At 40.6% G+C, this 142147-nt stretch overlaps 11 protein-coding genes and 1 long non-coding RNA gene across 15 annotated transcripts in view; 5 read left to right on the top strand and 7 right to left on the bottom strand.

Moving 5' to 3' along the window:
- LOC131979825 (cyclic AMP-responsive element-binding protein 3-like protein 3-B) overlaps positions 1–18308 on the top strand; it is a 20178-nt gene extending 1870 nt beyond the window's left edge. Inside the window, exons 2-10 of one of the 2 annotated variants that reach the window (XM_059343870.1) lie at positions 276–374; positions 915–1188; positions 1775–1905; positions 2547–2657; positions 2891–2997; positions 7022–7090; positions 8338–8422; positions 17716–17809; positions 17895–18308. In XM_059343870.1, the coding sequence (XP_059199853.1) occupies positions 276–374; positions 915–1188; positions 1775–1905; positions 2547–2657; positions 2891–2997; positions 7022–7090; positions 8338–8422; positions 17716–17809; positions 17895–18007 (1083 nt within the window). In that variant the 3' untranslated portion in view covers positions 18008–18308. The remainder of the gene's footprint in view (positions 1–275; positions 375–914; positions 1189–1774; positions 1906–2546; positions 2658–2890; positions 2998–7021; positions 7091–8337; positions 8423–17715; positions 17810–17894) is intronic. The other variant, XM_059343871.1, reaches the window with a different exon arrangement.
- A 6149-nt stretch (positions 18309–24457) lies between these two features.
- Positions 24458–28058, top strand: LOC131980537 (relaxin-3 receptor 1-like). The gene is made up of 3 exons (XM_059344791.1): positions 24458–24985; positions 25849–26292; positions 26892–28058. Exons 1-3 carry the CDS (start codon positions 24779–24781, stop codon positions 27501–27503), a joined length of 1263 nt encoding a protein of 420 aa, XP_059200774.1. The 5' UTR covers positions 24458–24778; the 3' UTR covers positions 27504–28058.
- A 12859-nt stretch (positions 28059–40917) lies between these two features.
- On the top strand, positions 40918–42677 carry LOC131980827 (zinc finger BED domain-containing protein 4-like). Its single transcript, XM_059345132.1, has 2 exons — positions 40918–41606; positions 41880–42677. Exons 1-2 carry the CDS (start codon positions 40945–40947, stop codon positions 42274–42276), a joined length of 1059 nt encoding a protein of 352 aa, XP_059201115.1. The 5' UTR covers positions 40918–40944; the 3' UTR covers positions 42277–42677.
- Positions 42678–43227: 550 nt separating this feature from the next.
- On the bottom strand, positions 43228–55053 carry sirt6 (sirtuin 6). Its single transcript, XM_059343788.1, has 8 exons — positions 54879–55053; positions 53577–53704; positions 50684–50866; positions 47684–47743; positions 46012–46107; positions 45841–45921; positions 44007–44130; positions 43228–43932 (listed from the first exon to the last, which is right to left on the bottom strand). Exons 1-8 carry the CDS (start codon positions 54942–54944, stop codon positions 43615–43617), a joined length of 1056 nt encoding a protein of 351 aa, XP_059199771.1. The 5' UTR covers positions 54945–55053; the 3' UTR covers positions 43228–43614.
- Positions 55054–57537: 2484 nt separating this feature from the next.
- On the bottom strand, positions 57538–62759 carry LOC131979848 (ubiquitin-conjugating enzyme E2 R1). Its single transcript, XM_059343901.1, has 5 exons — positions 61863–62759; positions 60693–60779; positions 60159–60256; positions 58178–58312; positions 57538–58052 (listed from the first exon to the last, which is right to left on the bottom strand). Exons 1-5 carry the CDS (start codon positions 62046–62048, stop codon positions 57842–57844), a joined length of 717 nt encoding a protein of 238 aa, XP_059199884.1. The 5' UTR covers positions 62049–62759; the 3' UTR covers positions 57538–57841.
- A 167-nt stretch (positions 62760–62926) lies between these two features.
- cactin lies at positions 62927–70418 on the top strand. Its single transcript, XM_059343889.1, has 10 exons — positions 62927–63998; positions 65163–65787; positions 65881–65976; positions 66058–66203; positions 66492–66654; positions 67851–67965; positions 68087–68279; positions 68380–68502; positions 68650–68990; positions 69576–70418. Exons 1-10 carry the CDS (start codon positions 63694–63696, stop codon positions 70064–70066), a joined length of 2598 nt encoding a protein of 865 aa, XP_059199872.1. The 5' UTR covers positions 62927–63693; the 3' UTR covers positions 70067–70418.
- Positions 70419–70513: 95 nt separating this feature from the next.
- sema4e (semaphorin 4e) lies at positions 70514–79126 on the bottom strand. Of its 2 annotated transcripts, none has more exons than XM_059343890.1 (15): positions 78690–79126; positions 77302–77602; positions 77018–77163; positions 75649–75711; positions 75465–75563; positions 75263–75362; positions 75060–75170; positions 73949–74100; positions 73582–73760; positions 73312–73468; positions 72918–73140; positions 72298–72413; positions 72038–72195; positions 71897–71949; positions 70514–71595 (listed from the first exon to the last, which is right to left on the bottom strand). In XM_059343890.1, exons 2-15 carry the CDS (start codon positions 77408–77410, stop codon positions 70937–70939), a joined length of 2325 nt encoding a protein of 774 aa, XP_059199873.1. In that variant the 5' UTR covers positions 77411–77602; positions 78690–79126; the 3' UTR covers positions 70514–70936. The 2 variants fall into 2 exon arrangements, with proteins under 2 accessions (XP_059199873.1, XP_059199874.1); XM_059343891.1 differs by having other exon boundaries at positions 78977–79038.
- Positions 79127–80219: 1093 nt separating this feature from the next.
- stap2a (signal transducing adaptor family member 2a) lies at positions 80220–85397 on the bottom strand. The gene is made up of 11 exons (XM_059343895.1): positions 85152–85397; positions 84275–84346; positions 84071–84190; positions 83929–83985; positions 83691–83842; positions 83473–83604; positions 83298–83367; positions 82917–83019; positions 82727–82822; positions 82516–82644; positions 80220–82423 (listed from the first exon to the last, which is right to left on the bottom strand). Exons 1-11 carry the CDS (start codon positions 85395–85397, stop codon positions 82368–82370), a joined length of 1233 nt encoding a protein of 410 aa, XP_059199878.1. The 3' UTR covers positions 80220–82367.
- Positions 85398–87763: 2366 nt separating this feature from the next.
- LOC131979846 (endophilin-A2-like) lies at positions 87764–95470 on the bottom strand. Of its 2 annotated transcripts, XM_059343898.1 has the most exons (9): positions 95330–95470; positions 91961–92029; positions 91568–91784; positions 91274–91407; positions 90966–91124; positions 89791–89894; positions 89270–89403; positions 89087–89143; positions 87764–88336 (listed from the first exon to the last, which is right to left on the bottom strand). In XM_059343898.1, the coding sequence occupies exons 1-9, from the start codon at positions 95372–95374 to the stop codon at positions 88155–88157; spliced, it is 1101 nt and encodes a 366-aa protein (XP_059199881.1). In that variant the 5' UTR covers positions 95375–95470; the 3' UTR covers positions 87764–88154. The 2 variants fall into 2 exon arrangements, with proteins under 2 accessions (XP_059199881.1, XP_059199882.1); XM_059343899.1 differs by lacking the exon at positions 89087–89143.
- LOC131979851 (uncharacterized) lies at positions 95434–108440 on the top strand. Its single transcript, XR_009395154.1, has 3 exons — positions 95434–95572; positions 102480–102661; positions 108263–108440. It is a non-coding gene; the product is annotated as an uncharacterized LOC131979851 (long non-coding RNA).
- LOC131979842 (nuclear receptor ROR-beta-like) lies at positions 100063–117146 on the bottom strand. The gene is made up of 10 exons (XM_059343893.1): positions 116732–117146; positions 109614–109699; positions 109353–109494; positions 108270–108791; positions 106678–106799; positions 106149–106281; positions 105032–105139; positions 104232–104342; positions 103362–103474; positions 100063–102637 (listed from the first exon to the last, which is right to left on the bottom strand). The coding sequence occupies exons 1-10, from the start codon at positions 116736–116738 to the stop codon at positions 102476–102478; spliced, it is 1506 nt and encodes a 501-aa protein (XP_059199876.1). The 5' UTR covers positions 116739–117146; the 3' UTR covers positions 100063–102475.
- A 16466-nt stretch (positions 117147–133612) lies between these two features.
- LOC131979838 (semaphorin-6B-like) overlaps positions 133613–142147 on the bottom strand; it is a 42136-nt gene continuing 33601 nt past the window's right edge. Inside the window, exons 16-17 of the mRNA XM_059343886.1 lie at positions 141048–141109; positions 133613–139671 (exon numbers count right to left, since the gene is read on the bottom strand). Of these exons, the coding sequence (XP_059199869.1) occupies positions 138686–139671; positions 141048–141109 (1048 nt within the window). The 3' untranslated portion in view covers positions 133613–138685. The remainder of the gene's footprint in view (positions 139672–141047; positions 141110–142147) is intronic.

Below are 142147 nucleotides of genomic sequence, written 5' to 3'. Positions count from 1 at the left end.
TTCAAGGGTGAAGTATTCCTTCAAAACATCTTTATCTAAGGCTCGTGTGTCATTGTGTAACCTGCGTTTGCAACACCCTAACTGAAGATGTGAGTCAGATTTTATGGTCATATTGTACAAAAACTAGCTTTTAAACAATATGACTCATACCTATGAGTCATGTTGTTCAGAAACAAGCTGTGAGAGCACACAGGGTGGTGATAAAGTTTTTACTCCAAGAAATCGAGGAACACTTCCACTTCAAACCCATCGCTCAGAGTAGTTATTCCTTTCAGGAGCACGGTGGGATGGACATCATCGACCTCTTGCTCAGGAACACGGATGAAACCACTGGTTGCCACAGCAACCAACCTTGGTCTATCACAATTCATGAAGTGAGTATGGCGTTCACTCTGCACAGTTCGCTCCTTCGGGGAGTCACTCAGGGGACAAACCTCAAATCTCAATATGAAAATCTGAGCGTGATCTGTAATCTCAACAAGCATCATGTGTTGCTGAGCTGAATATTTGGACGTACAGGAGGTTCAGTTCCATTGTGTTTTTCTGAATGGTGGCAACTGTGACTGACAGCACCGAGGCACCGAGTAAATGAGCTCAAGGAATTGAAAGGCTGGTGTGTTTATATTCTTGTCTGTGCTTGTGTTTGGGAATATCTGATTAGGCCAGGCTATCCAGCAGAAGTGGTGTCATGGGATGATACTTACCTCCTCCTCCTCCTCCTCCTCATCTTCCTCTTCGTCCTCGTCCTCCTCCTCTTCTTCTTCCTCCTCATCTTCCTCTTCTCCTCCTCCTCCTGCTCATCTTGCTCCTCCTCTTCTTCTTCCTCCTCCTACTCCTCATCTTCCTCTTCCTCCTCCTCCTCCTCCTCCTCCTCTTCCTCTCCTCTTCTTCCTCCTTCTCCTCCTCCTTCTCAGAGCCTGAGCCCTGAGGGAAGCACTGCTGATGACTTCCTGGACGCCCTGCTGGGTGGTAGCGACTCCTCCTCGGCTCCAGCGTCCCCCCTGTGGTCACCATGCACCACCGACAGCGGCATCAACGAGGACGCCCTGACAGATCCCAGAGAAAGTCTTCACCCTCCCTTCTTCACAGCTTTTCCAGCATCGGATACACAGTCTTTTCCTCAGCTTGCACCTCTGCAGAACCATCCAACAACAAATGCAAAAACGTCTGATGTTTCCATTGATCTAGGTAAGATAGGGTTTGCAGAAAAAAGGAAAATTATTATTAGACTAATTGGCAGTTTATACTGATGACATCAGAGGAAATTAAACCTTCAGAGTGAGTTGTGACACAGTAGATTGTTTCAAAGGTCAAGATGTAAAGAGGAACAAGGTGGACAAGGGTAATAATTCACAACCCCTTAGTGTGAGCTGTCTCTTTGTGCTTTCTGTAGCAGGATAATGACAGCTATTAACTGAGCCTCAAGGGTTAAATTAAGGGTCCTTTCAGAGAGCAAATAATTTGCTATAAAAGGATAAAAGCAGCAATTCATCACGTGAATCTTTTGAGGGCACCCTTTGAATAATAATCCCCTTTCACATTGCTGATTATTGCCTCTTCAGTACTAAACTACTTTGAAATGGACTGAGTAAACTCCATCATTACAGAGATATCAAACAACAGAGAAAAGAACAGCAGGGTGCAGCAGCCACAGAGGGCCCACACGATACAAAAGCAGCAGCCTAAATTTTACATTTTGTTTGAATGGCATACGAGGGTAATTTTTGTGAATCATCACTTGCTGTTTTATTAGTTTTTCTGGTTCATTCTGCAGGCTGGGAGTCAGATGACCTCAACGAGCAGTATGGCATTGAACACTACCTCACTAAGAACCAAACGTCCCCTTCATCCTCCAGTCAGACGCTCACAGTGAAGGACCTGCTGCTCTCTAGCTCGGGACAGAAAGTAAGGAGAAAAGACGGGAACATTTCTGTGGAAAAATAACATTTTCTAAAACTTTCTAAGTACAACGGACCTTTAGAGCTTCAGCTTTCCAATCGTACCCAATTTATGCAATTCCAATACACTTTAGAGACCAGACACTATGCAGAAATATTCAAATACACCATTTTAAAATAGGCGGAAATAACAACTGCATGTTTTTTTCTCCAAACTGCATTGGATTTGAATTAAGCAGCATATACTGCTTATGGGACTTATGGGCACCACGATATCTTGAGGTGAGAGGTCAAGGGACCCATTAGAAAATGGCACTGTCAGGCTTTCCCATTCCTAAGGCCTTTTAGTTTCTCATGATTCAAGTATATAATGTGGGCTGGGATCTCCAGGTCCCCTGAGAGTCCCAGAGGTTGAAATAAAAAGGTTTCAGCCTCAGTGCTCTAAATAAATAAAATCTGAGCTGTACGGTCCACTGCATCTATGTATAATTTGACATTTTTGTGGTGACCCGTCCCACTCAGGGAGCAAGAGACTACCCTGTGCACCATATAGACAGAATTTTATGAAATGGTTCACTCCAGTGCCTCCTCTTGGTTAACTTCCCAGAGAGTCACTTTAACTTGGTATTCTATCCATCTGGTTCACAGGCGCAGCGATGTCCCCAGAATTCCCTACAGGAGCTTGTACTTAATGAGGATGAGAAGAAGCTTCTGGCGAAGGAAGGGGTGAACCTATCCAGCAAACTGCCCCTGTCCAAGGTACATGAGCAAAACACACTGACATGTATGTAGGGCACACACACACTCACCATGCACATCCACTGCCTCGTCTCTCTGGAACACACATGCTTGCATCAAAATCTAAATCTGTATCCCCAGTTACACAACCTCTGCCAGTTGCCCCCCCTCCAACCCAGTTTCCCCTCACTTACCCCTTTCTTCTTCATTCTCTCTTGTCCCTATCCTCCCATGTGTTTCATCACCCTGACAAGTTTGAAGAGAGGGTTTTAAAGAAGATCCGCCGGAAAATCCGCAACAAACGCTCAGCTCAAGAAAGTCGGAAGAAGAAGAGGGAATATGTTGATAGTCTGGAGGGAAGGTAGGAGCCGGCTGCTTCCTTACTCAACAACATGATATTATCTCTGCAAACATTGGCCCAGAAAATTAAACTTTTATCTGTAGGCATTTGTTGTGCTCTGATAAAGCACTCTATAATGAGCCTGTTTTGTCCTACACTTAATTAACTTTAGAAATAACTGCTGCACGGATGGGATGGGAGTATTTTTAAAGAAAAAAGACACTTTGCTGTTTGGTATCATGGTTGATAAGGCAGACTTCACGAGAACTTTTCTTCTGCTGAAACATGGTGTTAATTCAGTCTTTTCTTGAAAAAGCTCCTCAGGACCAACAGAAAAATTCAAAGCAACAGAGGTGGTGTGTTTGGAATGAAAAGTCTAAGAGCTGAGTGGTATCTGTCATGGCTGAGTAGCCAAGACAGATCAGATTCTCACAGAAACTTTTTCAAGAGGAAAAGGCTTCACAGAGAGAGCTGTACACAAAGTTAATTGATATCTGGGGAATTCAGTGTAGTGATTTCATCACTGATGTTGCCAAAACTAACCCTGAAGATTATTATTTTTACTGATATTTCATATTTATTTTAACATTTTCAACACACACTTGACACTGATAAAAATGTGGATCACAGAATAACTAACTTTGAAGAGCTGCTTTTAAGGCAAAGTGCAGATTTTTCAAGCAAAAATAACCACGCATGTTAGATCAGGTTATGAAAGGAATACTTAACCCCCAAAATAAATGTTTGTTTATGAATTACTCACCGCGTTTACCTTGAATACTTGAAGAAAACAGTTTTTCTTGCATATCTCCACGGTAAAATGAAGTGAAGGAATTCATAGGCCAAATGCTCCGTAAAAGCTTGTGAAGTTTCTAAAATCAACGAACATTGAAGAAGTCAGAAAGGTTCTTTGTCGTTGTTGTGTTAACAATTCATTCATTCATTCATTATCCTTAACCACTTGTCCGCACTCATGTTGTAGGAGCTGGTGCCAATCGCAGCTGACATTAGGCGAGAGGCGGGGTACACCCTGGACAGGTCTCCAGACTATCACAGGGCAGACACATAGATGCAGACAATCACGCTCTCATTCACACCTATGGGCAATTTAGAGTCACCAATTAAACCTAAGTGCATGTTTTTGAACTGTGGGAGGAAGCTGGAGTACCTGGTGAGAACCCACGCTGACAAGGGGAGAACATGCAAACTCCACACAGAAGAGCCGCAGGCTGGAGTCGAACCGGCGAGCCTCTTGTTGTGAGGCAAGAGAGCTAACCACCGTGTAGCCCTGAGGTCAGATGTATGAAATATTAATCGATCCATCTTTGATCACAACATCAGAGCCTTTCTTACCTTCAGGTGTACATAAGCTACAGGTTGTGAATTTATTTTAAAAATATAAAAATTATTGATGAACAGTTGGATGGGGAAAAAATCCATGTTGTGCATAGTTGAAAGAGTTTTTTTTGTAGCCTTCATCTTATTGGTGGAAGTGAACTGCATTGATTGACCGTTTAGAGGAAACCATGCTGTTAACACCAAAAGAAACAGCTGCCACAGCCGGATAGCTTAGAAAACACGGAGTTACTTCAGAATAAAGTGTTAAAAGAAAACCAGAAAAAAATAACATTTGAGCTGGAATCTGATAATTTTGCCTTCTTTTCTCTTAAAAATGATGTAAACCGATTAATCGATGATCAAACTAGTCGGCTGTTAATTTGGTAGTTGATGACTAACCAATTAATCCATAAACCTTTGCAGCTTTACTTTAAAATAAAGATACGTGTCATGTTTAACTTTGTACCAAATGGTCACGTTCTGCTCACTCTGGTATTCAAGCATTTTGATTAGGGATGCCCACGTTTGCATGACGCTATATAATGACTGAATAGTCTCAGGAAGTAAAGATTTTCCAGCAAAATCAGAGCATTTTACAAAAACAGTGCTGCTGTGAGCTGTTGTTGTCTGATCTGTGGTCAGCTGGACAGAACACTGTATACTTTCATTGCCAGCAGCTCAAAGGAGCTCAAAGGATGCTGCTGATTCACTCCGTGCTGCAGCTGCAGTGGGATTAAGTGGAAGTTGAAGATGTTTTGTGGATGCAACATCTCACAACAGAGGGGTGGGAGGTTGTGCCAAGATGGAGCTCAGTTTTGTCCTCCTCTTCCTCCTCCTCCTCCTCTTCCTCCGGGCTGTGCAGAATGAGCCCTATCACACAGCCAGCCTTTGTCACTGAATTTGTTAATCCGTCCTGCATCCTCCGCGTTGGCTCTTCCTCCTCATCACACCTCCGCAAACAATGCAGAGTGGTAGAGCTTGTACTTTGATTCGCATGTTGAAAGACTCCTCAAACAAGGGCAATGCAGCAGTATCCCCACATGACTCTGTGTATCAGACCCTTCCAGGTTTATTCATCAGCCTCCCTGGAGGACTGCTTGATCCTGCTGATGCTGAGCCTGTGATGATTTGCACCACTGGACCCTAAGACATGAAATCAGTGATTCATCTCAAAATTGTTATCTGAGGCTGCTTGCAGTGGCCAGGACCATAGAATGAATTAAACACATGGATGTAGCCACTGTGATGTCACCCACTGGTTTAGGAACAACTGCTTTGAAGCCTTGAGGCATTTTGGACGTCACCATCTTGTTTCTGTTGGATGTAGAACAGTCCATATTTGGACAAGAGGGAGGAGCTAAGAAGGAGCAAAGGGTGATATAACAGTTATTAATTGGAATGGTTAGTTTGGCTCGTGAAAAGCATACAAAAAATCAAACAGCTGTCTCTTTATAGTGTCTTTTAGTTGAACCGAACACTGAACAAGAGGATTTTTAAGTGACTGAAATGTTGCAATTAACCTTAACTAACTGAAAACGCACTGTGACACCTAATTTTATTTTTATGTTTTTATTGATTGAGTGTTTTATTGATGATGGTTTATTGTTTATCTTAGTTCATATTTATTGCTGAATGTATTAACTACTGCTATATTTATATTAGTACAGCACTTTGGTCAACTGATGTTGTTTTAAAAGTGCTATAGAAATAAACTTTGACTTGACTTTGATAACACCCATAAGAAAGTTCACAGCTTTTAAATTGCTATTTAATGGCTTTTTTACTCTAAAAGGGACCATAATTTACAAAATGAACATCATGATGAATTGAAGAAGACTTGGAACTAGAGACCATAAAGCCATTAGAAAAATGTTTACTGAGGTAATAAATCCAGTGAGAATAAAGGGTAATTTTCTGAGAGACTTCTTTTTCAATCAGTGCAGTCGCCCCCTGCTGGTCATTAGAAAGAATGCAGGTTTCTGGCACTTACGTTCCAGACGTGATGACTATGTTTACATCTTTTATACAGTCTATAACTGGAACCCAAAGTTTAATCTGAGATCAGGGAGATAGAGAGCAGAATAAAGTCAGACTAATGAGTTCAGGGTCCAAAGATGGACAAGCTGTGACCAGTGTGTGGTGAACAATGACTTACGAAACCCTGATGTTTTTCACCTGAACATATAACATGAATTTTACCAATATTTAAGTCTGAGTAATAAATAAATAATGAATAAACTTTGTGCACACAGAAAACTTTTAAAATCCTTAATAATCATAAAGGAGTTTTAAATATCTAATAGCGTGCTATCAACATCTCATTAGGCTGAAGTTCTGTTGACAACAAAAGTTTCATGATGAGATTGTCACTCTCACACAGTGAGCAGAGTCAGCACAGTTTGTTGGTAATTAAGCCAGCTGCAAGCAGAGCGTATCAACGTGGTATCATTATCAGTCACGGATCAGCTCAGTCAGATGGCCATAATGGAGCATGACTCACAGTGACACGAGGAAACAAGAGCAGGAGAAAAAAGTGGGGTTGAGGGTGGGGTGGATGACAGAACGGGGTGTGAGATAACACTCAGCTGCGGATATTGGAAAAAAGAGAAATGAAGGAGAGACAATACATCATAACACAGTATTATTGTATGATACCATTTCTTTCCAGGTTTATCTATATTTCTTTTCTCTTTCTCTTCTCTCTCAGGATGTCTGCATGTAGTGCGCACAACCTCACGCTGCAGAGAAAGATCCAGCAGTTGGAGGACACCAACAAGTGAGACCTCAAATCAGCTAAAAAAACTTCAACTAATGATTATTTCCATTATTGACTGATCTTTTTGTTATTTTCAAATGCCTAAAAACTCAAGGTAACCTCTTCAAATAGCTTGTTTTATCTGAAAAACAGTGCAAAATCCAAAAAATGTGCAATTTACTTTGACTGAAAACAGAGAAAAGCAAGGCTGGAATCATTTTTGTTAGATAATGACCTAAATGATTATTCTGTTATCTGAGATGATAAACGACCACTGGCAGATTTAATCTGCTATAGTATCATGACAAGGGATGTAAGGGATATATATATATATATATATATATATATATATATATATATACATATGTATACATGCATATATATATATACATATAAAATACTGCCAGCCGGCTACGTTGGAACACTAAATATCAATACTTGGCCGCCTTATAATGATATAATATTGCCAGGCAAAATATAACAAAACTATGATGTATCGATTTTTTCCCCCACCTCAAATATTATTGTGGTATTGTCCACCCTTAATCACAGCCATCCCAAGGTACAGTGGCTCAGTTATGAATGGACAGTCACTTTAAGAGGAGAGGGGTATATTGAGCTGTAAAAACAGTTCCACAAGCGCAGCTCAGCATCCTTTTTCAATTGTTGGAATTCCTGTCTTGGACTGAATTGCCGGGCATAATGACAAACACAGAAAGTAAACCCAATGAAGTACCCTTTGAAGTTGTACCATGAATAATTTTTTCTCAGTTTATCTTTTTATTTGCCAGTTCTTCTGCCCTCGGATTTGTTTTCATGTGGTGAAATAGCTTTTCTGCCTTTGTTGTGTATTATGGTACACCAGTCTTTGCTTCATTGATCTTAATAGATTTGGTCCGCTGCCCCTCCCTCTCCACAAGATGACGACCTAGTTAAGAAAACTTTCAACTTCTTTAAAAATCAGGACCGAGGAAGCTTACTGTACAGAAAACAAAGCCCATCCAATTTTAAAAACCACAGATGTCGTTATCAGACTTTGCTTCCTCTTCATCCTGCAGTCTCATTATACTGCTTTCTTCCCTGTTGGAGTGCAACAGTGAAGTGAAACAAAACGCAGAAAAGGGCTGTGTACTTTCCACTGCTCTTCTTTTTGTTCTTTTTAGCTGTCTCTGATCACAGACACAGACATTATGGGGCCTCTATTTCAAGGAACTTGTGGCCCCTTGTGTGAAAATCTTACAGTCTCTTTGTCTGTGTTTGTATTGCAGTGATCTGCTGGAGCAGCTAAGCCGGCTGCAGGCTCTCGTTCCTAACAGCTCCAGCAAAACCACACAGAGAGGGACCTGCATCCTGGTGAGATATAAAACAAAACATTACATTGATTCAAACCATTGGGAACTTTTTCAGACAGCTTAATCTGCAACCACTAAATAAAAGATTAAAGTATAGATATAGACACGGCGGTGCCTGAGCACATCATTAAACCGCTGCCTGTGCTCCACTGTTGACTACTGCAGTAAAAAAAAATATTTAAAAAAAATGACATCACCATGAGACTTCCCCAGCTGATTACTTACATTAAGACAATTATGTTTTTGCATTGGGATTTTTTGTGATCTCTTTTTTATCACGCTATAAATCAGTAATTACTGTCACCAGCCACAGAATATCAAATTTCCTCGTGTTGTGAGGAATAAAATGTTCTCCAAATCAGGCTATGAATAAATGAACAAATCCCTCTTTCAGAATATACTGTAGATAGGAATGAAAATGTGTGACTGAAGTGAGGGGGAAAAAAACAACTCATTTTGATAAAATGGCCTTTAGGGATATATATTGTCAAATTCTATACATTTTCTGCAGCTGAATGGGGCAACTATTATAACTAGATATCACCATGAAACTTCCCCACTTCATTGCTTACAGTAAGACAGTTCATTTTTTGCAACTCTATGTTTGAATATGCAAATTGGATATTTCTATGCTAACTTTTGGTGAATTTAGAACGAATCTACGGATGCAGATAGCAAAACTGTGTAGACAAATAAACATCTCAATGCGAATTTTTTAATGTTTTCTTTCCATTAGAAATAAGACGTGTTATGGAAGCAAAATAGCCAGAAATTAAAAAATTGACCGGTGCATGAAAAACAGTTTTTGCCTTTAGTCTCTTTCCTTAAAGGGACAGTACACCCACAAGTATATTTTTTTAAAACTCAACAGCATTCTCTCTTTCTTTAAACCATGAATCAAGCTAATCCACAGATTATTGAGAGCAGTGTAATGAAAGAATTATACTAGAAAGAAAATAGTGCTGACATGAAACTGCTCACAAAAAGATTTGTGGATTAGCTTGAGTAACTGGGTCATGATTTACTGAAAAGAGACATTGCTGTTGAGTTTTTTGGAATGTATTCTTTTGCTTTTGGCATTTTATGCACCACGAGTCAAATGGAAGATAGTTACATTATATTGGAGAGAGGGCAGGCATCTCAACAGCTGATACCTCCAACACTCTGCAACTCACTCCAAATCAAACTAGACTTTTAAATACCGCTACAAGGGAAAACTATTTATTCATTCATTCATTATCCTTAACCGATTAGCTGCAATCGGGTCGCGGGGAGCTGGAGCCGATCCCAGCTAACACTGAGCGAGAGGTGCGGTACACCTTGGACAGGTCAACATACTTGAAAAATACGGTTAGCCTTAGGAAGCTCTCACCCGTCTGAACGGTCGGCTATGATAGCCCTCACCCGTTTAACTGCTGATTAGTATAGGATTCAGACACGCTGCGGGATGTCCAGTAAAAGACAGATACAGTTGAGGTTAACTTTAAGAACTTTATGTAGAGGCTTCGTCACCATTTACAGAATCCCACACACAATCATCAACAGGAGTTTCCAAAGTGCATCAATGTGGTTCTGAAATGAAATAATAAACATTGCTGAATTGTGAATAATTACTTCTGAATATGCACAATAGTTACAAATTCACTCATATGCATATTTAACTAGCAATGTAGAAATAATAACCCTTGATCTCCATAACATTAAACAAACTGTGCACGTAGATGCAGATAGAAACGTATAGCCTACAACTCATACACAATATTAAGAAAATATGTGACAAGCTCCAGAAACGTCATGATACGTGATAAATGGACTAACAAAGTTTCACTCAGTGAAACTCCTATTCACACTTATGAGAAGTAGCCACCGTTAGCATAACTGTACACTAAAGCTAACACAACAATTAAGCTAACGAAACATGACAGTTAGCACAACCATAAATCATGCATTTTACATAACAAAACTACCTTAACATTGCACACAAATGTCCTGAGCCGTTTACTCACAGTTTTCATGCACGCACAGCACTCTGAGAAACTTCTAGCACTCCTAATGTCTGTGAAGGGCCGTCTGTGATCCGTGATCAGAGTGAGAAAAACGGCTGCAGCAGTGGGCGGGGCCAGACGGCTAGAAGTGCAGCGTGACTGACAGCTACATCAACAAATAGAACTACTAACCAGAAAAAATAGAGATTAATTAAAGTAGACTGGCCTTTTTAACAGCCGCCCCCAGATTTCTTATGGGAAATCTGCACATCATCATAAAGGCCACATAACTAGAGAAGATCCTAATCAGGCAGTGCAGGGAGGTGAATAATCCGGGCTACTGGGCGTGTGTAGGTGCGGTTTCCAACTTGCACTCGCACAGTCCTGACTCGGTCATCAGATCCAGGGAGGACCTCTGAAACCCGTCCCACTGGCCAGAGTGCTCGGGGCAACTGTGGATCTACAATCATGACTGGGGTTCCAACCTGGAGGTCTGGTGCCTCTGTATGCCATTTCTGACGTGCTTGGAGACCAGGCAGGTAAAACTTCAGAAAGTGTCTCCAGAAATGGTCGGCCAACAACTGACTGTGCCTCCATCTCCGCCGACTCAACATTTCTGACTCCGGATACACGACTTGTGGGAGTGACGCGTCTGGCCGCCCCATCAGGAGAGAATTTGGAGTTACTGGGTTCGAGTCAGAGATATCTGAGGAGGTATAACCAAGTGGTTTCGAATTAAGGATCCCCTCAATCTCGATGAGGACCGTCCTCAGGACCTCTTCTGTCACTGCCTGAGCACCCAAGGTGACTCGTAGAGCTTGCTTGAGGGAGCGGATCTCCCTTTCCCAGCAACCACCAAAGTGTGGCGCGCTTGGGGGGTTGAAGGCGAACTGGATTTGTTGGCTGGCGAGTTGAGCTTGAACTTCGGGCTGGAGAGCTGCGAAAGCTTCCTTCAACTCTCGTTCACCTCCCCTGAAGTTCGTCCCCTGATCAGACAATAACTCCATTGGTTTACCTCGCCGAGCCACAAAACGTCGGAGTGCCATCAGGTACGAGTCGGCATCGATGCTGCTGAGGAGATCAATGTGGACTGCACGCGTCGTCATACATTTAAATAGAATGCCCCATCTCTTTTCACTCCTGCGTCCGATCTTAACCTCATAGGGCCCGAAACAATCAACTCCAGTGGAGTAAAACGCAGGCTTGTGGAGGCGCAATCTGGCCGGGGGCAGGTCAGCCATTCTAGGAATCTGGGGGGTTCCGCGCCATTTCTGACAGTCAGCACACTCTCGCTGATGACGTCGGATAGCTTCCCTGCCATGGATGACCCAATATTTCCGGCGAACCTCAGCGAATACTCGCTCTGGACCAGGGTGAAATAACTTCTCATCAAAGTCTTTGATGATCAACTTGGTGATCCAGTGTTGGGGGTCAAGCACGATTGGATGCATAGCGTCCTGATCAAGCAGAGTGCTGTGTCGCAGGCGACCTCCTACCCGGATCAGTTGAGTGGTCTCATCGAACTCGGGGGCAAGAGTAATCAGACGACTGCTACGGGGTATTGCCTTTCTTGCTCTCAGGTGTGCCACATCAGAAGCGAAGCAATCTTGCTGGGCTCGTTGGAGAAGAGATATTTCTGCCTCCTTGAAGTCGCTGGCGGAGGGGCTTCCCTCAGCCGCCCCATGGATAGAGTGAGCTGTAGCCTCCAGGAGTTGGCCGAAGTTTGTGAACTGATTAGCTTCGGGGGTATCTGAGACCGGCGCTGTAGTGGTGAGGCCACAGACCAGGGTTTTCCGAAGCTCATCTCCTTCTGCAGGTGAAGTGACTGGCTTCTCTGGCCACTGCTCAGGAGTCCCTAGTAGGAATGATGGGCCCTGGTACCACCGGCTCTGCTTGCCTAACTCGGCAAGAGTTTTCCCCCGAGTAATGTCATCGGCGGGATTGCTTGAGGTGTCCACGTAGCGCCATGCATCACGGTCTGTCAGATCTTGGATCTCCGCTACTCTTGTGCCGACGAACACCTTAAACCTACACGAATCCGATTGGAGCCAAATGAGGACCGTGGTGGAGTCGGACCAGAAAATAGTTTGGTGGATGGGCAGAGAGAGCTCCGTCCGGAGCACCTTAGCTAACTGTGCCCCAGTAAGCGCAGCACACAACTCAAGACGAGGTATAGATTGCTGCTTCCTAGGTGCTACTCTTGACCTAGCAGCCAGGAATGCCATCTCGACCTTGCCACTGGAGTCCACTGTTCTGAGATAGGCCACCGCACCATAAGCCCTTTCGGACGCATCACAAAACACATGGATATCTCTGGTGCTGGTGAGAGAATCCATCTCCCGACTGCTGTAACACCTAGGGAGGGCTATTTGCGGCAGATCTGGCAGCTCACTCTCCCACTTTCTCCAGGACTGAAGTAGATCTTCAGGTAACTGAGGGTCGTCCCAGTCTCTCTTCTTACCCCAGAGCTGCTGGACTATCACCTTGGCCCTGGTGGTATATGGGACAATATAGCCCAGCGGGTCATACTGGCTAGCCAAGACCTTGTAGATGATGCGCATGGTGATCTGAGGACAGCCAAGAGATCGGGACTTGTATGACAAAGTGTCAGACTGGCAGTGCCAGTGAAGGCCAAGTGCTGATTCCTGAGCGTCTGTTTTCCCTTGTGCGATCCATTGCTCAGCACTGTCTGACCTTGCCTCAGGGGGGAGATGGCGGATCACTGAGGGGACATTGCTCGCCCATTGGCGCAAATCAAACCCTCCTTCAGCTAGAAGGTTCCGAAGCTGGTCCACAAGCGCTTTGGCCTCCTCCTCAGAAGTCAGACTCAACATGCAGTTGTCCACATAGAAGGACTTCTCAATTACCTCTCTGGCAGCATCTCCAAAGTGGCTGCTGTTCCTGGCGTGTTGTTGAAGGGCAAATGTTGCGCAGCAGGGACTGGATGTGGTGCCAAATGGGAGGACACGCCACTCGTAAACACGGGGTGGTTCTTGACGTTCCATATCTCTCCAGAGAAATCTTAGCAGCGGCCTGTCTTCAGGGAGAAGCCTCACCTGGTGAAACATCCCGCGGATGTCACTGCTGATGCCTACTGAATGTTCCCTGAATCTGAGGAGAACTGCGAGCAGGGATGGACTCAGTGTGGGTCCGGGAAGCAGGAGCTCGTTGAGGTTATTTCCTCTGAACTGGAACGAGCAGTTGAACACTATGCGGTTCTTGCCGTTATGTTGCACCATATGGTGCGGGACGTACCAGCTAGTAGCCGTGTCCTCTTCAGCACCAGGCGCTAATTTGACCACATAGCCAGCTTGCTCCAGCTTCTGGATTTCGGCCTTATAGGCTTGGGCTTGATCGGGTGCCTTCGCAAGCCTCTTCTCATTGCTTCTTAATTGTGGGAGCACAGCTTCCTTTGGCGCTCGTAACTGAGGCATGTTCTTGGTGTGCAAGAGGGGGGTTGCATACCGTCGAACTCCGTCTACCTCGACCCTCACAGTTTTGGCCTCGAGAAGGTCTATGGCCTCCTGATCTTGGCGCGATCTGACGCTAGTCCTCTCATTACGCCATGGTAACACGTCCATCTGCCACAGCCTTTCCACCTGACTGTACAGGTCCGCAGATGAAGGAAGAGTGGACGTAAAAAGGCACTGTTGCTCAGTGAAACCATGCTTCAAACCCTGTGTGGGACCCTGCAGGGTCCATCCAAGGCGTGTCTTAATGGCGGCTGGTCCTCCAGGTGGCCCAAGACGAACTGGTTCCACCGGCGTGATTAGGTGGGGGTAATCCGATCCAATGAGTAACAATGGCTGGGCCTCGACGATATGCTGCAATGGCAATCCCTGAAGGTGGCGAAACTCACGTTGCAAAGCACTGACAGGGTGGGTGTGCTTGGCCAGGCTCAGCTGTTTTGCAGTGAATGCTCCCCTGATGTGGTACAGCCTCTTAGGTTCTGTAGCAGGAGAGATGGTAAATGAGACTGCCGCCCCATGAAGAACCTGAAGTTCTTGTCGCACTGTACGGAGAGTTATGTTTTCTGACTGTCCCTTGAGCCCAAGTTGCTGTGCAGCTGCATGGAGAAGGATAGTGCGTTCCGATCCATCGTCTAGGATCGCAAAGGCCTCCATGGTTTTGTCTCCATTCCGCAGCAAGACCTTGCTGAGCTTCAAGAGGACCTTGCGACCTGCAGCTGGCCTGTCAACACATAGTACTTCATTGGTGGTGTTAAGTAGGACAGAGTCTGCAGCTTCAGTGGGGCCCTGAGCTTTCTCTGGCCTTTCAGGAACTCTCTCAGAGACCTCATGGAGCACCATTAAGTGGCGACGGTTGCAGGTTTTGCATCGCATCTTCAGGTTGCATTCCCGCGCATGGTGATCTCGACCACAGCGCCAGCATCCATTTTTCTCCTTAACCCAGCTTTCCTTCTGCTCACGGGTTAACCGCTGAAAGTTGGAACAGCCATTGAGCGTGTGGTTCCCGTTCTCACAGTAGGGGCAGTACATTTTCACTTTGTCTTTAGTGGCAGGAGTTTTTCCCTGTGCATCTGGTGTTTTTGTCTCTGTGCCGAGAAGTACAGTAGTTGGCCGGATGGCCTGCTTAGACTCCTTTCGTTGATCTCGACTCTTCGGTAGGATCTCCTTCCTTGAGCTGTTAGTGAACCTTGTGTTCTCCTCTTGTACCTGAATCTCAAATTCCAACCAGTCTGCCAGGTCAAGCAGAGTGGGAATAGGTGTCCGATATGGGTGGATGAAACGGCGGAAGCTGGATCTTAAGTCATGTGGAAGTTTCCCCAACAGCCTTGAAACGTGTGAGCCACACTCAAGTTCCACTCTACCGTTCCTGCCCAGCTGCTCCAACAGACCCACTAGCGAGCGCACTCGCAGGGCGAACAGCCTGAAGGCCTTGATGTCACCACTGGCAATATTCGGGCCATCCATCAGCTCGGCGATCCGCTGAAGTGCTAGCTGGTGCGGCTGCCCATCCTGCTTGTTAAGTGCAGCCATCGTATCAGAGTAGGGGTACCTTGAGTTACAGTAGGAGTCGGCAACCAATAGAGCTTCTTCTACCTTGAGATGATCCATAAGGATCTGGAATTTGAATCTCTCATTAGCGTCGTCGGGGAGGAGGTTCTCCAGGGCAATTTTCATCCGTGAGAACTCTCTGGGGTTTGGATGAGTAAAGTCTGGTATGGTTGGAGTGGGTCCCCTATACAGCCTCAAATGGCTACTCTGAGATGGGGGACTCGGCGATCTCTGTTGAGGGCGCCCATGGTAGGAGGGGGACGATGAGCGCTCTGGCTGATAGGAACGATGAGAGTCTCGATGGTGAGCGGAGTCTTGCTGTCTGGATGTTTCATGCCTATGACCATCGGTACTGGACCGACGTGAATATGAGGTGTCCTGCTGGGAATGAGATGACCTATCTTTCAACTGCCCCTGTGATCCCATTTCTAATCCAGGGCTGTCTGAGTGTACAGGGGTAGCGTTTGGTCTCTTTGTTCGTGGGGCTGGAATAGGTCGGGTTAGCTCTGCCCTTACCTCATATCCGCCTTGCCGGTGAGCTGGGACTGGTCGTGTGGGGGAGGACCGAGAGTGATACGGCAGCTCCTCTCCTTCATATCTGGACCGGGGTCGATGATCATCACGATCCATGTCCATCCTCGCCATTTCTAACAGCAAAGCGTCTTGCCGACGACAGAGGTATCCGATCTCCTGCCTCATTTCTTCCTTAGCGATCTCCCAACTGTCCTTTTTCACCCACCGTGATGGTGAGTAGGAAGCCTGGCTAACAGGAGATGATGAACCGTGGCCTGCTGCATATCGCCTCTCATCTTCATCCGCGGTGTAGTGACTTCGTGGGTGTGGTGATGTGTGTGGTGGTGACGAACGCCTCGTCTGTGCCAGGTCGTGGTAGTCACGGGCTGTGGTGAAGGATGTCTGTGGCTTGGTGCACACAGTAAGTTCCTCTTCATCCGAAGAATTCAACATGTTAATCCGCTGTGAGTCTGAATCCGGCTCGAAGGACCATGAAAAATACGGTTAGCCTTAGGAAGCTCTCACCCGTCTGAACGGTCGGCTATGATAGCCCTCACCCGTTTAACTGCTGATTAGTATAGGATTCAGACACGCTGCGGGATGTCCAGTAAAAGACAGATACAGTTGAGGTTAACTTTAAGAACTTTATGTAGAGGCTTCGTCACCATTTACAGAATCCCACACACAATCATCAACAGGAGTTTCCAAAGTGCATCAATGTGGTTCTGAAATGAAATAATAAACATTGCTGAATTGTGAATAATTACTTCTGAATATGCACAATAGTTACAAATTCACTCATATGCATATTTAACTAGCAATGTAGAAATAATAACCCTTGATCTCCATAACATTAAACAAACTGTGCACGTAGATGCAGATAGAAACGTATAGCCTACAACTCATACACAATATTAAGAAAATATGTGACAAGCTCCAGAAACGTCATGATACGTGATAAATGGACTAACAAAGTTTCACTCAGTGAAACTCCTATTCACACTTATGAGAAGTAGCCACCGTTAGCATAACTGTACACTAAAGCTAACACAACAATTAAGCTAACGAAACATGACAGTTAGCACAACCATAAATCATGCATTTTACATAACAAAACTACCTTAACATTGCACACAAATGTCCTGAGCCGTTTACTCACAGTTTTCATGCACGCACAGCACTCTGAGAAACTTCTAGCACTCCTAATGTCTGTGAAGGGCCGTCTGTGATCCGTGATCAGAGTGAGAAAAACGGCTGCAGCAGTGGGCGGGGCCAGACGGCTAGAAGTGCAGCGTGACTGACAGCTACATCAACAAATAGAACTACTAACCAGAAAAAATAGAGATTAATTAAAGTAGACTGGCCTTTTTAACAATACTATCACAGGGCAGGCACATAGAGACAGACAATCACACTCTCATTCACTCCTATGGGCAATTTAGAGTCGCCAATTAAACCTAATTGCATGTTTTTGGACTTTGTGAGTACCTGGTGAGAACCCAGGCTGACACAGGGAGAACATGCAAACTCCACAAAGAAGAGCCACAGGCGGGAGTCGAACCAGCGACCCTCTTGCTGTGAGGCAAACTACAACTGTACTAACTACTACACCACCGTGTAGCCCGGGGGAAAATATGTATTTTAGATTTTGGGGGTGAACTGTCCCTTTAAGTTTTTAATCGAGAATGTTAGCATCTGCACTCATCTTTTGTGCAAAATTAACTCCATTTCTTGTTTCCCTTGGGCTTTGTTCTGCTCTTTTTCTTTTTCATGTTCAGGTTCTGCTCCTCTCCTTCTCCCTGCTCATTTCCTCAAATCTTCAACCAGAGCCCTACAGCCAACCCAGCCAGGGAGACTACACACAAACCAAAGGTGTGTAGACAATCACACACCTGCACGTTTTTCTCTCTCACACAAACACACAGTCACCCTTCTCCAACATGCCTCTGCCCCTCAGTGCCCTCCCGATCTCTGCAGTCGATGGATGAAGTGCAAGACGTCCCTCCTCTGCCTCTCTTCTCCGTCTCTCGGGGCTTCGAGGCCCTGTGCAGGATGATGGAGAAGCTCTGACCCTGAGCCAGACCTCCTCATGAAAGACTTCACATCCTCTCACCACCAGTATCACAGGCACCGGGACGATCACTGATATTCTCGGGACCCTCGGGAGGAAACCCTTCACTCAGTCAGATGGAGGTCGGGCGGCTCGGTGAAGCATGTATATGCTATGTAGTCATGTGTGATCAGTTAAACCACACAAATGTATTTTATCTGACATATTTTATTATTTACTTGTATGTGCATGTTTATGTTGATAAAGTTGTTTGTAACATTTCAGTGCCATGCTGACACAGCACAAGAGAATAAAAATTTTTACTCCAGTGAATTTTGAAAGCCCCTGAAGGGATTTGTTTCTCTCAGTAATGCCATGTGTCCAATTTGGACAAGATTTGCATCCCAAAAAATAATGAGGCGATAGTTGAAAAAGTCTCGGCCCCAAAAGATAAATAACTTTATGAGTAAAAGCTACTGGATGATGTTTTGCCTCAATAATGGGCTTCATTGTCATGCCAGCTGACAATATGGGAAAGTGGACTCAATTATCCTAATTATAGAGCAGGGGTGTTTTATTTATATTTGTGGAAATATAATTATTGACTTATTCTGTCTCTATGTGAGGCGCCTTTCTCTAGTGGGGTCAAAGAAAAAACCATTTGATGGATCCTGACTTCCATCTGTTACATGGAGTCCTTGCATTACAACAACAACACTTAATTGGTTGTTCTATCTCTGCTTTCGCTGCTGCTGCTACTCACATAATGTTCTGTCCCAGCTGCCTCATCTCTGTGCCTGTTCGCACCTCGTAACAGTTCAGACAGCCTCATCAATTTTACAGGATCGTCTTCGAGGGATCTCCGCTGTAAATCTGACAATATTTGCAACTCAAAACACACAATGTGATCAGCTTGATGCCTTCCCAGCCAAAGAATGAGGGCAACACCAAGGCCACGTGTGGATTTATTTTTGAACTGCTGATGTTCAAACAGCCTCTGATCACTGAAAAAAAAGATAAACTCAATAGGGGCCAATCCCACAGGATGCTCATTACATACTGTATATGCTGTATGTTTGCAGACAGTGCTGCAGCTAACACTAAGGACAACATGAGGTTACATCCTTTATATTCTGGGAAAATCTGAGGATTTGCAGCATTGCACAAATAAGGTTTATATACAAAGATTATACACACATTAGAAACCTGTTGGGCTTTTTAAAACAGATTCCTATTATATTTTAGACTCAATTCGACAGGCAAAGAAGACTACAGTCTACAGTCCTGCTTGCAGCTATGCAGGGCTGCACTTACTGAGCTACAGTGGTGCTATGAGCTAAACGCTAATGTCAGCATGCTAACACATGACACATGAAGCCTAAAGAAGTTTGACTTCCCTGTATAAAATTATTGGGATTTTCCATACTGCTATTAAAAAAAAAAAGATTTGGGGGGAATAAAAATTTAAATAAGGGTGATTTAAGTGAAAGAGAAAAAATACTCACTCACTCACTGGCCACTTTATTATGTACACCTGTTCAACTGCTTGTTAACACAAATATATAAACAGACAATCACTTGGAAGCAGCTCAATGCATTTAGGCATGTAGACATGGTGAAGATGAGCTGCTGAAGTTCAAACTGAGCATCAGAATGGGGAAGAAAGGTGATTTAGATGACTTTGAACATGACATGGTTGGTCTGAGTGTTTCACAAACTGCTGATCTACTGGGATTTTCATGCCAGAGTTCAGAGGGGAATGGCCAGACTGGTTCCAGATGATAGAATGGCAACAGGAACTCAAATAACCTCATTACAACCAAACTAAGACCATCTCTGAACGCACAAAACGTCCAACCTTGAAGCGGATGGGCTACAGCAGCAGAAGAGTACACTGACACTTTATTAGGTACACCTTGCTAGCTGATAAAAGTATTGCTGTTCTTGGTGGCCTGCTGTTAAGTGTTAAGAAGCTATGTTGTTTGTTTCTATACTGTTAGTTATATTAGTTTAGTATGTTATGCGCCTCGGGTGATCCCATTGCACGAGTGGGAAAGTTGTTCATGAGCTTCAAGTTGTAATGTGGAAATAACATGGACGCTACAAAGAAAACGTGTTGTATTTTATTGCTCAAATGTCTAAACACATATATTCCCTATTGCTTTCAAATGTATTAAAATGCTGTGAAAATGTAATTAAAGACATAATGCAATGATTTGCTAATGCTTTTCAACTTACATTGAATTGAAAACAATACAGAGCCAATATATTTAATATTCAAACGGCTAAGCTTTTGTTGTTTCTCTGTTGGTTCTGTTGGATGAATTAAAATTAAAATCCAAGCTGCAGAGCCGTGTTTGCAGAGTATTGTCATTAACATTTAACAATCCCCTCTGAGTGCTGTTTGTTCAAGCTCAAGGACTGAGGAGGAGGACAACACTTTACAAGTGATAAAAGAATGATTTCAGCAAAGTCAGACTAAAAATGTGAGTACACCATCACTGGGACGCTGGGAGGCAGAAATTCATTTTTGATCAGACTGCTTTAGGCAGTGTCTTGGGCTGGTGTGATAAAGAGGCATTGATGTCCATAGAAACTAATAACTATGTCACAGTAGAGCAGAGGTGCTGCTGCCTGCAGGGGGAAACAGGTCGCAGGAGGGAAACATAAATAATTGAGATATTATTGCAAGCTCAGTTTGACCATTTGTGGTTTCATGAACTTTTGAGCAAAGTAGCAGAAAAATACTTAAGGGACAGTTCATCCAAATATCAGAAACACACAGTTTCCTCTTACCATTTAATTCCAGAGAAGGCAGACATCTCTGCGGTCGATATGTCAAACACTCTGTAACTCACTTCAAAACAATCTACGTAGATTAAAAAATAGCACCACAGGTATGAGGAATGAGGCTTTGGGGTGAACTGTCCCTTTAAATTCTGCACTCATGAGCTGGGGCACTTACACATTTTGTCACTTTAACAAGTATTATCATTTGGAGCACTTTTTTTTTTTTTTTAAAGCCACTGTGAGACATACAGACATGGAAAAGTTGTTAGACCACCCTTGTTTTCTTTAGTTTCTTGATCATTTTAATGCCTGGTACAACTAAAGGTACATTTGCTTGGACAATTATAATGATAACAACAAAAGTAGCCCATAAGAGTTTAATTTAAGAGCTGATATCTAGCCATTTTCCATGGTTTTCTTGATTATGATTTTGGTTATTATCAATACAACCATGGAAAATGGTTAGATATCAGCTCTTAAATTAAACTCTTATGGGCTACTTTTGTGAGCTATTTTTGTTGTTATCATTATATTTAGCCAAACAAATGTACTTTTAGTTGTACCAGGTATTAAAATGAACAAGAAATTGAAGAAAAAGGGTGGTCTAATATTTGTTCTATGACTGTATATCTTTAAAAAATCTATATTACTTCTTTTAAATGCTAGTGCAAGTGTGCAAACTTGCGTGGATGTATTAGTAAAACCTTGACTGACTAGATTCTGGATATATGAGATCTTTTTTTTTTCAATTATTTTTTTGTTGTTCTTTGTAGGAGGAAATAAATGAAAGGCTTTCTTCTTACATTTCTGCTTCACCCACATATGGATTTCTAATAAGATGGAATGAAGAGCGTTATTAGAAACTGGTTTTGTTGACCCCATGTCACCTTTCTGATTCAAGAATAGAGTCAGAGATAGAAAGTGGATTTTCGCTTTTAACTGCTATGTCGTATGCATTGCAGCAATGCATTCAGAGTGTGAAGTGAAATCACTTAGTCGATGAGACGCTCCAAAGAATGACAAAGAAAATACATTAAACGACCTTGGACAGACAGGAACTCACTAATGGAGCTCATGGTTCAGCGGCTCTGAGAAGAATCTCTGCAGGAACGATTATAACGAAGAACAAAAGCTGTAAGTGCTCTAACTAATTGTAAGTTACTAAGGTTACTCTCATTTATAATGACCTTAAAACGGTATGTATTTATCCTTATATGAGTAGAATTTGACTATGTACAGAAAAGTACTTTTACTCATACAAAAAAATCCACTACAAGTAAAAGTCCTGTATTCAAAACTTACTTCAGTAAAAGTACAAAAGTATCAAATGTTATGCAGAATGGTCCCACTCGGATTGTTTTATATATTCCAAATATATCATCATATTATTTGTTTATTTATTTATGTAAATGGGGTGCACTTATATAGCACTTTTATCCAAAGCGCTTTACACTATACACTACGCTCATTCACACATTCACACACACATTCATACTGGTGGCCAAGGCTACCAGGGCACACTGGTGCCACCAGTGGGAATTCCTTCACACACCGATGAACGCAGGTAGGGCTCACTTTAACTACTTAATATACAGTTATGAGGTTAAATTTAAAAAAAGTCTAATCACTTTAAATGTATCACGATTTTTATGTTAAATGTCGACATGAAAGGTAACTTAAGCTGTCAGCTAAATGTAGTGGAGTAAAAAGTGCAATATTTGCCTCTAAATGTAGTGGAGTAGAAGTATAAAGTCACATAAAATGGAAATACTCAAGTAAAAAACAAGTATCTCGAAATTTTACTTAAGTACAGTACTTTAGTAAATGTACTTAGTTACATTACACCACTGGAAAGAATATATGTTTTTTTTAGGTGCTGTAAAAAAAAGAAAGTGTGGGTCGGGGAGCAGGGTGGGAGAGGGGGTACGTTTTGTTGTGCTATGTTCTTGTACGTTACTTGAGTGTCATGCATGAAGTGTCATGCTTGATGTTATTTTACATGTATCTGTTACTGAAGAGGTGTCAATAAAAAGTTGATCGCAAAAAAAAAGAGAAAGCGTGGGGAAACTAAATTACCTCTTTAATTGTCCTTGGAAACCTTAAACAGAATGCAAATGAGTCACTTCAGAGAGAGCCTCAGGGCTGGACTCCAACCATATCTGCATCTCCATCGTTCCCTGGTGAAATAGAAAACTGTCAACAAATAGTTGTTTTTTAAAGTTGTTCCTGCTCACAGAGGGAGACAAAGACACAGGGAGGAGAATAAATTGATTCCAAGACTGGATTTTGAATCAGATACAGCATCACTCATGATGTTGAAATTAAATTCTGCAAATGCAGATTAAAGATATGTTACAGACTGTCAGAGCAGACTGTTGGATGAAAACAACTCTGAATTTCTCTTTTTCTTGCCTCCTTTTCTATCTGACGCACACACAGCCGGTCAAAGTGATGCATCGTGGGAATACTGAAAGTGACCTATACAAAATGCTAATCAATCAAACACACACACACACACACACACACGTATCTCTCTGGCTCCCTCACAAAGACTGAAAGCTGTTTGAAATCTAAAGTATGATTTTACTGATGTGTATGGCTTCAGATGTGCGTAAACAAACCCTTGCGGGCCGAGGAAACCTTTCTGAAAATACCATCCTGTGTGATTTACCTTCACATTATATGCAGGAATATTAACGGCAGTGTTGGAAGAAGTATTCAGATCCCTTACTTAAGTAAAGGTACGGATACAACACTGTGAAAATACTCCACTACAAGTAAAAGTCCTGCAATCAAAACTTAATGATGTAAAAGTACAAAAGTATCAACATAAAAATGTACTTAAAGTATCAAAAGTAAAAGTACTCTTTATGCAGAATGGACCCACTCAGACTGTTTAATACATTCCAAATAAATTGTTGGCTTGTTATTATGCAATTATGTAAGCGGAATTTGGCTGTTGTCCAGAAAGGCCTCATTTAAACTACTTAACATACTGTTATGAGGTTTAATTTAAAAAAATGTCTAGTCACTTTAAAAGTATTATGTTGTTATGTTAAATATTGACCTGAAAAGTAACTAAGGCTGGAAGCTAAATGTAGTAAATTAAAAAGTACAATATTTGCCTCAAAATGTAGTGAAGTAGAAGTAAAAAGCTACATAAAATGGAACTACTCAAGTAAAGTACAAGTACCTCAAAATGATACTTAAGTACAGTACTTAAGTATATGTACTTTTACTTTCCACCACTGATAAAAGGTGATATTTGGACAGAACGTGAGAGAAAGGAACTAGCTGACTCCCTACAAAAAACAATGACAAACAATGAACATCAAACTCATAGCACACAAAGAGCCACAATTGTGAAAAACAGCAGAAATATGCGTTTTTCTGATTCAGAAATCTATTGCAGAAAACAAATGCATTGCCCTGTTTGTTTACCCAGGAATCATCAGAAGAAGTAAGAGAAACGATTGTATCTTTTAATGGAAACAGCAGAGAAGTGGCTTACTCTGGGTTGTGGTTTTAACCCAGAGGTAGTTAATGAAGTCCTGCGCCGAATCTACTGTAATAATCATAATAGTGTAGCAATGCTGGATAATGAAGCGTCCATGTGCGCGCTCAGGCAGTGCGCAACCAAGTGGTGGAGGAGAGCCTCAGCGAGTATAAAAGCCTCAGGATGCTGTCAGCTGCACTGACAGGAGAAGCGGCAGCATCACCGCAGACTTGAACGCTCCTGAGTACCTACACGGATTTAATCAGCTTTAATCAGCTCAAATATAAACTTTTTTTCCAGCTTGTAAAATGCGCGCAAGTTTAGATATCACTCGGATAAATCAGGCAACTCTGAGGCTTTGAACAAGACTAAATGCAGCACGAGGACGATGGGGATTTATGCGTTCACACCTGCGTACCTACTCTCTGGAAGTTAGCCGGAAACAGGAGAGGAAACCTGCTGTAACTTGTGTTAAAATAGGAACATTTTATTCTGCTGCAGAACCATGCAGAGTAACAGCAGCGCGTCCGGACCCCTGGCAGCTCTGAACGTGTGCGGAGGAGAAGAGGATGAACGCGAATTCTCCAAACTTGTGAGCCCCACAGGAGGAGCCTCTAATCTCGCAGCTTTGAATCTGTCACTGAACTGCTGGCTCCACATCCTCTCCAAGGAGTCCTCTGTGGACCTGCACGCAGACAGCGCAAACCTGGCAGTAGGTTAAGTTAAAGAAATAGAAAATGCATATTTTTCTCTTACCTGTGGCGCAATTTATCAATCTAGATAGTGGTGTGAGTTGCTGGGTTTTGGAGATATTGACCTAGAAATGTCTGCCTTCTCTCTAATATAATGAAACTAGATGACACTTGTGCTAGTGGTGATCAAAGCACCAATCAATTTGGAAAACTTAAACAATTTGTCTTTCCAGAAATCATGACTATAGGTTACTCATGATAGACCTTGTTGTTAGCAGTTTCATGCAGGAACTTACAATACAATACATGAAACTGTTCAAAACAAGGACTGTATATTATCTTCAGTAACTGGGTTGGCCGAAATGCAGACATCTTTATGGCTGATATCTCAGAGCAACTTACTCCAAAACAATGTAGAATGGTTCACAGAACTGCAGGAAAAACATGTACTTTTGATTTGGAGAACTGTTGTTGTCATCACTGCATGAATCACCTCAAACATATAAACAAATGCTGAAAGAAAGTAGTTTTATGTTTCAGAGACATTCCCTGCTCGGAGAATGGATGTTACATTTTTACTTCAAGTTCCCTGTCTGCACGTATTAGCAGAGGTGCCACAATTTGTAGGCTATTCTATATGAAGAATCGATCAAAATGGCAGACAGTCTTATCTGATACCATGCAGCCTATCTTTTCAAAGAGGAAATGAAAATCTGAATTAATCAAGATTGAAAGTTTCACAGTGGCATAACTTAAAAAAGTGTTTAAATTGAAAATTGTAATGACCTCGCAATAAGAAATTAAATAATGGATTTGGATAATTGTGACACCACTACCATTTTGGTTCCAGATAAGAAAACAAACATTATTGTGTGTTTGACAGGTCCGAGTTGTCATTGCCCTGGTCTACCTGGTGGTGTGTGTGCTGGGGCTTGTGGGTAACCTCCTGGCTCTCTTCCTGCTTCACTCCCGCCGCCGGGGCCACCACCACTCTTCCATCGACTGCTTTGTGATGAGTCTGACGCTGACAGACCTCCAGTTTGTCCTCACCTTGCCCTTCTGGGCCGTGGACACAGTGCTAGACTTCCGCTGGCCCTTTGGCCACCTCATGTGCAAGATCGTGAGCTCGGTCACCACCCTGAACATGTACGCCAGCGTCTTCTTTCTCACAGCCATGAGCGTGACGCGCTACCACTCCCTGGTTACCTCTCTGAAGATGAGCAGCCCTACGATCGCCACTTCTCGTGCCAAATGGGCCAGTTTAACCATCTGGGTGGTGTCACTAGTGGCTACGCTGCCTCATGCTTTCTACTCCACCACAGTCCAGGTTTGTTGAATTCAGACTAGGGCTGGGCGATATAACATTATAAAAAATATATCTATATATTTTTAAATGTGATATGGATTTAGACCATATCGAATTAAAACGATATATTCAATTTTTTTTCTTATATCTTTATATATAAATGCTGCCCCTACTAGGGTTTGTCATATTTAGTTCTTTTGTAATGTTCGTTACTCTTTTCTCATATAAACATATTTATTTCAGAAAAAGATTGGCCTATTTTATTTCATAACCTACTTCTATTTAAGATATTTTTTAATTTAAATGTGCACTTTATGGAGCTTTGATTTTTTTTTAAAAAGGTACTCCTGTTGTGTTATACAGTATTTATGTTAAATACTTAAATAAACAGTTTCAATAAAACTACTTGTGACATGTTATATTTGGCTTTGACTGAACATTTGCTCTCACTTTGTGATAAAATATCGGGATATATATCGTATATCGATATTCAGCCTAAATATATCGGGATTTGACTTTTGGTCCATATCGCCCAGCCCTAATTCAGACTGATTTGATTAAAGCATTTTCCTTCTGTTTTTGAGTGTGCAACAGTTTACAACAGTTTGTTGTGTTTACAGGTGTCTACAGATGACGAACTGTGCTTAGTCCGCTTCTCGGACTCTGACTCAGGCCACTGGGATCCTCAGGTCCTGCTTGGACTCTATCAAACACAGAAAGTGCTTCTGGGATTTGTAGTTCCCTTGATTATCATCTCTGTGTGCTACCTCCTCCTCCTGAGGTTCATCCTGAGCCGGCGCATCGTTGGCAGCATCGTCAGTGGGAATGTCACAGAAAGGTCAGAGTCTGAAAAAGGGCGCCACCGTCGACGCTCCAAAGTCACCCGCTCAGTCACCATTGTAGTTCTGTCCTTCTTCATCTGCTGGCTGCCCAACCAGGCTCTCACCCTGTGGGGGGTGCTGATCAAATTTGACTTGGTTCCCTTCAGTAAAGCCTTCTACAACGCCCAGGCCTACGCCTTCCCGCTGACTGTGTGCTTAGCTCACGCTAACAGCTGTCTCAACCCGGTGCTCTACTGCCTGATCCGAAAAGAGTACAGAGCTGGACTGAAGGAGCTCCTGCTGAGAGTGTCCCACTCCGTGCAAAGTGTCCTCACCCTGGCTCTGAGAGGGAGGAGGGTGGAGGAAGCACCACCCAGCCTGGTGATGATACACAAAGACATCAATATGTGATTCACTCTGTTAAAGGAAGAGTTTGACATTTTGGTAAAGAAAATTATTCACTTCCTTGCTGATAGATGAAAAGATTGATGCCACCCTCGTGTTTATAGGTTAAATATGAAGCTTCAGTCAGCTGCAGGTTAGCTTAGCTGAGCACAAAGACTGGAAACAGGGGAAAACAGACAGCCACCAGGGGGCGACCAAGAAAACTATATGGCATGGCCAGTGGGAGAAACACCAGTGTGCATATTGACTGGGCCACATAGCAAGGAGGTAAACCCCGGGAGCAAGTAAACTTTTTTTGGCATTTGCACCAGTTAAGCAATTCTTATTGGGCTGAATAGGTTCCATCTGTAGGTCCAGTAGCGGGAAACAACCAAAAGAAAATGCCAAAAATAAACAGCTTTTTGATGAGATGCACTACCACCAGGTTAAAGAACACATAACTATGTTATTATAAACTGCTGAACCAAAACACTTTAGGAAGTAAAAAGTGAATAGAGGCCATAAGATGTGAGACATGAGCAGTGACAATGGAAAAACTGTGAGATCCTGATATGTTGAACATTACATGTGCAGTCCATGTTGTCAATAAGTCAAATATCCAAATGAATGTTTCAGGCTAACCATATTTCTGAAAGTTAAGTTAAATCATTTTGACAAGATGTCACATGTTGTAGTGTAATGTGGATGAATCAGAAAGCTATGCAGAATTATGTTTGCAGGTACCTTAGCTTGCTAACACAGTGACAGACAGAGTGCTAAAATAATCCTTTGACATGCTTAAATCTAATGTTGTTATCAAGCTACAGGTACTTGGTTTCCGCCCTTGTTTGCATATTGTTGCGCCAGTTGAGATTTATACACTTTTCCCCAAAGATTCTGTCATCGTAGGTAGTTATTTTTATTAGAGCGTCAATATTGCTTATCATTTTTGTTTTAATTAGTTATTTGATGCTATAAAAGGGGATGCAATGTCTTTATTGACAGCTGTGATTGGTAGGGTGAGTGAATGGGCCAAAGACTGTATAAATAATGGACGTAGTGATCGTGACGTCACCTGTTGATTTGTGAACTGCTCGTTTGAGACATCAAATTCAGTGTTACACTCGTTGCCATCTTTCTTTACCTATGTCACCATCTTGTTTTCGGAAACTGGGAGCAGACCATATTTGGCTGTGGAGGAGCGAGAGGGATCAGACGACACTGACTACACGCCTCTCTACACCTCAACCTGAATGAGGGAAGTCGCTGCTAATTCATGTTAGCATTAATTGTAGCATTAACTGGGATGTTAATTTTGGATAGTAAAAAACAAAAACAAAGTGTATGTTACTTTCCTAAAAATGAACAGCGACTCCTTGGAGTGTCTGTTAGTACAACCCAACGCTGAACAAGACATTTTTCATGAACAAAACGTTCAAATAAACTCATTGTGAAAATACAGTGAAGGGGTCAAAGTTATGAGACAAAACCAGAAAAACAACCTTTAAAAAAAAAAAAAAAAAAAAATGTTACGTAAAAAGTTAACGTTATATATATATATATATATATATATATTGTCTTGAAGAAGATATTTTACCAGCGATTGAGACCATAGTTTGTCCCAAAAAAAATTCTGAGGTAATAAATCAAGTGAGAAGTTTTCTCATTTTGTATTGAAATGAACGGACCCAAATGCTTCTGCAGCCGCCATCAGTGCTTCCAGCTGGAATTGTCGGTAGAATGCAGCTTGAGGAGCTTTGATACTGCAGGGCAATCGCCCAATCACTGTTGCGCATGCTCTCACCGCTAATGTGGCGGATGGCAGCACCAGTGTTCAGGATATTTTAAATGGAGAGATGTTATCTGTGTGCAGTCTAAGCTTCATATTTAGCGTACAAACAGGATAGAGGTATGGATCTTCTCAAGAACTCAAGAAAGTGCATTTTACAAAATGTTAATCTTTTTCTTTGTATACTAAAGGAAATGCTCCTTTATCAATCAACTTTGTGTGCCATATTTTCTTTGGTGCCATTTCTTAAAATGTGTGCTGTGTGACATTCTCATTCCTCCAAAGTTATTTCCATTATTGCCATGCTTCAGACAATTTTTAATCACACCGTGGGCTGAGTTCTTATTTTGAGATTTCCACACAATTAAGGAAATGACGTGTGAAGTTTGAATAGTTCGACCTGTAAAGTGATTTTTGTACTTTGCAAACTCCCACACAGGCAATCACAAGGACTGTAACATTGTCACATTTTCATTCGTATGTGATCTGATGTGTTTGATAATTATTTGTGTTATTGTTGCTAGTTCAATCAGGACACAGCAGTCGAATCTAGCATGAAACTGTGGTCCCATTTGTTGTGTGTCTTCCTTGCTGTATCACTGTGGATCGTTCTGTGATTACACGTGTGTAATGTGACATTCAATAAAACAGGAGGACAAAAGAGTTCAGTGCCGTCTGTGGAAATTTAATCTCATCGGCAGTCACGACAGCCACGAAACCGTGAAGACGAGGAAAATGATTTTGCCCGCACAAAAGCTGCTGCACATTTTTGCCCTTTGGCAACCTTTAAAGTCTGAACATGGATTACCATCTTCAGCTGACATGCAAATACCACACACACTGCACCGCAGCTCGTCCATTGTGTGCTCTCTGCTAGCAATTACTTCTTCAATCAGAAGAAGAACACATTTATTTTGTAGGTCTCTGTGTGACAGGCTCTGATACGGCTAAATATAAGCCAGCACGTCAAGGCAGCCAGTCCCTTCCAGCTGTGGATAGCAATCAAACGTGTGATTTTTTCAAATTATTTGTTCCAGTTCGGTGCAATTGTTGCCTACAGTTTATTGTTTGTATCCTGGAACTGGCTTTGTCACTTGACTGTTCTTTCATCAGGCTCCACATGATGGACAGACCAGAAATGGTACATCCACTCACACCTGGATGGTCATTTATATTTCAGAGTTCACATAAAACATCTGACAGGTACAAGCAGCCCAATCTTATGACTGCTCGGCTATTTATCTTCAAGTACAGGAAGTCATTTCACGGAAAGCCTCACTGATGAAAACCACTTGTCACCTCTACAAGTCCGTATACGAGACAGTATGGAGCACTAGATTAAAGCAAATACATGCTCAAAACGTTTATTTTGGATGAGGTGCAAGTCAAGGAAATTTAGTGTGAATGATATATACGTAGGTATGGAAATGGGTCAGTCATACTCGGATGTGATACGTAAAGCACACCATAAAGACATGATTACATCCCAACTGTTTGGAAAACAGCATGAATGATACCACTTGAAAACACGTTTAAACTAACAACAGAGCAGCTTTTTTTATATGCAGGGACTGTACTGTCAGTTTTTCGTCTCTTTGAGGCCACAGGTGTTTGGAGCTCAAATGGGAAATAAGAACCTTGACTGCACAATATTAACAAAAGCGGCAAGCCAGTAAGAGAGTGGAGGTGTACAGAAACGTCATTATCTGTATCTGTTCAACCAAAAATGCAATTGTTGTGCCTTTAAAGAATCAAATTGAATGATTATTAGCATATAATATTCCCATCTGTGTCTCTCTTTAACAAAATTTCCGCACCCTTTGGTTGCCGCTATAGAGAATTTGTGCTTGTTCTAGTTAGTACATCAAGATGAAAATGCTGTCGAAAGCTGCACAGCCTTAATTATGTAGAGCTGCATGTCCCAGTCTTTATTTTGACAGGCTTGGAACTCCTTTGTCTCTTTGTCACGGAGAAGGTGACAGGTTTGTTTATTCATTAAATTGTTCATAACGTATGCGGTGAATTTTATACTTTTCCACACTGTCACATTGAAATTCAAAAATTCTCTGGACCAATACCAAGGAAATTACTTCCATATCCTGAAGAGTAGCTGCAGCCCTGCTCACACACTTGTTGCATGGATGGATTAATGAACTGGCCTACAGGGCTCAGTCCTGGGACTCACTGGCTCTCACCTACAAATGTCACTCAAAGAGAAGCATACCAAATAGGAGGAGACCAATAATTACCACAAAGAAACAAAAAGACTACAAAGCGACCAAATACATCTCCAAAGCAATGCAAAACAGCTGCAGAGAGACACAAAGACACTCACAATGACTATAAAGAAATGCAAAATTACTACAAAAAGGGGTAGAACAACTACAGATTTAAAAGGACTAGCAATAACTAAAACCAAACAGTTACAAAGAGAGGCACGAAACACTATGTGCCACATACACATAATTTAATCTAAGCACAAGGGATGAGATAACTGATATTACCATGAAGTTTCAGACAAGAACATGTGTGGTAATACACATTGTGTTGCAGCACAAGCAGAAAAACAAAAACATGACTCTCTCAGGAGAATCATTTCCATCAAGAATAGTGGCGATGAATTTGAATGCATGATTAGTGCTGTTTAAGAGCTTGTGACTGATTCACATTACAAAAAAAATGTGTTCAATAGAGCACAGAGGATGTCATGTTCTTCTTTTAAGATGTCTGTAAGAAAAGTACATTTTACATCCCATTTATGAGTTAATGAGAAGTAAAATGTACTTCCCATTTACTCACCATTTTCAATGGTTTTCTTGATAATAACCATATCATTATCAAGAAAATGGCTAGATATCAGCTCTCAAATTAAATCATTATATTGTCCAAACAAATGTACCTTTAGTTAAACCAGGCATAAAATGAAAAAGAAATTGAAGTAAACAAGGGTGGTCTAGTTATTTTTTCCATGACTGTATACAGGATAACATCCCATGGAATAAAGTGCAATAGAAGAAACACAACCCAAAATATCAGTTCAATCACCGCTGATATGTCTCCAACAGCATATATTCCAGTCTGAGGATGTAGAATACCTAACAGCTATTTCCCCACACTCACGTTCGGCTCATACTAACTTTGTAAACCTTTCGTTATACTGTCTCATATCACCTGCTGCCTCCATCTGAAGGAGACTAATTCCTTGTGGGCCGGACTTTCCTGGTTTACTGGAATGGACAGAAAGGATAACATGACACTTTCTAATTCCCAAGGGAAATTAAGAGCCAACTCAGTCAAGGTAATACTGGCCAAAGATCTGAGGAAGCTTTGTTCCCCTCAAAATTGGATATCTCATATTTAGAGTAATATACAGTATATACGGATGACTCACTACAGAGTCATCAGGAGTTTTGTTAAGAAAAGAAAAGGTGAATCATGTGTTTTTAATATAGAGACAAGTCTAAATTAGATGAAGTGTTTTTAGGTTTGAGCGAAGTGTTTTTAATCATCTGCCTTTTATCAGTCTCTTCCTCTCTACGCCTTCCATCTGTATGACATTTGAAACATTACGCCTATGACTTTGATTACCATCTTCCTCAGGGACATGGCTTATGTTGAACAGGGAGCATCTGTAATTAGACTGTAAACAGAAATCTTCATGTTATTACACACATTTCCTTTAATGAGATACAAGGCATGCATATTAAAGAGAGCTAGATTCAGGCAGGGTCCCCTTCATTCCTATAAAAGTTGCTCAGTTGAAGCCAAAAAAGTTTGACTTCCATGTATAAAATTACTCAGATCTGCTATGGATCTTCTGCACTGTGACACCCATAGAACATACAGTCATGGAAAAAATATTAGACCACCCTCTTCAATTTCTTGTTCATTTAATGCCTGGTACAACTAAACGTACATTTGTTTGGACAAATATAATGATAACAACAAAAATAGTTCATAAGAGTTTAATTTAAGAGCTGATATCTAGTCATTTTCCATGGATTTGATATTTATTTATTTTGATAACCAAAATCATTATCAAGAAAACCATGGAAAACGGCTAGATATCAGCTCTTAAATTAAACTCTTATGAGCAATTTTTCCATGACTGTATACAAGTTAAGTCTGTCAACTACTGGATAAAATAATTAAAATCATGTTGCTCCTTTAGACTTTCCAAATGCTATCAGACTGAATGGATCAACTTCTAATAGTAAGATGAATCAATTCACAGCAGATGTGATGTTTTTTTTACATGACAGACCATGGCCCCCCTTTTACCACCAAGGCAGTTCGAGGGCTGGTTTGAAACCGGTGCTTAATCTTTGACCACTGCCTCGCTTTTAGACGGCCAAAGGACCGTCTCTCACTTTTTAATCTTTTTTTTATTTACTCCTTTTACCTTTTATTTTCTGTGTATCTGAGAATATATTGTGACTGTTCCTGCTCTGTCTTTTATTGTTTTTCTTTTAATGTAAGAATTGTTTTTTACGGAAGCCCTAAACAGCCATGCATTCATATATTTTTTCCCTCCGTTTTCTCGTGATAACGAGTTAATTTCATTTGTTTTCTCGAGATAATTATCTCGTTATCTCGAGAAAACAAAACGACAGTTCTTTTCCCGAGATAACAAGATCATTTTCTCGAGGTCTGTAGTCCAGACGTGTAGTCAGTAATGGGCCTACTCACTGCTCACTCACTGTTCCACCCAGCCAAGTTTGACAAAAACATATTTTGTTACAAAAAAAATATAAATATGTATGTAAGAAAGGAAATAAATGTATAATTGTATTTGTAACCCGGCCTGTGTGGGATGAGCCCCTCCACACCCTGGAACTCTGCGTTGTGTTGTTAATGATGATGGAGGGCGGAGGAGGGACCAGTCGGACACGGGTGGTCGTTATATTTGCGGCTCGCACCGCGTCATGCTTTATTTCTCACAACGGCTGGCAGCTCAACCTTAAACAGTACCAGTAAACACTGGCGTGAAACAACAGAAAGATTAAAGGCCGGTGTAGTGTTCTTACTGTTTTCCACACTAACTAACCGTATGCTTTGATCTGCGCATGTTCTGTTATGCATGAGCTGTCCGTGGTACTGAAACAACAATCACTGTTAATGTGAGAATTCTGTCTGATGCAGGCCTATGTTATGCTGTGCCTTAACACCTTATCTACTGTTTGGGTTCATCTGGAGTCGGCACTTTGTGCAATAAAATGATTTACTGTGCCGTGCGATAGAGCCGATACGCATGTTTTATCTTTACTGTTGTATTGTGTACAGCCTTTATAGAGCTCTGTTGGGAGAGCTTGTGTTATAGGCAGTGCTTTGCTGACATTTCTTTGTAATGCATAATGTTGCAAAGTAAAATAGTCACTGTTTTTCCAGTTTGTCTATATTTGTCATTTTTATAGTTCTAAATTTTAATGAGTCCCTTTTCTGGGAAAAGATGGTCCATCCACTTTTGTACTGGCCCACCCGAAATATGCCTATCTTGTTATCTCGAGAAAACAAATGAAATTAACTCGTTATCACGAGAAAACGGATGGAAAAAAATATATGAATACATGGCTGTTTGGGGCTTCCGTAGTTTTTGGCTTTATGGCGTCATTCTTATTGTGATTAACTGCTCTCTGTAGAAGCACTTTGTAAACTGCTGTTTTTAAAAGGTGCTATATAAATAAAGTTATTATCATTATTATTATTATGCTTTCAGAGTGCAGAGACATACACAGACGTATGCAGTGACGTAATGACTTGGCTCTCTAGCCTGTGGAAAAGCAGGTTCTGAAACGGTTCGCAAGTTGAACCAACTGCGAACCAGTACCAAAAATAGTGGCCACTATGTTAAATTGTCTTCAAAGCCCCCCACTCTTGAGTGCTCAGATCAAAGACTGTGGTTTGTGAGTCACTGACTGGTTTCCTAGCTGTACCCATATTAGAGTAGACTCTTTTAAATCAAGGTCTTTGACAGTCTGCCACAGCTTAATCTGACCTCTTTTGCTGAAATCATTGTTCTCGCAGTCCTTAAAAGTGTCCAAGTAACTGACAGAGAAACTCTCATACGCAGCATGGAGCTGCCTCCCTGGTGCTTCACATCGGGCGCATATTAAATAGTTAATGAGCTATGCCCGCTTCCTCCAACATAGCACTTTGAATTACAACGTAGGAGATTGATTCTTCAAAAATCTTTGATGCAGAATCTTCTACTCTCTTGTGCCGAACCCCAGACATGCTGTCACTGACTCCTTATGTCCATTCTGCAATGTGGCGCAGACTAATGAGGTGCTGTGCTGACTGTTGTCCCTCCAGAGAAACCACAGCCAACAAGACTCTGATGTGGATTCAGTGACCAAGGTCCTTCTTTCTGAGTCGAGGGGGGTGAGCTGCTGTAGGAAGAGTCTGTCTGGTGCTATAGAAAGTTTCCAATTTCTAATGATGGAGCCTGTGAAGATGAACACTTCAGAAATCGTTTGATGCTGTGCCTCTTCACCAGTCTGCCTCTGAATGTTAAACAGATCCTTAGAGTATGCAGCTCTGAACTGCACTGTCATCACTTACACATTTCAGGGAAAGACAGTACACTTTAGAATCTACTTTCTGACATTTGAACTGATCAGGTAAATCACGTTTCAGAGACGTATATCTCCTGTTCCACCAAATCTCAGACTGTGGCTGCAGAGGCGATTAACTCATCATGTTGCCGGAACGAGCTGGGAAAAGATGAATGCTTTGCAACATGGTGCATTCGTCTGCTGAAGTATCCATTAGAAGATGGACACACTGTAGCCATAAAGGGACTCACATGGTTAGCAACAATGCTCAGGTAGGCTGTGGCATTCAAACCATGTAGTGTGCAGATCTAAAAGAGAGAACCTCCATCAGCTGGATACCAAGCAAAATAGATCCATGACTTCATGTTGTATACGGCAAATTGTGATCTGAATATCACAGCAGAAATCAAGACTCATCACACCAGGCAACATTTTCCAATCTTCTGCTGTCTAAATTTGGTGCACCTGTGTCTGCTGTAGCCTTGGTGTACTGCTCTTAACAGGCAGGAGTGGAACTCACTGTGATCACCTGCTGCTGTAGCCCACATCCACTTCAAGGTTCAAAGCGCTTCAGACATGCTGTTCTTCATAACACAGTCGTTATTCAAGTAAATGTGTCAGGCTCCCAGCAATTTCAATCAGTCAGCCCTTTCTCCTTGGGCTTTCTATTTGGACACAAAGTGGAAATAATAAGAAAAGTAACACAAGCAAAGGTTTTTAGTGAGGTGGTGATCACAGGAGGTAGAAAAGTAGGAAAAGTGTTGAACAGTCAGGCTCCATATGAATTTCTTTATATTCAGCCCTCAGACAAAGACCTGAGAACCGAAATGTCATCTTTGCAACATTACAATCACTGGAGCACAGTCCAAAGATCTGTAATATTCACATTGGGAAACTTTTGTTTTTCTTTGTAAATATATACAGTCCATTCAGGGTTTCTTTATTGATGATTCTGACCATTATTTTTTATTTTCATATTAGTTTTTTTTGCATGTGTTGGGATATTAAACTTTAACTTGAATAACTTCAGTTTTTGAACTCACCTGTTAAAAGTCATTTTTTAAGAATACTGCATTCTAATTCAGGCTAACATCAGTTATCACAGTGTGCTGCATGGTACAATGCAGCAGTTAATATCCAATCATACACTGTGGCATCGTGTATGAGAATGCTGAGCAGGCAAGAGAAAAGGATCAAAGTGTCATCAGATGAAATAGGGTTCGTTGTTAGGGCACGATGACAGGAGTTTCAGTCGGCTTGGCTGGTTAGTGTTTCAATAGGGACGATGACTCAAGTGACATCTGCATTCAGATCTATGGGAAAGAAATCACTAAATAGATCTTGACAGCGCATATTGGACAGCCCTGTGATGTGTAAAGAAAAGTGCAGCTCTTCCTCTGGTGACTAAGGATGTTAATGAAGGATGTGATCAGACTGCAGCAGAACAGTTCATCAACATTAACGAGATATACTAGAGTAGGGTTATAGTGCATAACCCCTCATTGCAAAGATAAAGATAATACCCACACACACACACACACACAAATAAAAGTGAATTGCTCTTTGAAGGGATGCCCTCATTATTATGCTATTACAGTCATGAAAAAAATATTAGACCAGTGTTTTCTTCAATATCTTGTGATATGATAACAAAAATAGCTCAGAGTTTAATTTCAGAGCTGATATCTAGCCATTTTCAATGGTTTTCTTTATAATGATTTTGGTTATTGTCAAGAAAACCATAGAAAATGGAAAAAGCTCTTAAATTAAACTCTTATGAGCTATTTTTTTATTATCATTATATTTGTCCAAACAAATGTACCTTTAGTTATACCAGGCATTAAATGCACAAGAAAGCAAGGAGAAAACAAGGGTGGTCTAATATTTTTTTCCATGGCTGTATAATATGATTATATCAGTGCTGTTAAGTCATCTTTAAATAACAGTAATATTGTTTGTCACATATAGTTCCGGGACCATATATCCTCCAACAAAACGTGGTTATAATGACAGGCATACATATTCCATATTCTCAACAAGTGGGCAAATGGCATAATTCTGATCTACTCTCACTCCATTAGTGTGTAGCGTGGAGTTTAAGTGCTATTCCAAACCAATTAACGGGGAGTGGAAGTGGGTTTTACAGCCCTCCAGCAGCGATGCAGGCTTAAAAACCACCGTGCTTTCATTTGTCTCCAGAAACACAAAACATGTTAGATCCATTCCATTCCAGTCAAAGGATAAGAAATACATATTATGGGTCCAACATGTTGCTGTGGACCTGAGAAAACATTAACACATGATTATTTTATAAGACATTGCTGCCTACTATTTAGCAAATTCATAGCCAGGCAAACATTGCATATTGATATACTGTTCACCTCTGCACCTCCACTAAAGGTAATTTTTTCTGCACATTGAATTGGGCCGGGCTGAGTGATCACATTTATCCTATGATGAAACACTTCTATCCCGATGGAAGTGGTTTTATCCAGGATGACAATGACCTCATCCGTAGGGCAAGAGGGGTCAGCCAATGGTTTGATAAGTGTGAAGATGATTGGCAGCATATGCTGTGGCCATTGCAGTCTCCAGATCTGAACCCAATTGAACACTTATGGGAGATTTTGGACCGAAGTGTAAGACAGCATTGATCATAAAAACACCAAAAAGGAAAGGACTTTGGAAAGAAAGTTTCATTCCTCCAGTAGAGTTCAGGGACTCATAGAATTAACACCAAGGAGCATTGAAGTTGTGGTGACCCAACACCTTGCTAAGACACAATTTCTTATCCATCTTTTATATAAATACAGTGCTTAATAAATGTATTAGTCCACCGGTTTGGACCACAGCTGTCCTTTTTTATGTTTCTGTAATAATTAATACAGCGGTAAGAACCAAAATTATATTTTTAATGCTAAAATAAAATTATTGTTGTACAAAAAAAACTGTAAAAATAGTAAAGTGGTCTAATAAATTTGTTAAGCACTGTATATGTGTATAAAGTATGTAAAATGCAATTGATTTGCAACATTGTGCACAATGCTCTAAGACCAAGCAGCAACTTTGGTCTGTTGACTTCATGGAAAGGAAACAAACACTGCTGTTTCTCAAATGGTCATCTGAGTCCAATACCTGTCCATGACCAATGCATTGGGGGAGAATTTTTATATAATTGAAACCAGCTGGCTTATTAAAACTATGGAGCCGATGCAATTCAAAACACTGATGTATAGATAACAACCCATTCAGAGAGCAGGCAGCTGGCTGTAATATCTGTTGCTCATACATCTGGAGACAGACAGTGCCTTAATGGACTGACACATATTCAGCATCATACACACAGTAACATGTTTACTGCAGTAATCTTCTGCAAACAGCTGTGGCCCATTGTGCAGTTGTGAATGTTTTTGTGTTAAAGGGGGTCAGGTGCAGGCATGCGTAGGGGTGCCATTGTCCATGTACGGAGATGGAGCTGAGGAGAAGACTGAGGTCTCTTCTTTCAGTGTTTTTCATGGTTGTAATTACAACTTACAGGCCTAAATTAGCAGAGAGCGCAAGAGAACCATTGTCAGCAGCATTTGTTTCCAAGTGACCACTGCTGATTTTCTGAGAATCCATTTTATATCTACCATGCTCTTGCTTGCAATGTTTCTGTGGGTGCTCTGATAAGACAATGTATTGTTTGATTTAGGAAAAATTCCACCCCCACATATAGCCTGAATAAATTCATCTGTTGTTTCATAACCCCCCCTGAGCCTGTAGGTTTGATCATAATGTCCAACTATAATGAAGTGATGCTCAATGACACTGATATGAACATCTATACACTTTGCTCATTATAAAAGATGTTATTGAGGTCTCACGGCAAAAAAAAAAAAACCATCATGTGAAATGAACAAACACAAGCTGTCCCATTTACTTGTTCACATCACAATCTAGAACACGGCTGTTGGACATAAATGACAGACAGCATGTTCTACCAGGTTCCTGTTGTGTTTATTGCATATGTGTATTTGTATATAGATATTTTAAAAAAACAGCAAAAGTGACTTTTTCTATCAGAATACAATGCTTTTTTCCTGAGATAAAAACATTTTCCGAGAAACGTACAGTGTAATTATGGTCCATTTACAGCCCGCAGCAGCAGGTGCAAAATCAGGTAACTCATATCTCGCTGGAAGAATCTTCATCTATTTTTTTTTTTACAATTGCAGATGATGATTTTTGATAGGGATGCACCGATACCGATACTGGTATCGGGTATCGGGCCGATACCGTCCTAATATACTCGTACTCGTACTCGTTAAAATTAATCGATACCATGAACCGATACCAATTTATTGCATGCAATTGCTTTGCATGAAGAACGCGATCAGAGGGTGGCTTGTCATTTTTGTTGTATTTTTTTAGACAGGCGGCTAGGTGAGATGTCGAGCTAATTAGGGTGGTTAGGCGAGTGAGACCGGCTAAAGTAGGCTAAACAGCATGTCAGCGGTGTGGACTCACTTCAAAATATGCGACGATGACAGAAGTAAGGCAGAGTGCAAACTATGTACTACTAAGGTGTCCAGGGGAGGGAAGGAGAGTACGTCGTTCAATACGAGCAATTTGATAAAACACTTGAGGACACATCATAACCCTGAGTACACCGAGTTTGCTAAGGCTAATGCAAAACCACAGCAGCCAACTTTAACTCAGGTTTTGGAAAAGCGAGAAAAAATGTCAAGAGAAAATCCACGGGCAGTTAAAATAACAGAGGCTTTGACTCATTTTATTGCTCTGGATGACCAGCCACTGTCGGTTGTGGAAAACGTGGGATTTCGCCAACTTCTCAGCACACTGGAGCCGCGATACGAGATTCCCAGCCGCCCCTACATCACGGACGTTATGGTGCCAAAAGTTTTTGACGAGGTAAAAAAAACACGTGCGCAACCTGGTGAATGAAGTTTCGGCCTTAAGTTTCACTACGGACATTTGGACAAGCAGTGTGTGCCCGATGTCACTGCTCAGTTTAACGGCGCAGTGGATTGATGAGGAGTTTGTTCGTCACCAAGTCACACTACATGCAAAGTCGTTCCGGGGCTCGCACACCAGCCAAACCATCGCAGGTGCTTTCGATAGCATGCTCCAGACCTGGGACATACCGAAGACGTCTGTCCACGTAGTGCTCCGAGACAACGCACGAAATATGATAAAGGCCATGAGTGATGCTGAGCTGCCCAGCCTACCGTGTACTGCTCACACCCTACAGCTGGTGGTTCACGAGGGCATTCTGTCACAGAGGAGTGTTGCTGATGCGGTGGCAGTCGGCCGCAAAATAGTTGGGCATTTTAAACATTCTGCTCTGGCCAACTCCCGCCTCGAGGACATTCAGTTAGAGATCAACCAGCCTGCGAAGCGGCTCCAGCAAGACGTACAGACCCGCTGGAATAGCACCTTTTATATGATACAGTCATTGATTGAGCAGAAACGGCCTCTGGGAATATTCGTATCTGAACATGGACTCCCTGATACTCTCACGGCTCACCAGTGGATACTGCTGGAGAAGGTGCTATCTGTTTTGGGTCCGTTCAAGGAGTTAACTCGAAAAGTTAGCTCTTCAGATGCCATGGCCGCAGATGTCATTCCAGCAGTCACTGTGCTGCACAGATTTCTAACAAGGGAGACTAATGAGGACCATGGGATCAAAGCAATGAAGGGAACCTTGGCTGCAGCTGTCAGGAAGCGATTCGCTGATGTGGAGGAAAACCCACTCTACAGCATCGCAACGCTACTCGATCCCAGGTGAGTGTGTGCCGGTGTGTGTGACTGTGTGTGACTGTGACTGTAACTGTGTGACTGTGTGTGACTGTGTAACTGTGTAACTGTGTGACTGTGTGTGACTGTGTGTGACTGTGTAACTGTGTAACTGTGTGACTGTGTGTGACTGTGTGACTGTGTGACTGTGTAACTGTGTGACTGTGTGACTGTGTAACTGTGTGACTGTGTAACTGTGTGACTGCGATCAAATGGCAAGCATGCCTATTGTCAGCTACATTTTTTCTTTCTCTGTTTTAGGTATAAAAATCTGTTTTTCTCCAACACCACCATTGCTGCAAATGCCAAAGAGATGCTGAAACTTGAGCTGCTAAGGTTGCCTGGAGAAGCGGACAAGCAGGAGGATGATGACCTGAATGAACCACCTTCAAGAAAACCACGCAGTGACCAACCAACTAGTAGTCTAGACAGCATATTTGATGAAATTGCATCAGCATCAGTGGGCAGAGCTGCAGTAGGTTCTAATGTACAGTTAGACACATATCTTGGAGAGGCCGCAATTTCACGAGAAGACAAACCACTACAATACTGGATGGTTAATAAAGTGCGGTTCCCAACTCGGCGGCCAGATACCTTTCAGCACCTTGCACTAGTGTTGACAGTGAAAGGCTGTTCAGCTCAGTGTCACACATTGTGAGTGAAAGCAGAAACAGGCTCACAGCTGATCATGCAGAGATGATTCTTTTCATCAAAAAGAACCTGCCTCTCACTTTCCCAAAAAAAGCTTAGAGAGACCTCAGAGACCACACCATTGCATGCTGACTGAAGTTTGATATTTTGTTTAATTCGAATGTGGACACTCTGCAATAGGTTCATTAATGTTCTGTCAATCTGAAAGGTGGAGACAGTGCCAAATAGTTAAGTGATATTTTGTTTGATTAAAATGTGGAAACTCTGCAATAATTTCACAGAATATGTTTATTTTTCACTTGAAATTTTAGTTTTATAGTCATTTTTAATTTATTGATATTTTATTTTTATCTAATTCATCATCATTTGTTGTAACAAGCAGAGAAGAAAATAAAACCTGTCTTCCAATTCATTGCATTTTTTTTGTGGTAGAAGTATCAGCATCGGTACTCAGTATCGGCAAGTACTCAGATCCAAGTATCGGTATCGTATCGGTTTGAAAAAAATGGTATCGCTTCATCCCTAATTTTTGAGAACATGTATGATTCTTAGTGTTGCAAACTGGTGTCCTAGGTTGTCTTTAAAGGATAGATCTGTAGGGACAAGATCTGGAGCGAATGGTTATAAATAAAGCTTTTAATAATTTGCAGCAACCTTACACACCTTGTTAAAAGCTTTATATAACTGTGTTCCAGATCTCATCTCATTGTCTGTTAAAGGCCAGTTCTCCCAGGTAAGGTAAAGCTTGATAACATGTAAAGATCCCCCCTTACTGTGTTCTTACTACAACCCTGGTTGTAGTAAAAGTTGGGGTAGTGTCTAAAATGTCAACAAAACAGAATGTGACTATTTGCTAATCCTTTGTGGCAAATACTCATTTAAAACTGTACCAAGACAATATATTAAACGATCAGATGATACACTTTTGTTTCCCCATTATGCATTTTGAATTCTGAAACTGATTTATTAGTTTTTATTGATGTTTTGCATTGCATCTAAACGTTTTTGGACTCTTTGTTGTATCAAGTGCAGAACATTTACTACTGTAGTCTGTGTGTTGGTAAATGTGCTTTTCAGGCATGTTGTTTCACCAGAAATAAAAAAAAAAAAAACCTCTCAAAACTTAAACCTAATGTCGAGCCAGCCTTTTTACCCTGGAAACAATGACTCCACTGTAAGGGGAGTGTAAAAAATAAAGGGATTATCAAAACCACTACAGTACTAGAAGAGTCTTTGCTCCAGAGGGAGCAACATGAAGAACCTCCGTCCTCTGATGAAACCGCGCCCCCTCAGTTGTAAAGTTTATTTCTGGACGGGTTTGTGTTGCGAGAAGAAATACCTGAGGCTATTTCTCTTCCTTCACCTCTGATGGGGAGTCCGCTCTCTCCCTCTTTACCGAAACCGCCTCCTCCTTAACGCTCCCATCATCTGTTAGTGCTGCTGTGTCTCTTTTCCTCTCCCCCTTAATCGGCTTGTTTTTCACCTCTTTCTTTGCTTTAACTGCACATGGGGGTTTGACATCCGCAGCAGACTCATGCGTGGCTTTGGAGCTCTCGCAGACAGTCGGACCCTCCCACTTTGGGATGTCCAATCCCAGCAGCTCCATCAGCTGCTTCATGACCTCATCCACGTAACTATGGATACGCAGGTGCGCATGCTTGTCCTATAAAACAAATTATGACAATTAATTTCCGATTTCCTCAAATATGTGTCAAATGGTGCATAAATGAGACTCACGTGTTTTGTGGCCTGCAGGTTGACAACGACCAGTTTCCCTCCTTTGCGTTTGGTGATGAGTGGAAGGTCACCACTGGGTTTAATTTGCAGGGATGTGCCGAGCGTCAGCGCCAGGTCTGCTCGTCTGGGTGCAAACAGAAGAGAAATATGTCACACATGTTCTTCTAATTTGCCCGTTAGAAAAGAAGATTTATTGTTGTGCGTTGAGGGATTAGCTGAGTCTCAATGCTAGTGTGTGCTTCTTGTCTGTTGCCATTATATTTGAGTCACAGTGAATATTAGCTAGAGATATCTGAGAACCCAAAAGAACACTTAAAGCAGGCTAAAGGTATGTATGAAGGTACCGGATATATAAGTAGACATAGAAGCAGCCTTAAACATAAGTAACGAGGCATACCACAAAAACAAAACAAATACTTAAAGCTAATAAAATAAGGTAGCACATAAACATACAGACACATCTGCATAAAACAACAGTAAATATATCTAATTAGTATTGAAATAAGCTGGAATGCCTTAACTTTTTAAAAATGAGCCCATAGCGCTGAATGATGTCTACAACAACATCAAGCTCAAACCGGAGAAGGAAAATGAAGGGAAAAAAAATGAAAAACCCTGAATTTACAGATTCTCAGACTGAGACTATGTTTCTAATTCACTAAGCCTGACAGCACACGGGTTAAAAATACTTTTTCTTTTTCTTCTAAAAGAAGGAATATTTATTAATCCAGAGGGTTAGAAAAGTCTTTGAGGATTTGTTGTAAAATGACGTGACCGGTTTTTCAAAGATTGCTGGGTAATTCTTTTTTGAGAAAGGAAATTGAATGTTATGGTAATACATGAGGGGTCATAACTATTATCTGCTGCTTTTAATAGAGCGCATCTAGCAAACCCCTCTCCACGGCTTGCTGCGATACGACATAATGAATGAATGAGCATAAACAAAGCCGCTCCACAGCAGCAGGCTCCTATTCTGTAATGAGTGAGGGTAAAACGGAGAACGTAGACCTCTGCCAAGGCAAATGGTGCATTCACATGCTCCTAAAAGTAGTTCAGGAAGTAGATCTTTCCACTTTATTCATGAGCTTGTGGTGGTAGTGGTAATGTGTAACACTTGAAAAGAAGGTGTTTTTATGCCCAGAGTCATTGATTCCAGTTTTTGTGTGACAACAAAGAGAAAAGGAAACAGATCTTTCTGAGTTGGCATTCGTGTAAATTTTCCCAGTCAAAAACTTATTTTTGTGATTATACAGCACAAAATGCTGCATTCATGAGGGTTTTTCAAAAGTGAAAATGAATTTGCATATCTGCCCTGTGTTTTGGATCTGCTCTAAAATTTAATGAGTTCTTCCTTGGCCCATGCTACACCCTTCCACCAGTTTTAAAGAAAATTAGGCCAGTATTTTTTTTGTAATTTGCTGCTGACAAACCGACAAACACATGACCTTCTTGAAGGCAGTTATGAATCTATTATGAGGCACGGAGGTGAAGGTTACGGTAAAACGCAAACATCCAAATCATCCTGCTGTGCTGTGTTGTAGACGCACGATAAAAGCTTTTTGTAGCTGTAGGACTGAATAGAAACTTTGACACAGAGGAAGAAAATGGAAAGACTACAAAAGAGACTGTGAAGCATTTGATTGTCGGGACACTAACGGTGTGAAATCACACAGGAAGATAAAGCAGATAGATACAACACAGTATTTCATACTTTTCTTCTGCTGTGTGTTACTGGGTAATCAGGACAGATGCTGAATCAAAACTAAAATAGCAAACAGCATCATGAAATAAAGAAACAGTGGAACATAAACTGCTGCAATTTTCTCTGTCTCACCGGCTGGCATCTTCTGCTTTGTTCAGATCTGCGTCTGGAAGAGCATCCTCCCAGTCCAGTATGGTGCTTATCAGCTTTCCTCTGTTTTAGTAAAAGATTACACTGTCATACTAATAAATGGATGGTGCCACGTTATTTAAAAATACAGTGGGAAAAAAAAGCATGTGTTACCTGCAGGCTCTGAGTCCCCTGGATCGTACCACATCACAGTAACGTCCCGTTGGTTTCAGCCCCATCACACCAATCACCTTTTCTCTGACGTACTGCCTGGAAAAACAAAGACTCATACAGATCACGACTCTGTCCAGCCACTCCAGCTTTAGTTAAGTTAGAGGTAATAATAATAACTAATAATAACATAATAAATAATAACTTTATTTATACAGCACCTTCTAAAAACAACAGCTTACAAAGTGCTTTGACAGAGAGCAGTTAATCACAAGGAGAATGATGGCATAAGGCTAAAAACAATTCTTGCTTGTTACTGACTTTGCGCCCCTTATCTCCAAATAATGAAAAGCTTCTTAGAAGCCCCATACCAAGGTCAATTTATACACATGAATTCATACACAAAACCATAATATATAGAGTGTCAACTTTATTAGATAAAACAGAATAGTTTTAACTCCATAGCTTTCTTTGTGGCATGGTCTGAGTCCACTACAGCGAATTTGCAATGTTGCAGTGCTGTCCCTAAAAACTATCAATTTATTTAATCTCTTCATGTATTTATCACCAAATGCATGTATTTATTACCAGTCAATGTCCGCCACCTTTAAATTGTGCGTCAGAAGTGACGTAGTTAACGGTGGAGAGAAAAAGGCCTGAAGTACTGTCAGAAAGAGTTTTTTTCATTTCCATTTTGTCCTCTACTTAGAACTGAGGAACATGGAGTAGTGAATGATTAAAGGACACGGTTGTAGACTCAACGTGATGCTGGAAATGCTCTTTAGGGATATTTGGGACTCAATGGCATCATGCAGCTGCTGATAACATACATTTATGCTTCTGTTCTACTTCATCCCGAAGGTAATCTACTTGGATGAGATCAGAAAACCGTGCAGGTCACTGGAGCGAAATGTCACCGTCTCCTCCCCGGAATCCATTTGAGATAATGAGCGCTCTGTGAGAGGATGTATTATCTTGCTGAAAGTTTCCATTTGAAAAGGTGCTACAGCTGGTCAGCAACAAATGGGACCCACAGGTAGGGTGAAGGTGCCTCGTGTGTGCAGAGAAAACATTTGGCATACAATTTTTGCACAAATTACTGCACCAGCACCTGTCTGCATGATTCATGTACAGGTGCATCTCAATAAATTAGAATATGATGATGATGAAGTCCATTTCCAGTAGTTCAAGTGAAATAGCCCCAACCAAGTATTGAGTCATATAGATGGACATACTTTTCAGAGGCCAAAATTTCCATTTTCCTATTAAAAATACTTTTTAAAATTGGTCTTTTGTAATATTCAAATTTTTGGAGAATTTTCTGAATTTTAGGTCTTCATTAAATGTAAGCCATAATCATTATAATTAGAAGAAATTAAATAAATTAAGACATGAAATGCTTCATTCTGTGTGTAATGGATTAATATAATGTGTTATTTCCATTTTTTGAATTGAATTACTGACATAAATACAGTTTTCTAGGATATTCTAATTTATTGAGATGCACCTGTATACTGTGTTGAAGCCACATGATTTGTTTTACCAAGTAAAATGGCCTCAAAATGAGAAAAAAAAGAACTAGATTGAAAAAGATTTAATTGGCAGGTTTAAGATCAAAACGTGGGTGTTTGGACTGTGTGTGTGTGTGTGTGTGTGTGTGCGCGCGTGTACATACCTGCCACACTTCTCACACTCCTCCACAAACATGTTTCCATGGAGCTCTGATAACAAATCCCTGATGGAGCAAGAGGGAGAAAAGTCCACAAAGACAGAAAGATTACAAAGATGATATTCACTCAGATCCAGACTCCTTTGAGAAAAAACGTAATTTTACCCCGCAGAATAAAGTAGTTGCTGTTTGGATCTGTTCTGTAAAGTAAAATTACTGTTGTTGTCAATGGAGTCTGGTGGTTTTTAAGACAACATTAGTAACAACTCCAGTTCACCATCAGGAAAAGCCGTCTGCATGTCCCCAGTTTGGAGAAGCAGGAAGGAGAAACGACACAGAAACTAAGCAATGTGCTGCAGCAAAAACATACTTTAACCATCTAAAAATAAAGTATAAAAGTATAGTTTCACTGCCATCTACTGTAAATAATATAGATATATATGGATACGTTCCTCATACAGCCCCACTTAAAAAAGCCTGAAGTATTCCTTTAATGTCAAACTCCTCCACACAACTTTTTTGCAGTCCCTTTTTAATAAATATTCTGAAACTTCAGATTCATTTCTGCATTCCACCTGGCATCTCAGGTGATTGCCAGGTGGAAAGATTAGTTCCAACCAGTTTACTTTACCAGTGCGTCTGCTGCCTCATTGATTTCCTCAGAGAACTACCATTTCGCTGTCTGGCCTCATCTAAAATAACATGACTGATGGGGGGGTGGGGGGAGAAATGGCTTCCAGGAAAAGCAAGTCTTCCAACACGCATAAAGGCTGGGTTTAAGTTCTGAATGAGTAATTGGTTTCTTGGCCTTGGGTAAGTCCAATATGTTTGAATAATCCAGAGTCAGACCAAACGTTTTCCATGACACTGAACATTATTTGAAGTTTCTTGGGCGGTTTTTAAAGAGTCCCTTGTTTCTTTTACAGCTGCTATCACAAAGCAGCAGCTCCATATTTAAAAACAATGAGTCACAACCCAACATTTATAAAATTGGCGTAAAACAACAGTTATCTCATATAACTCACAATGCTTTATATATATTTGCGTTTGTATAAAAGAAATTAATTAAAAAAAACTAACAATAATGTAATTTCTCCTCAATAAATATTCACTGCACTTTGTGAGCTAGTTAACTTTTCCTCTAAATAAGTACCTCACGTCCACTTCTCAGTTATTCATTCCCTCTCCTCTCCCCTCACTCTGCTTCAAGTCCAAATCACTCTGCACATCGATGGAATCTAAAGTGATCTTAACTGTATGTACGGACATGGAGAATATTTGCATTGATGTTTGAACAGTTTGAGAAAATGAGGATATTGCTGCAGTTATAGTATTTGATAGGATGATAAATCATTAAAGCTGCACCAATAAATATTTTCATCCTAACTAACTGCATGTAAAGGGAAAGTGTGACAAACCTATATAGAATTACCCCGACTCAGCAGTTCCCCTCAACTCTTCGCTGTGCTTTAGTGTCTTCCGGATGATCATTTTGGATTCACGGCGCACAACCTCCAAGTGCACGAGTTGTTACACGTTTGCTGATGTTTTCAGAAACGGCAGAGACCGTGAAAGGTCATTTTTGGTTAGTAAATGTATTGTAATTTTAGGCATAGTTTTTCCTTCATATTTTCATAATATGGCAAAGGAAAATGCTGATATATTCCCTCAATCAACCTGCTTTTCCTTGTTTCAACAAAGTGAGATGAGTACCTTTTGGCTATGGACTGTCACAAGACCTGATGACATAAGCTTATGTTCCAGCAAACTGTGATGGACAAATTCTACATACCATATGATTAATAGATACATAGAAATGACTTGAAATAACCAGCAAATTAATCAATTGTGAAAAAAGTTGTTAGTTGCAGCCCTAAATTGTTGTATTTACATCTTATTTCACTGCCCTCATGTGGGAAAAAACAAACAGTTATTACTGCTTTAAGTGTTACTAGATGCCATGTGGCTTATCTGTCAGATAATGCACTGCTCCACTAAATTAGCTATGAATTCACAAAATGATTGCAAGGCTTCTGCAGCCGTTAAAGCCAAAAACAAACTGTGTAATTCTCAAAGCACATGCAAAGGGTAAATTGCACCCCTAACTACGCTGCCCAGCAAATTCTGTAGCATCTCTGTGCTCCGGTTCTACTTGCACACATTTAAATGAGGTAATATGCATACATTTGGTGAAAAATCGGCCCCTTTCTCTGCAAATGAGCCTTACTGCATTATAATTGTCTTCAGAGAGCTGGTGGTAAATTATGTGCATTTATAAGGACAAATATAAGGTTGACTGACACTGCCTTATTTTCAGTGACAGGACGTTCCTCTCAGCTCCCCATTTTTGAAAATACATGAAATACATAAGGTTAATAAACAAGTAGATTTCTGTCTCAGTCTGACTGTCGTGATGACCACAACTGATGGGCTCACATACGCTTACTGTGCGAAAGTAGACTGTGTGTGTGTTAGAGAGAGATGAACACAGAATATTAATTTGTTTTAGTTCCTGACCGATCGGCTGGCCTGACTCAGGAGATTTAAATAATAAATGGAGACCCGTGGTTGTGCATTGTGCTTCTCTCTCATCTCTGAAGACACACTTACTGTATCTTTGTGGTTAATGAGCCGAGTCAGATCTATAAAAAATAAATTAAATTAAAAAAAAACACAAACCGAGCTCAAGTATGTGTCCAATATGGAGTTAGTCAGGGCTGCACCGCTCACAGCCGACACTTTAACCTCTAGCTCATTATGCTCTGCCATTTGGGTTATTGCTATCATGTGAGGCAAAAAGGAGGCAAACTGCACTCAGCCTCAAAACTTTATTGGCGTGTTTGCACTGTGATATAACAATAAGCGCATTGTCGTTAGTGAATCGACAGGGCAGATAGCTTTTGCAAGTGATGCACAAATCATGGTGGCCTGGTCCGTTCTTTGTGAATTCGCCCCTTAGTGTAACCGCTTGACGCATGAACTTCAACCTAGGCAGGGCGGAGTTACCTGGGGAAGCCCGATCGTACATGCAGGCCATCCACGTTCTGGCTGATGAGATACTTGAGGTAGCCGGCCCTCTGCAGTCCCAAGAGGGCCATGTGAGTCAAGCTGGGACGGGCGTCTTCAAATGTGATGTCAAAGTGAGGACTCTCCCCTTTTTCTTCTAACGTCCACACACCCTTTGGACCCCTGAAAGAGAATATAGTGATGAAGTGATAACTCGCAGTAGTTATCATCAGGATTAGACAGGTTGTAATGAAGTGGGTGGACCGGAGGGATTACGTGTCTACAGCTGGTGCGTAGGCATGTATTCATGGTTGAGTATTAAGAATCTGACAGAAGAATCTGGAGTTCTGCAAATTTGTGTACAAAATTTGACAAATGCTGCATCTTTGAGGACACTGGAAATATCAAAGACCAAAAAAAACCCAACAACACTGAAAATGTTTTAATCAACCACTGATCCACTAGCACCAATTCCTTCCAAAATGATACAGAAGGTGTTTCACATCAAGCACCTGATTATTGTAGCAAAGCTGTAATCATGGCAGTTGATTGCTTGGGACTCGAGGAAGTGCAATGTCGAGTGTGAAGTTGTTTGAATGGGTATTTCTAAAGTGGGCTGCAAGCTGCAATAGAGGGCAGCAATCAACCCGTTCCAAATCGGCACATTTTAAACAGATGCTGCACTAGTAGGAGAAATTACATAAAAAAATTAAGTCTTTCAAGCATTACACTGATATTCAACAGTTTAATTTGACAGAAACGTTTTCATTGGGTACAGTGACAAGTTTTTTGGAATAGAATCTGTTGTCCAATCTGCTCAGTGTGATTCATGCTTTGTCCCAAGCCTTCTCAACATGCTGCTTTGATTACCCAGTCAGTTTTCGGTTGCTGAATAAGGGATGAACGCAGCGGTCCTGTCAGCCCTGTCGTGTCTACCACCCTGTCAGTTTACAAGTCACTTCGAGGATACACAACTTATCTTTATGCATCATATGTGAGGGATCGCATCCGGAGAATCCTCAAACGCAGTGGCCTCATCTTTCAATATGAATCATTGCCCGCTCAGCCAAGACCAGTTCAAAGACATACCAGCATTAACGTGAGGCGTGTGCGTCACTTATTACACGCTTATCACCATGAGAAAGATACTGCAGGACATGAAAGCTGCAGAAAATCTGTGAAGCCGGTATATTAACATGTTCTGGTGTCCTCAAAGATATCACTGTGAGGGGCTGAGTTTCCTGCTCTGTGTGTGTGCTTGGCAGCAGTGGGAATATAATTTGTATTTGTGGGTCTGATGTGTACATAGACACCTTCGGCTTTAATGATATTGCCATCCAAGGTCGACCCTTTCTGACTGACAGGCAGACCAATCAAATATTAATTAGTCAGGTCTCCACAACGAACATCTCCAGGTGTGCATATATGTTCTCAGTGGGAAATATCTGCCATTCACACCAGAATAAACTCAATTAATAAGAAAGTTCCCTTTCTTATGTGGCACAGCTCAGATATAAGTACAAAATACATGTTTGCACAGAATCAAAGAAAAATTTTGCACTACTGCAATGTACAAATTATCTATTTTAGTGTGTGGTATTGTTTTATAATCCTGATTCTAAAAAGGTTGGGATGCTGTGTTAAATGTAAATAAAAACAGAATACTGTGAATTGCTAATTATTTTTGACCTACCATCAATTAAATACACTAAAAATACAAGATATTAAATGTTCAAACTGATAAACTCTTCCTTTATGTGAAACATAAACATTCTGAGTTTAATGCATTCCGATTTCATTCATGTTTTTACACCATCCCAACTTTTTTTTGCAACGCGGGTTGTACAAAGAGCTATATCTGACAAATGATAAGTAATTACTGCCCTCATCTGCTCATACAGTGGTACTACGAGATAAAGAAAGAGGTTTAGCCAAGACGTCCACCTTATGTCTAACAGAAATGCAGAGGAAAAAAATAAATCTGTCAGATAATTGTAGTGATGTAAAAAGATACAGTATTTCCCTCTGAGATGTAGAGGGGGAGAAGTAGAAAGTGTCATGAAAAGAAAATACTTTAGTTAAGTAAAAGTACCTCAGAATTGTACATGTAGTTAATGTATTTAATTACATTCCACCACTAATGTAATCCATTTGACAACTCATTCAGTCACAAAGTGAGATCAAATGAGGATGTGGTTAAGATCAGGTACAAAGAAGTGTTAGGAGAAGCAGGTTAGTGATCAAAAACATCAGAATCCATCTTTCCAAGGCTGCCAAAAATAAAAAAAAATGGCAATAACAAGTTGGGATAACTTTTCTTCTAAGATTCTTCCAATTCCTGACCAACTGTTTTCTCCTTTGGCCTCAGCACTTACAAACAACAAGACTATCTGCAGAATGGCTATTATCATCTACAATTCTCTGTACCTGCCCTTTCAGAAACACTCCTGGAAATTGTTCATTTCATCAGATTGCTCTGTTGATTTGCTACCACAATGACAACCAAACAACTCTCAGATTTTAGATTCACACAAGGACTTTATCTTGAATTATTTGGACACACAACAATAAGCTGCACGGTTGGGATAAAACAAAAAGAATACTTTGATTCCTGCATTTATTTTGCATAGAGATGAACAAGAACACTTTGCATAGAGTTTGCATTGACTGACTATTACTGTAAAAAAAAAAAGTAATATAAATACAATGTGAAAGACTTGATTCACACTTAAACTATTGGTATCAGTTAGATTTTGGGACAGAATGTGTGAGGTCAGTGTTGCCTCCCTCATTGTGTTCATGAACATGAATCACAGTTGAGTAAGAAAAGCGGAGTACAGAGTGAAAAAGGGTGACAGAAGAAAAGAGCCGTAGTGACTTTGTAGTGCCTCACCTGAAGTCAGGGATGCCTGTTGAGGTGCTGATTCCTGCTCCAGAGTGGACAACCAAGTACTGACACTCTTTTACCCACTGAGCAAGGGTCTCCACGTTCACCTTCAGCTCCTCTGGACTGTCAAACATCTGTCACACAACAGGAAGAGTCAGGATCAAAAACAGCTGGCTGATAACGACAAAATCAAATATCACAATATCTTTTAGAAACAGTAGCTAAATATCAATATTATTTGGGGAGGACGAGAGGCTGAGAGGTATTTTATCTACATGGGGGTGAGTGATATGGTCTAGTGTGGGTATGATGGCCATGCAGGAAGACACACATCTTTTTACTGAACTGAAGCCAAAAAGATGAAACATTGAATCATATGGCAGTAATACTGCTTGCAAATTAAGAAAAAAACAAATTTTATCAAATGAATATCTTCTTTCAGTATTTTATTGAAAAACACAATAAAGACACAACAGGCATCGGTCAAATGAATATCTTGTCTTATGTTGCATTTCTAATTTAGTGTCATTGGCTGTAAGATAACTATTTAAATTTAAAGTGTAAATCCTATAGCAAAAGAAAAATGTCACCACTCTTAGGGATGACAAAGAAATCTGATTCAAAATATCCAGTACAAATGGGTCAGAAGCTTCTACAAGTTAAGAAGTTTATTTACTCAAGAGACTTTGGAAACGCTTTCAAAAACCTTGATTAAACAAGCATCTCTGCTAAAAAAAAGTTTGATTTAACTGAGTGTGAGGCTTGTGTTTCTATAATGTATTTTATAGTATTCTGAAATGGTCTATTTGGTATAATGTGCACCTTTACTTTTGGCACTATAAGTATATTTGATGCCAATACTTTTGGACATTTACTTAGGTTACATTTTATATGCAGGTCTTATTCATTTTCTACACTGTGGTATTAATACATTTACTTATGTACTTAAACGATAGGAGGACTTCTTCTACCACTGTACAACATAGCTTACACATTAGTAAAAGATGTAAAATTAACTCTGAATGGAGCCTTTCTTAACAAAGAAAGAATTAACGTTTCATCAGAGCTTTATGTTGTTAGCTAACTCATTAAGTTATATTTTTACGCAGTCAAAATGGAAAGGCAGAACTTTCACTAGACATTAAGTGTTTATATGCTGAAATAATGCTATATAATTGTATTATTATCATCATTATTTTCATTTCAACACTGAACATGAAGCACCCTCGGCTAACCTGCTAGCAGTTGAAGAGGCTAACTACCTAACGTTTGCCCACGGTAGCTGTTTTTTGTTTGTTTGTTTTTTACCTCGGGAAGTCCGCAAACACCTTTGTCTGCATACGGTGAGAGCCCGGCAGCATAATTCACAGACATGGCTGTTGTTGGTATCGTATCTTTATATTTTCTTATATTTGTTTAAACCGCTGTTCCTGTATCATAAAGCTCAATAAGCTCCCAGGCGGGTTTTTAACTGTGTTGTTTGGGTGACGTCTTCTCTGAGCGACGACGCTGTGTGCTGCATTCAAAAGTATAGGAAATTGTAAATCCTGATAGTCGTCTTCGTCCAGCCAAAAACTGATTATCTTATATACAGTCATGGAAAAAATGATTAGACCACCCTTGTTTTCTTCAATTTATTGTTAATTTTAATGCCTGGTACAATCTGATTGGACAAATATAATGATAACAACAGAAATAGTTCATAATAGTTTAATTTAAGAGCTGATATCTAGCCATTTTCCATGGCTTTCTAGATAATGATTTTGGTTATTATCAAGAAAACCATGGAAAATGGCTAGTTATCAGCTCTTGAATTAAACTATTATGAGCTGTTTTTGTTGTTATCATTATATTTGTCCAAACAACTGCACTTTTAGTTGTACCAGGCATTAAAATGAACAATACATTTAAGAAAAAGGGTGGTCAAATATTTTTTCCCATGACTGTTTATATAATTCTGACATAGCTGTAGACCATATACTGTAATAAAATATAAATATATCAGTGTGTATATATGTAAACAGCCTACGCTATATACCTACAAATGAAAGGTAAAGGTTCCTACCAATCATTTGAACCTTTTGTAATCCCTCAGTGAAGTCTCTTAAAGTCTGTTAAGCTTCAGAGCTGACGTTGGACATTAATATTTGGCAAACACATCCATTAAATATAATAATTTGCCCATAATGTGTTCAGAATTTCAAAAAGGTTTTCAATCTGAAAGCAGTCATTTTGAGCTGAGGATGAAACTCAATATTCCCGTGCGACTTGAATGCAGCACAGTGTCTTACCATCATGAAAAAAAGTAGTTTTCTCTGAGTAATCAATAGATTTCTGTATTATATGGACACACACAATAACATGACGAATAGTCTTAAATCCAGAGGAGAGACACCTACAGTAAAACTGGCTTAGACAAAAAGGCAAATTATAATATGTAGAAATGTAACACAGCCAAAGCTTGTGTACATGCACCTTTCAAAATTGTTCAAATTTTAAAACAAAAATATATGCTGGATATGCATAAAGTTAACCCAAGGTTAAAATCTGTTTTTAAATTAATTTTATGATAGTTAATTGGAAGTGTAACAAATCCACACGCTGCCAGACTGTACTTTTTTTCCCCCAATAAATCTTTATTTTTCAGTTTTAAATAGCCAGAAATAAAAAATAAACACAGGTGAATAAAACAATACAGCGATCATCCATACAGCTACATGTGCATATCAGTTATGGTTTCTGTTGAAGCTGTAAACCAACTCTGAACACCACCTAAAAGAGGAAAATAGTTGCTTGTCTTTATTGTTTTGTTATATGTAATTCATTATCCTGAGAAATTCAGTATGAAGTCCTAATTTGAGTAAATTAAACAATCAATATTGCTGATGCAGATATACACACAGAGGAGACCCATGCACTCTAAAAATTATATCAAAACCCCATCTACTCTCTGCTGACACAAAGAATAGAAATGAAAAGAAAAAAAACAGCCTTCTTTTTCTCTTCCGGGGCTGATAAAGTTTGATAATTCTGACTGATACTGCAACAACACCTTTGGACAGACACTTTTCCTACACAAGCTTTTTTGCCAATCAAACCTACTAATCTCATCACATAATTCATTCTCAAGCAAAAATATTGCAGGCATATTGTTTAATCAAAGAAAGAGACTAAAATAATGAAACCTGCAAGAGAGCAAACAAAGACAAGAATACAACAAACAGTCAGAAAATGTTTTGGGCTTTCTTTTACACCTCTTAATGTCTTTGGCTCCGTCAGGCCTCTTAGAGAGCAAACCTAAGGAGAAATACAATTCTGATCAGTAATTAGTTCTGCCCCCACTGAAAAAACGTCCCTACACGACTCTTAAATCTCAGCTACCTCAAATAACATAACCCCACACTCAAAATGACAAAAACATCCAACAGTTATCAGAAGAAACACAGCAAAAGATCAATTTCTTGTTATACCAAAACTGTTCACATGAGGATTCGACCCACTGATGCAGCTGACCAGCCGGTCCTCCAGATAAAGAGTTCTCTGGGATCTCAGTCAACAAAGTTTTTTTATTCTCACGGAGCTGAAAACGGATCATGATGTGGGTAAACGGTCCATCAGTAAAAGGGACAAAAAGCTTCCGATGTTGTTCTGGCATGCACGAGAACTCTGAAAGCATCGTCCTGTGGCATCCTTTCATATTGAAGCGAGACAGATTGTGAAACTTGGGAATGTCTGATTCTATGCAGTCAGTTTGCACTAGACTGTTCGGTTCAAACAGGCTGCTTGACGTCCTCAATCTTCTGGTGGTCACTGAGACCGACTACTGGTGAGCAGTTACAATTAGGGAAATAAAGATATGCAAGAGAGGCGGAGCTAAGTTTGGAATTTTTTGCACCAGTGCAAATGTTGCTATTGTTAAAAGTGGTATTAACCCCACAATACTATATACTATAAAGGAGCGGAACAACTCAAAGGGATTATTTAATATTCTCTCAAAGTAAGGTTTTGGGTGATAATGAAAATGCAAAACTAAAGAAATTCATGACTTTTGTGCTGGTGCAAATGTTAACCAGGTCCGACCATTCCACAACGGCGCGTCGATCTTCGCCTCCAAAAATAACTCAGTGGCCTTGGGGGGAAAAAACAGCTCTTCTCATTGGTTTAGACGTGGGAAGCTTCAAATCTTTCTCGGATGTTGATCCAAGAATTTCTGGCGACCCAGACGGAAAAAACAGGTAGCGTATGTCAGCGAGGTTCGGTCAGAAAGCTTGTCACGACTCCTCGTTGCCTGAGTCATCTTCGTCGTAGCAGCAGTCTCCGTCCTCGCCCTCCACATCGTCGTCGTCGTAGTAATAGTCATAGAAGAGGTCCGAGCCTTCGTCGGGGGCCGGGGCGCGTGTGCGGACGCAGTACTCAGCCAGTGTGGTGGGCACCTTCACGCCGTCGCGCTCAGCTTCCGCCTTGGTTGCCAACACCTGTTTCCTGAGGGAGACATTAAAGAATATATATGATGATGGCTGACACATGACAGAGAGAATCTTCCAATCTGGACTACTCTTGCTGCTCTGTTCTTTTGTAAGTGATGGTAATAAAGAGCAACTGTTTACCTGATGATCTCTACGTATTCCCGGTCTTTGCCCTTGCTGTCCCTCCATTTGCGGTACATGACGGAGGCGTCCACGTTGGCAGGAGAGAAGGTGTTGGGTTCATTCAGCAGCGAGATCACACTCAGCAAAATGGTCCTATGAGCGAACACAAAGGTGAGGGACAAGAAGCAGTGTTAAACCCAATGTGCTATTCAAAAGATATCTTCCAGGAATTAGTGATACAGTAAATAAGTTTTGAATGCAGGACTTTTACTTGTAGTGGAGTAATTTCACAGTGTGGTATTAGTGAGTACTTTAGTGAAGTAAGGGATCCAACCATCCTTCCACCACTGATGTACAGCATTTATCAATAATTATAACTTCTATTACAACTGTGTTAACTATATTGTTTCATACTATGTATGAGAAGTAAAAAAATTCTGAGGTTTTCAAATTAATCTTTGCATGTCTGTCATTATATTTTACGACCCCTAAAATAAATTAAAAAAAGACAATATACTCGCTTTCTCAGACTAGAAAAAAAGAACGTGGGTTTTATCTATTTTTTCATACTGTCATACCTTGTTGACATTTCACCTGGATATACGGTACATTATGGTATTTGTGTAACCCCCCCCCCTTCCTTAATTAACTACGGTGTAAACACATGCTGCTCTTCCCTGCTGTCTCTCTGACGTGCCCTGGCTGCCAGCTGCGGCGCTTTCCACTGAACAGGACAAACTCCCGTTGAGATTGTCGCTATTAGTTTGTTTCTTGTTATTATTATCACCTATGTGACTCATTCACATAGATACTATAAATGATAGTTAATTCACACTTATTTGTATGCTCATTTATAAATGAAACAAATTGAAACATTTCTGCTTGTATACAAATGTGAATTTATCCTATTCTTCTAGACATTATATACTGCTTTATATTTTATCACATCATTTATAAACATATAAAAGAGCTACATTTGTTTGTCACTGAGTAAAGTCGGTTCAGTGAAGGTGAAGCTTTAATTTTTTAACAGCAATGGAAAAGTCCCTGATGTAGTGGCCCTTAATAAATTATTGCTTAATAAATTATTTGGAAGAAATGGCGCTATGACACAAATCCACCATAAAGCACTTTTGTTTAGAGCCCTACCGATATGGGATTTTTGAGAGCCATGCCGATACAGATTTAAGAGGGGGGAAGTTAATCTATAGCCAATATAGTAATATACAGATATTACAGATATAGTAATTTTTTGAGCTTGAATGAAAATAGACCATTTCACCACTCTGCAAATGTACCCAGAGAGCTACTTTCTCCAACATAAAATTTCATAAAATAATATTTAACATTGTTATACATTCAATAAACAATGAATAACACTGTCAGCTAATTCTATAAATGATATCTGAGAAAATAAATAATAAATAGCAATAAAATAAGTAGCTAAATAAACATCATTACTGTTCAGTTAATTGCTGACTATTACAAAAATAAATAATAATAATTAATAGCTAAACACAATTTTTAAATTACGCCAGGCAACGTTTTCTGCATTGTATATTGTGTAAAAAATGTTCATAATGACACATATTGGACAACATATACGTCGATACGGATATGCCTTTGATAGGCCAATATCGACCAATAATATCCGTCAAGCGCTATATCTGTTAGGCTCTACTTTAGTTAAAAGGAAACAGGTGAAATATTTTACTGAGTGGTAAAACTTACACATTGTGTAGATCTACAAATATTGCTCAACAAGCAAACATACAAAGGGAAATACCTAATGACAGCACTGACAAAAACAGATCGCATTTCACATGTGGTGGTGAACACCCAGATATGAATTCAATGTCTGAAGTGACTCCCCTGAAGACAAATGTCATGTGAAGGGTATGAGTCAGGTCAGTCATTGACGTGTTTGAGAGAAAATAAAGAAGGGAGGCACCCAGAAAAGAGAGCCATGTGAGGTGAGATAATGAGGGAGAGTGCTAACCGGACATTCTGGGTGGGGTTCCACCTCTCTGAAGGCAGCTCTCCACTCTGCGGGTCGTCCACTGGAGGGTGCAATATAGAAATACACACATCTCCATTCTGAAAACAGAGGAAATCAACTCTTGTCAGTATGAGATGCATCATATTACAACTGAAAGATATTGGGTTAAATACACATGTGCTTCTAAATAAATTAGAATATCATGGAAAAGTCCATTTCTAGTAGTTCAAGTCAAGTAGCCAAAAGTATTGAGTGTAAATAGATGGACATACTTTTCAGAGGACAACATTTCTTTATTAAACATACTTTTTAAAATTGGTCTTTTGTAATATTAGATTTTTTTTGAGACACTGAATTTTAGGTCTTCATTAAATGTAAGCCATAATCATTATAATTAGAAGAAATTAAATAGATTAAGACATGAAATGTTTCATTCTGTGTGTAATGGATCTATATAATGTGTTATTTCCACCTGTAATGATAAGACCAGTCACATTTAATCATTTAAAAAAGAAGCAGCGTGTGATATGTCACCTCGTAGATGTTGGGGTGCCACATCTTGGTGAGGAAGCGGAAGGCAGGTGGGGAGTACGGGTAGTCTATCGGGAACTTGATCCGAGCCTGGAACACACAACAGGAGATTACATGTGGCTGTCCACTGTGTTGCTACAAAATGTGGACACGAGCCACAGACTTGGACTCGAGTCACAAATTAGATAACATTAGACATGAATATCAAAAAAAGACTCAACTTGAAATTTATCAAAAATTATTCATGACTTTACTTGGACTTGAGCCTTTGGACTTGAAAAAACTTTCCCAAACCTCAAGGTGTTGTGAGTTACCCATATTGAGAATACCTCGATATTTAAAAAATGAAATATTGATTTCATGTAGACCTGAAAAAAGTTACAATATTTACTCATGGAGCTCAGGAAAATATATGGAGGTCATTTGTTTACATAGGAATGTCAACAACATGATGTCATAAAAACAGTTCTCTTGTGTGGTAAATGTTTACCTGAATTATTATATTATTATCTCATCATTATATAGATGCTTTTTAAAAAGGGTCTTAAAATGGCGATAATGCCATTGTCCAACAAAATGTGTTTTTGTGACAGGCCTACTATCATGATAATAATATACATATTCTAATATAGTGTGAATAAGCCAGCACCTCTTTAATCAGCGAATCAGCCTTTTCACTGTAAATTATGTGTAATTATAAGTTATTTTGGTACACTTTTGTAAAGTTATGGTCTGTTTTTGAGTGTAATTATTTGCTAAAAAAGAGGCAAAAAACAATAAACAAAGTTAAAGATGAATGAATGAGTTCTGCTTATTTCATATTATTACTCTGTTGTTAAATGACAATGTATTTGATGAAGTGTGCATTATGACTTAAACTCAAAGTTTTAAATTTGCAATACAATGACCTCCGAAATACACTTTGGGACATTTTTTACTGACAGACTTGATTGTTATTGATTTCATATGGCGATGTTAAGCAAGTAGTGCAGTCAACTATGTTTCTTGTGGACATTATGTTTTTAAGAAATGTAAAAACTGTGTATTATATTTTATTTTCTGAAGAAATCTTATGGTAAGGGCTGTCAGCATGTGGTGTGTGTATTTAAATCACCTGCCAGATTTACCAAAGACAATTATCCACCTTGGTAGACAATAAAGTTGAATTCTTACCTTAAAATACCCCCCTTCATAATGAGTGTTTGGGGGCCCAAAAATGGCCACTTCCCAGTTGTACATGTCAGCCTCGTCCACCAGTGTTATTTTGAATCCCTCGACAGGTTCCTCCTGAAGACTCTTCATCTCCAACATGAGTGCTTTTTGTGAACTGGCTACATGAGAGTGGTCGTGTTGCGCCATACTGTTCTTTGTAGCTTTTAAGATTATCTGGAGTCGACAGCTGACTGTTTTGTTTACACGAAGACGTCTAAATTAGCCGGACTAGCCGAACAACCTACTGACTGTGAGAAACCACTTGTCTGTTTTCGATGTTCGGAGACAATGAAACAGGCCAAACCAGCCGGGCAGCGCTCAAGTCAAACAAAGGTTGCCTCGATGTATCCCCAAATTAGATAAATTATTCACCAATGTGCATTCTGTGGATTTGTTGAACTGACCGGAGCATTGTGGCTGAGCAGCGCCTCCAGCTTTAGTTGATCTACCTGGCAGGGCAGCCTCGGATATAAGCCGTAAATCTACTGGTAGCTGCTGGCTAATGTAAACTAGCTAACAAGCCCTAACGTTACCTTACGGAGCCGATACGTTTTTACTGTGTTTACTACCGAATAGTTTCTAACTCCCTAAGACGGCCAGATTTCAAATGAAAAAAACAACAACTACCGATCTTAAATGCTAGCAAACAAAAACGAAGTAGCCAGAAATGTAGAATATATCGCTCTAACTGAAGACTGGTTACAGAAGAATGTTTCTGAAAGGAGTCTCCTCTCAACACAGGCAGTTTGGCCCTGTGTTGTCTGGGATTTGTAGTCCACTCTTCATCCGTAAATATGTCTTTTAAGCTTAATAGCAAGCAATAAGCTACACAATGACACATTAAAATTCTAGTCTACGTGAAGAAAACATGTACCAAGGTAAATTGGTTGAAATCAGACCCTTATATTTTGAACTGTTAATTCAGGAGTGAATTCAGAGAACTACATTTGCCAGTTGCATGACGTCACGCAAACGCGAATGTTGTTTGTGTTTCTGAAAAGCAGCTTTGACCTAATTTTACTCTCGCGTTACTTTGCCAAAATAAAACATTTCCACGATGTTAAATTTATTTAGGGTGTCCCATGTGATATAAAAACCACAATAAAGTGAATACAATTTATTTTTACTTTATTTTTCTCGATCTATACTCGTGACGTCTAGAATATGCGCCATATTGTTAAAAAGGCCCATTTAGGATAGCTTCCTGTTGCCTGATTAATTAACATAGAAGCCAGACAATTTGTCGCATTGTTTTGATAAGGATAAGTGTGCTATAATCCGACGTGGATTTTCATTTACTTTTGTATATGTTTTACAATTATCCAAGTTTTTGTTCAACGCTTTATTGAAAATTACAAAAATAAACATTTCTGGCAAGTTTTTCACAGTACATACATTGCATAAGTGTAGAAAGAATGCTAGGTGAGCATTAATCAACAGTAAAACTTATAATCATAACATCAATATTGTAAATTCAGAGCAGTTGAAATAAAATAAAAACAAAAATAAATAGACAAAAATAAAATACATATAAAAGTCTACGTGTTGTTTTCAATAAAGGACATTCGAATTCGTTTAAACTGTTAATTTCAGTGGGGACATTTTTCAAGCTATATGTAATTTTTGTGCATTTGTTATTGTTAGAATTTTTTTAGAGATTTTAAGTACATTTTGAATTCATCCATGAAACAATTATCCAAGTATACGTCTCCCTGCGAGGACAGGAAACCCGTTTCCTTTGTTACCTCTTATTTATGCGACAGAGCCCACTTCGGACCCCAGAAAGTTCGTGATGGGTTCGAAATCTCGACGTCGGTCCCGCTCCAAGTCCAGAAGCCGGAGCCGGGATCGTCGAAACAGATCCAAAGTGAGCAAGTCTCGGTCTCCGGAGGACAGGAGACGCCGCAGCCGCTCCGTGGATAAGAAAAGAGCCGTCCGTGGACGCGGCCGGTCGGGCAGCACGAGCTCCAGCGATGGCTCTCCTGATCGGCGGCGGCCTCAGCACCAGGACCGAGCCGGGTCACGGAGCAGCTCGGAGAGCGACCGCAGGCGAGCACCACAGCGTCCCAAGAGCAGGTCCAAGGGTCGATCATCCAGGTAACTGTCTCTGCTGGCTGCTTCTGGCTGCCTTGAATTCGTGTTCAACGGTCGAGAAGTTTTACGGCGCGATTCGACCCGTTATAACAGTAAAGATGGTTTATATCACGAGTTAATGAGAAACACCATCCAAATGAAGAATTTCAATATGTCATTACAATCTTCAATCAATATTTGTGGACTTCAAAATGTTGTTTTCTTAAATTATCTTTTAATCTATTGTAGTGTTCACAGTCACCCTGTCTATGGGGCAGTTTCAGACTTTACACCTCATGACATCACACATTTGAGTTTTATCACTGTAGTTTTTGAATGTGTGAGAAAGTTGCTAATGTTTACTAATATTTCTGGACTGAAATACAGGACTAAAGTATGAATTCTGAAGCAGTAGTTCCCCTCTAACTGTATTTGAATATAGTTTAATAACTAGTTCCTGTGTTAGTCCACAAACGTAATTGTCCACATGGCAATTAAAATAAACTACAGCCCACAATCCCACTCTAATCTTGCTACTTTGACAATTGTGCTTATTATCATGACATGCTTATAATAAGACCTCTCCACAACTCAATCTCCCCGACATGCATAGCCTACATCATGCATTTCACATTATTTTATTTCACATATATAACCCACTCAGTATCAATATTGTGGGAGTGTTTAAGATGATCCATACAATATTTGAAACACATGAAAGACTAGTATTAACAAAAGCCACTGTACATGTGTGCAGAGTTAAGTTTACATTTAAAAGCTTGCAGGTGAGTTTGTTCCACTTTAGACCAATCCAGCTGATTCAAAACAGTGGCACCATAAAACTGAAGGTTGTACTTGAATGCAGCATTTTTGTCTGCAAGGAAAAGGCATCAGTGGTGATGACTTTACTGTTTACTGATACCTTTTCTCTGCTTATTCCACCCAAACCAGCAACCACTTTCCTCCCTGCAACTTCCAATGTAGGCAATAATCTAGTATATGAACTGTAAAAAATAACACCTTGTTGCTGATTTTCCGTTGCGTTTGGAGGGTTCAGGGTTCAGCTTTTTACATTCTCAATTATAGCCAGCTGACATAGAAACAAACACAAATGTATTCCTTTCAATCCTAAATACATGGTTGCTCATCTAGGAGCAAAAATGCACTAAATCCCCTTTTCTGTCTCAGTTCTGAATCAGGTGATCCTAAGATGAGGAGGGGAAGAAAGGAAACAGAGAAACGGCGAGGAACATCTCGAGAGAGGAGGATGGTGAAGTCCCAGTCCAGCTCTGACTCCCATGATGGAAGCAGTGATCGAGAAAGGAGAAGACGGAGAAGTCCTGAGAGAGGGAGCCCAACCAGAGACAGACAGGCAGAGGAAAGAACGAAAGGCCGAGACAGAGAAAGGGAAAAAGAGAGATGGAAGAGCAACAGCCGAGACGGGGAAAGAAAAGGAGACAGAGACAAAAGCCCGGAGCACAGGAAGAGGAGTGAGAAAAGCAGAGAGATGGTCGACAGAGACAGATGGAGGCAGCGTTCAAGTTCGCCTGAGTCGTCTGATAGCTCTGGGTCTGATCGGGGGGCCCGTGTGGTCAAAGAAAAGGATGACAAGAAAAAACAGAGGGATCAGAGGGATATGATGAAAGCTCTGGAGACACCAGAGGAGAAGAGGGCCAGGAGACTGGCAAAGAAGGAAACAAAGGAGAAGAAGAGGAGAGAAAAGATGGGCTGGAGTGAGGAGTACATGGGATACACCAACGCAGACAATCCATTTGGTGACAACAACTTATTGGGCACATTCAAATGGCAGAAGGTGAGCTGGAGAGCAGTTTTCAGCAGCATTTGATGAGTTATCATATTCATAATTTAGGAAAGACTAATGTAACCCAATTACGTTCTTTTTCAGGCATTGGATAAAAAAGGCATCGGGCATCTGGGAGAAAAAGAGCTGAAAGACAGGAACAAATGTATTCAGGAGGAGAATCGCAGAGAGCTACAGAAGGTACGAGCTGTTTTGTGGCAGCATAATGTTACAGAGTAATATCAATATATATAACTCATCATATTAACTCTGTTTGTATAGGTAAAACAGCTGCGTCTGGAGAGGGAACGAGAAAAGGCCATGAGAGAGACGGAGCTGGAGATGCTGCAGAGAGAGAAGGAGGCGGAGCATTTCAAAACCTGGGCTGAACAGGAAGACAACTTCCATCTGCATCAGGCCAAACTGAGGTGAGTGTGCGTTAAAATGACTATATAGTCATGGAAAAAATTATTAGACCACCCTTGTTTTCTTCAATGTATGGTTCATTTTAATGCCTGGTACAACTGAAGGTACATACATATTAAACTCTTATGAGCTATTTTTTGTTGTTATCACTATATTTGTCCAAACAAATGTACCTTTAGTTGTACCAGGCATTAAAATGATATGATTGCACAATTTCAGTTAAATCCCAGGCTTCTTTAATTGTTCCATAATACGTACAGTATATGCATCTCACAATATTGTGTGTTCAGATCTAAGATCAGAATCCGTGACGGTCGTGCCAAGCCTATTGACCTTTTGGCAAAGTACATCAGTGCAGAAGATGACGATCTGGCTGTGGAGATGCACGAGCCGTACACCTTTCTTAACGGGCTGACGGTCACCGACATGGACGACCTGCTGGAGGACATTAAGGTCTGTGGTTTTGTGTCCATTAAAATGTTAAAGTTGTTAAAGTTATGTTAGAATATCTCAAATCGCACAGAATGGCTTTTATAGAGATGTAATAACAAGTACAAGATTGCAGCCTCATGTAACTCTTTCAGTGTTTGTCCAGTAAATATGAACACACATAAAACATGCTGTGTTTAAATTAACAAATTCAAAATTGTGATTAGTATTGTATGGCTTTGTTAGTAACTGGGCAACCTGCTATAATCTGTCTGGAGGATCTCACAGTCTGAATATGTCTGGTCGTCTCGCTTAGATTTTAACAAATATTTCAACAATCATTGTGCAAGTTGAAGCCATTATAAGCTAGAATTTATATTTTATTACAGCAATCAGTGCAGTCTGTTCTTACAGTCTGTTCTTACCAGACTGCTGGTCTGTTTTTCCTAGGCAGTTTGTTTTTTGTTTTGGCTTTTTTAACTGCCACTAGATGGCGCCAAATCATAAAAGACATAATAATAATATATTTATTTAGGCTTGAAGTCGATGAACGATGATGTGTTGATACAAAATGTGTCACAATACAAAAGGGCTGCATGATATTGTTAAAAAACTGACATTGCAGTTTCATCTGCAGTATGTATTGCAGTATGAAAAAGGGCACACCTTTTACGCACTAGTGAGGTTCAGGTACTTGGTCCCCCGGAAGAAAAAAAATAGTATTTTGAAGTTAAATGCATCAATCAGGTGCACGTTGAGAGCAAAATAAGAGGCTAGCTCTATGAATAACTTTGTGCTCTTGTAAATTTACACCATAAACACATTGGTTGTAGAGATGTGAATGGTGCTGTTGTTGTACGAGTCACACCGTCGGAGCATGTTTAATGAGACAGGTTTGTGTTTCAAGACAGATCATGTCGGTTGCCAAAAATTGCTACAGATCCCTGACGCACTGAGGACACTCCACCTAGGTTTAAAGTGGCTCCTGTCGTAGGGGGCCCAAAGCCACTTTCAACCCGGGCTTTTCGAATGAGAACTGTGCCAGTTTTTGTTTTGTATCAAGCATTAATAACATTATAGCACTTACTTTACATTGCATGTCTTGCAATGGGACTATTAGGCATGGGCACATGGCTGTTTTGTCTCATGCATCCCATGCATGACAGGCCATGTGTTAATAGTTGCTCCCACCTATTAATGAGTGATTGTTGTGCTGGTAGGTCTACATGGAGTTGGAGCAAGGGAAGAACGTGGACTTCTGGAGAGACATGACGACCATCACAGAGGACGAGATCAGCAAGCTGAGAAAACTGGAGGCGTCTGGGAAAGGACCAGGTACATGATATTCCCTGCTTTGTTTTACATGTGCTCCATCTGACTGTCAATTCAACTTGTAGCTCTCTTGGTGAGCTGTATGTGCAACCTTTCTCTTAAATGCTATCTTCTTCATTCTCAGGTGATCGTCGTGAGGGCATTAACACCGCTGTGAGCATCGACGTCCAGACGGTGTTTAAAGGAAAGACGTACAGCCAGCTGCAGGCGCTGCACCTGAACATTGAGACGAAGATTCGGGCTGGAGGATCCAATCTCGATATCGGCTACTGGGAGAGTCTGCTGCAGCAAGTCAGAGTCTACATGGCCAGAGCCAGGTAGGATTTTGTGGAAACCTTAAGTTACCCAGATGGCTCATGATTTATTCAAATACACAGTGGAGAGGTGTGTGTGTAAATCTCCAATTTTATTCCCCAGGCTGAGAGAGCGTCACCAGGATGTGCTGCGGCAGAAGCTGTTCAAACTGAAACAGGAGCAAGGAGTAGAGAGTGAGCCTTTGTTCCCCATCATCAAAGAGGAGGAGAGGAGTGAGGATGAAGAGTAAGTTACTTTGAAACAACATGATACACATCTCCATCCTGAAATGGAGAGAAAGGATCAGTCAGCTACTGTACTGTCAGGTGACGGTGACCTGAGGTTTAACTTTCAATTCACACTGTTATTTCTCACATTTGTGTTTCATAACAGGGATACCACAACAAATGAGCCTGGCCAGTCTTCATCAACAGGAAATAAGAACAGAGAAACAGAAGAGGACGATGAGGAGCCGTCAACATCCGCAGCAGGAAACCAAGACGAGGACGAAGGAGAAAAGGGCGACAAGAAGGACGAAGAGAAGGAGGGCGAGGTGGTGGAGGCCGTGCTGACGGAGGAGGACTTGATCCAGCAGAGCCAGGCGGAGTACGACTCCGGCCGCTACAGCCCCACGCTGCTCACATCCTCCGAGCTGCCGTTGGACACACACACCATCACACCGGAGGAGGACACACACAGGCTGCAGTTAGCACGCAGACAGCTACAAGTCACCGGTATGAGATTATTAACACACAGAAACAAACACAATAAAAGCTTCCTTATAAGAGTTGGCAACCAAAGAGAAAGAATTCCTGCAGAAAATAAATCATGCAGAAGATGTAAAATACAGAAGCAAAGAACAAACATGCTTGAAATTAATTTTTTAATGGCATTATGTCAAGATCAAGAGTTTATTTTTTGTTACCTCGAGACAAAGCACGATTTCTTTGTGATAACATGTTAATCAATGTCGATTCTTGAGAAAATAAAAGGCTGATTTCTCAAGATAACAAGATAGTTTATCACAAGAAACTTCGTTTTCACAATATTATGGTATAATTATGGAGAACTTGAAAATAAATGTCTGGTACATTTGATCATTTGTCTTAAATAATGAGGATTGCTTCAGTAGAAAATGACACAACATATTTTTTTGTAAAAAGTAACAGTAAATCATAGAATTGCAGACTTCTGTATTGTAGCATTGACTTTCAAGCCACTAAACTCAGTTTTGGTCTACAATGTGTTGATTTCTAAGTCTGTGATCTATTGCTTCTCCCCCAAGTCACTCACTCTTGCTTCTTTGACTTTTCTATCAGGTGATGCTAGCGAGAGCGCCGAGGACGCCTTTGTACGCCGCGCCAAAGAGGGCATGGGCAACGACGAGGCTCAGTTCAGCGTCGAGTTTCCCGTCACGGGGAAGATGTACCTGTGGGCGGACAAATACCGTCCCAGGAAACCCCGCTTCTTCAACAGGGTCCACACAGGCTTCGAGTGGAACAAATATAACCAGACCCATTACGACTTCGATAACCCACCGCCCAAGATCGTCCAAGGTTACAAGTTCAACATCTTCTACCCGGACCTGATCGACAAGCGATCCACCCCGCAGTACTTCCTCGAGCCGAGTCCCGACAACAAGGACTTTGGGATCTTGAGGTTCCACGCCGGTCCTCCGTACGAGGACATTGCATTTAAGATTGTGAACAGGGAGTGGGAGTACTCACACCGACATGGCTTCCGCTGTCAGTTCGCCAACGGTATCTTCCAGCTGTGGTTCCACTTCAAGAGGTACCGCTACAGGAGATAGAGGCCACCGACCAGGATGGACCAAGGCCCCAGTCACTGGGTTTTAGCCATACTCGCTGTATTATATAGGCTGCGCCATCAATGTGCTTTGTGATTTTGTTTTTCGCTGCTCTACACCCAAAAAGCAGTTTGTTTTAGCCACAAATCACTGTACGGTTGTCTGCAAAAAGTAATTTGTAATATTAAAGATTTTTTTCCCCTTGTTACTCTTTGAAAGTTGTCATTGGTTGATGGGTTGTGAACAACAGTTTATACCATGTTATTACAGAGACACGGTCTTAAAACATTGAACATCTGGGACTTGGTCAGATTCTTCAGAAAGATGGTAAACACAAAAGCAGATGATTCATAACTGCAGCTGTCTGCCACTCTGTTGCACAATCTTAGCAGGTCCAGTCTTGTTGAAAACCCTGTCAGCTCTATTTTGATACACTGCAGCAACACAAAGGACCTTGTGGAACAGTTTATTAAAATGAAACAATTGTTGCGGCTAGTGGTTAGACATGAAATGGCTCATTTTCAGATATTGTACATTCCCTGCGAACATCATACCAATTTTTTAAGACATTTATTCTATAATGAGATTCACAACAATTAGTAGGAAGCTAAAACATTTAAATGTACACACAATTGTAAAACAAAGCAAAAATTCAAGTCTCATAAAAAAAACAACTGAATTTGGTGTTTTTCTCTCAAAAGAAAGTTTCAAGCACCAAGAAGGTTTTATACTCCCATAAAAGGAGATTTCAACTCATGACATGACTGATTAATCCAGTATTTCAGCCTAGAAGAAAATGCTTTGGAGCAATCCCGTCCATTTCTTAAACTCAAGCTGAACGAGAAACTGAACACAGTAATATGCTTGCCATTTTCAAATGTCTGACTCGTCATCAATATACTGCAGAGATGGAAGATTCACTTTCAAGTCGTCATTCTCCTCAGCTGCACTGAACGCTGCCTCCCCTCCTGCGTGGTTGTTATTCCTGCCGTTGTTGGTTCCTGACACCAGCGGCTTGTCCTCTGCTGGTGCAGACCTCAGTGCATCCTGGTAGGTCGTGTCAGTGTTCGGACCCTCCTGGGATGGCTCTCTGTTCTTCTTACGGCAGTTCCAGGGCAGCGGTATGTGGCCTTTGTAAAAGTTCCAAGCCAAAAGGGCAACAAGACCAACTACAAGAAGCCCGACGACAGCCTGCAGTCCAACCACAGAGGGGCCGTCCCTCTGAGCCTGGGGAATAATCCCTCTCCCATCACCAGATCCACTTGCAGCCATGCTAACCTGGTAATCAGCGACAGTGGTTGTGTACTTGTCCGCTTTGGAGAGCTCCACAGAGATGCAGCGGTACCGACCGGTGTCTGAGCCTGTGGCGTTGAGGATAAGCAGTCCGTCTCGTAGAAGCTGAAATCGAGTAGAAGTAATCAGAGGGCGGCCGTCCCGCTCCCAGCTGGTTTTTGCCAAGTTGGAGGGCGAAGAGCAATGGAGCTTCAGGTTTCCCCCAGGCCAGATTTTCGGATTCATGGGCTTCATAGGATCTGAAAACAAAACCGAGGTCCTTCACATATAAACATTTGGTTTTTAACAACCCATTTCAACCACAATTATGTTTTTTTAAAAGGTAATATGTTGAATTTCCAGAAAATATGTGTTCTTAATGACACCGGTGGCTGTTGAGTTAACTGCATCAGTTAACTTGTTGCTCAAGCTCACTGCTCATACTGCGGTAAAAAATTATGCAAATGCCAACAGGTCCAGTTTTTATTCAAAATCACAAAGGAAAATGTGCACTGATCATACTTCTGTGACTCCTCTGGGTGATTTTGTGCACTAACTTACCGGCATCTGGGCAGAGAGAAGCATCTGCGTCTTTCACACTTTGGATTAGTTTCCTAAAGCAGAAGATACAGTAATTGATATTTAGTTTGGATAGAAAAGATATCAACACTGCCTGCGCTGCGTGTTGGGACAGCTGCCTACCTTTGTGAACTAGAAAGGGTCACACATTTCCCAACAGCTTTGTCCCAGCCGCAGTATGGGTCTCTGGAGAGAACACAGTCCATACAGGATGAAGACCTCCCACAGGTGGCCAGTGGTATCTGTGCTGCTCCGTAGTCTGAGCCTGCATAGATCTGGCCCTGTACACATGGATCCATCATACACAAATAGAGCAATGACACTGATGAAGGTGTTTTATTGTAATATAATATGAACAGGATTCAACATGAGTTTTTACTTACAGTGACATTAGAGAATTTCAGAATCTTGATCGACTCTGGGGGCTGGAAGAGCTGCACTTCCTCTATGATGAACATCTCTCCATCGTAGTTCACTGCTTTCAGCATTGTGCCTTCCTCTTCAGGCACAAAACATAGAAACAGGATATATTTACATGCTGACACAAATGGCCCGATAACTAATGTTTTCAGGTTAGTAAAAGTAGCAAGTGAAATACAGTAATGGAAAAAATTCTTAGACGACCCTTGTTTTCTTCAATTTCTTGTTCATTTTAATGCCTGGTACAACTAAAGGTACATTTGTTTGGACAAATATAATGATAACAACAAAAATAGCTTGTAATAGTTTAATTTAAGAACTGATATCTAGCCATTTTCCATGGTTTTCTTGATAATGATTTTGGTTATTCTCAAGAAAACCATGGAAAATGGCTGGATATCAGCTCTTAAATTAAACTCTTATGAGCTATTTTTGTTGTTATCATTATATTTGTCCAAACAAATGTACCTTTAGTTGTACCAGGCATTAAAATGAACATGAAATTGAAGAAAACAATGGCCTAATAATTTTTTCCATGACTGTATATTCAGGAAGTGGCTGTATGCTGCACGGATACACACACCTGTGCCTATGAACATCACGTCGTGCTTCTCTCCATCTGCCGCCAGCACCCGGTTGACAATGATGCGTGTGAATGTAGCTCCCCTTCGTACAAGTAGAGGCATCCCTCTTATTGGCTGGATAGCTTGGTCCATTAGGGGCCTGTCTTTGATAAATTGAAGGGTCCGGTCTGGGAGGTCCAGAGTCCGATTAATGCCCGCTTTACGAGCCTCATTGTCTATGCACTGGCGAGGGATGAGGGGAAGGAAAGAGAAAAGAGAGAACAACGGAGTCAGAGCACAAAAGGAATCAGCTCCCTGCCGAGACACTCGTAAAAAAAAAGAGTTGCCTTTTAAGTTTTGTCTTTGTTTCAAACACACGCACACACACACACGCTGAATAGTGGGCAGACTCACAGCTCCGGGCCGAGGGACGGGGACATCACCGCTGTACATCACCCACTTAACAAAAGAGGTTGCTACGGGGACTGGAGTTTTGTATTTCCCCTCCGCAAACACTTTGCTGATGTCGGACACGTGGTACGCACACACTGCAGACAGGTCTGATGTTTCCCTGAAACACACACATACACACAGAAAATGTGAGCCAAGTAGTGTGCCAGAGACCATTAAAGCAAAGAGACCCTGCTCCCTCAAACACAAACATGTTTGTTTCTGCAAACGTACGACTGTGGTGTGAAGATGGCGTAAAACAAACAGTCCTTCCAGTTCTTCTGTGGGTCACACAAGCGGTAAGTGTCCTGGATAATGTAGGGCAGCTGGGACTCCAGCACGGGACAGTCCATTCTGGCCTTCAGGAAGGATGTCCATTTCTTCTGCAAGGTCCTCTGACCTCCAAGATCCCCCTGTGAGCACAGAAAACCCCCATAATGCCACATTGACAAGTTGAAAACACAAAGACAAACGGGATGCACAATCAAGCAGCGGAAAGGGCGGAATGAACGCAACTGAGGAAGTGCTGTTTATATGTTATTGTTGTTTTGGGAAATGGAGCTGCGACAAGTAATCGCATGCACGATAAACTCTTTTTCACCTTGCAGACGCGGGCCACGCGGGACACCACCAGTTTGTTGTAGCAGTCGCACTCCACAGCTGTCTCACTGAAGAACAGGTAAACCTTGTCATCATCTCCCATGTCACTCAGATCACTCTCTGGCATCTGAGCCATGGAAACAAAGGTGGGCTCTGGCATAGAAAGAGAAAACACATTTTCAGCTACAAAGCAAATCATTAGTTCAAAGACAGTGAATCACTTGCATGAACCATAGACTGTATGAAGTGGACACAGCCACGAGGTCTGAAAAGTAAAGCCAATGCAGAAGTGCCCCTAACCTACATTTTTTCTGATGGCCAATGACTTATATAGAAGTCGATGAGAAAATGACCCTACTTCTAACTTTATTTAATACCTCAGTAAACATTTTCCAAATTAGTTTATGGTCTCAATCGCTAGTTACAAGTCTTCCTCAATACAGCATGATGTTCATTTTACAAATGAACCACCAATGGATGACGTCACTGTGGCTATAACACTTCTTTTATAGTCTCTGGCATTGGACACTAGAGGTGGGAATCACCACGACACAATTTTTTCTCTTGATACTTGAGTCATGACATAATATTATTGCAATTTTAAAGCATTTTGCGATGCAATATATTGCAATTTAACTGCTTAACTGTATTTTGTGTCGACAAAATTAAATTCAATCAAGAATTGTTTTGTCAAATAAGAGAAAATTCTCAGTCTATTCATCTCACTTCAGTCTTTTTATTTCTCCACATTGAGAGTCAAAGCCACAGACTGACCATCAAAGTATTCAGTCAAACTGTGTGGATGATAACATTTTCTCAAACAGCGTTATTTCGACAAATTCCCGACACGATATTCTGACGATTGATTCCTTAGATCTTCTAGTTGCATATGATACCAGTATCTCCAGCATATTCCTAAAAGTGAGCCTGCTACGGCCTCCAGAAAAGAAAAAAAAAAGGCGGAAATATTGAACACTAAATATCGATACTTGGCGGCCATGAATCGATATAATAATGCCACGCTAAATATCACGATACTATGCTGTATCGATCCCCCCACACCTCTATTAGACATCATGTGAAAAAACACCTGACACATTACCACATCTTACCATGAAGCCAGGAGCTCTTGAACTCAGTGCGTATGGAGATAGGAGAGCTGCGCATCACGATGGGTTCAGAGCCGAGGAAGTTCATTGAAGTGGCTGAGTATAGGTTGTTTTCTGGCAAGACAGCGTAAACAGATACAAATCAAAGAATGTACTGTATTAACATTCTTCCTCAATTTCTTATCCGTTCCATAATTGCTACTCACCAACCATGATGGAGGCATATCTCTGGAAAGGATCAAATGGACATTTCCCTTTGCCATCCTCTGCTTTCTTCTCAAGAGTCAGCTTTCCATCTTTGTAGGACTGCACAGACAAACACAAAGTCTTTCAATCCAATTTTGATGAGAAATAAACTATGTAGCATCAATGTATACAATATGGCACATGAATTAAGATAAGTCTCACCATATAATCACACTCAGGATCAAAAGCATTGGTTCCACACACATATATCTTGTTATCTTCCATCTGATGCAGGATCCTGATATAGTTCTTGCAATGTGTCTGTAAATGCATTTTTAAAAAAGGAATGACTACATCCGCTCAATATGTAATAAATATGAAATAGCAAAAGCTAAAAGGGACTCACCTCAGAATCTTTTCCTTTGTTAGTACACTCATCTTGCTGCTTTTGCGTCACTTCCCATTTCACCTAAAAGAGTGGCAAATTTAGCTCCTTAAAGTGTTTTTCTGTTGCGTCTTATCGCATTTATGCCTGAATTTAACAGTTGACAATGTAGAGAGACAGAAAAGAGGGAGAGAGAGGTATGATGTGTATGATGGTATGAAGGGATCGTTGATTGTTGAGGGTTGGTGAGACTCAACAACTAACTATCCCTCCTGAGAATCACATACTGCAGCTTTAAAATACCAAAAATAAAAGCACTTATTTTGCTAAATGGCTCATTTCAAAATAAGTTATTAAGTAATGTTGTGAATTATAATCATTGATCAATTTAACATGTGCATTACTTTATGTTGCAGTGTTTTATTGTGCAGGGTAGCAAGGGATCAATAAAGTTTTATCGTTATCCAAAATAAACATCATACATTGAGTAAAAAAGTGCCTCTGAACTGTTTTGGAGTAGAAGTATAAAGTAGGAGAAAACGGAAATACTCAACAATTATTCCCAGGTAAGTACAGGTATTTCGGAACTGTACTTAAGTACATTACTTGAATAAAGTGTTTCTAATTCCTGAATTTCATCATCGGCATAGATGCTTCATTAGTATGTCTGGACTTTTTTGTCGCTTTCTTCTGTGTCCACAACTGGTTTGCTGCTGCATATTTTTTAAATGGCAGTTGGTGCTGTTCTAATCAGTAATGTTTGAAACTGCAAGCCCCAACCCAAATGTTCCTGTGCTTTCAGAAAGTACTGCTGCCTGACCAGGACTATTAGGGGGTTAAAATGTCCCTGGAACCTAATTTAGACCATGGTTCCTGCCATTGAATCACAATGAGTTCCTCAAAAGGTGCCTAGTTCCTGAGGAAAGTCCCTGCTGTCAAAAAGGGGCTTCTATGACTTTCCACAACTGCTACCAGGACACCCAAAGCAACACCTCTAGCCATGTACACCCTTCACTGAGGAAACAAAGCAGTTGGTAGGAAGAAAATGCAGAAGCAGGTAAAATGTCCCTGCAAATGTAACTGAAGTGGAGGTCTAACAATAACTTCAAGTACAGCTGGTTGGTTTCAGCATGTGTTGAGTTAATCTGTCGTGAAAGTCTAAAATGTGTTGAAACATGGTGCAAAGTTGTTTGTTTGCCAAGGATCTCAGGCAGTACTTTCTCCAGCACAGTGAGCTCTGAGCGAGCGCTGCCAGCAGAGAGCCTGGCACGACACACACATTTGCTCTTAAAGATTTCTTAGCCCTGGGCCAAGAAAAGCTCTGATAAGAAATTTCAAGCTTATGATAACAGAATTAGCGTCAATGTATTGTTAACACTGGCATCCTTACTGAAGCAAGTTTCTTGGAGATGTCATTGAGGTCAAGAGCATACACAGCCTCCCTCGCCCCCAACAATAGCAGGTCCAGGTCTTCTCTCAGCAGCATGGTGGAGTAGTTGAACACCCCCTCCTCATGAAATATGTGAGCATTGTCCCCTGGAGACAGAACATGATGATTAATCAGTGATTAAACCGTTTCCCCAATGAGTAAGCCTAAACTTACTCAAGCCATATGAGCCAACATGAGTTGACTATTGTAAGCCAAGGTTACACAAGAAAGATCGCAACACTCACTATGGTAGGGCACAGATCTACGGGGGACACAGTCCAGCGGTGAGTCTTCTTCCAGCGTCAAGGCCAGGGGCAGCAGCCAAAAGACACAGAGGGGCAGCAGCGGATGCATGGCTCTTTTGTTCAAACCAAGAGGAATTTTAGCTTTATTGTTTCCTTAACAGTCACAAAGACAGCGAGTGGCATCTATGACGTGATGAGGTCTGTACTGACTGAAGGGCACTGGCCCCTTTACTGGCCCCGCTCAGCAGGCTGTCCATGAGGAGATGGATGGCACAGAGCAAAGAAACAAAGCCGAGGCGGGCTGAAAGAGACAAGGTTGTATGGATATCACAATCAATTCACCGGATGTGAGACCTGACAGAAAAGAAGTTTAAAATATGAAGACCATGAAAAACACAAGACAAAAAAACGACATGTGAAGAAAAACATTTAAGATGCGTTAAAAACAAAAGTGAGAGAAACAAAGCAAAAGTAGTAAGAGGAATAGCCAGAAAGGGCAGAGTGAGCTAAAGTCAGCGCGGCAGTAATTCTGTCAGTGCCATAGTGATGTTAATGCAGGGCCGTGAAAGGCATTCAGCAGGGTGCAGGGATGTCAACTTCAGCTCTCCTGCAGCACCAAACACAAGCACACAATGAGATATTCACAGAGTGGAAAAGACTGGTGCAGATAGGAGCGGAGCTCTTGCACAAATTTGGTGCTCTTGCACAAATTTGGTGCTCTTGCACAAATTTGGTGCAAGAGCTCTTGCCACACAATTGTGGCAAGAGCTGTTGCACACACACCAACAGGAAACATGTCTGTTTGACTTATCACTACTACTTAACCCTGTTAAGTCTACCAACAGAGCAATAATTAGTTAACAACAGCTGTTATGTGATCTGTGATTTTTGTCCAGCGGCGTTACAAAAACCTGCTGAGTGGGTGTGTGTACTGTAGGTGCTTCTTTCCCAAGAGAGGTGTGCTGTCTCTGACTGATGAGCTGCGGCATGTCAGAGAATGCAGCCCTGATAAGATGTTTCACATATTTGGCCCTGGGGCCATAGCCAGCTTCACTCAACGCCCATCTGCACACACACTCCCTCACTCACTCACACAAACACAGTGTACTTCAGCGTTCACATTTATGCGCCAAATGGACACAAGTACGTGTGTAAAAGTTCAAGCCTGAAATCAGTTGTTGGGTCAAAAATGCAGCTTAGAGCAATTAAGGAGTAGGTTTGTGTACGCTTGTTTTGAAGACAATTGGTCATTTAAAGTTAATTTTACAACACTCAATACGCCTAAACCTCAAACTTTCCCAAAAGTTGGCACAAACATAATGGCAAAGTGCAACAGCCGGAGCAAGTTAACCGTCAAGAAAACACTCCTATCAAAGTTAATCACTTACCTGAGCAGTGACACGCCCAAGACTGCGGAGGCTTCCATTAAAAAATAGTCCCGACACCTGTTTAAAAGTTATTTCTAAACCTTTACCTATTCATTAACCAACAGACAAACTAACTCATGATATTTAGAAGCGGTGAAGTGTAATAAGTCTCCCTCCACACACAGATGAGATGTGTAACGTTTGAACCGCGCTAGTAACTTCGCTAGTAGTAACTTCCTTCAAGGCTCCACCGCAGAGACGCTGCAGGTTAAATTTCTCTAAATCGCAGGAAAAAGTTGCTCTCTAACCGCTCAGCAGCCGGTCAGTCTCTGCCGGGTCCACTCATAGTCACAGCGGTCATCCGTTATTGAAGAGAGGCTCTCAGTGCTCACATCCCGCGGTGAGGAGGATCTGAATGGCTGGCTGCTGCTCCGGTTGGCCCCGCAGGTTGTTGTGTTTTTTTTACTCCCTTCAAACTGCCTTTGAGGAGGCGCGAGGCGCTGATCTCAGATCTGATTTAGTTTCATTGTTCTCATATACTTTTGTCTGGAGGTTCAGGGCACAGCTGATTCAGGATGAAGATACTTGGACAGCTTTTAGGCACATCTTTCTTTCTTTCTTTCTTTCTTTCTCTCTTTCTTTCTTTCTTTCTTTCTTTCTGTCTGTCTGTCTGTCTGTCTGTCTGTCTGTCTGTCTGTCTGTCTTTCTTTCTTTCTTTCTTTCAATTTGACAATTGAAAAAAATATAAAGAAAAGAAAGAAAAACTAAACACCCAACAATAAATAGTAAATTATTTAAATATATTAAATAACTAATAATATTATTAATTAATTTGCCATTTTATTTACTAAAAACAATTTCAAGTTCAATAATTAATTGAACAGACTTTCTTTCTTTCTTTCTTTCTTTCTTTCTTTCTTTCTTTCTTTCTTTCTTTCTTTCTTTCTTTCTTTCTTTCTTTCTTTCTTTCTTTCTTTCTTTCTTTCTTTCTTTCTTTCTTTCTTTCTTCCTTCCTTCCTTCCTTCCTCCCTCCCGCCCTCCCTCCTCCCTCCTTCCTCCCTCCCTCCCTTCCTAACAGTAACATGTCCAAACCAAACAGGTGGTGTGCTGTGGTGTTTATTGTTGTGGAAGTTGTGGGTTCAGGCATTGACTCTTATGAATGGATGTTTTAATTGTTCTGATATCTATAAAGAATTGAAGCTGCCAAAATAAATTAATGACTCGATTAAAAAATTTATATGTCAAAAAATAAATGTAGTCATTATTAGTAATTGATCAAATGTGACAAAAATGTGTATTTTTGTTTTAAGCCACTTAAACATTATTTATTGCTTTGTATCCCTATATATGTACTTTTCCATTTATTTGTTTGTAATTAATAATCGTACTTGAAATTGTTTTTAGTAAATGAACTGGAAAATTCATTAATTATATTATTAGTCATTCCATTTATTGAAATAATTGACATTTTATTGTATTGTATTGTGTTTTGTTTTTCTTTCTTTTCTTTATATTTTTTTCAATTGTCAAATTTCACAAATAAGGAGAAAAGAAGAGAACGGTGCAGACAAGTTCAAGTAAAAGTCCACCAAACACTTTTCCTTGTTCAAGAATAAATGATGAGGATGAATGATGAAATAATCAAATAAAAAAACAACTGTTTATTTCTAACATAAATGTACCTACCCAAACTGTGTGAGATCAAAGTAGATTGTCTAAAAAATAGAAAAAATACACAAACCACCACAAACCTAAAAAAATAACATGGTCTTTTGTAAACTTTGCTTACACATTTTCTCTCTTTTTCTATCATTCTGGGATAATTCCGACATAATTTAATTTCCTTGTTCTCCTGTTGTCAATCCGTTTCAATCAATAACTGGGTCCTAACAGCCTGACACTTAGGAAACAAAAAAATGGTGTATATTTGAGAGATCACAAATTATCAATTCACAACAGGACAACCAGCATCCATGCAAAACCATTTAATGCCCTTGATATCTAACAAACACTATTCTTTGATAGTGATCAAGTAGACACGACACATCATGTACAAACATACAAGAAACTGTTCGTTGTAAGAGGATACTTATGAGTCAGTTGATCACAGTTTACCACCAGTACTCAGACACTTCAAATCTACTGGATAATTGTCATAATAAATGTCAATATAGTAATAACACCATGAGACCTTTAATAAATTATGATTTTCTTTTGAACCGTAGAGAGGTAGGGTGCGGTGTAATACTGTGATAAAGCCAAAAGTTTTTGCCAGGTTCAGTCTGAAACAAAAAATGTTTTGTACTTGTGTTAATACCCAAAGAATGTGTGCTGATAATGTCTCTGTCCTTATAGTTGACAGCCATTCCACTAGAGGTCACTTTCACATATGATTACAGTAGATTGATTGAGTCTCCTGGAGTTTCCAGTCAGGTCTGAGCACCGGTGAGTCATAGCACCATACAGGAGCACGTACACAGTAGCAGGGACTAAGGTAACACTTTAAAATAAGCACCAACAGTACGGTTAAAGTTCAGTCATAAATGAATGGAAGCCCATTTCTGCCAAAACGCAAAGGGTAATTTAAGTTTATTAAACAGACTTAGTAATTAGATAGAGTAATTTCTCATTATAGATAAAATTATGTCATATTAACCAATTATTTTGAGATGCAAGTTTGTCTATATGACTTGGCCCTGTTTGGCTTTTACTTTTTTTCCATCTCATTTTTAAATTTTGTGATATTAAGTCATTATTTTGAGAACATGTTCTCATTATTTTGAGGCAACTAAGTTATGTTAAGATATGTTATTTTCTTAACAAAATAGTTTCTCATGATCATGACTCAAATTATTATAACGTGATGACTTTTTAAATATTTTTCTTTTCTTTTACTGGAGGACATGGGCTTCCATATAAATGACCCACAACGCCATTGAATCAGCAATTGCTTATCATCACAAAAAACACTCTTGAGCAGCAGGCAGAAATTGTGCAGTTTTCAGTTACAGACCAGCTCGACTGTATTCAGACACATTTTTTTTTCAGTCAAGTTATGTGATGTGATGAGGTGAATGAAGAGAATTGTTGAGCTGAAACCTGATCATGCCTGGCTTATTTTACTTTCAGAGCAGATAAAATGTCTCAGGTCTCAGGTCAGAGTTTGTCGCTCCGTGTTGATCCTTGCAGTCTGTGATTTGTTAGTTCTTAGTCTCCAGTGTTTCAGCAGTAACATCAGCAGCTCAGACAGGGGCTCAGACGGGAAAACATCAGGCTCAGCTGGTGGTCCTGAACATGTCAGGGCTTCTCAGATAGGTTTTACGTAGCTGCCAGTCATATTGATTCAGTGTGGACTGTATTGTGAAGGAAAATCATATGTTGTGGCACTATTTTTTTGCTCAGAGGCAGTTTGTAAACAGCTTTATGCAAGTGGACAAAGCACTAGTGGATCTTTACCCCAACCAAGACAGGCTTATGAGGTTTTATGGACCTAATCCAGTGATTACCAGCCAGTCTTGCTCTTAAGGAGCTAATCAGAATCCATTTAACCATCTTAGTCCAACATTTTGTATCTCCCTACGGGAAAGTGGTGGTTTTTGTAGTGCCTTGTCTTCCACCTAGAAGGCACAGGATGAATACATAGCTGCGGTGAGAAGGGGGTTGGCACTGAAGATTGAGTATGCTGTTCCTATAAGTGAATCACTCCTGACTGGCTCGTCTCTTCTCCAGCTTCATTTTGAGTTCCTCATTGAGTGCTGTGGAAAGACAGAAGAACCCCATCGTGTTAGGCCTCTTTTATCTACGTGTTGCTATATGAAGTGATCTGAATTCTGCACCGTCTACTCACTCTGTGCGAGAGGAGAAGGAGAGAGGATGAGCCGTCTCATTGGGTTGGTGGGCGAGGCCGGGACTGGTGAGGTCAGGATACGGCGGTCGGGGGCAGGGGACCTGGACAGGGGGCTGCCGGGCCAACGATCTGCATTAATCAGAATAAAGGCAGTGATTGTTTTTAGTCTGTCTGCGACTGTCTGCATGTTGTTCAAGTGACTGAGACAAACCTTGTTTTGGAGGCAGGGCAGGAACCTTTGGCAGGGGGCTGGAGGGGGCAGTGTGCAGGATCCTTTCTCCGTTCTCATCATTGGCAGAAACGTATGCTGAGGACACAAACAGTGGTCAGCCTCATTGAAAACGTATAGCAAGGCAACAAAAGAATCTTGAGAATATGTGTGTGCTGCATGGTCGCCTCACTGATATTCTCTTCATAAGGCTCCTCCAGTAGGAAAGGCTGTAGAGTGCCTGCTGTCTTCTCTACCAGAGCGTCGATTACCTCATGAAGTGTAGCACAGGGAATCTGGAAAAGGGAATCTGTTTTATTATGCTGGTCTGACGATGCTGTTAACATACAGTCTGAGATATTGCTGATTGCTATCATCTCAAAGCTGCGTTCTCGAATGCTAGGGCTTTTATCACCATCATGTCACCTAATTTGACAATAAAAAGTTAGATTGATGCATCCCTTAAGGTTTCTCTCATAAAAACACAATCATGATTTTACATTAAACACTGAATAATTCTATCTTAAGAAATGTGGTAAGGTGTAAGATGTTTCTGCAAGTATGAAGCACTCACTGGATTTTCTACATCAATGACATAACCACCTTGGTCCCTCTGAGTGACACGGTAATGTCTGAACACTGACCTTAAGCAGAAAAGAGAAACACAAAGCTGGTAATATTTGCAGTGAATGTTGTTATTGTCTCTGATATCTGCAGCTGTGATGCTCAGATGTTCAGCAGGTGTTTACCCGTTGAGGTCCTGCCGAGTCGTGACAGCCAACGAGCACCCATCTCTGCCTGGACGGAGCAACATGTTACCACAGTCTGGGTGTCTCTCCAAAAGGACTTCAGCCTCCGTTCGAGACACTGGTCGAAAACACCTGCATGCCACACAAATGACTAATGGTCACAAAGTCACACTTTAAAGGTACTATAGCTGCTGTGCATCCTTTCAATGAGAACTCACGGGGGGATCTCTCCTACTAAAGGTACGGAGAGTGGCGAGGGGGGTGCACGTGTGGGAGTGCGGGTTCTCCGTCTGGATCTTTCTTTGTCCACCACCTCCTTCAGCATCTGCAGCTGGCCCGGCAGCAGTGTGAGACAGGAGGGCACATTCAGCTGTGATGGGACAGAGGGGAGGATATTTTTAAGATTGCACAAGAGAGAGACAGATTGATGCAGGTGTGCAAAAGATGAATATTTACATCTACAACGGAGTAGAGGAAACCTTTCCACAGCTCCCTTGATTCCAAGTTGGGGGCCTGGGAAAAAAAAGACAACAGCACTGTTAGAAGTTGCAAAAAGTCTTAATTTTTATGCATGAGTGTGTGTGTGTGTTAGTGTTACTGTGAGTTTGGTCTCTCCATCCTTCATGCGCAGGATGAGTCTGGCCGCCTCCAAGTTTCTGTCCCGGCTGCAGTCGTCCTTTAGGGACACAAACCCACCAAGGTCCAGCTTCTCCACATACTGTTACACACACAAACATGCATCAGTGCCAACACGTTGTGATGCACGAACAACAAAATGCATACTGTATAGTGTGAAACTTACATGACTGTCCTTGGCGTTATTGAAGAAATACAAAGAATTCCCACACAGACATGTCCACAGTCGCTTGGATGCCTGTCAAACACACAAATAAGCAGAATTGAGAAATTAGCTTCTGTTTTTTCCTACGTCTGTGTAATGGATATTTCCCTTTTTATAACCCTCACATGTCCTGTCCCAAGAGATGAATAGGAAGTGAGCCCCAGCTGCTGTCAATCTGTGGACATGGATCAGTGAAATACCCTGCACCTGAGCCGGCTCACATTACATGTCTATATTGCATTAAAATGAGCCTAATGACATGGTTGGCCTAGGGGGAGGGTATCACATTCTGTAATTCTCACATTATAACATGCAGAAGAGCTATTGAGGGAAATTGCCAATTTCACTGTATGTAACTATATTTGAGCTATTGTAAATAATCTCCAGTGAGAACATGTCACAAGATGGGGATTTCTCTGTGTCAGCACTGGATTCTGGGTGATGAAAATGCTTGGCAGACATACTGTATGTGACACAGATGCCTATTATTGAGATACAGTCACAAATCGTTCAAGGGATTTAAATGACGTGCAATGTTGACAGCGATCGGGCTTCCATGATTCATGCATCTGATTCGGACATAAATTGTTCCACGCTTTCCCTGTCAGATTATTACAAAACCAGACTGAACAGCACAACAAATCTGTGATCCGCTATGTGAAACAATCCCCACCAGCACCAGTTTACAGCCTCGCCTCGCCCATCCTAACACAATAAGGAAGTTGACAGCTCTGTGGGAATGGGGGATCAGCCGGTGTGCGGTGCACACACGTCCACTGACCACCGCTACAGACAGCATGCATTGGAAACAACATGGCAGTGCATCGGGCGAGCCTACCTTTTCTTTCGGTCCTCGCTTTTCCAGGTATCCTTCATAGTAGCAGGGCGGGAGCTGCGCCCGGGGTCCCCCTGGCCCTGAGCGCTGCCTGACGGGTGCAGCCGCCATGAGTGTCGCTGGCTGGGCACCGATCGAGGACAAAGGGGCGCTGAGTAATTCGGGGAGTGACACGCCTTCCCCGATGAGATAGTGCTGTGGCAATAATCCAACAGCTGGCTTGTGTAGCCTGCTGTGTCTGGGGATCATGCAGACGGGTGCTTGTGCAGATTAGAAATTGGATGGTTAGGGGGAAAATGTCCAAATTATAGAGATGTTTATTTAATTTAAAAAAGAGCAGTTGTGCAAATATATATATGGATGGATATAAATATAAATGAGGTGCATGCAGAAAGAGATAGCCCTATGGTTCTGATATTTTCTGCATTACTTTATGAGTAAATTGTATTCATTTAAAACAATTTAGTTACAGGGCTGTAAAGACACAATGGGAGCCAAATTACTTATTTAATATTTATTTGAAGAAGCGAATGAACAGCATCCATTCCCCTTTACATAGTAGCAAAAATATACAATACACAGAAGATTACGCTTAGTACAGAGGTAATCCATATATCCTAAAGATAATCCAGGATAATCCCACTTTTAGTCTCCCCACAGTGTCACAGTTGAAAATGAAGGCATTGCGTAAGACACTGAAGCTGTAATGAAGACACATGCAAAGCAGTTACATTTTAACACAGAAAATTCCATTAAGATTGTGCATAATAAAATAAAGCTTTAAAGTCTGGTAATACTTCATTGATCGATATTGCAAAGTCGAGACACTCATGGTTATGGATGCAATACGAGCCATCACAGAATGTAGTGTTGCAATAAATGTCAGCTGCAGCATTCAGACAACTATTTTAGGTGTGACAGCAGCCGCATATAAAAATTGATCTTAGCCTTTTGTTCCACAACATTATTCATCATCAATATTATACAAGCTGCATAATAGCTCAACCTGAACCTCTGACCCCTTTCTCCTCTCTCAAACTCCAGGCTTTTGATTTAATGTAATGAGGCATGAAACCCACACCTGAACCACACAGTTGCTACTCAGCACAGCCGAAGACCCTGGCCCTACACATGACACGAATAGCATAGGAGACATGCAAACATAACATTTAAGAGGCACATACTACGATAACAATGAGGAGATTATTCCAGGAGACTCTAGAGGCACCATGGGATCAGGATGGGGCAGATAATGAGAAAAGGGGGTAGGGGTACAGGGGCAGGTGGTGAATAAAGACCAGTGGGGGAGGGAGGGCATAATCCACTGCTGTGTGCCCTTCCCTGCTCAAAAGACCTGTCTGTTCCGCTCCCGGTTTAAACACAGATGAGTGGGGAGGGAGGCGGTCTAACAAGGGGATCATGACAAGAAGAGAAAGTTGGTATTTTAGGGAACAGTAAAAACCCTCCCAGTTCATAGTCAGCTTGTAAAAGACTTAATTGAAACTGAAATCCGCCATTGTGCCTTCCTCATTATTAGTAAATTCTGTACACAATAGTTTGTAGATAGTTATGGGGCATTCTCTGTCAGGTCGGGTACACAGTTTCAGCCTGAAAACTGAGGCAGGTACAACAACACCCAACACACATCAGATTAATTTCCATGCTCCAAATTAGAGGGTAGAGTATAAAAGCCAAGCTTACTCCAGCGCTATTGGGGAATCACTGAGTGAAAATTCAACGACAAACAGTTGGGTAAAAGCCCACAAAACATTGTGAGCGACACTGCCAGCAGTATCAACACAGCCTGAGAAAACAGAGGAACTGGAGGATACTTATGGCTTTGGTATAATGCTGCAAAATATTTGGGGTGGGGGTGAATCATGTTACATTGTTGTGTGTTGCACTCTAATGGAAACAGATGTCTGCTTTTCTTCTTTAAAATTTGAAGTACATAGAAGGGAAAACATGATTTTTGCAGATAATCATCTGAAACACTTTTGAGCAGCATTGAGGTTATATGAAATATGTTTCCTTTTAATGATAAACAGCAGTCTCCTCCAATGTGGGAAATCAACTCTAAGAGTAGAAAGTGGAGTGCAGTGAGACACATTGGAAGGACTGTAGGCGAATTAAACAATTTAAAAATGGAATCAATATGAAACAGTTTCTTTGGTCTCGAATAAACTGCCGTTTATAAAACTGCTACAGTTTCCCTTATGAAAGACCAGTCAGCAATGTCCCATGCTGACTGCCTCCAGTTAGTTTTACATTTTTATATATATTTAAGAAAAAAATCTACACTTAAACATAACACAAGCCACCCGTAGTGGATTTGGTAAGAGATAATAAAGGCCCGCATATCAGAGCCACTCAAACCAGCAGCTAACAATGATCTGTGGGACCACCAGGTGGCAGTAGAGGACAGTCTGAAACATCGACAGAAGGCTGTGCGTCCTTCATGTCGACTAACTAGTTCATGATGACAACAGTACAAGAGCCTCAAGGCACAGAAGTGAAAACTGGGAGTGTAGAGAACAGTGTTTGGAAGAATGCATGCATATACCTTCATGTGTTTAGTACCAATATGAACAATACATAGCACAAGATATGTCATCTTGTGAATATAAAATAGGTTAAGATTTAATAATAAAGCGGTTGCACTTCTTAGTGTTTGTGGATAGTGCTGGGCATATCATTACAGAGGTCATTTTCTCATGATCTTTCTTCATCAGTCCCAGTGATGGAGGTGTTGTGTACAAAGTGCACAGGTGCATATAGACTATGAATGTAAATACTCGGGATATGGTAAATGCACCTAAACATTATGTTCTACTGATGGTTTTTAAAAATCAATTATATCTTGACATAATTTGACAGAATAAAACAGCTTTTTACCCAAAAAACTTCTTGGTATGAATAAGGTCCCTGTTTTGAGATGTTTATCCTTAAATTCATTTAATAGAAAGATAACCTTTGGTTATTAAGAGTTGATAATCCACTACCATCCTACAGAGGCACCAGTATTTCAACATAGTTGTTGGGGAAGTATCCTGTTCTACCGCGAATGCTTCCTTCGATCCAGTTCTCGTCAATACGACTGACCAAGGTGATGATGTCGCCCTCGTGGAAGCCCAGCTCTCCCTCGTTCTCTGGCTCAAAGTCATACAGGGCTTTACAGCATGGCTCAGCTGCAGAGAGACATGCATCAAGTAGAGAGATGCAAGAAGGGAGAAAGAACAAATGTTGTCATTTAGTGAAAAATATTTGATTTCCCTTCAATAAGATTAGTATTTCCTGTGTCACCCGTATGTTTTCCAATAGGACTCTGAAATGGACCATAAAAGCAGTTGAGAGGATGTATAGGTTAGTCATCAGTATGGTAAGGAAGAATCCTTCTGAAGCTCAAGAACAAAATCAATTTACTGACATGTTTCAGGACATTATTTTCTCCTGTTTCACTGAGGTGAAGGATATTAGATTCACCCCTGACTATGTCTGTAAAATGACCCATATGCCACGTTGCGATTTATTCTTGAGTTTCAGAAGCTTCATCAGTTAGTGAACAGGCATACATGCAGATACATACAATTCAGCAAAATCATGAATGCAAATATTCTTGTTACTGTTTCAGTTCTGGTTGACATCACAGTCAGTTATCACTTAAAACAATGCTGGAACATGGTTTGCTGACATTTCTATGTATCTGCAGCCTTGGTCAAACAGAATAATTCCACTTTAACAATCCCTGTCTTGTTCTGGTGACCTGACAGACTGGACCCAACAAACACCATTCAACTATATTAATCAAATGCTTGATCATCACACAGACATGCATACACCTCTCTGCCACAGAGTGCTCACTCTGCTAGAGTGAGTGAAAGTGGTGGAACTTTCTAGTTTTGTGTAAGTGACACGTCATCTTCATCTGTCTCACTCACGCGGTCTGTTCTTGATGGAGGTTCTTTGGAAGGATGGACCTGCATATTGTGTTTGGGCTGGTAATGCCACAGAAGGAAAGATACATCAGTCTGAAGAATGGGATGACTAACACACATGCCTTCTTGGGAGTAGGCCACACACACACACACACACACACACACACTATAGAAAAGTAAGCTTACCAGGAGAGTAAGCTGGGGGGGTTGTTGCAGCTGGCGAGTATCCTCCATTAGAGTTTTCTACCTCTCCATAGTCAAAGGATGGTCTGGGTTTAGGTGTGTATTGCTGCCTTGGACGAGACTGTGCGTCAGTCACCCTGCATACAATCAGAATCAAAAACATCAGCTCTCTGAGTTCACAAGTAGGGTATGCATTAATACAGACACAGGCAGGTTGAACAAAGAGATCTGAATTAATTTACTTGTGAGTTATAATCCAATTACTTCAAAATAAATTGTTAACAACAAACATATTTTCTAATGTGGGAATATGGATTATATAAAAACTAAAAAAACAAATAATTCTAAAGTCTATAAATATCACAAGTATTTGTACTTAGCATGAGTTGCCCCATGACATTCATTACTAATCAGATGGGTAAAACAAATTTGGTACTGCTGAATCATCCCTTGTCACGAGTCAGAGGAAACAGCCTCAACATACAAAAGGCATGCCATCTTCCACAAATAGTCACAACACTGACCTTTTTCTCAGTTTGTCAGAAAGCTCCTCCAAGATCTGCGAGGCCTCTCTGTGGTACTGCAGCATAGACTCCACAAAAGAATTCAGCTGACTCACCTGCTCCACCTACATGCACACAAAAGTCTATTTTAGAACGAGACCAAACACTTAAACAACAGTGGTCCTTCAGAGGATTCTTTACCGGTTCCTGGCCATCATCATTCTATTTGTTTATCATTACGTCATAGCTGTTTATCACAACAACTTTACTCTGGAATATCTCATAATGACAGGTATGAATCCCGTAAATGCCAAGCAAAACAGGTTTGACAAGCTCACACTCCTGCAAGTCACTGTGAAAAAAACCCAAGACATGACACCTGACACATTACTATTCTTAAAGAGGTAACATGGTGCTTCTAGCTGAGAAGCTGTGAGCAGAAAGGAACATGCATTTACAATTCAAGTAGAAATAGAGATACGAGCCAGAATCCGGTAACCTACAGGCACATTAACAATAATATTTGTCAACTATATTTCATACAATTGTACTGGTGATTTTCTTAATTTGGCCCTCTATTTTGAGTTTGTATAACTCATTCTTTTTTTTTCTTGGCATTTTTGCTTTATTGAAAGTGATAGATAGAAAGGGGGAGACAGAGGGGAGGACATGCGGCAAAGGGACCTCAGGTCGGATTCGAACCCGGGTCCGCCGCAGGAAGGACTCAGCCTTAATGGTATGCGCTCTACCAGTGTGAGCCACCGGGACGCCCCCAGTGTAACTCATTCTTAAGGGCATAAAAATAATTCATTACATTCATTTACCATTATATTATATGCCAATTCAACCCAAGCTTCAGTAGTAATTTACACTGAATACCCAAATATTTGCTTGTTCTGGATGTGTAGCTCAAGAAGCTCCCATCGCTCATCTGCATGTAAAAGTCCAGTGCAGTGTGGAGGGGGACCAGGCTAAGTTTCCGTTTAGTTTCGACAGAAAACCACAGTTGAATCTGCAGCCTACATCTATTTTTTTCAGCTCGACATAGTTGAAATGGAGCAGCAATATTGGTTGCAAGAGCAAAAAGTTTGTGGTCAACCAGTTTCAGTGTTTGCAGTTTTATAAACAAGTCCAGTAGGTTTGAATGTGCCATCTGTAATTCAAAGTAAAGCAAGACTAGACTACACGTTACTCACATCTGTTTCCAGCAGGTTGTGCATGGACGATTCAGCCATTTCTTTGGACTCATGGAACTTCTCCAGGGCCTGTCTGAGCTCTTCATCTGGGATTTTACCTTGACGTTTCTTTTTATAATCATAGTCGAGGCGGCGGCCCTCCAGCTTCTTAAGGTGGTGCTGAGGGGATGAAAGAGTTGGGATACAGAGATCATTTTTTGTCCAAGATTTTCACTTGTTTATGATAGTTATAAAACACAAGACACACAACCACATTGACTGCGGAGCTCATTAGTCATTGCCGGGGCACACCACCTCTTTGATTCTACCTGAATGTCTTTGATATCCTTCTCTGCAACAGCCTGCAGTGGGTCAATAAAGTTCTGCTTCACATCAATATCCAGAGAGTCCTTGACCTCAGCCATCTTCTTCATTGAGTCCCCGATGTCTATTAGCGCCCCACCTGCAGTACACATACATGCACAATACCAGCATTAGGGAGTGTGGGACATTGTGAGGCATGTTTACTGACCAGATTAATCGACACCCCCTGAACAAACACACACTATATGTACAGTACATTATTTACACCCTATATTTCATACTCCCTCCACTGTTCTTACCAAAGTTATTGTCCTCGCCCATATCCAGTCCATACTTAGTCATGCACTCCCCCAGGAGTCCCTCAGGCTGGGGGTAGCCTGGACTCTTGACCTGCCCACGCATTTTGGACACTGTGTTGAGCATGGAAAGCTTAGCTCTGGTTGCCGGGTTGGGCTGGAGGTACTCTGATGTTTTGTTGAGGACCTCCACCACTGCTTTGCTGGTAATATCTGCTTTCTAGTGGTACAAGTTAGAGAGACAACAACTTATGCATTATGTGTGTGCACATGCTGAGTTGCTTGCCTCTGAGAGTTTGAAAACTTGGATGATATCATTTAACTTTCAGTAAAACTAAATAACTTATTGTAATTCTACATGTTTATTACAGATGTATTTTAAAATGTATGTGTTACCCTCTCGAGGTCCTTGAAGTCTTCATCCAGTTTGGTTCCCTCTGCACCTCCAACCTTCTCACTCACCATCTGTGAACACAGAGAAACCAGAAAAATGAAGCCGACTGATGGGTGAACAGTTTAAGGATTCCACATTTCGTGCTTAACCTGACAAACTAGACATGGTCATATAAGAATATAAAATATTGATTAACCCCTTGAAATTTGTATTTATAATATGAGTTTACTGGCTTCCACTGTATTTGCAAGTGGGAAGTCAACTTCAGAACATCATTACTGGAATTGATCAGCAGTTTGCTCAAGGCTTGAGTCTGACCTTCTCTATCTGTTTTTCAAACTTTAATGGATATTTAACTATTCTCACCATATTTTTTTCCAGGTCTGGTTAACAGAATTCTTAAATTCCAAGACATACCCATGTTTTCCATCAGTGGAGGAAAGTTAAGTCTGAATGAGGAAATGAATGCTGAAAACTTGACTTCTTTAGTGAGAGCCTCCCTTACAGAAGGAATTCTACCAAGGGTTTTCTTTTTTTCCACTGGGTCAGCACACACATTGCAGTTTCCTACACTACAACCACATCCATGGATACTTTTACTAAACACACATGCTAACTTCATCTTTGCCTCGATTCATATCCTGACTTACACATGGCACATACGTTCTCCATTCCTCATCCAGAGCAACACACTCTAAAATCCAGTGCAGTTGGCTGGCAGGCCAAACAGAGACCCATTGTGCATGCGTTTTCTCATTTGGTTCAACTTGGTGCAGCTGTCGGCACCACACTGCACATAAAACTCTATGAGCAGATGGATCAATCAATCTCTCTCGTTTATACAACACACAGGCTTGGTTAAGTTATTTTGTATGAAGCAGTCAGTGGCTTGGAAAATGCCCTAAGCACTGATTGCCAATTGATTCATGGTATTTAATTTAGCCCCACATGTTCCCCAATTATGAAGTCTAATAAACAGCATTTTAATTGCAATTAATGAATCGCTTGGCGCCAGATGTGGAGTTGCTGCATGTAGATTTGTAAAATTCAAACACAAACACATTTTCAGCACTCCATCTGGCTTTATAATTGCCAGGACATGGTTTTTTTTGTCTTTCATGACTGATAAATCCACTCATCCCTGTGTGACTTTGGTATGTAACCCATCTTGAAAAACTCGAGTTGTAGTTCCAGTTATATGACATTTAGCTTTAGATTATAAAGCTAGACTATACATTTTGTGTGTTAAAATAGGTAAAAGCTTAATCTAAATAAGTCAAATAAATGTGGAGGTTAATAAGACAGTCATATCCACAACATATTTAAAGACTAAAAAATTAGTAGGTTTAGTCTTGTTTATCAACGACAATGATGGTCAAATAAAATGAAACAGTAAGCGCATAATATTAAACACCATGTGCACAGCTTCAGCTATATACGTTTGTTTCACAACTTAGGTGATAGTTCTGTCAAATCACTGATTGAATCAAGTATATTTTTTATGGTAGTGTGGCATGGAGCTTCCTAGGCAACTAACTTACAGAACTGTTTATCTTATCCTACCCTGTCTTTCTTTCCATAGACTGAAATGGCTTGTTGGCCAGGCCTGTGCTAACAGAGGACAGTATGTTCAGCATAGGTCCAGCTATACTGTACGTCCCAATGGGGCTTTTGAGTTGGGAGTTGGCCAACATGACAGGACTGTGGTTTTAGTAGTCAACCTGCACTTATAATCTTATATGGAATATAAGAGTTTCTATGTGCACACCCCTGGTTTGTTGTTACTGCTGCATTGTCAATGTCCTGACTAAAGCGTTGCCTATTTTATTACTTAAGAACTAGAAGCTGGTTTGGGCAGACTATTCACATAACTTGGATTCCATTACACGCCCACAAAGAAAGGAGGCTTCAGTTGTAAGGCAGATGTCATCAAAACACAGGTCACCCGCTTTGCAAGCAATGGCTTGTTGATCATCATGTTTGTGGTGGCCGGTTTGACTTTTAACTCTCTTAAGAGCCAAGAGTATAATTTCTTTCCTAAAAGGGATGAGTGCCATTTGAAATTTGGAAGCACAAGACAAACCTGACTGAATAAATCCAATATTTACAGACTACTTTTAATGTCTGTACAGAATCTGGCAGTGAGACATTTGACTGACAAGTTGTCAAGTCACTTACATTTGAATAAAAATTTGAATTTTGACTTCTCTTATCTTACAGATCCATCTGGCGTCAGTGTAAACTTTTGCTTTCAGTTTAGCATGCATCCTACGCCTGTCACACTGACAGTGTCAAAGGAAATTGGAGATATATGCCAAAATGAGATGTTCAGCAGTGGAAACAGTAATGCCAAAGTAAAAAAACAACAGCCTGGAATTAATACTCAATATGATTGTAAATAATATCAGAGCCTGTATGACTTTATGGATCCTTAGAGATAGATAGATAGATAGATAGATAGATAGATAGATAGATAGATAGATAATGACTTAAATTTAATAAGTTAGCCATGGCTAACAGGCCAGTTTAGTTCTATTGTTAGAAACACAGGCGACACTAAAGGCTGAGAGATGACAGCAAACATGTGTTGTGTAATTGGACATTTAGTACAGTAACAACACATTGACCAATTTGTCTTGAGACAAGTGTTTTGAAAACATTGTGTAATCCAACGCGTTAGAGATAGCAACACTGAACATAACTTTAGGGTATTAACGCTTAAGTGACGACAACCTGCTGCTCAACATCATAACAAAACAGGACGAAACCAAACACTAACCATCACATACCTTATCTCTATCAAACCCGAAACATATCCCTTTAATGCCTGACTTCTGTGTCTATCTTTACTTTGACAAATTAGCGTTGTTCTTGTGCGTTAATTTTAATCAACAATTAACTTATCGTCGAATAACTTAATTTACCCAATGCTGAAGGAAAGTTTTTATAATATAAAAAGTCTGACATTGGAAGTGTTAGGGAAATAGCCATGTTTAATGCTAGCGTCAGTTGTAGTAAAGTTAACTAGCTACGTTACGCTATAAACGTTACAAACGTCAATTTGCGAACTCTCTAGATTAGCGTTAGCCACATTAACGTAACGTGAAGGGTTAACGCTACCTGTTTGACAGTTGTTACTGACTTTATTAACAACTTTTCAGCAAGTTAAATCGTCTCATGTAGCTAGTATACAGCCAAAGAAAAGAGGTTTATCGTGAACTACCTATGTTTTCTACTTTGGTTAATCAGCTAAAGTTAGCTTGAAGCTAGCGTAAACTCGCACTAAAAGTAACGCTAGAGTTAGTTAGCTAGGTTAGCTTGCGTTAGCTAAGCTACCGGCTAATGTTTTTTTAAAAAGTCGTTCTTTTTACCTGACTCGCTTTGTAAAACTGCTTCTTAAATCCTGCGACAGACATCTTGCACTTTCGGTGTTGCCACCTGGACCTCGACGGGGGAAATGTGGTCTAAAAAGTTGCAGGGAGTTTGGAGTTTACAGCACAGACAACAGTCGAGCTACACGTCTTCAAACTTTGCACCGTGGATGTAAAACTTGCTAGGCAACCACAGTTTCCTGGCCCCAGCTTCAAGTGGGAGGCTCCATCCTGGTGGATAAAGTGGGTCAAACACACACACACTCACACACAAACATTAACATTCTGAAATATTTGGCTATTAATGTCCTTTAAAAAAAAATGTCAAAAAATCTTTACCATGCCATGTTGGTATCAGTTTTTTCAGCGTTACCTCACCTATATGTCCTGATAATTAATTTTTAACTTTGACTTACTTGATAAAAATTTTGAGACCAAAAGAAACAAAAGAAAACATAAAATCTGATCTTGAAAATTATATTTCAATACACAGAATTTTAAATGTTGCAAATATGAATCAAGGATGCAAATATTACATATAACAGGTAAAACTAGAAAATTTCCTCTGGGGAAATTCTGAAAGGGCCACGGGGGCTACTGCCGGTCTGTGTACACTATGATGAGAACCTTCAGAGATTTCAAACTATGCCCTTTAACCTCAAAATGTGTGTGTGTGTGTGTGTGTGTGTGTGAGTAAGTGTATTTGTGTGTGTGTGTGTGCAGCGAAAATCGTATAAAGTAACCTGTGTGTGTGTGTATGTGTGTGTAATTAAAATCACATAAAGTTACCTGTGTGTCTGTGTGTGTCTGTGTGTGTGTTTTTGAAGCATGTGTGAGGAATGTGCGCGTTTACGCCCGTGTGTGTATCTGTAACTGTAATCACATCAAAGATCAAAGGCAATCAGATCAAAGCAATCAACTGAATTAACTGACACCTGTTCCAGTGAAAGCAGAGGTGGACAGACTGCAATTTCTGTCCTCGAACAGAAAGCATTTTTGGCAAAACCATAATACCTATCATTGATCCGACTTCACTTTGAGCGTCCTGAGTTCTTCCTGAACGTCTACATATGTTTTTTTTAAAGAAAAATGAAAAAATAGCTTTGTTAGAGCGACCTAAAAAAACTTTTTTTTTTCAGAAATCTTCCTGCGTTTTTAATATGGGAGCCAATGAGGCTGTTGATGGGTGTTGATGGCACATCTGTGCATCGTACGCCCAAACTATAACTCTGACAGCTTTACCAGAGGATTGTGAGTGAGAAGACAAATTTTCCTACGTTTCTATGTAAAATGATTTCTGTAGAGTGGAATTTGCGGCCTGGAGCGCAGTTTTCAAATTTATTTTTTGACAATTTTTTCTCTCCCTCTACACTCTGGCGATGATGTCACACACTGTGACACGAACATTCCGTGCAATACACACCCATTATAATCTCAGAATTTCTCCAAAAATGATCATGGTCATTGAACAGGGATTGATAAAAAACTATATGACCTATCGAAACGTGGATTGATACACCAATACACAAGACTTGTGTCTACTGTTTAAAGTTTAAATGGAGTCTCTAGGTGAAATTATGCCGGAGAAGTAGACGTTTAAAAATCTCCAATTATTGCTCTTTTTCGCTCATTTTTTGTCGGCCGTCCCATTCATTTCAATGCAAAATTTTGGGCAGTTTTTCGCGACTTACATCGCGAAAAATTCGTATTCTGTAGAGAAAAGTAATAGCACACAGATCAAACCGCACGTTTTGATATATAATTTGTCCTGCAACTCTTCAAGTTGTAGGACTAGTAGCGGGACGAAATTGCGTCCGGAAGAGGAAGAAGAAAAAATCCACAGTATAACAATAGTGCTCGGGGGCACTGGTCCCTACAGCTATTGCTGTATGGGACCAGTGCTCGGTGCGATTGCCCCGAGGCCCTAATGAGGATAATCTCTAGTTCTATATTTTTATACTAAATATATTTGACATTGTCTCCGATTTTACTTGGTCGAATATAATCAAAAAAAAAAAATCTGGTGTGGAGTTTCAAGCCAGAACTTTAGAGGGAAGCTGATTGCAAGGCTCGACGTTGCTTAATTTTTTATCTCTTCGCGTCATGAAGAAGTAATGTGCCTGTGATTTCATGGACTCTAGAGGGTTAATCATGCAGCCAAACATCCTTCTTTGAAAAATAAAATAATTCATTAATTGCTGACTTAAACTGAGACATCCATTAACACCATAAACATTTCTGTGTTTTGCTGCAGTCTACTTTTGATTTATAGCAAACCATAGAAAAATATTAATGAGTCTCTAGGAAGTGTTAGTTATTTAACTAGAGATGCATATTTTGGATTTTTTTCAATCAATACCTATATCTGCTTCTCATTCAACTGCAAATTTTAAGGTACTTTAAGAAATTCATAATATGTATTTTGTACACATTTAAGAGCAAGAAAGATGTATCATTTAATATTCCATATCTCTGACCTTTTAAAAAGGGGGACCGGAGGGTGTGTTCCAATTACCGTGGAATCACACTGCTCAGCCTCCCCGGGAAAGTCTACTCCAGGGTGCTGGAAAGGAGGCTCCGGCCGATTGAAGGCCTACGGCTGTGTCCCTCTGGGAGTCTTGTGGGGGGTACTGCGGGAATATGGGGTACCGGGCTCGTTGCTACGAGCTATCCGGTCCCTATATAACCAAAGTGAGAGCTGTGTCCGCATACTCGGCATACCCGGTGGATGTTGGCCTCCGCCAGGGTTGCCCCTTATCTCCCATTCTGTTCATGGTTTTCATGGACAGGATCTCAAGGCGCAGCTGGGTGGATGAATGGATCCAGTTTGGTGACCTAAGAATTGCATCTCTGCTTTTTGCAGATGATGTGGTTCTACTGGCCTCATCAGACCGGGACCTCCAGCACTCATTGGGGCAGTTTGCAGCCAAGTGCGAAGTGGTTGCGATGAGAGTCAGCACCTCCAAGTCTGAGGCCATGGTTCTCTGCCGGAAAACGGTGGACTGCCCCCTCTGGGTGGGGAGAGAGGTACTGCCTCAAGCGAAGGAGTTCAAGTATCTAGGGGTCTTGTTCACGAGTGAGGGTAGAACAGAGTGTGAGATGGACAGGCAGTTTGGTGCGGCGTCAGCAGAAATGCGGGCGTTGTACCGGAACGCCATTATGAAGAAGGAGCTGAGCCGGAAGGCAAAGCTCTCGATTTACTGGTCCATCTATGTTCCAACCCTCATCTATGGTCATGTGCTTTGGGTAGTGACCGAAAGAATGAGATCGCAGATACAAGCGGCTGAAATGAGCTTCCTCCGTAGGGTGGCTGGGCTCAGCCTTAGAGATAGGGTGAGGAGCTCAGACATCTGGAGGGAGCTCGGAGTAGAGCTGCTGCTTCTTTGCATCGAAAGGAGCCAGCTGAGGTGGTTTGGGCATCTGGTAAGGATGCCTCCCGGGCACCTCCCGTTAGAGGTGTTCCGGGCACGTCCAACTGGTAGGAGGCCCCGGGGAAGACCCAGAACACGGTGGAGGGATTATACCTCTCGCCTGGCCTGGAATGCCTCGGGGTCCCCCAGGAGGAGTTGGACGTTGTGGCTGGGGAGAGGGATGTCTATGCCCTGCATAGCCTGCTGCCCCTGCGACCCGGCCCCGGATAAGTGGTGGAAAATGGATGGATCTCTGACCTAACCAAATCTAAGTGACATCACTAACACAAGACACAAGAAAATTGTCTTTTGTTTACCATTCTCTCTAAGAATTCAAATTAAATACTTTGACGTAATCTGTCCAATCATACAAGTCAATGCATTTTTGTTTTTAAAAACCTACTGTATTGGAGGGTGTAGATGCTGCATTTATTTAGTCAAAGCAATGGCTTCGTACTATCGGCAGATATTTTACTTGCGATAGTTTAAATGGTAAATGGGGTGCACTTATATAGCGCTTTTATCCGCTTTACACTACACATTACACTCATTCACCCATTCACACACACATTCATACTGGTGGCCAATCATTTATTGGTACTGATATACATGTTGGATTCCTATTTTTAACTTTTTTGTCAATCACAATTTCCAAGTCAAAGTTTTTAGTCAGTCTGAGAAAACTACATTCACTGAGGAACTCTTTGGGAAGGGATTGACACTCCAGAAAAAAATAAAAAATTTAAAAGAACTTAGGTTAATCATTTTTTGCCAAACCACTTTTTCCAAGGTAGACTAGAACTTTCACGTTCAGCTGTAGAGGTTAGGCTATGATTTGACATTTAGTATTTATATTGGAGACAAGCAGCAAATCCTCATATTGAAGAAGCTGCAACCAGAGAATGGTTACGTAGTGGTCAATGGATTTTTTGTCAACTAATGACATGGAAGGGAAACGGTATGCAAACAATACAAATGCTAGTCTGTGATTCAAAATGGTTATAGGTTTTGACTATTTACAATTGCAGGATTTAGAATATCAGATTAGTGATTTTAGAAACTGATTAGGAGATTAGATAATTTCTGTGAGTTTCTTTTTCAGTGCAAGTTTACCCTTGTTCATTTGACAACCTCCACCACAAGGCGTCATATAGTCAAATTCCTGGCAAATCTGTTTAGAGCACTTGCATGTGTTAATAAAAAATATAAATGTTACTGGGGTATCGATAATGTATCACAAAAGAGAGCGATATTTATAATTTGTCCCACCCCTAATATCAACATGAAAGCCAAATTCAAGTTCAAATAAGACTCAACAAAACATTTCAAAAGAAAAAGAAACCATTTATTACATTCTTAAAACCACATATAATGTATCCCATTGGACAACAATATATATCGAGCTGTGTAACTCAGTTACTCTTGGACTAGTAATATACCTCTTGTACATTTTGTCATACAGGGAAAGAGAAGGGAGACAAACTATTCTTTTTTTTGTTTGTACCTAATCTTTCTTCAATTAAAAAAAATAGATCACTGACTTTACAAGACAAAAGTGGAGACACAAAGAAAAAGGTGGATAAAAGACTGACAAATAAATGAAAATCACAGCAAAAAGAAACATTAAACCCTAATAATGAATTCATCTTTAACTCTAACTGATTTAGTCGTTGTTGTTTTTTAATTCCTATGTCTTGTAAATTTGATGTCACAATATTAGGACAAACGGGAAGGGCTTTGACACTTTGTGAGTAACATTCACAAAAATAGAACTTACTTCCACAGTGATTATGGTAATGGGTCTCATCTTAGGTGCAAAGGTGTGAGGAGCACGAGGCTAAACGACGACACTGGTAATAAAGGGACAAGAGACCACAGCTAGCTCCCTGAGCGGCAGGTCCTCAGACTCTGCTCAAGAACTTCACAGCACCCCGAGTAAGACATTATCATCATCAACATCATCATCATCATCATCATCACCATCATATCAACCTTCAGAGAGCATGTTAATTATGTACATGAAAAGTGTAAACAGTTATGGATGATCTTGTGTGACGGATATGGAATAAAAAAAATATTTAAAAAAATAACCAAAACAGATTGACTGAAAAATTAAGTCTTACTGGCATTGGGGCCCAACTCAAGGGGGCAGCTGGTAGCTCTGTCTGGCCTTAGAATAGTGTCCAGTGAGGAAGAGGAAAGTATAAGTGCTTGGTGTTTGGACAAGTGTTGGGTTTGGGACTAAAGGAGATAGGAACAGCAAATGTACAAAATAATACAGTTGCTCCAACCAGCAAAGGAGGGTTTATGATACATATTATGGATCATCGTTGTTCCTGCTTTTAACGAACTGAAACATTATGAGTGAAAGACAATTATACTACACCCACTGTACTGACTGCTGGTTAGAAACAGGTGGTGGGGGGAGGGGGGACCCTGTATATCCCATTTTAATATACAGTTCATGAAGTCATCTTTTGCCTTGCTTCCTCTTTTCCTTAGTGTCCTTGTTTGTCCTCTTGTCTCTTTACGGGGGCAGCAACAGCGCCGACTGAAAGCTTTCAGTTTAAATGCAAGACGAAGGCAATGTTTTTCCGCCTTTGTGTGGGTACACTGCCCCCTCCCCTGCTGTGTCGCATCTGCAACAAGTGTCCACCCCGTTGCTTGCGTGACGACAGCGCCTAACACGGCTGGGCCGTCAGGGCAAGAGGGGATTGTTGCCATGGAAACCTGAGAGTACTGTCAAGAGAGGAAGTAGTCCAGAATACGATTTGAGTCCATATATCAGCTTTCATGAAATGTCCATCTTTTCTCTGCATCTTTCTATGCGCCTTTCTCTCCCTTTCTCTCTGAACTGAACTCACACATTCTAACTCTCTCCATATACTTATATAGTCATCTATTTACATTCTTATTTAAAATATTTGTTTATAAATGTGTATATAAATTAAAGATAATTTCATCTTTTCCTGTCTCTAAGTGGCATTTACAAGGAAAGGGGTGCATGGGACTGAGGTTTCTCTTTGCATTAGCCTACAAAAAAAGGCAGCACCGAACACTGTCTAAATGTGTGTGAAAATGGTTCTCAGTAAGCCGTGAGTCATGTCATATCTGTGTTTCTTTCAGAGAAAATGACTCATGATCTTGGTCCCTAAGTGATGGTCAGTACAAGGATATTGTATGTATGAATACGCAGGCGTACCATACTGAGATGTATTTATATAGAGAGAAATGTTTGCTGAGAGCTGTATTAATAGTGAGGCCTGTGGAAACATGACTTCATTCTAATACTATGTGTAAAACTCTGTCTCAGAGTGGCAGGGTTGTACATTCACTGTTGTTGTGTTCTGGCTTGTGCACTGGTGCTTATCGATGAGGTACATTCATTACTGGTTGGGTGATCCACAGTGGATCTGATGTTAAATAAGTGTTAGAGCTTGGAGCTGTCTCATGGCAAGTAGGCTATTATTATTACAATGCCCATCCGCTTGTTGTTAATGCTACAATATGCAGAGGACCATGAGCATGTGTGGTCTGTAGTGTAAGGTGCTTTTGCCTGCTGGGAAAGTGGAGGACTACTTTGGGATCATTGGAGACGGAGTATTTAACGTCCTGGATTGTCTCTTAACTGCTGGTTGTTGAGCTTCAACATCTCTATCCTTCTCTGTCTCTCCTTTTTTGCTTCCCTACTTCTTGATACACTCTGTCCATCTCTCTTGTTTGTCTATCTGCCTGTCTAGCTGTTGGTGGAGTCTGGCAGAGACATCTCGCTGCCAAACACTTCCCGGTACAGTGGTGGGAAACTGTAGGCGGTCTCCGGGTGGACCAAACGGAAAAACTCGAGTTTATCAATGTGGATGTTACAGATGGACTTCATTGTGGGCAGCTTGGACACCATCTGTGGGGACAGAATATATAAAAGGTAAGTTCATGCATGTGTGTCAACAATTAACATCCATTAATAGTTTTGTATGTGTGAACGGACTGTAACATGACTCAAAAAATGAGACCATCGCCGATTTTTTTTTGAAAAAAAATAGAATTGAAAAAACATTTTTGTGAACTGAAATAAAAATAAAAACATTTTTTTTAAAAATAACGATAACTAACTGAAACTGTATTGTGTGGTTAGAAAACTAACTAAAACTAACTAATAAAATGCCCTTTGTTTCCATCTTTGTCAAGTTTTTTCATACAGGAAGCATTGGTAAATATGTTTATTGAGACTGGGATGTCTACACGACTATGTGAGTCGATTGCTTGCAAAAAGTTCAGCACTTCACTCAAACTGCAAGAGTTAATAACCTTATTGGAGCTAACATGGATAAGGTAAAGGAAATACCTTTGTGAACTTTTTGAATTTCGCACCCAACTATTACCCCATTACAAAAAAACTAAAACCAACACTGAAACTAATTCAAAACAGAACTAAAACTAAGCATTTAAAAAAAAAAACTAACAAACTCAAACTAACTGAATTTGAAAACAAAAATTCACAATGATATTAATTTTAAAACTAATGATCCAAAAACTATTATAACCTTGCCATGTCATTAAGAACAAGGATTTTCTAACAATTCCGCCTAACACTTTTAAGAAGAGCTGAATCTGTTTCTGTTTACCTTGTCCAGTTTCTCGTCTGAAGCACCACTCTTGTGTAGACTGTGCTGCAGAGCCAGGTAGACTTTCTCCTGGAGTTTCTGAACCTTTTGTCCCTCTGTTAGCCAGGGTCGATCTACAGGAAACAAAATATAAATTCATTAATATACAGTTTTGTTTCTCCTTAAGTAACTTTAATCCACATTGTGACAGTAACCACCCTGTGTGCGCTCCTGATTGAAATATTGTGTCATAATCCAAAACTCTATTTCTTTTATGACTGTACCATTCAATGAAATGGAATTATATTCTAAAACTCAGACATCACTTTTTTAACATTTCCCCCCAATTCAGACTATTCTACTAAATCCTTTTTCTTTGAACTCAATTATTGTCTGGCTTTTCAGGAAGAAAGGATCGGCGGGGTGCTGCTTTCAAAGATTTTGAGCATTATTTAAGAGTTGATGTCATGAACCAAGTTCCTTTTGTTGCTTTCTAAAACTGGCAACCCAGAAATATGAGTCAGAATCCAGTAGTCGATATAACAAAGTAATCAAGTACAATTTTGAGGTACTTTATTTGTGTATTTTCATATATTGACTCCTATACATTTATGATACAACTGAAGTTACTAGTTACTTTTCAGGTCAAGATTTAACACTCACATATATACTTAAATTTGAATGCTAATACTTGTACTTTTACATAAGATTTTGAATTCAAGACTTTAATAGAGTATTTTTTTTATACTGTGGTCTTAAGCTAAACCCACATACAGTATATGAGACATTTATAACAGGAAATGTTGAAAATAAACATCCTACGGTTGCTCAGACAACAGAACATCATTAGATAGTTTGTATTTGTCTATGTTTGTGTGAAAAAGCACTCACCAGGAGATAGAAGAACTGCAGCACTAAACAGAGCCATTTCTTCATCAGACAGCTGTAGGCGACAAAGTCCTTTCCCCAGGTCAAACACTGCACTGACTAGGTCATCACAACCTGCATAGAGACAGCAAATTAATACATTAATTAACAACAATACTAAATTAAACACTTTAATAACTGTGCTTAATTGATTTAACTGACCCAAGAGATAATTAGGATGATTGAGGCATGTGTTTTAATTTTGTTCGCTTATTTTGGCCAAGATGGGAAAATCTGTCTCTTCTTAATGAGAAAATTCTATAATCATATTAAGACCCAAGTGTTTCCAACAGCTCACACAAGAACCTCTGTATTAACTGACATAATATTCTCTTTTAAATGACACAACTTGGGTAATTTTCCCTTAAATGAGTTATCACACTGGTGTGTTAAATGTGGTTTGTTTTTTCCATTAGGCTGTATTGTTAAAGAGTTCTGGTTGCACTAAATAGGCATAGCTACAGAAGTAGGAAACCAACATCAGCTGGAGGCTTTCAATTAGGTCTCTTTTAACCCAGTTGAATCTGACATTACTGCCTTATAGAGTCATTTTAAGAGCAATTACCACAGTCAGGTCGTTTAAATTAATGAAATACTTCCGTCAATGCAGATGTATTTCTGTCGGAGCAGAGGTGTTCTTAGGCATTGATAATGATTACCACAGAGTGCGTGTGAAAAAGACTTTACATAACTAGTGAGAAATGTAAGAGGCTTGCATGTGTCACCATGTCAATTATCCGACAAAACTACTACTTGATCCTCACCAAGTGCTTTGAAGAACTGAGCCGGGGCAAATTTTCCATTGAAGAAAATGGTGCTGTTGTTGACGTTGAAAGCTCGGCACATGCGTATCAGCAGGACCTCCAGACAACCTAAATGGGGAGCCACAGATAAAGGAATAGACACGGAGAGATGGAGAAAGAGGAGGGAAGGGGGGAGGAACGGAGAGGGTCCAAGATGCTCCAACATGCACAGAACAAAACAACACAACAAAATGTAAATCATTTTGATCCAGTTTTTTTTTTCAAAAATGTTCAAAGCATTTACATAGAGTTAATTTATTGTCAAATATATACATTTTATGTGTAGAAAATGTTGTTTCAGGAATTATGTTTTTCACCCCAGTGTTTGAAGCAGATATGTGTAATTTATGGTAACAAATAAACAGAAGGCAAAAAGAGAGAGTTGGAGACAAAAAGAACAGGAAGGAACAAAAGTTAGCAAGTTTCAGACTTTGTTTTCTTTGCAAGAATTTACTTTGTAATTATAAAGTTAGGGAAGGCAGTTTTCTCTTTGGCCATCATTGGGCAAAATTCGATAATAACCTTTCAGCAGATGGTGATTCAGTAGTAGGAGAATTAGACTTCTACACTTCATCTAGGCTCTGTTTTCAAGCTTTAGAAAACCTTGCCTGTGACAGGAGACTTTGGCCAATCACAGGTCATTTCAGAGAGAGGTTCCAATTGGCTGTTCTACAAATGCAGATGCACGTTCTTTCAGATGGTGAAAGTCTGATTCAATGGCGGAAAATCCTGCAGAAAATGTTGCTGTTTCAGCATTGGCAACTACGCTGCAAAGACACCCAAACAAGGCACAGAGACTTGTCAATAAAGGAGTCTGACAATAAATGCAATAAAACATGTGTCATCATAGAATTGCTCCTATATAACGGCATCAGGATCACAATCACAAACACTAAAAAAAAGACTAATACTCATACAAGTTACTGCATTAAGTAATAGACCTGTGCTCATCTGGTGGGAGGTGCATACAACAGAGAGCTGCTTTGTTGTTGTTGTTGTTGTTGTTTGACTTTTCCTGATAACTGCCTACCCCAGCTTTAAACATTTGAGATCTGATCATTTTAGACTGTACACTGACCTGCTTTGAGCAATATAATCTGATCATTCTGGCAAAGGTCCATGAAGCCAGCAATGCGTTTGGCAAACTCCACCACATACTGAATGGCGTTGGTGATGTGATGCGCACACTGTTGCCACATCCACTCGGCTGACTGGAAAAACAACACAAAAAAGAGATGAGTTTAAAAAGTCCATTGAAATCACTTAGCATTCATAACTTATTAATAGTTGTTCATCATGAGATTGAATATACAGGTGCATCTCAATAAATTAGAATATCATAGAAAAGTTTATTTATGTCAGTAATTCAATTCAGAAAGTGGAAATAACACATTATATAGATCAATTACACACAGAATGAAAATTTTCATGTCACAATTTCTTTAATTTCTTCTAATTATAATGATTATGGCTTACATTTAATGAAGACCTAAAATTCAGTATCTCAAAAAAAATGTAATATTACAAAAGACCAATTTTTAAAAATATGTTATATGTGTGGTGTAAGCAGTATACCAGTAAAGAAAATTAAAGTGTGCATCATGTACCTTGTTTTGAAAAGCACGTGTTTCCTCCGGTGCGTATTGTGCCCAGGTGAATCTCTTCATGTCTTCAGCGCTGTACTGACACGTTTCCAAATGAGACTTAACAATACTCTGAGTGATGCGCTCTGTGAAAAAAAGAAGAGAAAAAAAGAGCATAGACAGATGACCATTAGTGTTTTGTCACTCAGGGTGTTTGTGGTGACAGCAGCTCTAAGTGTAACAGTGGTATTATTTACATATCCACAGATCATGGCAGTGTGACCTTGAGTAACTAGATGCTTTGCACCACTCTGCTGTTATGTTTGCAGCTGATGCCCCAGATAAGATTAAGTGTTAATGGCTCATCTACTCGTTTTATCTCTGCAGCTGTTAGAATCTTTTCCACCTCTTGCACTTATAATACCAACCAGTCACAATATTTACTCATTGCTTCCTTTAAAAGTCCCCAGAGCCCTATGTAAAGCCTCGTTGTTGCTTGTTGTTGCCAGCAACCATAATGATGTAAATATAAAACACAAATTTATTCTTCCACAAGGCCTCCAGAGACAGCTCTCTAAAATGCCTTTGCTTTCTTAACTCTATAAATACCTCTACACCTCGATCCCTTTATTTGTTGTTTTTGTGCTTATGTTGATGTATGTCTTGTGGCTGTTTCATATTACTTGTTCCCTGCTTGTTTTGCCCAATACATATTTATCCTGTTTTGCTGTTCTCTGTGCCATGTACCATTCTGGCTAGTCTTTTTTTTCTAACCTGTTTTTGAGAAATGTCCTCATGCTTCATATTTGCTTTCTATTGATGTAATGTTGTTTTTCAAATTAGATTAGCTTTTATTTCATTTTGTTTAATTTCTTCATAATGTACTGTCCATTTTGAAATAAAAGCAGAAGCTGGCCAGGGGAAAGATTAAAACAAAATGTCCACAACAGTTGCTTTGCTGCATTTTTTAATAATTAGATCCAACAGTACAGCATGATATTTTGTTTTCTGTTTTTTAACCAAGAGTACCGTTATTATTTATTAATTATAGTGTTCTGCATGAACTCATCCTGCTCTGTGTTTAGGGTAGGTTTAGTTCAGATTTAAGTAGAGGTACACACTAATAGACAGGGAAACAGCCTTGGACACAACACCAGCATGGCATAATGTAATTGCAACTGGCAATTCAAAATGCAGCTACAGGAGAAAGTTTAACAACTTTGCTAACACCAGATGAGTGACAACTTTGTTTGGCACATTTTTTGTAACCAGTGTAGCATGAAGGCATGGAGGAATTAACAAGCTAGCTGATGAGTGGAATTAATTTTAAATTTTTTGGGGCTCTGAACTAAGTTGAAAATTGTGAACTATGAATGTGAAGTACTTCATTTCAATCTGCGAATTGAACTATGAGCTAGCTCTTGTAAAGTGTGAACATGCACAACACTGACTAACCATGATGGATTATGCATTGCCTGGTTTTCTACATGTAAATTGAAAGACAACCCTTAAGGCACTTACGGTATTGTCGTACACTCTGTGACACTCTGTATTTGTGTATTTAATAATTAAATAAAAGCAGAAATTATTTGTTATTTGTCATCTTCAGGACTCACCGAGGTCTGTTATTGAGCAGTCATCTGGTAGCTGGTCCAGCAGTGAATGTGTGTGTCCCAGCAGCGGATGAGAGTGTGAATGCAGGAGCTGGATCCCACTGCCGTCTGCCCCGTCCAGCATGGTCTGCTGCGGAGAATTCTGATTTGACAAGGATGAGGACGAGGAAGAAGCAGAAGATGAGTTGGAGGTGTTCCCGGTGCTTGCTCCGCCGCCGAGCAGGTCCAGGCTGCAGTACTCGCTGGCCTCCTCGGGGGTCAGCGGCAGGTCGAACAGGTCGGGCAGCGCCGCGATGTCATCCAGGTCGCTCAGGGTGGAGCTGGAGCCCCCGCTGCTGTAGGACCGGCTCAGACCCTCTTCGCCGTCGTCCCCGGCAACGCTGCAGACACCATCCTCCTTGGGTAAGGACAGAGCAGTAGCACCCCCGCCTACAGAGCCCACACACTCCTGGGACTTCTGGTGTTTTTGCACCTCAGCGTAGAGGCTGTCACGCTGTTTCTTAGACATACGACCAAACTTGACAGCTGCAGAGAGAAAATACACTTTATTATAGTAGGAAAAACAAAATAACCATGAATATCTTACACTGTAAATACTAAGTACATTGCTACATATTTTATTCATGGGAGAGGTTTTCCTGTGGCCAAACAATAAATTTCACATCTGTTTTCGACAGCTGTCACCTCAGTCTAATTGTTATATTTCTGGCTCGCACACTGCCATCTTATCCATAAGTACTGTATGTTCCAGTCACTATATGCAGCTTGCATGATGACAGTTCATCATCTCAACTCTGTATACCGTACGTTTTCCCTCTGCAGCGAACAGAACGGGGCAACAAGTGGCGAGCCCTCTAACAGCTGATGTGAAACTTAAGCGCTGAAGGCTTCAAATTCTCCTGGTATCAGCTTTAAATTAAAGGAACACGTACTAGGATTGCTACAGAAACACATCAAATTAACATCCTCTGTATAAGATAAAGTTTGACAAAACTGAGCTGTCGGAAATGTTTAAATTTACAGCTGAACGTCATGGTTAAAGGAAGTCTACAAAGAGGATACAGTGTGTTCTGTGTGTGTGTTTACCGTCTCTGCTCATGCCCAAAGCCAGACACTTCTGTAGGCGGCAGTGCTGGCATCGGTTACGGTTAGTTCGGTCGATCAGGCAGTTCCTCTGGCGGGAACAAGAGTACATGGCATTGTTCTGCTGGCTGCGACGAAAGAAGCCCTAGACATAGACAAAAACACATATGAAAATACTGTTAATAACAAGGAGATTTAAGATAAAAACTGGTTGGTTGACGTTTAGCCTGGTGGCCTGGTTTACTCTCTGTGCTCCCTCCTCACCTTGCAGCCTTCGCAGGTGATGACTCCATAGTGGATTCCTGAGGACTTGTCCCCACAGATCTTACAGGGGATGACCTCGATCTGAGCTGCAGAACCAAAAACAACAAAAGGTCAGATCTACACACAAAGTGAACTAGAGATTACACAATCAGTCAAACATATGTCATATGCGAACATTTTTTGCCTGTTAGACACAGTTGAGGTCATAGTGTGGACTGTTGCCAAAATACGGTTAATATCTAAACTCTAACACAACATTGCATAACATGATATATTCATTCAGAGTCAGACACAACACACACTTTCACTGAAGCCCATCTGACTTAATCCAAGATTTAGTCAATTATTTTCTTTAGGAATAATATCTTTGACATTTATTTATTCATCCACAATCCGTAAGCGCTTATATGAACTCGGGTCACAGGGGGTGGAGCCAATTCCAGTTGTTATTGGGCAATAGGTGGGGTACAGCCTGGACAGGGGACCTTACAACTGTCCTGAAAATGAATAATGATTTACTGATAAATGCTGATTCTGGTGAATGTTTGCTTCTAATCCTCCTTGGCTAGAGCTCAGGTTTTAATGGTCTCGCTCTTTCCTCACTGCTTAAAAGTTGTTAATGTTGTATTTAAAAGGGGCCTCCTCCTCTTTCCCCCCTATGTCTTCTGGTAACATCCAGCAGTCAGTTTTGTGTCTCTTAATAATCTCTATTTATTTGTAGCCATTTGGGATACTGACAAAAACATACAATCCATTTCCAATGGCATTAATGATACAGCTGTACAGTAAGTCTTACTTTAACTTGACAAGATGGCCAAATTATCCATTGTTTAATCCTCCTTAATGACAAAAATATTAAATCTTTTTTATTTTAATACATGGAGTCTTCTCCATCACTGCAATACAAGCCAGAGATTTCTGGCACAGCGTTCGGCTCTCTCGTTTGCTGATCTTTGTTGTGCTATCATGTTTTCTCCAGCTATTAATCTTGGCCAAAATTAGCTCCTTTGTATCTTCTGTAGACCTTGAAAAGGTCGCCCATGCTTTTATCGTGTCACAGTTGGACCGCTGTAACTCTGTGTACCCTGAGCTCTGTAAGAAGGCCATCTCTCTGCCTCCAGCTGATACAAATGCAGCTTCAAGGCTTTAACTATCTCTGTTACATCAATTTATTAATCACCTATCCTTGCCTCCCTTCCTAAAGTTTAAGATTGTGCTTGTTTTTAACTGTTTATTGACAATGTTTGAAGCTTTAGATACATTTCATGTCAGTCTTCTTTGAGTCTGAGAACAGTCTGTGATCCTAAGGTCAGTCCTACTGGTTGGAACATATCTCATTAGCAGGGTTGACTGTGTCTTTGAAACTCCCAAAGAGTAAATTCAATGCCAGCAAATATCAGAAGTTACTTTCATGTGGAGGCCTAAAACAGAATATTTTTCTCTTATCTTACCATCTTTGCTGCATTTCACATTTTGTAAAATTAATTTTAATTAAAAAAAAAAAACATATTTTAGAAACTGAAACAAACGCATCCTATTTTGCACAAGTAATCAGAGGCTGAAACACATCTTTTAGTGGATCCATGCAGCATTGATTAAGTCATATTTTTAATCCTTTTTCTCTTGATGGCAAAAACCCTACGGACAAACTGTCCTGAAATAAACACTCGCAGTACAAGATAACTTGCCGTTAACTGTTTTTCTGCACCCTTCATGTGGCCCCCATGAGGCAACAGAGTACACAAACAGATAGGGAATCACATGACACTTGCACACATGACACATGGACAAAGACTCCTTCTTTCTTAACCAAAGAAAAAACAACAGCAGCTACATCATAAGATAGCTGTTGCTCAGCTCTGCTAAGTACAATCTTGGACTGATTTACAAAATCCCATTACTTGTGAGAATGATGTAAGGAAAAAACCACTTAGGTTTATGTGATTGAGGAGGAATCTTTGCACTCTTAGGTACTGGAAACACAACTTTCCACTTCTTTTTTCCCTTTATTAACACGGTCGGCTGTCTCTTCTCTAAAACTGTTGACTAAAATACTCCAACTGATCAGGGCAGCTGCAGGCATGCAATGGAAAAATATCTCCCTCCCTCCCTTCCTCTCTTTCTCTCAGGTTCCCCCTTCACCCCTCCCTCCTCTCATGATTATATAACTCTCGTCTGTGTGCATTCCTCACAACACTCATTCAGCAGGCTCACTCTAGCAACACTGACACCCGCCTCTCCTCAGACTCCGTCTTTCCCACTGGCTGAGCAGCATTCGCAGCCTCTTTGGTATTGGCTGAGTCATTCGTCACTCGAGCGCTGTAGCCTGTCAGCCCATGTGGACATTCTGTCCTACTGACACACTTTCCCACTGCAGGGGGAGAGGGAGGAGGGAGGCGTGCACAATCCCGACTCTCCGCAGACCAGTTTTAAGGTGGAGCTGAACAATGGTGCTCAGACATCCCCATAAAACATTTCCCTGATGGCTCATAGATTATATCACAAAAGTGGCCATGTTTGTAGTTACATAACAACAGAATTAAACAAACAAAGCAATAATAATAACTCTACAACTGCACTTACCAGTTCAGCAAATACCTAACACAGATTGCCACTGATTCCCCATGAGACTATTTCTATATAGATTGATTTTTAATCAAACACTGTGCTGTTTTAAGAAAACACATTTGATTTGACTGTATTAGGCCATACTGTACCTGGCAACAGTAAAAGCAGACAAACTGAACTTGAATGTCAGCTATTCGGCCCACTCCCCTCTCCCCAGTCTTTGACATTGAGCCTCTGCTTCAACCCGAGCTATTCTTGTCCTGTGCTGAGAGCCAGAATTACACAGATGCCCAGCCACCCACCGCCGTTCCTACAACCACACGTAGGCTCCATGTTTTATCACTCTTCTTCTCTGACACTCTTCAGATATCCAGGCAGAGCCCAGATACAGTAAAATATGTATATCCCTTATGTTGTTTGTATTAATGTAATGGTCTTGTCTGATGAATGAAAAATTATGATCTAGTTAAACCAATTATCTTCTTACAAAGAATCAATACCTATAAAGAGAGACACATTGAAGACTTGTAACACTGCGGCAAAAAAATAAATAAATCTGGGGGATGCAGTTGGCAGTTAATAAATTAATCATCTTGTTATTAAAAAAATTTAAAATAGAGAAAATGGCCCAAACGTAGGCAAAAATTTCCATAATTCAACTCTATTCGGTTAACTGTCATATGAGACCACAAAAAAAACACCATATATGGTTGAATAGGTGGTTTGCCAGTGACTCCCAAAATGACCAATATGACTTTTATTCTTTTTAACGTTGTGAAACTGTTGCAATGTTAAACAATTTTAAAGTTTTGAAACAAAACTACTTGGTTAGGTTTAGGAAAAAATCATGGTTTGAGTCAAAATAAGTATACTTTTTATGTACACAAGTTACACAACATAAATAAGTCAATTTCTTTACTTTGACACCCAACGTGAACAGTGGTCTCCTGAGTCAAAGTCCTGTGTTTGTTTGACCCATCCATCCACCTCAGCTTCAACCCTATGCGGACTTTGTTACTCTTGACACTACATCTGCTGACTTGCTCCTATCACAATTACTAAGGCCACTAGAGATCAAAACCACAATAAAATAAGGTAATTTTATTTGTGAGGATGCTAGAAAAAGTGCATTTTGTGGATTATTCTTTTTATTATTCTCTTCTCTTTAACTAATCATTTAATCTCTACAGAAAACTGCTGTTATGAGGAAAACACCCAATAATAATGAGCTTTCTTAACAGCAAGAGCCACATTTAAGTTAAAGCAACATTTATCTTTAACCCTGCATATCATTGCTAACCTGTGCTTTAACACCAGTCTCAGGCATCTGACCTTTAGCTCTCTAGAGAGTCTGCATTCCAAGAAGATCAATACCAATCCTGCTTTTTGCTAACATGATGAATGAAGGCTGCATGCAGTGCTTTACATTTTCACCCACTGACTCACAAGTAACAAAATGCTAGTGTGAAATGTGATTAATGAGTTAAAGTTACACAAATAGCAAACAAAGAAATGGTGTCCAAGTACAGCCCCTGTTTGAGCAGTAGGACAGCTACTTTAGTGAGGCACACCCAAGCCTTTTCACAAAATAAACTCAGAACTGACACTTTAACATTTCAACTGCAAATATGTTGGCCCCAGTGCGTTTATCAGCCAGCTAAATGTGTAACCACGTTATCTCTACAAAAGGCTTATTCAGTCGGGGTGGGGTAAAGAGAGACTGAGACAAATCACTGACTTTGTGTTTCATTTGTGGAATGTGAAACAAACCGCCAATAAACCTCATGTCATTGTGTCAACATATCTTAAAGAAATATGGCTGAATTCTGACCCTCCACATGTTCACCTACACATACCACGCACACATCACTTCTCTGTTTTATAATGCGATAACCTATTTTAATGCATGCTGTTTAATGCATGCATTACTACACAAGTCACAGTAGCATGCAGATTAAAGTGGAATGCTCTTGAGCATCAGACTGACACAATGGAAGCTGGTGTTCTTTTAATTTTTTTTATTACCTCGGCATAACAATGATTGACAGCACAAGAAAACACACTCGACGGGAGATGAGGGGCCTTGTGCTCGAGCTCTCTACGTATTAGCAATGCTCAAGCACTTGTTGTGTCATGCCTCACAGTTGGGTGTAGGCTTACAGTGCAGCACAAAGCTGTATCACAACAATCCACTGTGGTTGCCTTTGTCGCCCCTTCATCTTTTGAAATCATGTTACGGAGATGTTTTCCAGATGATTCTCTTTCTGTAACATGAGGTGTTTAAAAAGCCTCAAGGCCTGCGGAGATGAACCCGAGGAGAGCACATACTGTATTGTCAGATATGAAAACAAAAACCCTGTTTGTTTTCACACCCTCTGCTAGAATGTGTCTCGCTGATTACACCTGACGCCTTGTAGCACACAGTGTCATTTTGTAAAGCACTTTGAGTTGCATTTATATGTATGAAAAGCGCTATATAAATAAAGTTTGATTGATTGATTATCTAACACGCAGCTCTTACTAAATATTTGGATTTTACTCTATAAGGATGGTACTGCTTGAAATAAAACTGCAGAGACTTCACTCACAAAATGCATCTATACAAACCGGTTGTCCTGCTGCTGGTGCATTCAAATCAAGAGGCTCTATTTTAAAAGATGCAAATACCAGCAGAGGCCAAGCTGAGGCCCACAAGGGGGATTAGAATTCCTTAGGCCTCTTCTATTGGGTGTCAGTGTGTGTAACTTATGATCTATCACTATGTATTTATGTAATAAGCATTAATACATTCTGCAGACGTACACTCTGTTATCCAGTTCAGTAAACCACAGGAAGTGCCAGAGCTCCAGACATCACAGCAGGCCTGTTAAACTCAGGCCAGAGTTGTTCGAATGACTCAACAATTGGGATTTATCGTGATTGCAAATATGTGTGTTGCATGTTCAAACTGGGATAAAAGTGCTGACATGCTTTTCTGGTGAGGAAACGACAGGTTGAAAGACAAACCTACATTTTCAGGGCAGTGAGCTAAGAAAGGGCTGTGGTTTGTTTACATTTGGATATCCTGCCAGAAATGGAACCTCCCTCCACCAGAGGCCCCCTCTGCTTCTTCCTCCCTCCCCCAAATAATCCATCTCTTTCCTCCCCTGCCAAAAAACAAAAAAAAAAACCTCTATGCAGCTAATCTCCTGTCCTGCATAACAAAAGTGAGACAAGATTGTTACACAAGAACACAACCACACATGAGCAAACATAAAGACAAGGACAATTTAATTATGATTTGAACTGGTGTGTTTGTTTGCAAATGTCCTACAAACCGCTGCATAAAGATGAGTTTTAATTTCAATTTGTTTGATATGTTCACCACAAGAAATGTTTTAAAAATACTTAACTTATTTATTTCTAATAAATATACTTAATAATAAATATATAAATCTAATAAATATACTACCATTTTCGATTGAGGAATATATTTTGACCGTTTTACCGTTAAAAAAAATCAGATGTCTGTATAAAAACAACCTTTCTTGTTAATAATAATAATTATCTGCTTCTGTCTGCCCAAGTTCAAGCTCAGCTTCTGTCATGGAGCGACACGTTGAAGGCCCAAGTCAGTGAGCGCCTGTAACCGCACATGGCGCTGCACGCCCGGCGGCACGGCGCTTCCTGCAGCCTCCCCCCCTCCCTCCGCTGTGTATGCTGTATAATGTTGGGTGACACAACTAGGTCAGTGGAACAGCCAGATCTCTCTCCCTCTGTGCAGTCACACAGTCGGCCATGCTGGCACAGCCTTCACATCACAACAACATCACAAAACTACACTGACATTGCTCGGATTCAGTAAAGAGAATATTAAAAAAAAAAGTTTGCAAGCATCTTCAGAATTTTTTTAATTCTAAAAAATATATTAAATATTAAAAAATTGTATGACTATATGACAACAAATACCAATTAATGCACTGTTCTGTGTGTGCAAAAATATTCACAATTTAGGTATAGAATCGCTATCTAGATACCTGATCAGCTTCAATACATCTCGATTACATAATTGCAGTTTTGGTTAACAACAACTCCTCTCATGCCCCTCCCTCTCCTTATTGCATAACTCCTAACATGGGTCCTCCGGTAAAATGTAGGTATAGAAGGTTTCCCAAGTGAGATATAACTCACATTTCTTCAAAAACAGACACATTTGGCACAACCATGAATCATAAAGTTACAAAATTACGCATGTGTGCAATTGAAGTCTTGATGCCCCCACTTCAGAGATGATACAAAACTCAATCTGGTTGAGTAAATTCTCATGAAACAATATGCTTTTAGCTGTTTAACATTACATGCTCAACTTCAGTATGGAGCATGCAGCCTCGGGCTCTGTGCAGCCATAATCCAGTCATGAGGGATTAATGCGCACTGGGAGAAAAACAGGCGCACACAAGTCCCCCCGTGCGCACACATGTGGTCGTTCAAGCCCGTACAAAACCCCACTGTGATCTTCCCCAAGTTCAACTAAACATGCACGGATTTACGAAAACATAAGATCAACTTACCTCTCATTTTGATGGTTTCTTTCTCTTGGCTGGACGATTAAAAAACTCGGCTACATGTGGTTAATGTAGGTGACAGGATAGGAGGAGAATAAACCGCTGGAGCCAGAGTGAACTGGCTCTGTAAATATTAACTTCGTCCCGGCTGCAGACAGCTCTCGTAAAGCACGACCAAATAAAGAAAGAAAAAAACTAGGCGAAACTGCTCTCCTCTATCGCTCGGTCAAGTCCGAGCAAAATAAAAGCTTGAAAAAAGTCGCTTGGGATCGCATCGTAACCGTCTCGGCGCACTGGCGAATAGATTTGGCTCAACTTTTTTGACAGAATAGTCCCACGGTGAACGACCGGTGATCGGACCCCCCCTCTGCGCTCTGACTCTCCGCCTGCTTTCCTCTCAGTCTACCCTGCTAACCTACTTTCACCAAGCGTGGACTCTCCCATGATCTCACTGCCGACAGCTCCTCTCGCAGCTCTCGCGGGAGCGCGCATGCGGGAGCGAGTTTAAGGTGGCTGGACGAATGATTGACTAGTGCTCAGTTGTAGTGAGAAATAAAGATTGCCACTTCTAGTAAATAATAGGAAGGTGATTAGAGCCACAGACAGTTCTGCTTTAAAACAGGCATTAATGTATGTGGTTTCCCTCACTTCCCTGACTTCATGTGATTTACACCAGTTACTGCTGCCTATAAATCATTGAGATCTATTTGCTCAAGTTGACACTAAGCAGCAACCAAACTAGCTCTTTGTTTACCAGAGAGACACCTTCTTCACGGAGTATTCATTATATTGCAGTAATGGTGATGACCTTGAGGTTTTTTGTACATTAGGCTTGAGTGAACTTCCAAACATGACAAGGTACAAGGTAACTGAAATGTGACTGCCATTTTTCTGTTTCTGTAAGACTTAAGTCTAATATAAACACAATTGAGTTATCAACTTAGTATTTTTTAAAGCCAAAATGCTAAAATACATATCTGGTTACAGCATCTCAAGTACTAGTTTTTGTAGCCAAACGTAATAGTAAACCATGTATGTCAGACAATATGTTACACTGGGCTTGTGATTGGCATTTTTCCACTATTTCTGACATTTTATAGACCAAACAATTAATTTAAAAAGTCATATGCACAGCTAACAACAAGATTCCCAATGTGATTACATTTTTCCTTCCATTCTGAATGCCATTTAGGTATAAAACATTAATAAAGAAAAACACTATGTACAATATACACTTCAAAGAATAATGGAGAATTATGACTGATCCGTGCAAAATATAAGCAGACATATGCATACCCCAAACTTTAATAAATGTGCAAAATGCATACTTTTTCTTTTTACTTTTAGTATATATTGCAGTTGTCCTTGCAAAATACATACTGTTGCATGTAATGTGCATTTAATCAGGACTTACTACTTTGTGGTAATATTGTGCATTGAACTTTGACCCTTGTCATATACGCTGTGCAGAAGATTTTGGGTCTGAATAGCTAGAAAAGCATGCAGGCTTGCATTCTGCAAAATGTAACCAGATGTAAATAGGACATACTATATACTTGGACATACTTACTAGTTTTTTGGCATTCAACTGTGTTTCTTAAAAGCACATTTTCACTCAGAACAAATATGAATATAGACAAGTGAATTAAAATTTGATGTCGAAACAAATACAATGTGGAGCTGCTGCAGCAACTAAGAAACTCATTTTGTGTGTTTGTAAAATATTCATCTGAGCTATTGTGCTCAAATGAGCCTTGCTCCTGTGCAGTGTTCTAGAGAAGTACTGTTAAGAAAATATCCCTGGCCGCTTTCCCAATGATTGCTCACCATCGTTCAATTTATTCTAGAGGGAGCAGCTTCAGAGTTTACACCCAGTAACCTCGCAAAGTTTGATTCACAGCAGTCTGTTTTCTGTTACGTGTTCACATTCACTGCACTGGACATGTAAGAACATATCACACGAATGTGCTACTTTTTTCTATCTCAGTATGTTGTCTACAAGGTAAATTTTTTTGATCGTATGAATCATCTCTTTCTCTGCACATTTTGTACTTAAGTACTTTTTAAAAACTTTTTTTTGATTTCATAAGCAAATCAAATTTTTCCCCTGTTTAATCTGTGAATAAAAAGGGATTCTGATGTAATTGTGTGCTCGGGACAGTGTGTGACTGTGGGTGCCGATGGGTGCTGAAGTGGGTGGAGGCTGTAGCGACTGGACTTATGATGCAATGCTCTGGCAGCAGTGTTATGAAACAGCATGAAGGCAGAGATTACTCAAACTAGGTTAGTGGAGCAGTCGAGCACTGAGCACCTACAGTCACAGATTCTTTTTCTGTTCCACACACACACACATTCACCCACACAGAGAAACCCAGGCGCTCACATTCCTTTGTTTTTATGCTTTCCGAAGCCTTTTCCTCTGCCTCTTCCTTGTTGGTCATACCGTAATCGCTTATCAGTTTTATTTATACACTTCCTCGTCTCCTTTGTTGCAGCCCTGATGGAATGTTTTCTGACAGCTTGATTTTTTATGCATGCACACATGTTCAAATCCTGATTTTTTTTTGCCTCTTCTGCACAGCTTTTCCTCTCAGCCGGTTGTATCTGCTGTTTTTCCCTCTCTCTCGCCCCGTGCACATCTCCTCTAAAGCCCCTCTGTTCTATGTCTCCCTTGACAACGGCAGTGACACTTTGACCTTAGTTCTTATGTAACCGCTGTGCAGCTCGGTTAGACGGCAGAGGAAGGAGGGAGTGGGAGGAGGGCTTCTGCATGGCTCGTATATGGCAGACATTTTGTTGCCCGGCGATAAAGTAATAGGTGAAGGAGGAAGAAGAAGAGCTTAGAGCTGGTGGAGGATTTGGGAAGGTTGCCAGCAGCAGCATAACAGGATGAGGGAGCAGATGTGGGGGAGAGAAATGATACATAAATGGACGGAAATTTACATCATAGACTGTGTGACAACAAGCAGAGCTGCAGCACACACAAAGAGTCAAAAAAGCCTATGTCTACATGGTCTTGAGATTTTGCAAGTACAGAGAAGACACACAGTTGTTTTAACGGTCCTGCGGAGCCAGTGACAGACCAAAATGATCTCTCTGCAGAGTAGCCTTATGAGATATTTCCACCTGCCAGGATTATTTTAGGCTGTCTGAGATAAAACAGCACTGCAAATAGTATCTTAAAAAGAGTATCTTAAAAAACAACAACTAGTTGACTCTCTTTCGATTGCTGTGCATGAGAAAGTATGGTATGCATGAAACGGCTACAGCTGTTCAACACTGGTTGCTGTCACCTTGACCAGCTCCACTGTACAGACACATGGACTTCATCTAGATGTAGAGAATTCCCAACCAGGTTTACTTCTGTTGATGCCAGGGGTAATCCTACTTGTAAATGGGAGCAGCTCAACTAGTTAGTCTGTAAAAACCTGAACACTACATGTTGCAGTTATGTAAGGGTGCATGAAAACTTGTTAGCATGCAAGCAGAAGTTTAAACAGGAAGCTAAAATGCATAATTGGTAGAAAATAAAATGCTAAAACCAAGTCGCTGACATAGTTATGTAGTGGATACACAGCTGAAATACTTAACTAAATTAAGCTAAAAATAATAGAAAAGTGGTTGAATTAGCTAGTTAAAATCACTGACTAAACAGTTCAAATAGGCTAATTAGCTTAAAGTAATGGGTAATTAGTTAGCTGAATGCTAGCTAATGCGGGCTACTGACTAAATTGTTCAAATAATAAGCTAAAGGTATTGGATAACGGTTGAAATAGCCAGTCAAAGTAATGTATAAGTGGTTTAAATAGTTAGCAAAAAGTAATTGACAAACAATTAGCTAAAATTAGGTCAATCGTCTCACCTATTTCTCTGCGTCGATCGTTTGATGGGGAATGATGAGCAGGAGACGTCCAAGTTCTTAGTTTTTACATTTTATTACAATACGTCAAGAAATGTGCAGTTACAGAGATCCCTGGGTTCAATCTACACATCCCTGACATGACATAGGCTGGTCAGTTCATGGAGGTTGGACCCCTTTCTGTCCCTCAAACCCTTTTTTGTAACCTGACAGATTTTGCTAAAAAATGAAGGTAGATTTCTTCCAGGAAGTGCCACCCTCTTGAGCCGTTGATTTGTCAGTTTTAATCAAAATAGGGACACATCATGTCACCAAGAAGAGAAGATAGTTGCCTCCTCTCCTCAGCACACTGTGTCCATGAATTGGCCTGCTATCAAAACATTCAACCCAACCTCCTGCCTTGTTATGACTTGCAGAGATATTAGTGGAGACACAGATGTTGCAATGTGCACATAAAATACAAAGCATAAAATATATCTTTTTATGATGATAGAATCTTACTAAGTATAAGCAGTTGGTATAAATGTATTTAGTTTTGATGTATCTAGACAGAAAACAGACAGAATAACAGATTATTTCTAACACAAACCAACCTAAATATTGAGAGTTTAATTGTATGAAAAAAATGATGATATCCACTTTTATATAATGAATGTACATTTGAAGCATAAAGGCTATATTGGGAATAGATAAAGGTATATTTGAGATCATCTGGCTGTGGAGATAACTCAAACAGAACAAAAAGGCTGTGAATCACTGTCGCATTGAAGAGTTACATACAGCATGTCTGTGCTTAGTACACTGATTTTCTGCACTCATCCATGAATCCGTACTTGTTGCCTACTCGTTGAATGTCAGGCAAATGGGGACATTCGGCCGTTGTGCACAAGGTTGTTATGAACAGCATAAGGTTTCTCCTGACTCAGATCAAAGCCAGTGTAGCCTTGTGACTCCCCGGGGTTGAATTTAAAGGCCTCACTCACATCAAAGAGTCTTTGTAGGGATGAGGGACTGACTGTAACTGATTGGCTGCACATGGTTTCAGTGGGGCCCCATGGCCAATCTCTCTGCTTTAGCAGCATCAACCCCATACAATCGAGTCTATCTTCTCACATACCACATTGTTAAGCATTCACATGCACTTTTGGATGAACTGGGCTAATTAAGATACGTCTTTCATACCTCACATTCACCACTTCATGTATTATGTTTCATAATTTTTACATCACATCCACAAAAAGGAAAAGCACACATGCACATACACATGTACTGGACTGTGCCAGTCAGATTGCTGGGATTATTTAAAGCTTATGCACAGAGCTGTAATCCCTCACTCCCTCTTCTCTCATTAAATAATCTTCCTGTTTTCTCCTCTCTGGAGGCACCAGTAATCCCTCTTTCCCTCCCTCCCTTCCAGCAGCCACAGTTCTGTAATCTGGAGCCGTGAGCTCTGCTGCGTCACTAGGTCAGTATGTCAGAAAGAGTACAAACATCGTCCGCTCCTGTCACAAAGTACTCATCATAATCCACTCGACTCCACTTTTCATCTTCGTCCTATCTCCATTTTTCCTCCCCTATTTCTCATTGCCTGTTCTTCTTTATCTCCCCACCTCCTGTTACCACTCTACACTGTAGCACATCTGCTTCTTTTTCACTCTCATGTTCTCCTTATCAGTTTCATTTTTGATGCACTTTACAGGTTTGATAAAACCTGCAGAATAAATAGAATGAGTTCAATCCCAGGTCATTACCTACAGATTTATTTCACTGAGCACTCACACTCCTCCAACCCACATGAATAACCGGAGGAGCACGTATATTAATGTAGTGTCCTCGGCCTGCTTTACACTCAGTTTCACCACTGTAAGTGAGCTATTGTGCACTATCATCCAATTTATCACATGCAGCACTTTTAAAATGTATTTACACATTGTACTGCCTGTTTGGGAGTTGATACACAACCTGTAATGGAGTAAAAGCTGAATTTAGCTCATAGAGGAAGAGTCCAGTCCTGACCAGTGACAAAAAATAAAAAACACTTTTATTTCTAACCTGAACCTAAGCCTGGATGGCTGCGCTGCAGTTAAATGAGGATTTTCGGTGGATTAAAGGGCCCGAATCCTTATTTTCTTAATCAGATTCTTACAGTGAGTTTTCTGCCAAATTAAGAACAAGTTGGGTTCTCTTTTTCCCCTATTTTCACATTAGAAATGCCTGTTTTTCTTCACTCTGGTTAAAGCTCGACTACACTCATACTTTTACTCATACTTCATAGGTCTTTATAAATAACGTTAAATAAAGTTAATTTTCACCATATCTAGTTGTGCATTTTTTTTATGAAATCCAAATATGTAAAGGAATAGTTTGAATTGGGTGGGGTTTCTTCATAGATTGTACAAAATATGGATGTAATGTCCACGACTTCACCAAAAGGTTGGTGCGGCAGCTTTGGCCGCCATCTTGTCAGAGCCTAACTCCTGGCTAATCCAAAAATGGGCAAAAAGGTGGAACGACGGTGAGCAGAGGTGGGCTGAATGAAGTCTAGTTGCTGAAACAGCACCCGCCTGCCACTCAAGTGGCCATGCCTTAATTATGTGCAGAATAAGTCTTAATATAATTTAAAATGCTAAGTTATATGAAAAATTTCCCGGAATGTAAACATGATTATTTCTGCTGTAAAGTTTGGGAATTTTAATATAGGGGCAATGGGGATTGACTCATTTTTTAGAGCCGGACTCAAGTGGCCATTCGAGGAACTGCAGTTTATGGCACTTCAAGTTTGCTTCGTTGTGTAGCCTAGAGTTTGCTGCTTGGGTTGTATGAGGCACTTATCCGTAGTCAGTGTATTACTTACAGTAGATGGTAGTTAGCAGAAAAATGTGTTTTAACCACCTAAAAAGATCAATATCAGTCTAAGTAAACGCTGATATTTTGAAACCTTCGACTACTTTACCTTATCCTCAGACAGCCCTTCCTGAAAGGGAACTGAAGTTTACATTTAACTCTATATACAAACAAATCCACCTGAACTGCATGAACTCTGACAACTTACAAGATGTTTACAGACCATCTTAGTTTAGTTATGATGTGCATAATATTTGTGTAAGCAAATGTCTGCTTTCTGCAAACACAACTGCATTGAGTCCTCAGACTCCTGCACAATGGGAACACATTATTTGCCTACAACCTGAACATTCTGGTTCAAGGGCACCCTAAAGTACAGTGAGTACTGAACAGGGGAAGTATGGTTTCTCTATTTCCCCTGTACAAACAGTCACATGATTCAAACTAGCAACCCTCTAATCAGGAGCCCACTTCTCTAAACCGCCACTAGCATGTCGTCCATCATGATGCTAAATGTAGGTTTCATGTCTTCATGGAAATGTTCTTCATGGCTGTGAGAGACGTGAGAGACATGCACAATGCATACAAAAAGATACCACATTTCTATAGTGTGTCCTGACTTGTCTTGACAAACACAATCAGCAGCAAATCTCCCTCGCTGTCACTCACTGTCTCCCTTTACCTTGTGTTCCTTTGTTACTTGCAAAGCAGGTTTAACATCCACACCCATAGGTGCTTGAATAGAAGGAGGACTGAGGTGTTGACGCATACACAGACCTGTACCTCTAATTTATGTAATGCATTATTATCACAAATTACAGCCATGCTTTATAAAGGTGTCAACAAGTCCATACGTAAGCATAAAGGGCACAACCCTGGGCTTTAAAATCCCTATTTGCTTTCAGTGTGGAAAAAAATGCAGCTTTTGTCTGCGTCAACATTTACATAGTAATATAATGCAAATACAAATATGTGCCATGTAAAGATGTGGTGAGAGTAAAAGAGGTTGTCATGGCAACTGGGCTGTTTATCTCTGCCGTGGATCAATGTGCTTCTCCATGTGAGCATGACCCAGTTACACTCAAGTGAGTGTGAGTGCACACGCGCTGCATGCACATGCAATCACACATGGATCAACACTGTGATATTTCCATCTCCAGTAAATAAGGCTGGAAAAGTTGAAAAGGTTATTCCAGAATCCTGCACAATTTCTTCAGCTGTGACTCCTCCCGTTTCCGCCTTGCACCACCTCGCTTCCTCCATCTTTGGCCTGATGACCTACATCTGTTGTGTACCATCACTGCTGGAGCCCATACACCCCATATCTCACTGCTCATCCACCCTCCTATTTTCTTTTATCCTCCCATATTCCCTCAGATCCTCGATTCTCTTTCATTGTCATGCAGCACCAGAGCTCATTTTACGTGTAATTATGTCATCAACAAAGAATGGAAATACTGAATTATACTTTTGTGATGAGCAGTTCATGTTCATGCATGATACATCAGCTAAAAGTCAGTTTTATTATGCAGCTTCTGCAGTTTATCATATTCCCCACCAAGGTTTTTGAGCTCTTGCTTTAACACCATCTTTTCATCACAGGCAATGCACATTGCATCCACATATCTCACCTTCAATCGTTGTTTACAGAGATAAACATCCTGCATTTGAAAATCATGCATGCATCAGATTTGGTCATTCATTTCATATATAACCGCCCAGATGAGTCATCGCTGCACAGCAGATAGAAACAGAGACATCTAGTGTTGGGATTGTGGTATAACAGGTTGGACTTATGTAATACTTGGAGTTTGCTCCTTAGCATGCATATTTAATGATTGCCAGTCCATATTGTGAAAAGACTGCACAGGCACATAATAAGTTCAGCATTTATGGGGTTTAAATGCAAAAGGACTGCAATGATTGTTGTCTGTCACGTCTGACACACACATCTGCACACTTTTCTATAAGAGTGTACTTCCTGAGCAAATTTGCTGTAACAGTGACACACTTTCTGATGCCTGCACCTGCCTGCCCCTCCAAATGTGCAAGTGCTTGATCACAGATTGACAACCCCCACAAATATTATGCAATGCCAGGGAATTATGTAATCTGTCATCACAACAAAAAGTTGGACCAAAGAACTCTGGCTGGCAAGTGATCCATATTGTGCAGCTGATTCATCTGACTTGACTGGCGTCTAGAAAAGTGCAAGCTGTCTTTGTTCAGCTGATATGTGTTCTTGCTGGATGTTTGCTGATTTGGGAGGGTGCATCAATGTCATCAATGAAGTGGAAGGTTATGTTTTTCATATTCAGAAGGTAATAAGTGAGAAATAGGAGGACGGTGAAAGTCTGCATTGCGTCACAGCAGGGAGCAGCGGAAAAGGGAGAAAAAAAGAGACAGGAGGGGGAGAGCAGGGGCACAGTGAGGGAAAAGAGGGGTGTGTCTTCACTGACCTAGTTAGAGCGATGGAAACCCCCCTCCCTCCCTCACCCACCCACCACCCTGCCTCACTACTGACGTGTAAAGGGCACTTTCAAACAGTACCAGACAGACAGGAATGAATGCAGGGAGGCAGGAAAAGGAGATAGCCAAGCAGTTGGAGAGACAGGCAGGGGGGCAGATCATCAGACAGGCAGACGAGAGGCAAGAAAAATGAGATTGACTGAGACTAGCAAACAAATATATCCACAATGATATACCAGATCCGCGTAGATCTGGGAAATATCTCTGTGAAAACAGGATAAGCCTAAAGGGATTTAAAACAAATTAATGATAACAACAGGCCGCATCCGAATATCGAGCCCCTTCATATCCTGTGTAATATTAGATTTTTGCCTTTATTTTGAGAGAATATTGTCTTTGAAGCAGCTTTTAATAAAATCAGTACATTGCAAAGAAGGCAATAACTGCAAAAATACAAGCAGTAATTCCTAATAAACAGGATGCAATCCAACATTTCCTGTGTTTTTCAGGGTTCTTGCTGTACAAATCTGAAATTTCAAGGCCATTGCAGTATGGCAAACACAGTGCACAAGCTACAAATATTTATTTTAATAAAGTCCCTGCTTCTCCAGCTTTTACACAAATAATATTGCATGTTCTCTTTTGCAGCTACACCTGACCTTCTGTCTTTTCTCTAATAGGAGGCCACAGTCTAATGGAGCAAGCCGACTAGTTTGGCTCGAAAATGCACGGAAAACTTTTCTGAAACCAAACTGTATTGACTAAAAATAGATTTAAATATATAAAATAACAAGTTAAAGGGCAACTCTATACTCCAAAACCTTTCTGCTCTGTCATCTGTTTTTGTGTCGTGTATTCTCAACTGTTCCGTCTAGCCCGTCCAAAACATTTTCCAAATCACATTTTCAGATTTCCATTCCCCCCCTTTCGGTCGTTCTCCCTTGGTTTCTTTCCGTCAGTCTTTTCCTTCCCTTTTTAAATGAACTTTCAGGTCTGCATTTCTGCATTTTGATGCTGAAGTCCTCTGTGACAAAAGAGACTGGTGCATTTATCTCTGCACTTTGCTCACTAGACTAGTGTAGTTAGAATCTTTGACAACAAAATCCTTAATTGATTTTGGTTGAGGATCACTTAATGCTTTGCCATGGCACTTTTATTCCCTAACCCTAATTAATAAAGAACCATACAAACAAAGCATAATCTCCTAATATGAGTCTCACCAAAACAGCCCTTTCTTTAAATCTATTCATGCCAAATCTGTCCTTCCTTACCCGACATCTAAGGCCACAATACAGAGACAACCATTGTATGCAATGTTGCCAGGAGCCACAATCAGTAATACTTGTTAAATGTCCTTTCCATTTTCTCAACAACTCTGTTTTTCTTTTTCCCAACCATGATCTCATCTACCCAGGCTGAAGGCCTCCTTTGCCCATCATTATCTGAAGTTGAATATGAGAACACTGTATAAAAGATTATGATGCAGACAATGATTCATCTGCGTAATCTTGTTAAAATCTGGGCAGGGTTCAAGCTTACTGCGGACACGCAATTTTAGTTTCCAATTTCAACTCCCTTTTTATTCCAATACAAAGTAAATATAACAATGGACTGATTCTGACATTGGCATTACATTTAATCAGTGTCAAGGATTTGTGTTATGACTGCAGCTTAGTCACTCTGGTGAATACACACCTTCTGCTGCCACAAACAAGTGAATCAGACCCCAGAAGACAAACAGGCACATAGCTGCTGTAGTTACTGTAAGCAAAAACAAAGCAAAACATAACGATAGGAGAAATGCATGCAGACACACAAACACTGCGTGGCTCCATTTCTAATTAAATGCCTATTGAGGTGGCCATCATTATGCAGCGTCTGGTTTGATTGTGCAGCAGCCAGCATACAGCGCCCCCCCCCCCCCCCCCCCCATCTGTCTGATTGGATAAAAACTCTTCGCTGAGGACATGTTGACAAAATAACTCACAAATGTGGAGCAGTTTAGCCAGAGCATCATGAAGGTAGAGAGGTCTGCACATGATGAGTTCTCAGTCTGTTTCGATTATCTGTGTCTTATTGAATCCAGAAATGTATTAACAAAGGTCTTTTCATGAGCAGAAGTTCAAGCCAGAGGCCTTTGGCTGTTTGATTGTCACTGACAAGCTTTTGTAAAAATTACAGCCTACTTTTGCTTGTTAGTTGATATACGACAATGGTAAATAATGGATGAGACAGTCGTTTTCGCAATCAGGGATGACACACATTTTCCGTGCAAAGGCCTTATATCCTTCAAGGTCATCGTGGTGTTTTTATAAAATGTGTTGTCGCCTTTTACAGTCGACAAAACAAGCAATTTCTCTTTCCAATCTAGCTCTTGGAGTGTGGAGGGGTTGTTCTCAAGTCGTGACTATTGCGCAGGACAAGAATTATTTTCAAATTTCCTTTTGTGGTCTGGGGTTGTCAGTGCAGCTCTCAACCTCTCACTCTCACCTCCATCACTGTGTGTTTTTCCTCTTCAGCACTGTTGCTGGAAATGACCACTTATGTTGCAGCTTCAAAATCACAATGACTAAAAATGCAAACAGGATACTATATGGTTTGAGGAAGTAAGCGTAGAAATGCAAAAATACAATTCTTAATTCATAACAGCACAGCCACAGCAACACAAGTTGCTTCAGTTTCACATTACCCAGATATGGACATCTATAGATTTGTTTCCAAGCTATGAAGTGACGCAGACAACTCTACAGAAAAAGCTACGCATGAAACTCTGTGGTTTGCTACTTTGTTAGCTGATGCTGCACATCATCAAGCATATTTGGGCTGCGTGTTACACTCTTAGTCACATAGACCGAGGTATATCAAAGAAAAGAGGAAATGGTGCAGCTGTAGTAGAACTTCACATTATTTTGACAGTTTTAGAAGAATTGCAGTTGTAGATACCTTTCAAATCACATGAGAAAGGTTTAGGGTCAGGAGAACAGCTCATCTGGTAAGTTTTGTTATTTATTGGATCATTAATCATGCGTTTTTGAGTGTTTTCATCCACAACTTTTATATCAATCAATCAAATCAAAATTACTTTATTCATCCCCGAGGGGAAATTCAGTTTGTCTGGTAGAATCTCTTGAAGAATGAGACAGCCTGATGGCTGTAGGAGCGAAGGATATATATATGTGTATATAAGTGAGTATAATGTGAAGAAATAAGACTTGTGACATTGTTTCGGTGTCTATTTTGAAAATGAAAAGTTCAAAATTCAGAGCTAGCAAGTTCTTAATAAATAACTTTTTATATAAAGGCAAGTAATTATTAGTTGATGAGAAATCACTAAAATAAGTTTCTATGATTCTATGTTTATACAGTGTTGCATGTGGTAATGAAAATTGCACGACTACAGTGAACTGTTGAACATGTCATATGAAATGAAAGTATAATTTCACATTTGTTCAAGTCTGACGTGCTCATACAGACATTGAAACACTTTTTGGTTATTGTAATCATTCATCTTTTGGAGTGTGAGAATTAGTTCAAACACCTGGTAATTACTTACAATTTTTAGACTTTGTGTCACTCCCAGGTTCTCGAAGTCTCTGGGTTTTTGGATAGATGTCTGAAATAAGGGGTTTACAGGCTTAAGAGATGTCAGTAAATACTCCACTTGTTAATTTTTAAGCTTTTATGTGTCTTAAAAAAGGTGGTTGTCAGCATGTGGCTAAATTAGAATACGAGGTGTGAGGTGAGTTGTCACGCCGAACAATAGGGGTTTAATGATGATGTAACTTCTGGTGATTGTGTTTATGCTTCAAAAATCATAAAAGTTTTCATCAGTGAAGATTATCTTGCTGAACATAAAACATCATAAATGTTTTTTTGCCACAGAGCTTAAAATCGAATGGAGAAGTCCCATTGGCTTTTTGTGGAGAAAGCCAGTGTCATGCTAACTTCTGGGTTTGCCTACAAAAATATGTGATCCCTGCAGCGCTCTATGCTGGCCATGAAAAGATCCTTTCCTAACATCCACAGTCTTCCTTTTGTGCGAAAATGCATTCTCAACGATAATCAAAGCTAATGTCCTCTAATTTCTCACACTAATTTTGTTACAAGTGATTCCACTTGAGCATGGGCTGATTAGGAGACAATGGGCCTCTGGCCAGTGCCTCTCCTACAGAGGAGCAGGACACACAGATTTTATAGTTGTTTTTGTTGGTGTTTTGTATCTTTGTAGTCACTATCCATCTCTCTTTGTGGTAGTTTTGCATCTCTTTGTAGTTGTTTTTTGCCTCTTTGTTGACAATTTGTCTCCCCAATAGTTGTTTTGCCATCTTTCTTAGTCATTGTGAGTCTCTTTGTGTCTCCTTTCAGCTGTTATTGTATTTTTAGTTGTTTGGGTCTCTCTATAGTCTTTTTGTGCCTCTTCATTTGTCTTTGTGGCCATTTTTGCCTCTTCCTAGTTGGTACGAGTCTCTTTGAGTGACATTTTGTAGATGAAGACCAAGGGGGGCCTGACTTTGGGCCTCCCTTGTGCCAGGTAGACCCATTCAGTAATCCTACTATGCACTTGAGTCAGCATTGTTTGCTTCTGAAGACTAGAAGTTTAAAAATGAAAACAATATGGGGTTTAAGGTTAGAAAGAAGATGGCTTACCAGACCTCTTCAGCCATTTCTCTGCTTGAGGCTAGCAGCTCGAGGCTATATTAGCCACTACGAGCGTGACACATCTGAATCTCTGATGGATTTGTGGGCGCTCAAGTTGCATTGTGAGTATTGTAGGCAGCGTGTTTTTACACGGATGAAGTGCAGGATTAAAAAGAAATTATCTCTGTTTCCGCTGCATCGATTTTTATCTCTTTGTCCAATGTAAGACTGAAAATGTTTCCATGTACATATGGGCATGTAAGCATTGTTTTACAACTGACTTGGAAAAATATAAACCTCTCCTTTAATAAAGTAAGATCCTGTATTGAAGAGCCATTAACAGTATTTTCATGTGTCTCTTTTGCATCTTCCACCTTCTGTAAACTAACGCATCTACTTATTTTTAACTCTGACACATGAACGCTTTTTTACAGATCAGCATGTGCACCAACACCATCAATAACACCATCAACATCACAAATGATGCTGTTTGCGAGTTGGACATCCCTGAGGGTGTGGCTTACATTCTTGTGTTTCTTCTGGGTGTTCTCGTCAATGCTGCAGCTCTGCGTGCCTTCATTGCCAAACGGAAGTCCTGGACTGACACCCACATCTACATGCTCAACCTGGCTGTCGCTGATTCTGCCCTCATCTTCTTCCTTCCCTTAAGAATCTATGATGCCTTCTTCTGCCTGCCCAAGACTGAATGGTGTACTGTCTTTATTTCCATACATTACATCAACATGTATGCCAGCATCATGACCACCACGGCCATCAGTGTCCAGCGCAACCTGATTATAAGTTTCCCACTGCAGGCGAGAACATGGAGGAAGAAGAAAGAGACAGCTTTTGCTGTGTGTTTGATCTTATGGGTACTTCTTTCGACAATATGTTTTGTATTTGCAGAGAATAATTCTCCCAAAAACCTCTGGACCTGTTATGAAAGATGTAAAGATCGCCCTTTGGACGGAAAGTTTCTCGTTGTTCTGGTATTTGTCGGCTTCCTCGCTCCTCTGTTGATCGTCGTCTTTTGTTCCAGTCGCATCATCTGTATTCTAAAGAATGATGACAATTCAGAGGAAAAGAAAAGCACCATTGGCATAGTAACAGCTAACATGATTGTGTTCATTGTCTGCTACACACCAATTCATGTTGCCTTTGTTGTCAACTACTTTGACAGACCACCTGAAAACTGGAAGTTACTTCCTCCCTCACATGCACATGTGTATTTACTGTGGTCTGAATGGATCGCCTCCACAAACTGCTGTTTTGATTCCATCAGCTATTATTTTCTGTTGAAACGTTTTTATGCATAACTTAAGTGGTAGTACAAGCAGTTATACTGAACAGTATAAAATAAATGATAAATGAATGTTAAAAGGGTACTCCACCAATGTTACACATTAAATTCAGTTTGCTGGTCATGAAGAGTACTACTTAGCCCAGAGGTTCCCAACCCTTTTCCCCCTTAGGGACCCCTTTTCTATAATGGAGTAAACAGACAACTGTCGTATATTCAATCCATAATAACAAGACTACAGAACAACGGTTCAATTAACCCAAATAGTGACAGTTTTGAGAAGATTTTTTTCTGTAAATATTGCTTTAGAGATATGCTTTTCTGTAATTTTAGGTACTTTTAATACAATCCTCTGTATGATGTTTTTTTAACAATCACACAAATGTAATAGGCTTTCTTTTTCACAAGTTCTAATCATTATATTTTCAATCAGGTTTATTTCTCCCTTAAGATTAGCTATTGTTCTGTTCGCTATTTGTTTGTTTGAGCTGAATTCTTTGTAATAATAATTTCATCTATTTCACAAATAAATAAAATGCTGAGATATAGGCCAACTGTATATTTCCAAAAAGAAAGTTGTATATCCCCTTAAATTAAGAAGGCCTTGTGATCCCCAATAAAGTTTTGGCAACCCCTAGTGGCAGTCAGGACTCCTGGAGTTGGGAACCAGTGACCATGTGTGTATAGTGGGCCTCCAGAGGGAAAATAACCCCGATGATGTCATCAAGGTAACCTTAGTTAAGGCTTGAGACTGAACATTTTTGCATCAATTGGAGGTGATTAGGTGAGGCCGTTTAAAGAAGTCTGCATTTTCCAGAGTTGCATTATGGGGGTTGTAGGATCGAGCTTGATACATTTTAGGGACAAACAGTCAGGCTATCTTGACACCTGCTGCTCCATTTTTTTTTTACCATTTTATTTTAGATGATTCTGTTTCTTGGGTGTCCCACAACTTATTGGAAGAGAAAAAGAAAAACACTGGAGTACCCCTTTAAATTTGAGGCAATGTTTGACTGATTGCAATTATCATTATTTGACATTTTTTTGTAATTTATTCTAATGAAATGTAAACAATGTAAAAACAACCATTTCATCTTATTCCATGTGACTCTTTGGTTCCTTATTATACAGTATTTATTTTAAAGTACTGTTAACTATATCAGTATGAACAATGGCAGAACAAAATGTTACTTAATAACCTGCTTTGGCCTGAATCATTCAAATTGCTGTATATATTCTTCAGTTTCTTTAGGGTTGTCTGCATGTGTGTGTTTGCTTTTTGGATATAAATACCCGTTATGCAACTCACTCAACCTTTTGTTGACCTTACTGCTCTCTGTGTGATGTTCAAAGCATCAAATCAAAGCAGAGAACAAGGACTATTCTCATCTCTGCACCAGACTTCTAAAAACAAAACTGCAGTGTGTGTCTGGCTCAGCAGCATAGACAGACATGTCCAGTCAATGCACAGTCAGACAGGCACCCATGGGAGTTAAAGCCTTTTACTGAGGCCTTTTAATGAAGGCCAGTGTCCAGCTCCCTCTTGTGGCGAGAAAAGTAAAAGCTTGAAAGACTCTGCTCTGAAGTTTGCTGCCAATCTGATGACAAATAATCTAATATCTAGAAGATAAACGTGAATTATGAGATATGCATTACTCGAGACTGCTGTGGAGTAACAGAATTACATTTGTAAATGTGTGTATGCGTGGGAACCCGTATAATGATATGCATTTATTTCAATGAGTGCATTCGGAACCACACTCGACAACATTAGCAGTCAATTATATAATGCCATTTAATAGCAGTACTCCAAAGATCGATGGTTATTATAACAGCAGTATCTTAGCAACTGCAAAAAACTCAGCAGGCATCAGTCAAATGAGAAGGCTCAGTTCTGGCTGAGATCAGGCCTGCGACTCTACTCTAATAACAGGAAACAGCTGAACTCAGCAGTCAGCCAAAGTCACGTAAATACTGTACATACATCTTATTCACAGCATTGTCACCGAAGAAAAAAAAAACCTCACACTTCAAACACAGTCCTGTCTCAGAAGAGCATGAACGATCCCCCCATAACTGATACACTATACCTTCAGGTTGATTATTTACACTATTCACAAATGATACAGAACAGCTCCTTTTCAAAATGCAACACAAAGAGAGAAAAGTTGTTGTGCTTTTCCTTATTACTGCACAGTATAATGACTATAAAGAAGAACAAGGTTGTGGGTAACGCTTTATATTAAGGTCTTTATAATAACATTAGTTAATAGGTAATGAGGCCCTTATGAGGCCTGAAAAGATGTTTATTAATATGTGTTAATAAGACAATAAACAGTAAGTGTTAATAGTGACATCATACACATATTTATTATTGGAATTTAAGACATTTATAGGCAATTATAATAAATGTGTTAACAGTTTATAGACTGATTAAATATGTTAATGAAAACCTTATGAGTTTCCTGTAGTTGTTAAAAATATTACAAACACAACAATTGAGTTTATTTAACATACTTATTATTATTGTGTCAGCTTTTCTTAGCTGTTTTTGTTGCATTATTAAATTAATACATGCTTTATTATGTATTTTATTACCAGTTAACTGTGCATTTTTTGCAACATTAAAATTGTATGTTTGTTTTTTTAAATAAAATGTCTTTTTATTACATTTTATAAACCTAGACAGCAATTTAGTGCTCATTCCACATGGGGGAGCTGGGAAAACTGTTAAGTGCATAATAAAGTATTCATTAACCCTAATAAGGCATTGTTCTTGCTTCCAGTAGCTAAAAAAAAACAATAATTAACTGGTAATTATGTATTAATCTTAATAAAGCAACATCTTCGATAAAGTTTCATATGATATAAAAGGTAAGTTAGTTCAACTAAATAAATGTGTATAGTGCTATTATAAACAAGAAACCCATAAGGCTTTTATTAATCTATCTTATCGTCTATAAAATGTTAACAAAATTCTTATAACCGCTTATAAATTTCTTATAATTTAACAATGAATTGTTTATGATGCCATTATTAATACTTACACAGACTTTTAACACATATTAATGTGAATAACCATCTTTCAAGGACCTTTAATGGTCTTATTACCTATTGACTAACACTTATTACAAGGCTCCTTATATAGAGTGTTACCAGAATGAGTACATTCATTCACTCACGATGTTGACAAGTATTTTCAAGGTCCTCCAGTATGGCAGTTGGTTGGTGAAGACAGACGGACAATCACAAGACTACAGAACAAGACGAAAAGTCCAGCATCAGGACATATATGACACAAAATGAGATACACAGCGATCCCTCGCAGCATTTCAGTCCATTTGAGGGTTTGCTTATGAACTTCTCATAAATCATTATTATTACATATTGGCTATCCTGGAGTAAACACATGTCATGGCATCGGTGGAGTCATTACAGTATAATCATTAAGGGCATGAGAAAGTGTCCGTATTCATTCTTACATATTTACAGTATATAAGTGTGACATGATAGTAGTTTATAAACAGACCCTCAAAAACTGCAGGAAGCATCCGGACAGACGGGGAGCTGAAACAAACAGTACAAGCCGACACAGAAATAAAAAAATAATATATAACATTCAGCATGTAAAGGTCAAAGGCATACATATCACAAGTATACTGCAATAAGTGACACCACAGTTTGTGAGGTGCACTGCTGACTGAAATGGTCTTCATGGCACTTTAAAACAAGTTTCTCTCAGTTTTTTGCTTCAGTAATCAGGCATCAGTAAATCATTCATGGTTTTGGCACACATGTAAAAAAAAAAAAAAAAAAAAGACACTGGTAGTTTTTAGCATCTTGGTGATTTCAATCTTGAAGCGGGTTGATATGAAAACAGATTCTCGTACAATAATAGCTATAATGACATGCATGGGTGGATAAGGTCTCCTGGGCACAGACATGCAGAGGGCCCCACCACCTCTCCTACAAAGGGCTTTATAGTTGTGTAGTATCTTTTTGTTTTTGTTTTGTATCTCTTTGTAGTTCTTTCAAATCTCTATGTGGCCATTTTGTGTCTCTAAAGGCGTTTACGTACCAAATCATTCTGGGAACCCACTGGGGAGCTCCCATAAGAGCTACATACCATCAATGGCTCTGTTTCTGTTTTTATTCTCACTGTCTATAGGGCGCCACGTGTTAGCACCTGGTCCTGGGGCACTAACATGAAATAAGCAACACAAGAGATGGTCACATTATATTGTATGACATAAAATATGTTAGTAAACACCCCCACTTGTGAATTTCTACGTTTTGACGAGTCCTTAAAACGGTGGTTGGTAACAAGTATGTAAATGAGGCTACAGTGGTTGTTGGGGACATTTAAAGTCTTCACGCCGGACACGGATGGGAACTCTCTCATGAGTCCGCTTCACAGCCCCTTGTCCTGTTTTTCACAGATTAGATTAATTATCTATTTATTAGGCTACGGTTTCGCTAGCTTGTCAAAACCGCTGGTTAGCTTATTGAAGAGCGTCTGTAGCTAACGTTTTGATGTTAAGGTCATGTGACCATGGTGTCGTTTATAGCATGATAATGTTAGCTTTTTACCTTCATCAGCTGCATTAACTAGCATAAGCATCAGAAATGTGTGTTTACCACCAAGCTTATTTTCTGAAATGATCCAAAATCCAATTCAAATATCCCATAGGCAAATTTTCAATAGACCCAATGGCGATGCTAACTTCCGGGTTGGCGTACAAAAGTATGTAATGCATGCTGTATGTATGTATGTTGGTTGTTCTCAACCAATGAACATACACTTACATCACTCACAGTTCCTTTTATGCTGGGGAGTAAAGGGAGCTAAAAAAAAAAAAAGTCCCTCAAAACGGCGCTCTAAGAACTATGAGTTCTTGTGATGCAGACACAATAAAATGGCCAGTACCAAGAGCTAAGAAAAGGTTTGTCCTGTCCGAAAACATTTATTTCGTTGTCAATTTGTAGTTGTTTTGTTCTCTTTTGAGTGATTTTGAATCTCTTTGTGGTTGTCTCTGTACTCACATTTGGTTGGTGTAGGCCTGTGCCCAGTAGGCCTGTTCAGTAATCCATCCATGATGACATGATAAATGTTTATTTTTATTTGCAAGCAACAGCCTGATATCATTTTTTTGGAGTTACTGTTTGTCTTACATTATCATTTTCATCTAAATTAAAGTTTACTATGTACAGATAAACCATATATATTGCTGCTCACCACAAGGTCAGCACAAACCATTTGCTCGCGGCTGACTGGGACTGAGAGCGAAAATCAAGTCATCTGGTCAGTTATAACAAATTCTCATTATTTTCCACAGTTATTTCATCAAGTCTTGCTTGCTTTTTGCTTCTGTCTTCTTTATCTTGTCACTTTTTTTTATGACTTCCATCTCCACGCTGACACACTCTCACCATGTTGTGTTGATCTAAACGCCAACCATTTCATGGCAACGGACACTTTGATGGGCTGAAAATATAGTCCCATTTGCCTGCTGGGAACATTTCCATTACACCTATTGGCTTCGAGTTAGGCCAGAGGTTTCCATCATCACCACTGTAACTGTCACTTTGCTCTGTATCACGTCTGTGGGACCTTGACCCACTGTGGGCTTAAGGGGAAATTTTACCCAATAAACTTGGACTGTGTTCTATAATTCAGCATTAATGAATGTGTGCGTGTCTGTGTGTGTGTAAGAACCCTAAGGTGACAGTGAAGGACAAGGTGTTCATATATTGCAGCTACTTTAAATCCTCTAAAACACCTCTCTTCCCTCCTTCCTTCCTCTGATACAAGTGCGTCCAGTGTTCGGGTGCAATCTCCCCAGACGTCCAAGTGGAATTATTGGTCATTAAAGAGTACATGGAGTGTGAGGAGGCGAACCAAGAGAGCGATGGTCGGCTCAGATGCCGTCATTACAGAGAGCATGCGCTTGGCAGAAATAGTGCTGACATTTCAGTCCTGCACTCTGCTCTCCAAAGACGTGAGTTATGGTCCCATATCCCCGTGAGACAGGTTAGAGGCATTTGGCACACACGTCGTGCTTCTCGTACACACAGAATACTAAATACCCTCCGTCACCTGTACAAAAACATGTATGCATGTACTGTATATGTGCAGCAGAGAGGAGAAAGAGAAAGAAACAAAGAAGGATTTTGTGTCTCCTCAGCATCCATTAGATTTGTGTTTATAGTCAGAATGACTCAGTTTTTTTGTCTGATGAGTCGCCTGCAGCTTCAGATACTTTTACGACATTCAGATTTTGCTGTTTCACTTCAAGTACCTTGTTGGCAATCATACCAACAGGTAATATAGCGGAGAACAGATGGGTGGCAGGCTTGTTAATGTTATACAAGAGTGACAAAGCATCCCACTGCTGTAGCAGTATTTGACTGGCGCTGCAGCCTCTAAGTGCCATGTCCGTCTTTGTCTCCGTCATCTCTGCCCCCGTTCTTCTTTCTTTTCCTTCTTTCTTTTCCTTCCATCCTCTCTCCTCCCTCTTCCTGCTGCCGCTGAGTATCAGGAGAGAGAGGCAACTCTGCAATGCAGACACAGCAACAACCTCAGTCCATCTGACCAATTAGTGTGAGCCAGGATATGAGTGGCAGACCCAGCAGCCAGTCATAAAGAGAGACCCATCATCATGGGGTGAAAGGGGGGGGGGGGGGGGCTGCCTGAGAGACTGACAGAGGGGCTAAATGACAAATAAAGATGTAGGGAAAAGAGAATGTAAAGGAGAGGGGAATGGACAGAATGAGGAAGAGAGAAAAAAGAGAGATGTAAATAAAACAGAGAGCTGTGGACATGGAAAAGCTCCTGTCATTTTCTCAAGAGTCACTGGCCAGTCTGAGTCCTATCACTGCAGTTCTTCTTACTCATCAGCTGGCTGAGATCCACCAGCTCGCCCAGCTCACCTCGCTCCAGGGCCCCTCTCAGAAGAGCCCTGCTCAGCCCGGGGGTGTGTTGCTGAGACATGTAAGCCTGGTTACTGGGAGCCGGCATGGAGGGTGGGGGCATGGGGACGGGGACCATGCCGTGGCTGCTGAGGATGTATCCTTCTGGGGCTGGCCAGCGCAAAGGCAGCGGCTCGCCATACTCCATGGGGGCGCTGGGTGCTGAGACCACCCTCCGACGCTCAGGCGAGTCCTGGGGGGTCATGGGGTATACATATTCTCCTGCAGACTTCCTGAGAGGGGCTTTGGGCGTCCCCTTCACTGCTTTTTCTTGCTTGCTCAGGCAGACGTAGTGCTGGCGTGGCGTGTCGTTCCCCCGGCTCTCACCGACGTGTCTCCCGCCTCCGCCCTGCTGGAAGAGTCTGGTGGTCAGGTAGACGGAGGGGGGTATGCGGCAGGGGGAGCCCAGCCCTACAGAGCCTCCACCCAGGTATGTCTGGCTGGTGTCCCACCCTCCAGAGTTGGAGTCAGACAGTCGTAGGCCTCTGCGTTTCTGCTGGGGCGTGTGCTCCGGTGTTGGTAGGAAACCTGGGTCAAGCTCTCCAGATTTCACCCAGCCGTTGGGCATGACGAAGAGGGTTTCCCCGCCCTGAGTGCAGGGGCGCTCCCCGCCTCCCTGCCGTGTCACGCTGAGCACAGACCCTCCCATGCTGCCGCCATTAGTCAGCAGGCCTCTTTCACGCCGTTGGATAGACGACTGGGAGGTGCTGCCGTGGCGGCGGTTGGTGGGCTTGTGGGCCATGATCCAGCAGACGGCGAGGCCGGAGAGTGCCGCCCCGATGGTGAAGGCTGACACTGCAGACGCCACAAGCAGGTTGAGGGAGACCAAGCTTTCGGGTTCAATCAGGAGACTCTGCTGTAGAATTCCTGAAGATTAAGAGACACAATTATGAAAATGACATTTAGTAGAGCAGTCTTAATGTCCTCTCAGTGTCCACAGGGTGCAGTTTTAAATTATCATTATTATTACATATAGTGAGTGCCTTACCCCTCCCAAGATGAATGTATCATAATAAATCAATAACTACAATAACACTCATAATTGGTAATTAGGTGCTCAGTATTAAACTGTCTTTAAAAGGAGCTTCTCTCCAGTCTGGCCTTGGGGCTCCACAGGCTCCAGGTTCATGGAGGCCTGCACTTGTCATCAGTGCAGCTCACACCGCAGCAGCTGACTCTCCTTTTCTCCTCTCTCCTCTCCTCACACTTTCCATCCTGCAGCCCGGTCAGTGAGTCTCTCCTCACAGCATACCATTACCTCAGTGTTTCCACCCCAGCTCTAATCGCTCCCATCTGCAGACACAGCAGCACATGCCTGTCCCTGGCTCGGCCTCTGCTGCGCTTTCACCGCTCGGATTAGAGTCTGTCAGGTCTGCAGCCTGGCATCACTGCCTTCTGCTGCTATCAGTTTCTAAGTGCAGGATGAAAACTAGAAACCTGTTTATCAGTTTAAAACTGTGATGAGGGATTAAAATGCTTTTTCTCCTCGGAAATTCAGATCTTACTTAAGTGGATCACTTTGAAAGTGGCCTAAAAGAGGCAGAACAGTTGATAGAATCTGCTGGAGAGGAAATGACTTTTTTTTGTTTCCACTGACTTTGTGAATTTCAGAGCACAGTTCAAAGAGGCCCTCTCTGGTGCCGCTGCAGTGACATCTGAGCCTCTTGACAGAAGTGACATGAGTATTTTATGCTAAGCTATTTCCAGCTCGCTCACCGGCTACCCTCGGTCATTCCTTTCAGATGTTCAGCTTTAAGAGAACAAAGGCTTGTGATCAGGAGGATGTTTCACTTCCCATCCTGCTGTCTGGTGGTTCTGTCTACCAGCATTTAAACTTCTCACATCCTCCCTAATTAAACTGTCTCACACTTTGAGTGTTTTCACCTGTAGGCAGTGAGGTTGACACTAAAATCACACTTCCACTCCCACCTGATTGAGCTCCAGGAAAAAGACAGCAAAACACTCAAATATCATATAATCTAATGTAATGCCAAGGTTGAGTGGATCTTGCTGAGATGCTGAGGAAATCCCATTATACCTATGATTAAATTAAAATGTGGTAAATTACAGAAATTGCCACAAATATTCTCTCCCATGATAGAATCAGAGTTGTTGTTTTTTTCAGAACAAAATGTTCAGTGGCAAGTAGAAGGGTGTAATGAGTGAGTTAGCCACTAGGTGGAGCCTGCCCTCAGTCTGCTGCACACAGCCACAAGCATTCATGTCATAGTGCTGCAACCTACCATCACAGTCTCCTAGATGGGAGGTGGTGTTTCCATACTCCACATCTTGTTGAAAAGGCAGCCTGCAGTCACAAAGAGATCAGCAATCAGAGATTTCAACATGTCTCTCCTTATACAAACAGCATGCAGCAAGAAACATGTCATTATAATGCTTTACCTGCGCTATACACAGTTATGTTTACAGTCCAACACAGAGACTGACAACCTTTTTTTTGTATACAAAGTTCCATTTAAAATGTAATTGTTTATCAATGTGCCATATCAACATTAAGGTAAACATTAAGTTTAATTATGATACATCAAAAATTAAATTTCAGTCAGACCTGTAATTGTTTTCCCTGCAATAAACTTAACAAATAGATAAAAAAAAAATTATGATTACAATTTATATGCACAATTCCCATTTCAGCATACGGTTTTCAAAGAGGTCTTTCATTTGCAGTGTTGCAATGACAGTACATGTGAAAATGATGAAATAAGTACAGGAATATGAGCACTGTACTATACCGGCCAATCAGAGGCAGAGTAGGGTGGATGTTTGCAGAATGTGGGTGGGGAAAAAAATCGATCAAACAACATAAATAACAGGACGCGCAACTGCCAATGGCTGTGAAAGAGGTAATTTGGCATGCGGAGGAGAGGGCACTCCAACATTTTTTAAAAACTGTCTTGCACACTTCACTCTAGTGTGCCACTGGGTAAGCTACTGCCTGCCTGTGGTGCCGTGCAGCGTGCCTGAGGCTGCTGTCACCTGTTCTGACATAACAGAAATAAAAATGGCCTTTTATATGTTCACATTTACAAATTGTATTTGCAAAACTTGTAATTGTAAATTAATGGCCCCATTTGTTGATAATGATCAATCAGATTGATATGGCACGCACTGACATGTCATCCAGTGTAATGGGATACATTATTGATCCCATTATTGATTTGCTCCTTTTGTTTGCCATCCTGCAGGGAAGTCAGAGGTCAGAGGTCAGGGTCAGCGTACAGAGCATGATAGGAGCTGGAAGTAGGGATTGCGATACTGGGTACTGTGTTTGATACAGATAACAATATTACTTTATATTGTTTATGGAAATATACATTTAGAAAGG

Source organism: Centropristis striata, chromosome 11, assembly GCF_030273125.1.
Source record: "Centropristis striata isolate RG_2023a ecotype Rhode Island chromosome 11, C.striata_1.0, whole genome shotgun sequence".
NCBI classification, from domain to species: domain Eukaryota; kingdom Metazoa; phylum Chordata; class Actinopteri; order Perciformes; family Serranidae; genus Centropristis; species Centropristis striata.
This window is presented reverse-complemented; position numbering and strand designations above follow the sequence as displayed.

Bases quoted from the DNA above. Each gene is read 5' to 3' on its own strand.
- sirt6 (XM_059343788.1), bottom strand. From the start codon at position 54,944: ATGTCTGTGAATTATGCTGCCGGGCTCTCACCGTATGCAGACAAAGGT. The intron at 53,705-54,878 runs GTAAAAAACAAA...GTTGTGTGACAG, and splicing joins GTGTTTGCGGACTTCCCGAG to ATGTTTGACAGTCCAGAGGA. The intron at 43,933-44,006 runs GTGAGTCTCATT...TTTGTTTTATAG, and splicing joins ACCTGCAGGCCACAAAACAC to GACAAGCATGCGCACCTGCG.
- LOC131979842 (XM_059343893.1), bottom strand. The intron at 109,495-109,613 runs GTGAGGAGGGAG...GTCTATGTCTAG, and splicing joins TCACCTGCGAAGGCTGCAAG to GGCTTCTTTCGTCGCAGCCA. The intron at 103,475-104,231 runs GTGAGTGCTTTT...TGTTTCCTGTAG, and splicing joins TGCAGTTCTTCTATCTCCTG to ATCGACCCTGGCTAACAGAG.
- sema4e (XM_059343890.1), bottom strand. From the start codon at position 77,410: ATGCATCCGCTGCTGCCCCTCTGTGTCTTTTGGCTGCTGCCCCTGGCC. The intron at 72,414-72,917 runs GTGTGTGTATCC...TTGTGCCTGAAG, and splicing joins CGTGATGTTCATAGGCACAG to AGGAAGGCACAATGCTGAAA. The intron at 71,950-72,037 runs GTAGGCAGCTGT...CTTCTGCTTTAG, and splicing joins ACCCTTTCTAGTTCACAAAG to GAAACTAATCCAAAGTGTGA.
- LOC131980537 (XM_059344791.1), top strand. From the start codon at position 24,779: ATGCAGAGTAACAGCAGCGCGTCCGGACCCCTGGCAGCTCTGAACGTG. The intron at 24,986-25,848 runs GTAGGTTAAGTT...TGTGTTTGACAG, and splicing joins CAGACAGCGCAAACCTGGCA to GTCCGAGTTGTCATTGCCCT. The intron at 26,293-26,891 runs GTTTGTTGAATT...TTGTGTTTACAG, and splicing joins TCTACTCCACCACAGTCCAG to GTGTCTACAGATGACGAACT.
- stap2a (XM_059343895.1), bottom strand. From the start codon at position 85,397: ATGATCCCCAGACACAGCAGGCTACACAAGCCAGCTGTTGGATTATTG. The intron at 83,605-83,690 runs GTGAGTTCTCAT...TGTGGCATGCAG, and splicing joins TTAGTAGGAGAGATCCCCCC to GTGTTTTCGACCAGTGTCTC. The intron at 82,823-82,916 runs GTGAGGCGACCA...TTGTGTCCTCAG, and splicing joins GCCTTATGAAGAGAATATCA to CATACGTTTCTGCCAATGAT.
- cactin (XM_059343889.1), top strand. From the start codon at position 63,694: ATGGGTTCGAAATCTCGACGTCGGTCCCGCTCCAAGTCCAGAAGCCGG. The intron at 65,788-65,880 runs GTGAGCTGGAGA...GTTCTTTTTCAG, and splicing joins GCACATTCAAATGGCAGAAG to GCATTGGATAAAAAAGGCAT. The intron at 68,991-69,575 runs GTATGAGATTAT...CTTTTCTATCAG, and splicing joins CAGACAGCTACAAGTCACCG to GTGATGCTAGCGAGAGCGCC.
- LOC131980827 (XM_059345132.1), top strand. From the start codon at position 40,945: ATGCTCCAGACCTGGGACATACCGAAGACGTCTGTCCACGTAGTGCTC. The intron at 41,607-41,879 runs GTGAGTGTGTGC...TCTCTGTTTTAG, and splicing joins GCAACGCTACTCGATCCCAG to GTATAAAAATCTGTTTTTCT.
- LOC131979848 (XM_059343901.1), bottom strand. From the start codon at position 62,048: ATGGCGCAACACGACCACTCTCATGTAGCCAGTTCACAAAAAGCACTC. The intron at 60,780-61,862 runs GTAAGAATTCAA...TGTGTGTTCCAG, and splicing joins ATGAAGGGGGGTATTTTAAG to GCTCGGATCAAGTTCCCGAT. The intron at 58,313-60,158 runs GTTAGCACTCTC...GTTCGCTCATAG, and splicing joins AACCCCACCCAGAATGTCCG to GACCATTTTGCTGAGTGTGA.
- LOC131979846 (XM_059343898.1), bottom strand. From the start codon at position 95,374: ATGTCTGTCGCAGGATTTAAGAAGCAGTTTTACAAAGCGAGTCAG. The intron at 89,404-89,790 runs GTCAGTGTTGTG...GATTGTATGCAG, and splicing joins TCTGACAAACTGAGAAAAAG to GGTGACTGACGCACAGTCTC. The intron at 89,144-89,269 runs GTAAGCTTACTT...TGGCATTACCAG, and splicing joins CCCCCCAGCTTACTCTCCTG to CCCAAACACAATATGCAGGT.